Consider the following 144,179-nt stretch of genomic DNA (forward strand, 5'->3'; position numbering starts at 1 on the left):
TAAAATCATATTGTAGTTCCAAACAATCACTAATGGGAACACAAAGCTGTGCCTGTTAAATGTAGAATATTCTTCTGCAAACTTACGCCATTGCTATAGACCTGTTTGTCCTGTCTTTCATCTGGCTGTGCCTTTTCATTCAGCCATCCTCAGCAAAAAATTTTTGACTGACTCACTACAGCCAGTCCGTACACTTTCTCATCAAAGCAAAGGGTCTGTATTTTATTTGTCTTGCAGTATGGCTGCTGAGCTTTGGTCTCTTTGCAGAGGTCTTGCAGGCAGGGATGATCCACGAGCTGCCACACAGTGAGCTGGCTCTTTGGAGGTACTCAGTTGGTCCAAGAGCCATCCTGCTGACTCACAGTGGAAGGCAGACTGCCTCAGAAGTGTAATGGATAGACTGTCCCTACAGTGATACTTTTAGTATCTAAAATAATCTTTTTAGACACTCATACTGTCAAAAATAACCTATTTAAATGTTCATAAGACCTTAGCTACTCTTTGATGTATTAGAAATCAGGATTGTGGAATTATTACCATTAATAATGGTTGAGCAGTGGCACAAACAACAGTGGTAAAACAGAGAGTGATAATGCAAATATATATCTACTAGGTATGTTTAACATTTAAGAATTTGAATAAAATATTGGTGTTTATAACAGACAGATGTTTCTGTTAACAATCTGGGATCCATCTGTGCATTTTCAACAAGGAAAGACTGACTTCTATGCAACATCTCCCAGACTTATTTGTTGGTAAGAAGAAAGCAAAACTGGTGGATTTTATCAGCCTTTATTTGCCTAGTAAGAATCTTTCCGTAATACACATTAACAGCATGGCTACACTTTCAACTTTAAATGCAAATTAATGCTATATGTTGTTTTAGGCTGCTTGTCATCTCTGTTAACCTGTGGAATCCAACACATACTTTTTTTGGTGCAGTGAATATTGTCAAGATATATGAGTGTTGTCAAGATATATTCTACATCTAGTAGTCAATTTTTTTTTTACTTAGCATTTCTAGAAGTATTTTCATTCCTCTTCCATAATTTCATCTTCACTGTGGGATTTAAGCAAGCACAGGTGAAAATTAAGGCTGTCATTAACAATTGAAAAAGGCATATGGCTCTTGTTGACACTACAGAAAAATAGCCATTAAAGTGTTCCTGAATGCAAAATACAAAGACTGCTAAAATATATGCTGGTTAGGCAGCTAGGCAGCTATTTGCAACATCTTTTTAATAGCTTAAAAATCTCATTACTCTGAATGAGAAACTATTGCTATGAAATCCAAACATTTAAATCAGCATATGCTGTAAGCAGGTTTGGCCATGTGGTTCAACCTATTTAAAGCTCAATATCTCTTTCTTCTGGGTTTTAAATGCAAAACCTGTTAAAAAAAAGCCATGGGCTACCACACATCACACAAATATACAAGCAGTACTGATCTTAGATGTTCTGGGAGATCAGACAAATCATTTCCATACATTGTTCCTCATTGTCATATACACTATATATACCCTTTTCCATTACATTTTCTAAAACTTGCTTTTCTAGTTAGAGCTACATTTTCTTTATGCTACAAAAAGGAAATATCTTGCAACTACAAAAAAAATTGGCCTATTATATAGAGAAAGGTCTTCATTTGGTGTTCCTGCAACACATTACCTCAGTCATAGGAGGTGTTGCTAGTATGTTTTCCCAATGATTCCTAGGTTGTGGACGTGAACATTTAAACCTTAAAAGGAGGATTAGAGTCTGCATTTTCAGTGATGAGTAATTCCTTGATTCTAGCAGACTCTTCCACAATGCTCAACAGTAAAAGCAGTTTTTTATCAAGGCCTCTGCTTTTATCCAAGGTGGTCATCCAGATTTCTGCTCAGCTACCCTAAAAGCTCATATAAACTGTGGACAGAATTCAGATATTCAGAATTCAGTTGACAAATCACAGATTTTTGCTGTGGCACCAAAGATTTTCTGTTACTGTCCATGAAAGAAAGCTGGAAAGCCTAGTTCTCACTGTAGAGAGGTTAACCAAAATGCTCATTACAGTGTTTACATCTGTGCCACAGCCTGAGGCCCTTATTCAAGGTGAGCTTGTCTAAGGACTAATTAAGGGCTAAGCTGAGAAAACACTAAAATAACAGGGAGAAAGAAGCAAGTATTCTAAGCATTCTAAGCCCCACATTTCCTGTCCACCTTATGCCAGACCAGCAAAAGGACTTGTTAGTACATCACATCTACTCTTGTAGCTTTCAGCTTTATTGCCACTGACTAACTCTTTGTGTCAGCCACAGATGAAATTTTAAAAATGGCAGGTGCAAAACATTCCTTTAACTATGTGACTTAACAAATCCCAAGCTGAAAAATTTTATGTCTTGCTACTCTTGTTTTGGAAAAACTTATCTTCTCAGAAACTCTGTACTTAAAAATTATCCAATGCATGGGTTGCAAACCCTGCAGTGGTTGTTTTTCTTCTTTAGCACAGTGTTATTTCATCTGAAATAAAAACATATTTTTGAAACACACTGTTAGATCTTGTGCTATTAAGTTTTACAAAACACATAATCTGGGGTTCCATCTAGCCTAGCAGTTTCTCATTAAAAATATTAAATAATGAAATGTTTGCAAAATTAATTTGGAGAGGAGGAATCTGATTGTTAGGACATTATTATAGTCATATAAATGTGCTGAAAACATTTATAAGAAAAGCTCCTGATCTTGCAGGCATTTAGAGAGAAATACTACCTGAGATACCAAATGTCAAGGCTACTACTGTTGTATGAAAAGTAACAAATAGATATGCTATTGCTCTGCAAATCTCAAAGCTATTTTGTAAAACACATTAAGACAGAAAATGTGTAGTTTTAAAAGGACAAGAGTGAGTGGGATAATTTTTTCCTTCTTGCACTCTTCTGTTTATATAAATTTCTGAACAGAGCTCTATAGCGCAGGACTAACTGAGAGATTCCACAGGAAGATGTCTTTGCTTAGAGGTCGCTGAATATCATTGCTTTTCCCTTTGCAGTCACAAATATCACAACACAACTCTGCAGCATTCTATGGCTGGGACTGAAAGAGTGATTTAAGAAGTAGGTACAACCAGGTCGTGGAAGTTTAATTAAGCTAAATTGACATAATGGGAGACCCTTAGAAGTGCAGTTCTTAAGTGCTTACTCAAATATCCTTTAGGGTGTCTCCCTTGAGAGATGTGGTGGTTCTGTCAAGAATATATTGGGAGGAGTAAACAACACTAAGGGACTTAAACACCACCTGGTACTTCAAGCAAAGCAGATAAAGTCTGAGATAACTCATTATTTACAGCTGCAAGTAGAGTATTTTTTAAGATTTAAAATACTAGTTTTGAGCAGAAGAAGGTGGTAAGGCCGCCTGGATCAAGACTGATTAATCTATTTGTTTTAATAACAGGATTTCAGAAATAAACATAAGACTTTAAAAGAATTAAGTTCCTAAGTGAAAAAGCAGTTGAGATCCTGTATATTCCTGGTCATGCTGTTTGTAGCCCTGGTGCATTTCTTGTAATTTTACTTAATTGTCCTCTGAAGTGTTGTCCAGAGAGTTACATAAACTCAAGCAAGAGGTGCCAGTTGTATTAATTGTTGTGGGACATGCATAACTCCCCTCAAGTAAGCACAGTTTTAGATGACATTTATTCACTGCTAAGAGATTGCTAAACTTGGAGCTATAAATAAACAGTGTATTTGTATGTGACTGTAAGTGTTGGTAAGTGTTGGTGTAAGTGTTCCTTTCCTGCTAACCCCACAATCTTTCTGTCACTGACATATAATCTGTCTTCATACTGGTGATGTGGCTCGAGCTCTAACTACTGCAAGGTTCATATCTGGGAAGAACTGTGCTTGCTGTGACAGGATCATGGCCATAATTACAGCTAGCAAATCCTGAACCTTTCCAGTTTCTGGTCATGGGCATTGTATGTGGAAAGAACAGGCAATGAGGCAAGGTCTAGACCCCCTTTATGAATTAATGGTCTACAATGCTTGTCTTTATTTTGCCTAGGTGACCAGGCTATAGGAGACCTAAGACATGCTTCAGGAACATTGAGGGCTTCAAGTTAGTAAACTATAAACAGTGTTACAGATTTTTCCTCCAGACATAAAAAATAGTAAAAAGCATGTGTTGTCAAACTAAATCTTACAAAATTAACAGCCTGTGGAAGATCCAGCCGTAGTACTGGATTGAGTTGTGAGAGGGTTACAATTTACTTTAACTGTCCAATACTGCACCCCAGAGGTGAAAGAGCATTGCCAACATTCTAACACAAAAAACCCAAAGCATAATGCTTCAGTGCACATTTGGCCTTCAGTGCTCACTTTAAGCACCACTGAGGACAATTCTAACCATTCAAAACCACTCTGTGTATTGCCATTAAATTTCTAATTTGCATTTGAGAATTACCCTAAATAGTGTGTTTTGTTTGGGATATAGGAATTAACTACTCCCAGGGCCACAGCATTACTGGTGAAACCCTGACTAACTGGTGCCAGATGGTTAAAAGTGAGGTGTGTCAGTAGTTCCTCATCAAAAAGTGTCCTGAAAATCAATCTCAACTCTATTTTGACACTGACCTGAGTATCAAGCAGCAAACAGTGGTGGAATTCCAGCTAGACCTGTGTTTGCAGATCATTTTCATCTTTATTCCCCTCCTCATCACATATTCTTTCACTGCCTCCAAAGTTTGCTGAATGGAACTGAAACCCAAAAGGAGCCTAGAGACCAGAGTATAAGTCAGGTAAGTCTTTGAGTCTCAGCAAGTTGTTCATGTTTCAGTTGTTTGTTGTGCTGGATTTAGCTGCTCAGGGACAGAGGTGTTCTCCAGACATGGCACTGCAGACTACTTGCAAGGCTTGCTTGAATGTGGTAGTGTGTGCAAGCTCAGGCAGTGACCAATCTAGAAGCTAAATGCACCTGTGCTATCCCCAGAATAGGCTGGAATATACATATACTTATTATGACTAATGATGAGCATGTATTACAAGTAATAATGAAGTAGAACCTCCTGATGCATGTGAATTTAGCTTGTGCAAAAGGGAGTTTCAGATTACTCTTTGTGAAAGGAGCAATGCCACGTGAAAACAGAGTTTTTAGCAAGATAAGTAATAAACATTGTTTGGGGAGCAGAGCGGGTGGTAGCAGATGTTTTTGTTCCTAGGTCTTTGATTCACAGTGTGGCCTTGGCTAAATTAGATTCTACCCCTTTATTTTCTCAGCTGTTTTCCCTCCTTTTGAGAAACAGTTTTCTTAGATGGAAGATAGCATCTAAAAGCAAAGTATCAACACTGCTGCAATTCTGTTGTCTTTCCAGTTATTTTTCTTTTGATTCTCTATGGTGAGCATGCTTTCACTGCAAAAGCTCTCAGTAATTTCCATTATCTGTCTTCCTTTTGACTGACAAGGCATTTTCTAGAAAATCCTGCCTGTGTACACAAAAGAAGCACTTACTATATCTGATATTCATAAGATGTAGTTAATGTTAGCAGGCTTTGGGAGCCCTGCAAACCTGTGGGTGGGATGTGCCTTTCATCCTCACTGATAACATACTGTTCCCGTGTGCTCATTTTATACTGCATGTGCACAAGTAGTGACTTCCTAAGTTTCAGGGAGGGATGCCAGCCAGGTCTTTGTGCCTTCTTAATTACAGAAGTATAAATGTTACCATACTGAAACCAGGAGAGTGTAATTTCGGTAATAGGTTACATATGTGGGAAAGTAGTCAGCTCCTTTTGGAACTAAACAGTCTCAAACTTTGAAAACTCCAAAATGAGGCTTTTGTTCATAATTCCAGGTATCCCTGTGGTTTCAGTGTAGGAAACTGAGAACTTGCTTCTGCTGTGGATATTAAGATGAATGTCTCCCATTCCTCATTTGGCTTGGATGATTTAAAGTGGATATTAAGACTGTCTGGATACTGATTTTGCCTAAAATCCTATTTTCTGGATTATGGAGATTCTGTCTTTAAAAGCATCCTCTAACAAATAAGCCTTAAAATGGCTTTTCTTTAGAACTCACCTCTGATTTTTATTTAAAACCTAAAAAAGAAAAGAAAATTACTTTGAAGGAAAATGACATAAAATGAAGAGTCCAGTCTTAATTTTGTAAGAATAAACATAATCTCTGAAATTGTTTACTCTTTTCTTAGCTACTAAATACCCTGTAATTCTCTCTCCCTAATTTTTGATCAGTTACACATCAGCCTTCTTCAGTTTAACTGAATTGTCAGTTCTTTAATAAAAAGAGCTTCAGGTTTCTTCTGTAAGGCAGCTCTTATATGCACAATATAAAGATTACCTCTATATAAAATTCTTGCCAGGATAGTAAAGGCATCGTGTGCTGTTATACCTGATTGTAACATATCCACAGATGTTCAGAATTAACTTAAGTTTGCCCTTAGTTGCAGTCAGCTAAACACCGTTATCTGCCTGAAAAGATATCAATATATATCTGCAAAAAAGATTATAGTTCTTTCTCCTTCTACATCCTCAACCTTCTACCTGCCTCGGAGTACAAATTCAGTGAGGTGAAACAACAGGAATGTTATCAATGCTCTGTGCTCCTTTCTGTAATTTTCTTCTGAAAAGGATGCCTTCTTCCATATATTCTGGTTTTATCTTTGTATTTTTTCCTTTTGTACACTGATGCGCAACACAGTTTATTCCTTTTTTGGAAAATTTAGATGGTGAAAAAGTTCAATAAATGAGGTAATGCATTTTAAGTTTTTATAAATGGTTTTAATACAGAAGATAGTTTTAGAGCTCACTGTTTCTTCATAATCGACATTGTAAAATCGACCTTATCATATTGCCCTCTGCTGGTGTGAAATGGGAGTTTAAAATACTTTTAAACCGTGAGGGAAATACCATCTCGAGGAAAGAAATGGAGAAAACACAACTATTGCAACAACGATATTACAGTTCAGTATTAAACAGCATTTTCTGCTCTTGTTGAATACAACAAAATTTAATTGGTAGAGATTTGGTTGGAACAGTTGCAATTATAATTTTGAGATAAACCGTAGTCATTTTATGATCTTAAAAACTTCCAATATGATAATTTGTTCTTATAGCTTTCCAATATGGCAATTTACAAGAGAGAATTTGATTTTAAAGCCAAGACACCAATATAGTCATGTTTCTGATGAGCTCAAACAAAATGCTCGCAATAAAACACTAAGAGATATAGTAAGGACAGTTTTCTGCTATTTGTATAAAGGGCTATAAACTGTAGTAATATGGTTTTTGCAGATAGTTTTCCATTCTCCAGCAGGACTCACTACAGATTGTGACTAGAAGGTCAATATTTTAAATGTACTCACTAGTACCTTCCTAGAACGTGTAAACAGAAATAAATGATGAACAACCAACAATAAGGTGCCAAATTTCACACTGATATGCATTTTTTAATGTGCTGTGAAACTGCTGGAATGTTCTAGGCTTTGCACAGCATTAGGGAGCAGGCATCCCTCACTTATGCACATTACCTACATTACTTTCTGTAGTGGACAAACAAAGTGGAATTTTCTCCTTATTAGTCGATCTGTAAATTTTTAATCTTGCAGTTGTGTATTTTAACATATTTGCTCCAGGCAGTGGAATTCTCTTTGGAAGAACCACAAATTATGTTTTTAACATCTGAGAGTGGAAGAATTTCAAAACATCGGGCTCCTAAACTCACTCCTGAAAGTCTACCTCTGATTGAAAGTGAAATCATCAAGGCAGCCAAACAAGGCTCTGATCAAAGAGATACCACCTCAATTTTGTACATAGTTCAGATATGAAGTAAGCTTCAGATAAACAACAAGATAGTTTGATATGCCTATATGTGAAAAGAAAATTGATGTGTCATCTAAATGAAATCTCATTGGATTATTTATAATTTATCTTTAAAGTGGAAGAGTGTACTGTAATACAAAGCTTTACTTTGGAGACATTTCTGGGGGTTTTGGTTTGGTTTGTTTATTTATAAATAGGTATTTCCAATTGGACTTTAAAATTAGAGTAAATGAGGTGAGACTCATGGCATGCTTGTGCCTGGAGAGAGGTGGGAAGTTTGAAGTGGAGTGGATTCCAGTGTGTTTTGGGGTTTTGTCTCTTCTTGGCTCTCTCGCACATCCAGTCACCACAAACTTGGTGGTGGGATTACTGTCAGGGGAGCCTCATGAATTAAATACTTGCATGCAGTGGTGGAGGACTTGAGCTCCAGTGCAGGGCTTCTGGCCAGCTCATGGCTGCTCTTTGCCTCAGGAACTCTCACATGGAATATCAGCTGAGGACCTTGTGCCTTCCAGTGTGCTTACAGCTCTAAAGGCTGAAAATCTGAAGGTAATGGAAATAACCTTGAAGATGCTGCATGTTTTTTGGGTCTGCTGACATTCCTTGTAATGCTCCAGTGTTGCAAGGTACCTTGTTTCTATGTCTTTCTGTTACACTCCTTTGAGTAGCTCCAGAGTATAACTGAGGCAGGCAGAGGAACCCAACGATGTTGCATCAGATGTAACTAGGGGAAAAACAGTATTTTATAAAGATAGGCTTTTCAGGAACTCTGTTGAGATTGTTGCTTTAATTGGGAGCATGTCTGAAGATACACCTTTGACTGTCCAGCACCTTACACACAGGAAGCATTTATCTCCTAATGGAAAGAGCCCAGCAGCTCAGCTAACATCATTACACAGAAAGCTCAAGTAAAGTTGATTCAGTTGAAGCAGTAAGTGCAAAAGTAAGACCAAAAATGAACAACTACCTCAGTGGCAATCATTCCTTTTCTGTAACATTTGTGTCCTGCTACCTCTGTCTTGTTTCCTCTCCTGAGCACTAAGGACCATGGGTGCCATTGGGCTTAAAGCCAGCAGGAGATTTCCATTGTACAACACCTAGCTATGTTTTTCTCACTTGGCCTCTTGTCATTCCTCTCTCCTTCCTCACTCTTCCTTTTTTTTCCAATGAGCTTTGCTTGGCCTGCTGAATGCTCGAAGCTTTGCTGGCTGCAGAGCAGTGGAGCCTGACCAAGATCTAGCCTGAGAAACAGCAGTTCCTACAAGGCTAATAGTGCCAGCTGACCTCCTTGTGACCCGTGTAGCATGAACATATTACCTTGTGTCTTGTTTCAGCCCAAGTGCCCAGGATTTACTACAGCTTGAGATCAATCTTGCCTGTGTGCAGCAGGGCTGTGGCAACACTGATCTCTGGTGAGAGGACCCTTTGAAACTAAATACAAGTAAAACCACATTGCTGATTTCCTGTACTCTTGGGATTTTGTGTGGCACTTGCATTGAGTTTGGGTAAGGACAATCAGTCCAACTACTGTATTTTGACACTAGGAAATACATTTATTTTCTTCAGCAGACATGCAAGGGAAGAACCCTGTGGGAAGGGATATTTAATGCAGTGAGCTGCATTAATTTGAAGTGATGCTTGCCCATTTCTCCTCTTTACTCTGTAAGAACCATGCCCAGTGCCCCAAGCTTCCATACAGATATAAAGTGGAGACCCAAACTCCGCAGACAAATTCCTATACAATGCAGCAGCCATTACTCTGTGGGGCTAAAGATCCCAGAACTGAATTGGGAGAGAATGACAAAACAGCAGGAAGAATGAGACAAGACACATATGAATCCTTTAATTTGATCTGAAGCACACCTGCAGGCTCAGTCTGACTGCATAGTACAGAAGGTTACAGGCAAGAATCTGGATTTCTGATTTTTCTGTGACCTCTGCACACGTCATTCCTCTAGGTGTCTTGCGTGTGTCTTATCTTAGTGGAAAAGCTAAAACTTAGAGTTGGGAATCTGGAATGGATTTTGTAGGACAACACTCTGCTCAAACATTTCAAAAATATTGTCCCTCCCCATTGGAAAATCTCTCTGTAGTATTCCTCTTACTTCCACAGACTTGTCTGTGGTGTATTTTTTGTGGGAAGGATATGAAGAGTTGGAAATGCATCTGGAGAAAGCACGTGTTGTACATCAAAGGGATTCTCTTTTTAAAGAGTAGACCAGACTAAACTAGAACCGATCAGTTGGAAATGACAGACAATGGTTATCTAATCCAACTGCCAGACCACTCCAGGGATGACCAAAAGTTAAAGTCTGTTATTAAGGGCACTATCCAAATGCCCTTTGAACATTGACAGACTTGGGGCATTGTCCACCTCTCCAGTTTGACCATACTCCCACTACAGAAATGCTTCTTGATGCCTACTCTGAACCTCCAGGATGCAGTTTTGCTTTTTACCAGTATAAAATCCCTGATGCCCTAAAATGTCCTTATTTTGAAAGAAAAAATTTACAGTGACCCATATAGAGAAGCTGGGGTAATTTTAAATTTTGCCAATTTATGTACAATTAAACTTTCCCATTTGTAGATGCTGCCTACCACCTTATTCTCTGATGTGTAGAAAAAATTTTGCAAGAGGAGTCATTTTCTCTCAGTCTTTTCAAAGAGCTACTGCTCTATTGAGTAAAGTGGTGGGACCAGTTTTTTAAAACTACTCTTTGGTTTGTGTACTAGCAGCAGTTTACCAGTGCTCTTTTATCTTAATTCAGGTTGTGTTATTTGTGAATTTCAGAAACGTTGCTTCTCCAACATGTGAAATTTTTAACTCTGTTGAGAGCTCAGCCTGTGTTGAAAAAAAGGCAGATTCAGCCACTTTGCCTTACAAATGTTATGCACCCAGAGCACTCAGGCAGAAGTTTCCTGTAGTTCACACAGTGTACAAAAATCTGTTTGCCTTTGCCCACAAGAATCATATTACTGTAATGTCAGTCTAGATGCAAAGTGTGAATTGTGTTTTCCTGCACAAAGCCTTGGCAAAGGACCTTTCTGGGCAGTTAGACATAGAACTGAAAAGCTAGGCATAGAGCTGCACTGCAGTAACTACAGATTCACATTGGGTCCAGCATGAATTTTAGTTTCTTTGTTCATGTTTTCATTTTTTTTAGTAAGGAAACCAGACCCCCAAGATGAATATCTGTGTAACTTTTAATTCTACAATTCTCTCTGATGTGAAGTAGCCTACACGGGATCAATCCTGTACAGAGGTTGACATGTAGGGACAGAATAATGCTTAAACAATTATTTGAACAGAACAGCTGATTAAACATCTCTCAGGGCAGAACATACACTGTAATCCCAAGAAAATCAACAGAAACTGAAACTGAGCTAGGCTCTAGGTGAACTTGATGTTTCATGTTTGGAGCATTCTAATTTCTTAATTACAAAAGATGGTTTTAGCTCCATCATGGCACCTTTTGGTGATGTGTGTGCCTCCAGGTCCTGTTTTTATACTGATAGATCACAAATCAACCTGAGTCCTCCTGATCCACCCTTCTTGCATACACTCATTTCTCCCCTTGCTCTGTTATGAAATTAATTAATCACGTACTCTCACCCAGACCTCTTGATCTTTGTTGCAAAAACATTGCTGCACTTTTCCAGGCATTAACATCACCTACCACCTCACTACTACTTAACTTTTCACTGGCCCACATAGATAGGGGCTCTTTTTACTTTGCTTTCAGGACTTCTTGTTTCTGGTTCTGAACACAGGATGTTCCACCCAGCGGATAACAATCCTCAGAATTTGAATATCAATGTCCTCTGGTCTTCGACCATCCCTACCACACCAGCCACTCCTTTGGCTACAAATCCCTCAGCCAACTGTTATTTTGAATTTCCATTTGCCTTAAACACCTTCTTTTGCTCTGCACTTTAGATAATTTTAAAGGCACAATAAAGTTTTATCAGGTGTTGTGCATAATTTAGATTATAGGACATTAATGGCATCTCCCAACTGGACATATGTGGGATGCAAAATTGTTGAATGCTTGGGGTGAGGCTGATTCCCATGAACACAACATCTGCATAGGCTGCTAGGTGTCCGTGGAGATCCAGTGCTCCAGACCCAGGAAGCCACCCAACCTTGCCAGAGAGAGAGTCCCACAAGGAACTGCCTTCCAGGGGGTCTTCTGGCTGGTCTCCCAGCCACTGGATAAGTGGCCATGGTCACAAGTGATCAGCTCTGATCAGTGATTTCATCTCAGCGATTCCAGCTCCGCTTGCCAGGCTATCCCAGGCCGACTCAGGGACAGCGAGACGGGAACCGCCGCGTGGCAAATTCCACAGATATTCCTTTATTATCCAGCAGCTCTATGAAGGGAGCCAGGAACGACTGCTCCCTCCTGAGCTGGGGAAATACTGGGGGTTTTATGGGGGAGAGGAAGGGTGGTACCAAGGGTGAAAGACCAGTGGGTTACAAAGGATTAACATGGGTACTATGGCATGGTGGGATAGCTCACCATGATAACAAAAGGCAGGCCAACCTAAGGAGCATCCTTCCCGGAGGGTTGAGGTAAGCTAATCACAGCCCACTCCAGGGACATCCCGCTCAAGGGACATCCCTCCAGGGCAAGGCCGTGGGTGGATCCCCAGCAGGCCCATGGGCCTCCACACATCTGTAGTCTCTTAACATTTAATACTGAAGTCACTGATAGGGTTTTTTACGTCCCCTAGGGTGAGAGGAAATGCTACTGGAAAAATAGACCTGTTGAGGTCTTTAGGGAAGTACAAATTTATATATCTGCTCCCTTGGCTATGAGACCTCTATATATCCTGCCACCAGGAATGTATCAAGGTTATGCCAGAGGCAATTTTTGTGGTGATGAGGAGTGTTGCACTGCAGCAACTCCTTGTCTCTGCTGTATGTTTTGGTTTCCTCACCCTGTTTGTATTTTGCTTCACACTTTTTCTGGAACAGAAGGGCTCAAATTAATCTCTAATGTTCAGAAAGCATTTCAGAGATGCCGGCACATAATTGGTGTTGCTATTGTAAAAATGCATTTTCCATCTATGTCAAGCAAGGCATAATGAGCACATACCCATTCCAAAGGCACTCCCACCAGTCCTGGCCTCTCCCAGGTGGTAGAGCAGAGAGCTGCTGGGCCTGCTCACTCAGCCACCCCATTCTACATCTGACTCATGCATTTTTATGCTGGCTGAAAAATTACTCTTTGAGAATAAAAGATTCCAAACTATGCATGGCACAGATTTCTTACTCCAGGTTAATATTAAATGTTGGAAGCATGAATCCTTTATAGACTGGAAAGAGAAGGGTGGGGCAGCTTTGTGGCATTTGGTTTCCACCTCAGGTGATGCAAAACTAATAAAGGAGTGGGTGCCAGAAGCTGGAATTTTGCAGAACAGCCAAAGGGGCCATGGAAGAACTTCTCTGAGGGGGAAATATGGCTGTAAACATGACTTGGACACAGCAATTATGAAGACAGTGAGGTATTTCCTTGAGTGAGCTTGAAAGGCTCAGACTGAGGCAGAATTGTTGTTTCTGGCAGAGAATAGATTTCCCCAAGTGAATGCAGTAATTTCAAGACATCTGCTTGTAGATTTAGAGAGGGCATATCTTTAGCCTAGAGAAGGCTTCCCCACCTGATCTCTCCTGTTATAAATGCCACTTACTTCAATCAGGAAAACGGAAGAACTGTGAAGTGTACAAACAACCTCTTGAAATAGGTATTTACTTAGTGCTCAAGGGGACAATAAAAGTTTAATGGAAAATGTCAGGATCCATGCAGAACACCAAGCTCACTCTGGTGGATTAAAAATGGGTGCTGGCACATCTGGCATTAGGGCTGTACCTGGCCAATTTTCTTCTGAGTTTACTGATGTCTTTAGCTAAGTGCCTTGTGGTGAGCAGTTGACTGGTTGCAGTGGCCTTTGGAAAATCACAGGTAGATCCTGCAGGAACACCTTTAATCCTGTGCAGGTCAGAGCACAATATATTATTGTCTCCTCAGCACTTTGTATGAGTTACTCAGTTGCTGAACCAAGATGATTTATTTTCCTTACAAAATCACTCAGGTCTAAGCTGAAAAGGTCACTGATCATGTGAGGGGAATTCAACATAGTCCACTTCTGTCACTGACTTGGACAGAAAATAAACATAATTACATCTCATATTCTTTCCTGTGCTTGAACATGTCCTGCAAAACACTACTATGTTCTCTTTCTCATTTTCCCATCTCCCTTCCCTATTTTTCCTCTCCCTCTGCCTGACACTAAAACCAGTTTTAATGAAGATATTGCTACCAGTAATATGGTAGATATATTTGTTTCATGACCTTGTTCCAATGTGTCATTTAATTGCTCTATTATTTTCTTTGTCAGCCTCTGGATAACAAAGTTGGTATTTTACTAATTTTTCATGCTTGGATTAAAATATATCAGTAAATACAATGTCAGCTGCAAAGAGGAACTATCAGCAAAGTACTGGGATTTGAGACTTGGTTTGCTTTTTTTTTTTTTCCCCTGAGCAGTAATTACTGAGGTAAGTGAAACTTCTGGGAACTGTTATTTCAGATCGAATTTTAACTACTTGCTTTCTAGAAGGGAATATATCAGGCTCCTGTCTGACCGAAACATAAACAAGAATAAATATGGAATACTAGGCAGAGGGCTCACAGGGAAGGCAGGCAGTAAAGTGTTAATGCTAGGTTTGATGGCCCTTATGTTTAAGTAACAAAAAATTAAATTTCATATTTTTATCTGGCACAGGGCAATCTCCTTCTCTGAGGATGTATACTCAAAGGACTTTTCAGGTCAAATTTCTTACTTCCCTTTCCAAAGAGAGGTGTTTATAGCACTATCACTGGGAAATCGGAGCACAAGTCTTCAGGAGTAAGATATACTGCAGTCCCTATGGTCAGTGCTGTAAGGGACAGATTAGACCTGGCTCCTATAGTATGACTGTGGGGCACGGGATGGGAGGAAAAAGGGAAGGGGAAGAGGAAGAAAATATGATTGAATTCCACCCTGAGCTTTTCATTACACCTGAAATGAATACTTCTGTAAGCAGGTAAGCTTAGAGTATGACCCACAGTGAACTCAAACTCAGCAATTGTACTTAGAAAATGAGTGGAAGAAAAACAACTGAAAGGTCTCTTGGCTTTTTGTAAGAAGATGCTTTCAAATAGGACAAATTCTGAATTCTCAAATTACAAAGAGAGTTTCTGTAGCTTTTTGAGCTGCAGAAAACAGAGGTTTTTCCTTCTTTGTTGCCAAGTAAGTCCAGGTTCCTAAAACCCCTTGAGATATCCTGTCACTATTTAGCATGCAGCATCAGAAAGTGGGAAGTTTGAAAAGCTATCTGGGACTGGAACACACCCTCATTCAAAAACCTGTGATTGTTGCAGGACAACATCCTTTCCAGCTTGTTTCTTCTAAACACAGGGTAGCGGAAGGTGAGATGAGAGCAAGTCACTGGAAGTCCTCCTGTCATGGAGCGGCAGAGACTAAGGGTGGGGATTGCAACATTTTCTGAGACAGATAAGCAGAGGGGTTAGTGTTAACAAGTGGTTAATAAGGTACAGCTGCCACCTGGGGCATGTCTCTTGCATCAGATACTCGGACACTTTCATCGAGGCTCTTCAGACAAGACTGGAATTCAAGCCTGTAAACTGATACTGCAATGCTTCTGGAGCTGACAGCAAGGGATTAGTTACCTCGCTGATGGAAGGGAGTGAAAGAAAAACTCCAGAACATATAGTTTAGCATCTGAATTAGAATACAATGAGGACCTCAAGAGTAAGTCAGCACTGCAGAAAATGTGTGAGATAGAAAATATTTTACAAAGGCTTCTACTTGAGAAAAGGCTACATGGGAAAAACATTAGGAATCCCTTCAGCACAGGGTGGGAGTTCTTGGAGCATGCAAGGGTCAGGTTTCCCAAGACAAGCCTCTAGGAATTTGTATTCTAATGGGCTTTTTATGTCAGCTTTCTTTATGCTCTATCTCCTGAACATGTCTTTTGATTATCGCATATGGAACCATGGGATTGAAGCATCAATCTTATTTTGCATGGAATTATGGCAAATTTGTGGGCAGACAATGTTACATGGCTGCTCAGCAGCAATTTATAGGGATCTCTCTCTTCCAGAAAAAAAAAGTACTTCTCGGTACTTTGTGACCAAGCAGGCAGTCATGGCTGGTTTACCCTGTGATTAGTTCTTGAAGGAAGGCTACAAGTGTAAAGTTGTGTATCAACTAAAATTATATCCGAATATTCTTTGAAGAGTTTTGACTACTGTAGAAACTGTTAGATAATTTGTGATGTTTGTAAATGTTACAAGTGTATTAGTTGCCTTAGGCACTATTAAAAATTATAAATTTGTGTGCATTAATAATAATAATAATTCTTTTAAAGTAGTAATCAAAAAACAGTACAAATGGACTCTGTAGAGTGATTGAATAGACTTAAGGTTTCAAGTCTGTGGCATCAGGGCTTCAGATACACAGAGGAGAGGAAAAAAAATTCGAATGGACAGCAGTTGCATCTATTTGACCATATCCATTGAAATATTTGCTTCATACTAAGGCTCATTTTGTGCATATTTGTTTGTATGAATGCATATGCCCCTGTGTACTTGTTGTACAACAAATATTCACTGTACTAGTTATCATATTTAATTCATGTTTGAAACAGGAATTACCTGATTTTTTTGGTATTGTAAAACATTAAATAGAGTATAATTTAAAATAATTTTACTGAATGAACTAGAAAAATGCCAGAAAGGTATGAAATAAAATGCACATTTGTAAAACATGCTATTAAGAGCAGCTAAGAGAATGGGGTTTGCTAAAATGTGAAGGAAGAAGACAGTGAAACAGCCACAGTCTGTCCATGTAGCAAGACTATTATAAAATATTGATCAATATTTTTTTCTTTTGTGTGGGAAAAGAACAAGTTAAACTAGCACTTTTTGCTGCAGAGGGCTTGGAATGAACAGCAGGAGATACTTCTTACTGGAGTGCAACACTGGGTTAATTGAAGTTTTTGCAACCATGATAGTTTTTGGAAGCAGGTTAATCTGTCAATGATAATGTTGGTTGTGCCTGATCTTGTCTCTGCACAGGCATTTAGACTGTGCAGACCTCTCTGAAGCCCCATGGCTGTGACACCAAGACTACACTGTGCTTAGGAGAATGTAAGACTTGGCAAACTTCAGAAGGAAGTGAGATGAGATTATACGAGATGAGGTGTAGGGGCTAAATGAAACAGGATACAGTGTAAACTCATGAGGTAGTGATCAATCCAATCTTGATGCATAATTTTCTTTCTAAATACAAGTAATTTTATTGGTGAGATAAATTTACTAGGTCTCTCTTTTTTTTGGTATTAAACATAATGTCTGGTCTTGAAGAAAACTATTAACTGCATTGTTTGAATTGCGCAGGAGTTTGAGACAGTTTCAAAGAGGAAAAATGAAGAGTGACATTGAAGGGCAGGGAGGTACTAGTAAATATCCCATTTGAGACCAGTCTTTATAATTCTGTTACAGACTTTGATATAAAGAGAATTCAAGTACTGAAGTGAAATTTATTTGAGCAAACTGCGAAGTCATTGTTCTTAGGGAGAAATAATCAGGATTTCTGGTATAAACTTGGAGATAGTTGAAAATGGTTAAAGGATGCTGCATGTAGTGAGAATGAGATGCTAGTAAAGTAGTAAATGTGATTTTGGGGTGTGTCTGTGAAGTATTTGGTAGCTATTAGGAATAATATATACTTTTTGTGCATCCCAAACTTTGTCTAAGTGTCATTTGCAGTTTTGGTCAGCTATACGCAAGAAGGGTAAAGGCTCAAAAGCACAACCAGGGGAGCAGAGATACATGGGAATAATCTGAAAAAATGTACTTAGTCCAGAAAAAGACAGGCTGAAAGGCTGTAAATCAACAAGGGGAGTGAGAAGAGATATTTACATGCTAGAAAGCATACAGAACAAAACCAAATAATTATATAAAATAGGATAACAAAAGGAAATTCCTAGCCATTGGATATTTTAATAAATAGCTTCACAATTATATAGGTGGAAGTAAAAAGCCAAATCTTAATTGCTGTTAAAATGGAGCTTGGTAATTTCATGACGGGAGATGTATGGTTTGCTATCAGAGGTGTAGGAGGGTTCCTGCTTTCTTGACTTCCTATCCCTCATTAATAAGCACTAATAAAGTCTTTTGCTTTCCCATGCTGCTGTGGTAACTGGGGATGAGGGCTGCCATCCTAGGTCAGACCTCCAGAATTCATGTGATTTGAGAATTTGATTTTGGCAACATCTGCAAGCTAAAGCTTCAGAGAAAGCACAGAACTTCTAAACACAACATGTAATCTAATGTGCTCCTGGGGGATTTCCCTCCTACTCAGCATAAAAGAATAGTTGATGTCCTGAGGGAAGAGAATTTCTACCTCTTACAAAAGTTTACATATGATTCTGTTGTGAGTAAGAAAGTTCTTATTTTCTTTATAAACTTGGAAACTCCTGGATTCAGCTGAAATCTTTGCCTCAATGTAACTGAAGTAACTAACTGTAATGTGTGAATGTTCAGACTTTCATTTCATGGACTGCCACTTTGCTTCTTCCTTAGAGGAGGATATAAATTACATATCTTCTTTACACTTAGTTCTAAGAACATGGAGTTGTTGGCCTCTTAACATCTTTAATAGCACTCCAACTGGGTCTACTCATTCCTTTCAAGTGGGAGGCTTTCCATTCCTCCAGTGTAATTTCTTTTCATAGAATCACAGTATCACAGATTATCCATCAGGGTCATCAAGTCCATCTCCTGGCCCTTTACAGGACACCCCAAGAGTTCACACCATTGGCCTGAGGGTGTTCTAGAACTCTGTCAGGCTGGTGCTGTGACCACTGCCCCAGGGAGCCTGTTCAGTGCCCAACAACCCTCTGGGGAAGAACCTTCTCCTGATATCCAACCTAAACCTCCCCTGTCACAACTTCAGGCCATTCCCTCAGATCCTGTCACTGTCACCACAGAGCAGAGATCAGTGCCTGTCCCTCCTCTTCCCCTCATGAGGGAGTTGTAACTGCAGTGAGGTCTCCCTTCAGTCTCCTCCAGGTAGAACAGACCAAGTGACCTCAGCCTCTCCTCACACGGCTTCTCCTCCTGACCCTTCACCATCCTCATTGCCCCCCTTTGGACACTCTCTGATGGTTTCATGCCTTTCTTACACTCTGGCACCCAGATCTGCCCCCAGCACTGGAGGTGAGGCTGCCCCAGTGCAGAGCAGAGCAGGACAATCCCCTCCCTTGCCCGGCTGGTGATGCTGTCCCTGATGTCCCCAGCACAGGGCTGGCCCTCCTGGCTGCCAGGGCACTGCTGGCTTGTGTTCAACTTGCCATTGACCCAGAGTCTCAGGTCTCTTTCCATGACACTGCTGCTTTCAAATTTCTCCTTCCAGTCTGTCTGTACATCCAGCACTGCCCTGCCTCAAGCGTAGAATCCAGAACCTCCCTTGTTAAAATGCATATGGTTTGTGATTGCCCATCTCTCTAATTTACCAGATTTCTCTGCAGGGCCCCTCTGCCCTCAAGGGATTTTTTTCTTGAAAGGCTTTTTTCCTGTTGCATAGTTTTTGAGCTGATGTAGCCAAAGAGGAACAGGGAGGAGTTTTTATTTAACCCACTGGAATAAAACTCCACAACTATTTTTCAACTTTCATTCATCCTTTCAGGGTTTGGACTTTTTTGATACTGCATTTCATACTTGTAGTTCTTATGTTTGTTTTAGAAAATGATAATTGAAAAAGATATTTATTCCTTAAATATGAATAATGAAAAGTAAGAATCAGAGTTCATAAATTCAAAGATTAATTTTCACATTTCTCTTGTATTGAGCACCATGTGCAAAGGTAATACGGTCAGTCAGTCAGGAAAATCTGTACTTTTACTACTTTTAAAAGCAAGACAACTGTGTAGCATACTACCATTATTTTGTTGGTCATATATCAGAGCTGTTCTTTCACAAGATTCTTGTATACATGAGGAAGACACAGTGGCAAATAATTGTTTTGAAAATCAATTGACATCTCTATACTTAATTTAAGTTTTTTGCTTCACTTGAAAAGTAAGTAGAATTCAGATCAAAAGACTGATTTAAATAATCTTCAGAGGAAAATGCTAGAAAAGGTCATAAGCCAGTAAATTTTTCTCATGACATGCAGGCTGAGCATGTGCTATCTAAACAGGAAACTAGAAGAAAAGCTGTCCAGAATTGGTGAAAATGTTTCTGTTTAGGACCACTAGGTGTCAGGCAGAGAGAAGAATTCACCCTGCCTGAACTAGGGTGAATTTCATCCTGGTAAGGGGTACTGCAAAGACTATGAATCCACCTGAGGAAGGGCTGTGGAAACAAGCTCCCAGCCTCTGGACTTCATTTATCTGCAGGGCTGTGTGTCACACTTATTGCTCAAACTTCTTTTGCACTTCGCTGTGTGGTGCAGCTTCCGGATAAAAGAACTCTGCTGAAGTCAGAACCTCACTGGTTTAGTGCAGCTTAAAACCACAAAATCTCTAGCATGTGGGAGCTAACAAGTTCGTGTTCTAGCTGTTTCTTACCTCAGCCAATTTCATGACACAAGGAGAGATATCCACTGCCCAGTCTCTGAGAGGGATTTCCAGGAGTTCTCTTGCTTAACAGGGAGTGTACTTGAATGTTCAAAACCCACCAATCTGGTCTCTAGAAATAAGTCAGGAGAGAAAACTGAGTAAAAGAGGGGAGAGACAAAAGGCGATAAAAATCAACAGAACAGAGCTGCTATGCTTTGTACTATACTATAAATTAGTGCTTCATTCTGTGATGTCAGCTGAAGGTATGGTTAATATTGGTTTATCAGGCCAATGAATGATCTAACAATGGGTTATAACTATTGACATTTAACTATTATATAGCTATTCACTATTTAACTATTCCTGCTCAGGGGAGGAAATCACAAGTCTCACATTCCCATACACTTGGCACACTGGTCAGAATAGGAACATCACACTATGTACACCATTTCTACATATCTCTAAGTAACCTACTTTTAATGCTTTCAAAGATTTGCTAACCAAAGCTGAAAATCCATAAAACATTTGAATAAGAGCATTTAAATGATAATTTGTGTTGGAAAATAATAATAATTTAGTTTATTAAAAATAATTTGTAGTAATGACATTCTAAATTGAGCTTTTCAGCAATTGATTCTAACAGTACTTTCATTAAGAGATTTTATTAATTACTTTACCAGGTTGCTGTCTTTCTTTTTTTATTTGTTTTCTCCAGTCAAAGGAGTGGAATGAATCTGAAAAAAATCTGGCTTCTGGAAAGGGTTTTTTTCCCACAGTCCAAATGATTTCAGGGGTTCTTTAAGAGAATATTGCATACAGTGGAGGAAGCAAATGAATAACAAGAGCAGTGCTTTGGGAAACTGCACATAAATGAGCTGAAGTCCCTCTGTTCCAGACTTTTAGCCTTGTCTGCATAAATGGACCACCTGGGAAACAGCAGAGCATAAATTCACAGCTGTGTATTGGCACTTACCAGGCTATCCACTGGATTTTCTGAAATTGATTAAGGAATTGAAAAGCAAGAGAAGAGAAGATGTGACATTTTATTCAACATCTCACCTGGTGTTTTTTGCATTGCCTGAACTGCATAGTGGTGCTTACTGGGAGCTGTTGGGAATGGGTCTTGCTGCTCCAAGCCTAGAGGAGAGGTCTGTGCCTGAGGAAGTCATGTCAGGTTTGTAAAAGGTTTAACAGAGGAATTTTGAAACATGCTGCAAAGGAGGAAGATAGCAGATTTTACACATGAGCACACGCACCATCACAAGTGGGAAGGCAAAAAGTAGTTTTCCTGAAACCGATGAGTCATCAGTTTGGAGCTCCAGAGTGACTACTTTCTGCAAGGTGCATAACTTGAAGGCATGTGTTGGTGAAGTAGAAAGTCATGGAAGGAATTACTCTGCCGTTAAATACTTATTAGCAGATAACAGAATGAGCCATGGTACACTGCCTAAATTCTTGCTGTTGTTGGACAGATAAAAAATAAACACATTAGAAATCTTCTGCAAGATCAGCCCCCTGTTCTGTTAAAACCAGTATTTTCTCACTGCCTAGCAGTGTAGGCACTGTTTCCTGAAAGTGTGTGAGCTGCCACTTCCCTGGGTGTCTACCATAACTTTCAAAGGTGTTGTGTTAAGGGTGCGGGGTCTTGTGCCCTTCCCTATTGCGTTGGTACCTGCTTTTATGTCAGTTTCTGAAAATATATCTCTTTTTGAACCTATTGATACTGTTACCTCACCGTGATTAAGTCTCTCTTAGCACCCTGTGACAGTATAGTTTCAGAGTTCACCACCCACTTCATAAAGCTGTACTCCTTAACCAGTTTAAACTCTGTTTTAAGACAGTTGCCCTGTTCTACTATGGTGATTAGCAGCTTGACATTTACTTTATATATTTTTTTTTTTTTTTTTTAAATTTCATCATGTAGCTTCTCCAGTTAAGGACTTCTTTGTATCTCCCAGATTTTTGTATCACATCTTGTGGAAGTTTTACTTTGTATTCATGTGTGTGCGCAGCTCTTAATTCCTCTAAGTCCTTGAAACATCCTAAGAAGGACCTTGCATAATAGCAAAATTATGTCCTTCTTTTCCTTTTGTTCTGAGTACCATGGCTGGTGGCTCCCAGCATCTTGCTGTCTTTTATTTTTGGCCAGTGCATTGATCCAGTGATTCCAGGAAACAGCAGCAACTCTAAGATCCTTTCTTTGGTTTATAACCCCTAGTTTTGAGCTCAGCTGTGTAGCTGCCATTTGGAAATTTTCCCTGTAGGTGTACTGCTTTGTATTTTTCTTAAGGGAAGATGACCTGGAAAACTTTCACCCATTCAGATTTGTGGGCCCCTTCTGGAATTTTGATGGCATTGTCAAGGAACACAACTACTTTAGAGAACAAGATGTTATTTTATAATTTACAGAGATTGCACTGCAAGATTTCTTGTCCAATGAATTGATAAAGCTGTTCAATAAAATAGTCCCCAAAGCATTTTGTGTATGGACTCGCTTTAAACACTTCCTACTGAGAAGTGTCAGTTAAATGCTACCACTTGTTTCTCATCTTACAACAAGTTTTAAATTCATAAAGGACCTATCTTTTAGTCCATGGCAACTTATTTTTTCTATTACCCTTTAGTGTAGTACATTATCTATGGCTTTCTGAAAATTCAGATACTTGCATCCACTAGTGCTACTAGTTTCTTTCCTAATGCACCTGAAGAAGTCCAGGAGGTCCATGAGACAGATTTCCTTGAGACAGATTTTCTCTTTTCTGGAATCCTATCAGCTTCTTAGCTACATCCTCTTATGTTTGCTCATGTGCTGAGTGGGTTTGTGTAATTATCTTACCATGGCAGGAAGTCAGAGTTGCTGCTCTGTTCCCAATATCTCCCTTGCACCCTTTTACCCTTTCAATTCTCTCTCTTGTGTTCACAGCTGAGCTTATATTTGGAGACTGCTTTACCCACCAGACTAAAGCATACTGTGAAAAGTAATGAATTGAGAAGGAAGAGGGAGCAGGCAAAGCTTGGCTGCGGTTTATTGGTGATGGTTCTGAAACAGAAGAGCTGCTTTGTGCTGGCAGTAAATAAAGTCCAGCCCGTGCTCAAGGAATTATATTTACAACTTTAAAACACTTCTTTGTATTTTTAGCAGACAGTGAACCTTTTGATAGTGGTGGAGTTTCATGGTGATTTGATTACTGCTGAACTGTGAATAACCTGCTGCAGTTTGATAAAGACAGTAATTGCAAGGAAGATCAATATTTTCTGGACTAACTTTTGAGGGATATAATTTTAGTAGGATTCAGTATTATAGATATCTAATTTTCAAAATCATGATTCAAGTCCTTTTGAATCTGACTTAAAAATGGTAGTTTTGGACTCTTTATTTTTCTTTGTTTTCTAGTCCTTTGTGCCTGTCATGTGATGTTTTTACATAATGTCAAGTGCTGGAAATTAATTTGAAGACAGTGTAAGCAAAATTCTCCCAATTCTATCTCTAGGAGTTTGCAATACAGTATTATGTAAGTAGTATATAAGTATATACAGTATGTATTGGCAGTGCTTCTAGTTTGTAAAGGAACAGATTAGGCCCCAGCCAGATGCCACACAGCACTTGGTTCAAAGAATCACAGAAATGTTTAGATTGGAAAAGACCTCTAAGGCCATCAAGTCTAACCCTTAAGCCAGCACTGGCAAGTCCATCACTAAACCTTGTCCCCAAGTGCCACATCTACACAGCTCTAAAAAAATTCAGCCATTCAGTGGTGACTTCACCACTACCCTGGCAGCCTACTCTAATGCTTGACAACCATTTCCATGAATAAATTTTCCCCAATACCTGATCTAATCCTCCACTAGTGCAACTTGAGGTCACTTAATTTCACTGTCCCTTGTTAGATGGGAGAAGACAACAATCCTCCACTTTCACAAGCTCCTTTCAGTTGTGGACAATGATAAGGCCTGTCCTGAGCCTCCTTTTCTCCAGGCTGAACATCCTCAGCTGTTCCTCATCATTTGGCATGAATTGTATCTAGGTACACTCTACATACTTCAACAGGGACACGGTTTGGCAGATTGCCAGTGTGTAAATCTACTATTTTCATAAGACCTTGGGCCACATCAGATTACCAAAAGAGAGCCCTTCAAAGTGAAACAACTGAGACTGGGAGGCAGATTGGTACTGTGTGGATCTCTGCTATGTTAACAGTTAGTGTGAGCAGAATAGTCCACACACATAAGGGAATGTTTTGGGAAATTTGGCACACATTTTCCCCAAGACACCTTCATCTTGTCTGAGAGATGTTTAGAGAAAGCAGAGACAATGAACACAAACACCAAAGGATCAATATAAAAATGACAGCTTTACACTAAACCTCTTCAAGGCTGTGTCAAACAGAGGACAAGATGAAAGATTATATCTTTTATGTGAGTAAGCATCATAATAATAATAATAATAATAATAATAATAATAATAATAATAACAACAATAACAGCAACAACAACATTCTGCAGCTGAACAAATGCTAAATGCTGTGCTTAATACATTAAGTCCTGCGTTCAGCTGTTCATCAGAGCATTTATCTTAATTTTTTTTTAATTGGATGCACAATGTACCTTGTAAAAAAAACAAAAACATTTGCCACACGATGGCAGCATAACTCAGCGAGACAAAAAAATTGGCTGTCATTGCTGGGAAACTGCAGTTTTTCGGCTGCTGGTTGTTAAAGAGCCGCAGTAGATCTGAAAATGAAGAGCTGGCAGCCGCTGAATAGCTCTTTTGCAGTGTGCAGGCTAAGTGGCACAGTGGGTTAGTACTGTCGGCTTTTTCTTCTGGAGACTCAGGCTTACATCCTGGCTGAGACTGTAAATGAAAGCAAGTTGGGTGGTCTCATCCCAGTCCCCATTTGCGCCTATCACAAAACCACCGAGCAATTTGGCATGGCCAGGAGGTGCTGCCTGGGAGAGGAGCAGGATTGGAATAGGAGAGGGACTGCGGGTCATGATCAAGGTGAACTGGGAGACCCGTGAAGGGACATTCGTGTGGCACCTGCTCAGAAAGAGTGACAGTCACCATCTGCCATCAGTGCTAATGTTATTCTGAATATATTTGCAAAGTAGGGCTTGAAATCCAACTCAGATCATTATTTAATCCTTCTCTTCTTGATACACACAAGTGGTTTTGCCAGTAGAAGGAGCCAGGGAGCCTGACATGATTTGGTCTGTTTTTAGGTATAATTATGAAGAACAAATTAATCTAATTTCTTTTCTGAAGTGAGGGTTGAGTAAATTCTTAAATTTACCCAAGTACCTAGAGCATGGGAGAAAAAAGTATAAGGGTGTACAAGCACAAATCTTCGTTGTCTGGATGGTCCCAAGACATGGCCAAGGTGTCTGTGTCAGCCCCGTTGTACAGGCTCTCCACAATCTTAATTTCTCTGGAAACTCTGGTGCCAGGGCAGTGCTGTTGTCCATATTTTATTGGTCAGGAACCAAAACTCGGAAAGGTTGGGTCTCTAGTCCTGAGGCTTGAATCTGAGTGTATCAAGACCTGCTGTAGGGGATCTCTTGCCAGAGAAGCTGTAAAAATGAGGAGTAAAGCCATGAGAGCAAGTGGGACAGATGGAGAAAGGAATGTTACTGCAGAAAATAGGAAACTGATTCAGGTTTTGAAAAATAAATTATGCAGAAAATGAACACAAGTTTAGGAGCCAGACTAATAGTAACAATAGTGGACAAATATCAGAAGTTTATTTTTTTATTATTTTTATCAAGTACCAAAACTCTAAAAAAACCTAAAAGTACAATGAAAAGTAAACCCTGAGTAATCAGAAAAACCAGAAAAATGTGCAATGTCTGGAGAAAGGAAGTTGTAAAGAACAAAGAAAAAGCATGAATATAAAATATATTGCTGGAAAATGCAGTTTTTGAGGCAAGTACTTGTGAAGCTGTGCCAACTTCTATAAATACAGTTGGCTTTAAAGCAAGGAGATATTATAGAAAAGTTGACATATTTAATTTTGATATTTTCCTAGCAAAATGATTGAAAGTTTTATTTCCAATATCAGTTAATTTTACAGCTGAGTTTGTTTTATTTTATAATAGAGTAAAAACAATTTAAAGTGAGATACGATTTTTTTTTTTAAGCAACAAAAAATTGTTTCAATGATGCCCTGGAAGAATTATTCTCCCCAGTTTTTTCAGTTCTATCACTGAAGTGAAAAATCAATTATTTGTGCAGCCCTAGCTGTGCAATGAGGCATGTTCAAGAGAAACTTTGGTTAGAGATGTGGGTACTGTTGTCTTAAAATCTTGGAATTTTAGATAACATCTGTGTATCTCAGAGACATCTGAGGAGCTGAGTGTGGGAAGGGGCAAAGGAAAGGGCCCATCAGGAAGGACTGTACCACCTCACTACTGCTTTCTGTTATCTGTAGAAGTCTTGTTGCTTCACTGATGCTGCAAGTCTCAGTTTTCAGTTCTGCAAGGAGGTGTAAAAATCTTCTTCTTTGTTATCCATGCATAAGATGATCCCTTTAGAAAGAGGGAAATCCAGACAGGTAGTGATCTCTCAGCTAATCTCAGAATTTTGTTCTTGTTCTGGGAAATGGCTGATCACACCAGAACCAAGTTGATCACACCAGAACCAAGTTGATCACACACTATTATTAAAGCTACGACACTGTTGATCACATGAGAAACAAGACACGCTCTTCTGTACCATTTCTGTAGTAACTCCATTAAAACAAGCAAGAGTTAGTTGAAAAAAAATGCCTTAAATTTCTTGTCAATTGTGCCTGCATTGGAACACAAATGTCATTTGTGCGAATTCAGTCCTTCAGAAGAAATACTCTCCTTTGCCAGTAGTTGATTTTCCACATGAATAATCACTTTGCTTTTTACTGGCCACACACTGTTGCAGGGACAGAAATTCTTGCCTAAGAATGGCAATGCTGTTTTTTCTGCAATTTCTAAATGAAAATACTTCTGAAAAATTATGGAATACCAGAGATCTCACTTCTGTATGAGGGCACAGTAAGTTAACCAGGCCACTGTGCCAGTAATATCTCCATGTGAGATGCTGTAGCATGTCCAGGGAAGGGCAGTGGAACTGGGGAGGGGTCTAGAGTGCAAGTCATGTAAAAATGTCTGAGGGACCTGAGGTGTTTATTCAGAGAAGAGGAGGATCAGGGAGAATCTTATCACTCTTTACAACACCCTGAAAGGTGGGTGTAGCCAGACAGGGTTTCATCTCTCCTACCAAGTAGTAAGTGACAGGATGAGAGGAAATGGCCTCAAGTTGAGCCAGGGGAGGTTCAGGTCATCAGGAAGAATTTCTTCACAGAAAGGATTGTCAGGTATTGAAATAGGCTGTCCCAGGCGATGCTGGAGTCATCATCCCTGGAGGTATTCAGGAAAAGAATGGACATGGTACTGAGTGCCATGGTCTAGTTGACAAAATGTTCACCAATCAAAGGCTGGTCTCAATGATCTTAGAGATATTTTCCAACCTAAATGATTCTGTGATACACTAGTCCACTTTCCCTACGCGCTTCCCATCATGATAATAACTCCAAAGACACAAAGGTACTTACTCAGATTGGGTGAATGAGCATGAAGATAACTAGAAATACAATTGTGAAAAGTTATTCTCATGTGCTCTATAAAACCATGCCTTCTCTGAACTTTTTTCTACTCCGATTTTTTTCAAAATATTTGATTACACTTAAAACACCACAGACATATTCATAGAGGTTATTGTTTGGTGTTTTGATGATGTATGTTCAGGAAGGCTTCTCCCTGCTGTCTCCATTTGCTCCAAACAACACAACTTCCAAGACGCAAGTGATTCAGCCTGTATCTTTTTTACCTTTCCAGTACCTTCGATGAGATATTCACTTCCATTAGATAATAACTGCTAGCTGAAGTTTTTGTCAAATGAACCCAGCACCATAAACTGCTTTCATGGGCATAACAGTGGATTGTCTAGGAAGATTGTTAAGTTGCAAAACTAAATTTGGGGTTTGAATCATCTAATTACGCATCCAAAATGAACTGGCAATTTTGCAGTAGCTGAACCACTGAACCCTTCAGATTTTGCAGATATTAATATGTATTTATATACTTGAATTTGAATGAACTTTGGTGGAATTAACATTGATTCATTTAATTCATGTTCCTGCCTCCCACCCTTTATTTTTGATCATGAAGCTAAACAAGTATTTGTAGTGAGGAAGCCCTATTCAAAGCCCTATTGTGCAAAATGGCCCATAATTCCTGAAGTCCCACACCATGAGCTCCTCATCTCTGAATTTGTGCAAAGCCTGTATTACAGAACCTTTGAAAGAAATCTTTATCACAATAAGAGCAGTAATGTAAAACTATTTTTATTGAAAATACATCTACAAAGTAATGTTTCTCAATCCACCCTGGGTGCATACCAATGCAGAACCAGTGAGGGATGGGGAAAGGAATCTTTCTATAATACCCAATTTCCATAAGAAACAAAGTTAGTATAAAAAAAATCACATTCTTTGCGACACAATGAATTTTTCTCAGCTGATGTCATAGAAAGACAGCCTTTTACATTGTCTTTGAAATGTATTTCCAAACAAAATCTTAACAAAAATTTAAAATGTTATGCCATAAATTCTACAGTTAATGTTTATACACACATTCTGAATGCATTATCTATATAAAAATATCTCTATATATCAGAAAATGCCTGTCTGCATCCTAAATTTGCATTCTGTTAGCAAAAAAAACCCCAAAAACAAACAAACAAACCCAAAAATGTAAAAAACAACCCATATTTTCTTTCAGTCATTCATTTAGAGATTCATTTTGAGCTTTCTTGGTTTGACGCTCAGTAACTTATATTAAACCCTGCTCACTTCATTCACTTGAGAGTTCTTGTTCATATTTACTGAATTACTCAAGTGGAGAAGATCAACAGGAATTTTCAGTCCCAAAAAACCAATCTTGCCTGGGGAAAGGCTTGTCTTTGACCAGCATGCTGACATTTTCACAAGAGTTACTTTTACACCCTATTTATGGAATTTAAGTGACAAATGCAACATATTGAATGTTTTTTGAATGGCAGCTGGGACAATGCAAAGGGGTCCTTCATTTCTGTCATTGGAATTGTATTGGCAAGGGGAGGAATAAAGAAGAAAACTGAATATTTTAATAAAACAGAACATTGAACATTATTGTGCCTGTCCATTAATATTTTTTTCTTTCTCCCAACTGCATCTGCATTACAAAACTTTCTGGTTTAACCTCTCCAATAACACAAGGCAAAAAGGGAAAAAGTAAATAATTTCTATTTCTAGAAAAGGGCTTCTTCAGGGAAAAATTTTGAACAAAAAAGCCAATGTATTACAAGTGTATTGTTTATCTTTTTTCATTCTTTCCTTATCTATTCCCTGAAAATTACTTACAATATTTCATTTTAAAATCCTCTCTAATTAAAATTTCAACATATATTATAGTTTTACTATTTTTCAATTTGCATGTCTTTTGCTATAAAAATACAAATGCACCCATTAATTTTATTTTCTAAAGGCTTTTATCTTCTTTTTCAGGTGCTACTGGTAAACTCTAAGCATTAAAAATTTCACATTAAGATAGGGAGCCTTCTCCAGACAGCAAATTGTTAATCCAGTTCATGCCTCTATAATTTATTTGTGGATCAAGAATTTGGGAGGTTTCCAATCAGAAAACCTCTGCTGCTAGCAGGGATTCAGATTCAGAATGCAACCCATTTAGGATCTGAACATCTCACCCTCTGCACCTTCTGTAGAAGGCTGGCATTGCCATCTTATAATTGCTTATTAAGTAGCACATTAGTGCATCCAGAGCGTGTAAATTTTTTTAACCAAACAGAGATGAGGACACATTTTCTGTCCCAGGCCAGGGCTTTTTTCCTACAAACACATTCACAGTTTGTTTACCTGTATTGTGATGTTGAAATTAAGGGAGCAAATCCAGATTGGAAGTACATACATATGTATGCAAATACATATACATATACATACATACATACATACATACATATGTAAATGTTTGTGAGTCAGTGGGAGCCAACTAGGATGAATTTTTATAAAGATCAGCTGAATCTACTTTGAAAAACTGTCTAGATAAAATAACTTTCTCAGAAATATTTCATCTCAGCTGGTAAAAGTGCTGATTTGGGGGTATATTCTTTTCTTTATTTATATATCTTCCCCCTTTTTATCCCCTCAATTAATCTCCTGCTTTTTATTGTCCTGCTAGTATTTGAACAATAATATAACACTAGAGAAAAAAATTCAGATAAAATAGCAAAAGTCCTGTTAATTTACTTAGCTGGATGCAGCTATCAAGTTAGAAGTGTTGATTGTGTACTTATAGATGTTAGGAATTTCGCAACAGGTATTTAAAAAAATAAAACCATTTTCAGGCTCTGTTATCTGTTTTTACTTTTCCAGTTCATAAAAAAAAAAAAAGATTCACAGGACTGAGTAACATATACACAATCTCTTTTTATCCCCAGTTAGCATATGTCTAGCAGGACCAGTGTTGTTGCCTGTTAATTTTTTTTTTAAGTGGGAAGCCAACATATACCATGATCGCTGCTAGTTTGGAATATATTTTCATTAATTCTTTCCAGTGCGAGCATAAAGGGAGAAATCAAGGAATAGATGAAGATGGTGAATTCAAGATATAAATCACTGGAAAAAAGTGTGTATTACCACACTTGTAGTGTTGAACTCACTCTTTCTCTAGCCTACATCTTGGTTTCACTATCTATTGGTTTCTCATTCTCATTTTCTTGTGAGATCAGTTGGTATGGTTTCTTCATTTCATTCTCCTCTATCACAGAATTACCCATCTCAGCATCCCTGTTCTTCAGCTCGTGCCGTGATAAATGTTCAACAATTCCTGCTCCAATGGAGTCTCCCAAGACGTTGGTAGTGGTACGGAGACGATCCCTAGGGGAAAAGTAATTAGTTACTTTCATCCCTTGCTCAGGGAAGTAAGCAGACTAGCTACTAAAATGGCCCTAAAATATCTGCTAGATGAGTCACCTGCTTTATTTACATTTGATTATCTGAACTGTTAATGTCATGATTTCTTCTACAGAAATTAACAAATATAGTGCGATATGGAGTCACGAAACGTGTTAATACCCTTAGCAACTTCACAGCAAGAAACGGTCATGTGATGGGGATGGCAAAGGGAGTATATGGCTTCTTGGAGGCATTTTGATATTCCTTGGTATCAGGAGTTTGGGTTTATATTCTCTGAATATGTAAGACAGCAAGAATTTACCTTGCTAGGTTTGTTTGTCTCATGGCAATGTGTAATTTAGGGTAGAATTGTGAAGGAATGACTCAAACTATGAAAGTTCTTCCCTCTCAGAGGGCTTTGCCCTGCAGATGCAGAAGGCAGCTTGACAAGGAATGACTGGCAGTGTCAGTAGGTAAGCATCCACCTACATCAAGTGGTTAAATAACCATTTGAAGATGTTATGCTCTGATAACAACACAGGCAACTTCTTTCAGGGATCACTTGAGAAGATTGAAGAGTAAAGGCCCCCAGAAAAGCTAAGTAATAGGTGTTAGGTGAAATAGAGGTTGGAAAAAATCTTCCTCTCATTTATATCCTGGACCTAGGGGAATATACATATATATATATGTGTGTGCATATCTATATATCTATATATCTATATATCTATATATCTCTCTATATATATCTATACACATACATACATACATGTATATGTACATACATGTGTGTATATATATATCTATATGGTGTCTGTTATCTTCTACAGATACATGAATGGAAAAAATAAGGAGGAATATTCTGTGGTGGCAATTACAAAATTATTTTTCATTTCTGTGTTCATGGGGTAGACAGATGAACGTTTCCTAGATTAGATAGTCAGCAAGGCTACAATGAATTGATTGGATCTGATCCAGTTCAGAGTCTGATTGACTGAAAAATTTTCATTGTCATCCTACAAAAAAAAATACTAAAACAATTCTTTGCTTATTTAATTACAGTGTATCTGAATTTCCATAGTATCTTAACAATGAAGGTTTCTGTATAAATCTTTTGCATGAAAAACACCCTAATTAAGCAACACCCCTCACCATCTGATCTAAGAAAATACCTTACTAGCAAGAAATAATGATTCTTTTTAACCCTTGTTTCCAACTGCCTTCCAGAGCAAAACACTGTAGTATAGCCACAATGTCCCTGGCTATTTCTCTTCTAAATATGGTCTAAGCCTTTAACAATAAAAATACTTACAAGATAAAAATACTTACAAGAACCAGTCCACTGCAATGATAAGAGTGATATCGTCTGTAGGCAAACCTACTGATGTGAGCACAATGACCATGGTGACCAGCCCAGCCTGAGGAATGCCTGCAGCCCCAATACTGGCAGCTGTAGCAGTGATGCTGTGCAAAGAGAAGGAAGAGCAATTGACTGATTTCTGTAATTAAACTGCAATAAAAACTCTCCTTATTTGTCAAACTTTAAAACCAGATATAAAGCAAGAAGGCATTTGCTCAGCAGTAAATAAAAAGATGAGCCTAGTCCCTTATCTAAACACCCTATAGCTGCAGGGGACTCTGACCCTTGATCTAAAGTGTCTCACTAAACCTCTATCCAGAAACCTTGAAACATGATTTTGTTAGGTGATAAATTCCATACTTGATGCCAAAGGTCAGAAAAAAAATCCTAGTTACGTGTCCCCACCCATTGAAAAAACTCTCTCCACAAGCTCAAACATGTTAAAAGAAAAGCTGAGAAGATAGTTCTGTCCTGGCAGGTCTAACACAAGAACTTTTGCTCTCTGTCCACCTCACTACAGTTCTGTGCCAGGTGAAGTCTCTGTCCTCCAGCAGTTGGTGTTCTGCCATCAGAAAACAGAAAGCTGCCAGAAACCCTGAGTCATACAGTCTAGAGACTTTGTAGAAATATGCTTGTTCACACCTGGTTTAGGGAGAATTTGTTTTCTCAGGTGGTTTTCCAGGGAGCAGCTCTAGTATGAATGTGAAACAATTGCCTCAGAAGGTGAAGGAAGAGTTTTGCCTTAGGCTAATGTATATTGAAATAAACTGGTGGATTTTATGGAGCACTAAATCTGAACTTTCAGTGTTCCTGTGTGATATATATGTGTCTTTGTTTCACAGTGCCCACCTATCCCCTTGCTGACATTCCTTTCTTCTTCCCATCAACCTTTTTCCTTTAACTGTGATAAACGTAATGAAATTAAAGCAGATCAGTTATCATTGAATGTTAACTAGTGGATTGTTTGCTGTTGTATTTCAAATAAGAACGATTGTGAAAATATAACCTGTGTGCACTGCTTTTGTCAGCTGATGTAATAAAATTATATTAGTCCTCCTTACACAGCTAGCCCTGATTGTATCCTGAAACAAGGAAAACACTACCTCTTCTAGCCACAACATTGTGATGACTTTATGCTTCAGCTTTTTACATGCAGTATAAACTACCTGGTACTCATTATAAATCTGTAGGTCCCAACAGCTGCATGAGTTCTTGAGAAAGAAAAAATTGAAACTAATTAAATCTTGTCCTTGTCTTTATTAAGTGCAGTAATATGTGTGTCACATTACAGTTTTGTTAAAAGTTTATCTAAATGAGAATTATATCCTTTTGTGTGAAGAAGATGTATATTAAGAAGATGATAATCTGATACTGTAGCAATTCTTTTTTAATGGTTCTAGGTGCTTTTGTTTTATTCCACGTAAACCAGGAAGGGGTCATCACAAAGGTACTTTTATTAAATGTAGGTGACTGTCTTTTCCATACCTGATTGTGATAATCTGTCCAAAGTTCAGATCAAAGTTGTTGACCTGTGCAATGAAAATTGCAGCCAAAGCCTCATACAAAGCAGTTCCATCCATATTAATTGTAGCACCAACTGGGAGTACAAATCTTGTAACTCGTTTGTCCACTCCATTGATTTCTTCTAGACACTTAAATGTAACAGGTAGTGTTGCAGAACTGAAACAAGAAGAAAAAAGATAATATATGATATAAATTCTGCAAAGAGGGAAAGAGTGTCAATTTCCAATGACAAGAGAGACTATCCTGTCTTAGTTTTTATGTGATCTACCGGAATAGTTTTGGTTTCTTTAACCAAATGCTGAATTTAAGCATTTTTAATGGTGAAGGTTCTCCTAAATGATCCTGGAAACTTTTTCCAACTGTCAGTTACTGAGATTCTCTGTATAATCCCTAGTCTAAAAGTGTCTGAGTTCAGTGTTTTGTCACGAGGCTCTTCTGCCAGGCACAGGAAACTATTTAAAATTCCCATTTTCCAGTCTGAAGTCGTGGAGCTGTGATTGAATCATCCCAATAGCATTGTTTTATTGAAAGTATACCAACTGGACTATTCAAACCTTCAGTATAAAGGCTTTTTTTGTGGACTCCCCTGCAAAGGGCATTTTGATTAATGGTTGCATTATTTTCCCACCTATGGGCTAACATTGGTAGCTGAGCTGAGCACCACACAACCACTCACTTGCCTCTACACCTCAAAGGGACCGGCAAAACTGAAAGGAGCAGTAAGAACAAAAAAATGGAGGGGTTGAGAAAAAAATGTTTAATAAATGTGGGAGAAGTTTAAAAGAAGAGCAGAAGAAAACACAACAACACAGGTGATATTTAGGCACCGTTCCCACAGATGGGCCAGTGGCCAGCAAGTTCTGGAGTAAGTCCAGCCTTCCTAAAGTCCTTCTTCCCCTTTTGTTGCCCAGCATGATGTATGTGGCATGGAATATCTCTTTACTTACTTTGGTTCCTCTGCCTGGCCATGTGCCCTCCCAACCCACTGTCAACCCCTCACCTCACTGTGGGGGCAGAGTGAGACTCAGAGAAGCCCTTGATGCTGTGCAAATACTTGACAACACCTAATGTGTCAGCATGTGGTCATTTTTGTTTTGGCCAAAAAACTAAAACATGGCACTACATGAGCTGCTGTGAAGAAAGTGAACCCTGTCCAGGTCAGGCCTGTATTTCTACATCTGATCACTCCAAAGTAAAGAGGTTTTCCAAGACACAGCAATTCAGGTTACTTGATCCCAGTGAAACCTTCATTGCTAAATATTTAACAGCTTTTCTTGTCTTTGAAAACTCTATCAATATTGATAAAATACTGACCAAAAATAAAGAGGGGTTGTGGAAAATTGTGTTAAAAAATACCTTTGCTGACAGTCATCTTACAGTTGAATTTTAAACGGTTTTTAAATCCACGTGCAGTACAGTATGCTGTCTTGCATCAGGCTAGGTTTTTACTTCAAAATAATCTCAAACACCAAGAACTCGAATTTAGCATTACACAATATCTGACTGAAACCCCCTGTCTTTAGGACATATTTTTAAAATATATTAAAATGGCAGCTGTTTTATGAAAGGTCAAATGGTATAGAAATGTACACTTTATTGTAATGTTTCCTTCTTCATACATGCAAACAGGTTTTTTTTAATTCACATGACATAAGTATGACCACCTGCAAAGAGCAAAAGTGTCTTCTGTTGTAGGTTCTGTATCCATAACTGGCTATCAGGACTTTGGGCACAAAATATCAGCTGCCAGTATGAATCCTCTCAGGATTTTTCTCTTAGCTGCTCCATTTTGCAATGCATATTCTTTGCCAGCTCTATCCTTCATTATCAAACCATCACAAACTACTTAGAATAGCAAACACCAAGACTAACCAAACTAACAAGGGTTCTGGCCATACAGTCTGTGTCACCAAACAGATTAATGTAATCTCAGATCAGGGTTTCTTATAGAAAACAGACTTCAAATCAGTATTGGAGAGCAGCAGAACAGTGCCAAGGTAAATATGGAGTTGAACAAATATTAAGCAAAATTGTTTCTTAAACCAATAATACTAAAAAATTTATGGCTTCAAAATACTGTGTTATACCTGGAAGATGTTCCCAAAGCTGTGACTAATGCCTGGATTAAGCCTCCAATAAATACCCATGGATTCTTACGAGTGATGACGAAGTAGAGAAGAGGTAGGACAATGACAGCATGAATTAGCAAACCGATGATAACTGTTACAGTGTACATGGCAAGCTGACCACCAATCACACCCATATCTTCCATCTCAACAATTTTCCCAGCAATCAAGAAGAGAATTCCAAGTGGAGCATACCTGCAAATAAGAAATCAAAATAGCATCACAAAACAAAGCAGAGATTCAGTCCCCCATCAATCCTGTTTGTGTTTGTACACCGAAATGCAGAACTTCACTGCTAGCATGCTCCTATTCAGGAGCAGTTCAAAAATTTAACTTTTCAACTCTTAACAATTCAAGATGGATTGAATCACAGCACTTAATGTTTTTGGTGGGATTCAGTGGATTCAACATCTGGTAAGAGTTTCAGGACGTTTAGCATGCCTTTTGGATAGGCAGGGAAATGAATTCTCCTTGGAATTAAAGTGTAATTTAAATGCTAGTTTAGCCAATCCTGTTACAATTCTGCCTGTGTGAATGAATGCTAAACTGACGTATATGTACACTCTGCCAAGTTCTATCCCAGTACTGTTTCCCATGTTGCTGGGGAAGAAACCTACACAGAAGTCTGATAACTTCTGAAGATTTCAAGCTGCTTCTGATGCCTAAGATTTTTAGCTTTTTATATTTTTCACATATTTGTAGCTTTGTAGCTTTGGCTATAGCTTCTAGTATTTTTCCTATCTTTCTTCCCTACATTACATGTTCCCTTCATTCCCTACAATAGCTTGTAACTGCATTCCTAAATATTGTTTAGTTTTATGCCAAGAAGAGTACCAACTACAAGGATATTCTGTTTTCTAGCCAGCATCTGGACTGGATATATCAAAAATATATCAAAAGAAACAAAAGAAAAGGGGCAAAAGAAACCTCTGCACTGCTTCCAGTGGGCCAGGATCCCAGGAATTATTACCTAACCAACTAACCTTTTAACTGGACAGTGTATGATAAGTATAATAATAGACTAACCATATAAGAATTGTAGCATTAATACGCCACATGTGATTTTGGTCATATTTTGCGCCTGAAAAGTTTCAAGTAAAGATTTGCTTCAATATTCACTCTAATGGCTTTGGGAAGGTCTGTTCTATTTTCCAGGCATCACTTCTGGCTGTGTTTCATTTCATCCAATGGGACACTAGATAAATATATTCATCAGCATGAAGAAACCTGTATGACAAAGGTTTGCTGCTGTGGAACAGCAGCACAGGAGACATGAACTGCTTTTGGCTATCATGAAGCACAGCTAGAGGTGAAGAAAGAGCTGGTGCTGAACATAAAAGTCGAACATAATTCTGCTGCAGCAGTAGTTTAGATAAGCCCTTCTCCTGCAAATGTCCACTTGTCTTCTCACAGAATCCATCCACTATATCTTAACTGCCCTTTATACCATCAAGTCCATATTAAAGTTTATCTGAATCCTCTGCTTAACGTTTTAAATGTGCTTGCGAAGGAGAAAATATTTTAGTTATTGGAGCAGATATACGTATTTTTGGGTTTGTATCTAGGATGGCAGTATGTGCTCCTGGATGGACTCTTGGAGTTGATTTAGTTTTTTCCTGTAGTCAAAATTAAAGAAGGGAACAAGATATAATTTCTTATAATAGTTAACCTTCTACCTGGAAAATAACAAGGCTTAATTTTTGAAAATATTTCATACCTTGAAGGAAAAGGTATTTATTTTATTTACCTGATGAACACAATAAAGAAAGCAGGAAAATTATGTGTATGTGTGAGCAGTGCAGCTACAATGCAAGGACATACATACAAATCCCACAACTACAGGAACCAGTTGTGTTGGAAAATTATGATAACAAGGTCTTGCTGTGTAGAAATAAGATTATGGGGGAGGTTTGTCGGTTTCCTTTAATGAATTTAAATTAGGATGTAAGGAAACTTCAACAGCTTAGTGCTGTTTTTGCTATTTTTATGAAGATGTAGAATGGCTCTGTATAAGGGTAACAACTTCTGCCATAGACTCCAATTTTTCTCATGTCAAATGTGAAACCCATTGAAAGAATTTGCATGTTTGGACAGATTATTGTCACAGAGAGTTACAGCTTTTGAGTTCACTCATGAAAAAGGTTCCAAGGTAGATACAATCTCATTGTCTGACTTTCTGCCAAACAGATTCTTGATTCTGAGTGCCTGACTATGATGCAAAAATATTGTTAGTAGCTTAAAAAGGAATTTATCAAAGAGGCACTTACCACATGATTAGAGCTACCAATCTCATGATAGCCTCATTAAGACTATCAAAGAAATCTTTCAGTGCCTGACCCTGCTCCCTCATGCTCCCAATCACCAGGCCAAAGCTTATTGAGAACACCACCAATCCAAGGGCATTCACTCCATTCACAGAACCAGGAACAGGAACTATTTCCTCTTTCATTCGGGTGAGAGCTTCCATAGCTTCTGACACGTTGCTTATTATGGAAGTCACTGTGGATGTGTCATTGGATGGAATGGCTACTTTAAACTTTCTCTTTTCATAGTTGGTTTTGAACTGTTGAAACAAAAATAAAAGAAAAGGAGAAATTCGGTGAATCATAGCAAATGAAGGCTAAAATCACAAATTAAATTATTATTTACTATTGTAGGACATTTGAATTTTTTGCTTAATATTTCTAGGTAAAATGTACCATGATGAAAACTTGGTTTTCCTGAAAGCAATAAAAATCCATAGTAATTTCAAAAGCTAAATCTTGAGCTTCAGCTTCTAGAAATAATTTTCTCATAAATAGGCTGAAGTCAAAGATGCAAATTTGTCATTTTCCTATATTCCATAAGAAAACTATTGATTCTTAGTTTGCATTTTACAAAAATTGCTATTTTTTGCAACAACAAAATTCCAAATGTTTATGGCCTTTTCTTGGCTAGTGAGAAAATATTTTCTTGTGCTCTGGACTTTATTTCTTCACCTTTTTGTACTTAAAAAATAAGACTGAAGCTAACTTAAAAATAACATACCTCTTTTTTCTTTTGTTATGGCAAAGCCATTAGTTTATTCTGCAGTACAAGTCACCACATATCTTAATTAAGGCAAGAATACTTTAAATGGATCCTTTATAAAAAGGAATGGTTCCTTTATAGCATTATTAAAAAATAAATTTTTCAATCTCAATGTGGTCTTAAATGTCTGCTTTGAAAACCAGTCTTTCACCCCCTAATTTTTTTCCAAAGAGAAATTTACACCCTGAATATCTCTATCTGGGTTCAAAAGCCATGCAGCTCTGTCTTGGTTAAATTCTATTGAACACAAATCATACTAAATGTCACTAGTATAATCATTCTCATGTTTGTCAGGATGCTAATTAATCCATTAAAGCAGTAGAATGCTGGTGTTGAGATTATTCAGCAGTTTTGGATTTTTATTCTTTTGGAGCTACTGGGAAAAGTTTTAGTATCCTTACTGATATCTGGAGACCTTTTGAACACTTCGGAAGTACTTGAGGGAAATGAAGCAATTATGACCAAGTCAGAAAATCTGAGTATCATCAGCACCAGCCTGATCTGGTGTTACTTTTTGCACTCCTTCCATGTATTTGAGATATCCCTCTAAAAGCTCTGTTTCTCAGAATGTCAGATAAAACCTGTTTACTGGATATTTATAGAAGGTTTCTGAATAATATGTAGCAGAACCAAGATTCATGAAGGTCAGATATTCTTGAGTTTTGAATGCAGTTTGCTAAAATCTTTGCAGAGTTGATGTGTACAGAAGTCAGCAGAGAGCTGTATGAGCAGTTGGTTGACATAAAAAAGCCAAGTTCCACTGCCACACCCACTCACATCCTTTTTTGGTCTCTCAGTGAAACAATTCTACTTTTTAAAGTGGCAGAAATCTCACCAAGAAAAGAATGTCACTATTTCTGGGGTAGTCTGGGGAAGTGAATCAGCTGTCACTGACTGTTGAAATGTCAGAGCGGGAAGAATACAGAGACTGGAACTGCACAACCAGGGAAGAAGGGATGGAGTTGTATATAGGTAACAGAGTGGTATTAAAGTGTAAATGGAGAAGTAACATAAGTACTTATTAAAGTGTTCTCACATCAAACAATTTTTTCTTTTTCTTTTTCTTTTTCTTTTTCTTTTTCTTTTTCTTTTTCTTTTTCTTTTTCTTTTTCTTTTTCTTTTTCTTTTTCTTTTTCTTTTTTTCTTTTTCTTTCTTTTTCTTTTTATCTTTTTCCTTTTCCTTTTTATCTTTTTCCTTTTCCTTTTTCCCTTTCTCTATCATTTTCCTTATTTTTTTCTCTATATTTTCCCCTATCTTTTTCCCTTTTCTTGTCTCCAGGTGTGGTAATTGTGTTACATTTATATTTTTATTGCTGTTTTTCAATAGGAAGAAACCTTAGATGCAAATTCCTTATTGCAAAAGTCTGAAGGATGTATCTATGTTGCATTTGCAGGGACACAGATTAGATGAAAGTAAAAAAGCAAGCTGTTTAATGAGTTCCAAAACAATGAGGTTGTGAATTAAAGACTAATTTCTTTTTGATGTTTCCTATTTGCTTCCCACTTTTCCTAGCATATCATAGCTTACTTGGTTCCTAATCTCCTCCATTACCCTCAGGTTCTTCTCTCATTCCTACCTGACTAGCTCCAAAGTGTGATAAAACTGCTGGACAGGGTTGGATGTGTGCTGCTTGCCTGTTGGAACAGGCCAGGAGCTAAGTCATAAATCACTTTTCCATCAGAGGCAGCATGATCTTTATTTGTCTGAGAACCATCCCCTTTATGTCAGATTAGGTCAGAGTTGCCCATGCAGCTACAAAATTGTGGTGGGGGACTGAAAATCAAAGATTCTTACCTTCAAAAACCTGTGTCAGATAGAGTTTTAGGTGGTAATTAGACTATGCCTTCATTTTGTGCTCATTCTGGAATTCAGTTGCAGCAGAAACATGTTTTTAATTCATTACTTAAGTGTCTTTAGGGGTATAATATAGATTTTAGGAACCCAGCAAAGTCCTTTTCTATTTCAGCTACTAGACTGGCCCACAGAGATGTAGAGCTTATCAGTTTGATTAATTTATTCATCAGACTTAAACATTCAAAAATATTACTAGGGAGAATAGTCTTTCTGGGGCCCCTTCCAGGGTAGAAACAGCATAGAGTGAGAGTCAAAATGTTAATCTAAGCAACAGAAACCAGAGCAACTTTATTTGCACTGGAATATTTACTTGAACTGATCTTTCTTTCATTATAACTGACTGAGATCCCTGTGGGTATGCCTTTTGTGGGTCTGTCTTATGCCCAAAGTTATCTATCAAAAGTCATGAGAAGTTTCCTGGTGAAGCAATAGAAATCAAGGGAAACCAGAAACAGGCAACAGAATGGATATATCCACTGAGGAAAATAGTGTCGGGTGTCAGTTGAGTTCTGTACTTTTACTTACGTTGCTTTTTCAAATTACATTAAAGGCAAAACCCAAGATTGCTTGAACTCCACAAAACATATTTTCTGTGTCTGCAATGGTGAAAAAGCCAACTGCTTATAGGAAATGACTGGATGAAAGACCACCTTCAAAATGTTAGAAGTTGTTTTGAAATAAATTAGTTAATAGCAGGGTTAACTATTACTGCTCTGCAGAGTAACTGGTGGTAAGAGATAATTTTTTAAGCTTTCATGACATCCCTATTTTCAGCAGATTTCTATCTCAGTAGCAATCAGAGTTATCAGCTTTTAATGTAGCTCAAACTGGCAGTTTAATTTTACACTGTGATTCTGTTGATTCATGTTCCTATGCAACATTCAGAAATAGAAATTAGGAAAATAAAACCACTCATTGTGGGCTTACAAGAAGAGAGACAAGAGGGCCATACACTGATAATATGTGATGGGCCAGGTAACATCAGTGAAGTCCTATAATTTCAGAGGATGTAATTTTGTTACACCTCCAGGAAGAGGTATTTTTGCCTGGTAAGGTTTTAGTTGCAAAATGCTTGTACTTTTTCCTTAAGTCCATGTACAGAAAACAATGGAGGTGCAAGATAAATGTTATTTGAATGTATTAATTTGAACAGCTTTCTATGAACAATCACATCTGCAAGTGAAATGCAGAGAAATAATGCATATCTGGACTTTTTACAAGACATGGTGGTAATGAACAACTGGAAAATTAATTTTAATTAACTTAGCTCATTATGAAATCCACAATGTAGGTTTTGTATTGAATAATGCAATGAATCAGTTGTTTACATTTTGTTTATTATTTTGATTTAATTAATGATACAAGATAACCAGTCATTTGACTTGGCTATATTGAAGGACTTCTGAAGAAGCAACATTATAACCTGGCAGCAGCACATCCCAGTGGTTTAACTTGCAAGAGAGGTAATTGCAATGGTGACTGTTCTGAAAATTCGTAATTCACTCTCATAATTTACTCTGAGATAGTCATTAGTACTGTCTATGCTAAGTCTATATGACAATGCAGCATTTAGTGAATAATGATTTTAAAAGCAAGAAATTTGCTTAAATGCAATCTTAAAAAATTTAAAGAAGACAGAGATGTTCCATCTTCTTTTTTTTCCTTTGCTTTCCTTATGGGTATGTGTGAAGACATTCTAAATTTTCTGTGTAAGATGTGATGACGCAAGTCATATTATATCTTTACTAGCCTAAATTATCATGAGCAATAGACACCACAGATAATATTAATTTCTGGATGTGTGATTAACACAATTCTCTTGATAATGACAAGTTCATGAAAGAATATGTAATTAAATGTATCTCAGAAGAAATGCAGTTATGAGATGAAGTTCTTTAAGCTGCAGATGGCATGAAATTCTACATATTCATGCCAGAATGACCCTCCCCGAATTTTTAGATTGATTCTGTTTCTCTTGATTTTGCAAGTTTGCCTTGTGTTCTACCCTTTGACAGACCTCCAGAACACAGCACGAAGAATAAGCAGCTAAGAAGCAGTATCTGCTTAACAAGCAGACTTGACACTTCTGCTTAGCCCTAGGCTAGACACCGTTTTATAATTTAGGAAAGAAAGAGAAATAAAGAGATAGTCGCCAGAGCTGAAAGATAAACCCTAAAATTTCTTTAGTTATCCTAAACTGGGAGTGTATGCAGGGACAGAGAAAAATTTGATCAAAGTAATCTAATTTTAGGTAAGTGTGGAATATTTACCTGCAGTTAATCTATTCAGATTCTCTAGTTACTCATAAAAATCACAAAAACCTCATGTGATCCACACATAGTGAATATCGTGACATGTCTTATGAAAAAAAATCATCAGAAAAGATGTTATTTAGAGTCATAATCTGCTGTTTAACAATCAGCCAGAGAAGGCTGAGGTACTCAATGAGTTCTTTGTCTCAGTCTCCATTGTCTGACTAATCTCTCCACATCTCTCAAGTCCCTGAATCTCCAGGTGGAATTTGGAGGAGCATAGTCCCTCCCACTTCAAGCAAAGGTTTGGAATCACCTAATGAACCTGAATGGAGGTATATGGGGCATGAAAAAATGCAGCCCAGGTTCCTGAGGGAACCAAGGCATCTCCATCATATTTGAAAATACACGTCAGTCAAGTGGAAAAGGGAAATATTTGAGAAAGCAAATGTGCAAAGAAGGAGGATGAGGATGAAGTAAAAGGGGAGGGAGCTTTGCATCATAATCTTGTTGGGAAGAGAAAGGAAGGGGAATCCAAAGGACCAAACAACTGAAAGAGAAACAGTAGAAAATTTAGGAAGCTATTTCCTGGGTAAGTCCTGAGTTTCCAGTCTCCCTTCAGGATTCTGTCTCCCAGCAGCAACCATATTGCCAAATCCACTTGAAATCTCTCCCGTGTTGGTTACGCTCTCTATTTAATTTCACACCTTCCAGTGGCTTCCACACAAACTAGGAAAGAAACCTGCCTAAGAATGCTGTATGACACGATGTGCACATCTGATATAGCCAAAGATGTGATTTAAATGTGCAGTACATATTCCAGGGATGATTTCCAGGTGTGTAAAGCTGGGGGTTGGTGTTGCACCATTGAGAGAGGACAGTTATGAGAAAGTTCTGTGTTTTGTGTCTAGACCATCAAACATGGTGTTACAGGAACAGATGTGTCAGATGGATCATTCCTCTTCATAAATCTTCTGAGAAACATACAAAACAATGGATAGAAACTTTTGAAAAGAAAATTGTGGGTTCAGGTGTACAAAATCATCTGGATAACTAAGAATATTGCACTTACTTGTAAGCTACCATATTTTTTAATGAATCTGCTACAACAAAATAACTTTTATGCAAAAAGCTAGTGTTTGGTACCAAGTTGAAAAAGTAATATGACAAATTTAAAATCCTGATAATTCTGTAAATCCTAGTACTTTCTGTTGCTGCTGATAGTCAGGAAATCTTTCACTAAATATGTTCTCCTTTTCTAGTACTTTTTTTAGAAACCCCCTAAAGCTTTAAAGCACATGAGAAATACAAGATACTTAAATGTTGACATAATCTACAGGACATCTTTAATTAAGAACATAGGTTTAGAACTGCTCAGTAAAACTGAGCCAAGTTTTTTGTTGCAGTACAATACTATCAAAATAATTTTTAAAGCTGTATTGGAAACTCCTGAATTGAGCTCCTAACTGAAGATGTTTTCAGGAATTCAACTTTAAGTTTTGTAGGGTTAAAAATGTTACTAATTTAAATTTGGTAATGGTGATTTCCATTTCTTTTGTATGTTTTTATCTTATGTTTTTTATCTTATGTTTTTTATCTTAAATATGCGTTCCCACATTTTTTGGACTTGAATAGTTTCTCAGTCAGTATTTTTTTGCTTTACATGTTGTGTTCTTTTGATTATTCCAACAACACTTCACTGTGTTTATTTTGCATGAATCTACAAATTAAGAAAACTGAATATGCTCACATATTCTCTAGCTTTAGTTCATGTCTTGGTTTTCTGTCACTTAATATATATCCTAGAGCTGAATTAAACATTTTTGGTCTTTTTGATGATAACTTGCTATGTCAAAACAGAAATTACTGTTAACTCATAAATGTTTACTTCACATGTCTTGAAGAGCTACAAGAAGGTAAACAAACATGCCAATATGTGCATGAGCTGAGTAATTTTGTTGCTGTTACTTAACATAATTGTGTTGTGCCAGGTCTTAACAACTTCCTTGACATTTTGTTTTGATACCTCAACACAAAGTGCTTGGACTTTCTTGCCATCTGTAAATTTAACTGTGTGCATCTTATGGCATGTCATTCATATAAATATCAACTGAGGTATCCCAGTCCTCCATTGCTCTCTCCACAAACTTTAAAATTCCTACAGACCCCTGCTCAACTATTTAACTTCTGTCATCTCAAAAACTCTAGTACTTCTCAGAAGTCAAAAAACCCTCCAAAAAAACAAAATAAAAAACCCCAAACAAAACAAACAAGAGCAACAACAAAAAATTTTAACATAAAAAGGAAATTAATATTATGGAAGCAAGATGGTAGAACTTATGTTTCAGAAATGCTTGTGGTTTTTCTAGTTTGTTTGTTTTATATATTTTTCATTTTTGTTTATTATGAAGTCTCTACTTTTTCCTTTAAGGCATTTATATCTCTTTCACTGTAGCCGAGATCAAACTAATGGCCTGCCATCTACTTAGATAATTTCCCAAACATTTTTGAAACTGCAGTCAGGAAGACACTTTGATTGCTTTCAAGAGTTCTAGATAATAACTTCCAAACTTGAGAGATTTATGAAAAATACTTGCTGCTACATCTGTAACTTTATGCCCTAATTATTTCATTATTTTGAGATAAGGATCATATAATTCCTGTACTTTATTACATTACATTCTTTGAATTTATTTCTAGTTTAGCTATAGAACTTTTGCATTTCTATAGTGTTATTTTGCATCACTGTACTGAGTTCACCAACATCCTTGCTGAAGACAGAGACATGGCATTTGGACCTGTGTCTAGTTGGCTTTTTAATCTTTAATCTAGAAAAATTTAATGTAGAAAGTGACTCCTTTTTATTGGTTTCTGTTTATACAACTAAAGATTATATTGCAACTTATTTTCAATTCTTCTGCAAGATGTAACTCAGCTGGATTTTAGAAAGTTTATACTTTATGCTCTTCTTGACCTCCACATTTCAGCTTTCTTTTATTGCTACAGCAGTAACTGGTAAATCATATCAGTTCAAGATTGTCTGTGAGGTCAATATGGAGCAATTAGATTATGGAAAGACACATTCCAGGTTTCACTGAACACTGAATAATTAATGTCCTCCTTTAAAAAAATAAATTATTATTATTATTATTATTATTATTATTATTATTATTATTATTATTATTATTATTATTATTATTATTATTATTTTCTCCAAAGTACAGCTAAGATTAAGACCAAGCAAATGATAGAACATTTTGAGAAGCAACATAAAAAAAAGCTAAGTCCTAAAGACTTCTACTGTAAGTGACAGGAAGTTCTTAATTTGTTTTTTTTGTTCATGTCCACAATTTTTTTTCCCACTGTTTTGAATCTATGCATATTTCTCACATGACTTTCATGAAAATCTTCCAGTCTTTGCACAGATGGTGAATATTTCAGAATCTCTCAGTTTAACATAGAACTCTTTTAAAAAAGCAGATCCTGAATTCATCTTAATGAACCTTGCTGTCAACTTATGAATTTGACATCTTGAAAAAAGCAGATTTTTGGTTTGCCAAGCTGTGTGGGTTTTCTTCACTTCTCAGAGCAAATACTGTTGTCTCAATGTGAATTAAAAAAAACATAGGTTTGGGTGGTTTAGTTCAGGGTTTTTTTCCCAAAATCTGGCAGCAAATTTAAGTTATGTTTTTAGTGTAAGTGCAAGAACATGATATTCCTAAGGCAAATGTGCTTCCATTTAGTTTCTTACTTCTTCATGATTTATTTGGAATTTTAAAAAATAATTTTTACCTGTTTAAAGCAAGCTTCTACCAGATTTGGAGGGAACATATTTCTGTGAAAGAAAAAGAAAATAAAATGAGAAGTAATACGTTAATAATTCCTTTAGTAAGCTAATAAAAGAATTGAACAGCTGATTTTTGAGGAATCCTAAGACTAATATGTGATTATATAAACAGTGAGTAGAGCTTTGCACGTAGCATTGGCCTGGTTAGCTTTACCCAGATGAAATGTAGGATTGGATAGTTCCTTACAGCTGGAATCTCTGTATTCAGTATTGCATAGCAGATCTGGTTATGGAGAAGTATATTAGCTAAATTACTGAATGTACAAAGCTCTATGGGCTCACTTTTAATTTTGTACTTACTAATGCATTATGAATCCAGACTAATAAATAATTTAATAATATTGAATGTATTTTGAGTTCTTAAAAAATTTATATATATGTAGCCTGGCACTCAGTGATATTTTTCACTTGATTTAGTTCTGTTATGGTTACACCCCAAATCTTTCTGAAGTTTGAGTATTCTGTAATAGTAATAATACATACATGTGTGTGTGCATTTTATGCAGATGGGAGTTTGTTTCTCTTTTCCTTTGCTTTCTGCATTTCTGAGGGATTTAGAAGCAGCCTAACTGAATAAATCTTGAGGAATCTGAGTGCAAACCTCTTCATGGAGGTTTCTGTAGTCCCCCTTTCTGGCAGCGTGATCCTTGGAAGCCTTTCTCCATGTCTCCGGATTCTCCAAATGGGTTAGTGGAACACAAAATTTTGGTGGTTTTAACTGTGGAAAAGCTCCCGAGTTCAAAACCTCAGCTTCCCTACTTCCTGAAATATATCTGTGACATATTAGCCCTGAAAAAGAGGTACTGCAGAGTCTCTGAGCAAGGAAAAAACAAGATTTTATGTCTGTGCCCTCTATTTCAAGCGTTATACTTGCCTGTTCCTGGAAGTTATTTCCCATTCATGCAGTTGAATAAACTGAGTAGATGCACCCAGATTGGTGGCTACAATTCAAAATTAAAATATATAACTGAATCAGGGATTAAAGTGAAGTGAGAAAACTGTTGCAACTTGGAAAGAAAGGGAGGAATTTAGTAATAAGGTCTGTGCTATGGAAGGAGGGAAAAAAGATATGTGCAGATAGCAGAACAGAGGTCTTTCTTTTGAGAGAGAGAAAGGAAGGAAGGAAGGAAGGAAGGAAGGAAGGAAGAAAGGAAGGAAGGAAGGAAGGAAGGAAGGAAGGAAGGAAGAAAGAAAGAAAGAAAGAAAGAAAGAAAGAAAGAAAGAAAGAAAGAAAGAAAGAAAGAAAGAAAGAAAGAAAGAAAGAGAAAGAAAGAATCTTCCTTTTAGTATTAAAAGCAGTTTCTTCCTCTGCAACAGCTTGATTTGGAAACAAATCCATGTATCCCTTTTTAACATTGTATGGATTAGAGATATTGATATCACACAGTTAAAAGAAATCTGGCAACTTTATGCAGTCACTGTTTAAAATTCTCTACTTTTGTTCTCTGTGAATCTGAGATTACTGTCATAGCTATTGGTACAGAAAATGTGCAATACCATAGCCATACCTGATTAAATCAAGGAAGGCATCTGCTGCTGTCACTTGCACAATTTTGCCTTCTCTGTGCATGTTTTCCTTCGTACCTTTCCCGGGGTGGATGATGACCACAATGATTATGCCAATCAGTACAGCAATGATTGTAGTGCTCATGTAGTAGACTACAGCTCGGACTCCCATCTTCCCTGAGGCTTTACTATCCAGGGCAGCAATTCCTGATAAATTCAAGCACAGCGACATTCACCTGATACAGTTTTCAGTCAAGAGGATGAACCAAGCATAATGAAAGTAGTTCTGTGGGAAGAGTTTTGATCACCACACTTGAAGCTACCCAAGGCAAGATATCCCTCTTTTGCAGCTCATACTGCCCCTGTCTTCCCATCCCACCCCTAACTATACAATTTTCTATTAAAAGAGTTACAGCTTTCTGCACTTTCTTAACACTTCATTAAAAGAAAAGATTATTGGTCTGATGCAGCGTGACACTCCCTATATTCCAGTGAGATAATTAATGGTTTCTGATTAATGGAGTTACCATAGTCTGAAAAATGTGCTGCACATAATCTGTAATTGTAAAACAGAAAAAGAGAGTACTCTGAAGAAATCTGGATAATGTTTGCAACAATTAACATGTATGAAGAGTTTTCTTTAATTCCCAATGGGCAACCTTAGATTACCTCTGTCCCAAACCATGAGAGTTTAAAACAGATTAAATGCTGCTAGCCTGTTCCAGAAAATCCTCACCATTGCATGAATAAGCCTTTATAGCCTTTCACAAACTTTGCAGAACTTGCAACATTAATCCTAATTCTTGGCTCTATTTGGATCTACTATGAACATTAGGGTGCTCCCTATGCCATCTTCTGTAGTTTTTTCATCAGATTGCACTGATGAACGGCTGTCCTGTGTTTTTTAGTAGAAGGTGCAGTTCTGCCAGGGAAAGAGTTCTGAGTCTCTGAGAAGGAATGTCACATGAGGGCTGTCAAAAATGGAAATGCTCTTTCTCTTTCCAGCAGATGCAGCTAAGTCTGACAGTTCTCCTTAAAATGTCTCACCACTCCTTCTCCTTGGTATTTGCCTGTATTTCATCTGGAAGGCTGTTCCATCTGCTTCAAAGCAGTGCTCATGCTTCTTGTTGCAATCAAGTTTTCAAAGTGCAGAATGAAACAAGGGGTTAGGAAAGGATAGTTTAGCTTTATTATCTCCTCCTATATGGAAATCCATACTTCCAAAGACTGCTTACACCTTTATCTGGATACCACCTTTGAACATATAAAATACAAAAAAGTTTACCAGCTTCTTCTCTGAGTGTCTGTCTCAGAGAAGAAAGCATTTAAAATAAGGCAAGAAGACTACAAGAATATAAATAATATGGAAACTCGAATCATGACCTGGCAAAACTGTTTTTTGAATTACTGTAGATATATAAGACTTCTGTCTGTCTTCTAAAGGAGGCGATACAATTATTTGGAGTTACAGTGAAAGCACTCTAGACCCTGATGCAGCTGAGATCAAGGATGTGTCCCAGCCTCTGATCAAATCTTCAAAGTATAAAACCGATCACATGCTTCATACTTGCCCTTTAAGTTCAGCTTTTTTCATTTTCTGCCCTTTTGGCAGAAACTATTAGAGCCAGTAAGACTTGTACCCACAAAAGTAATTGCAAAGGGACATAACTAGATTCACACACTGAATTGCTTGGTTTTTGTGTGTGCCATTGTAGTGGAAGAACAAAGTGTTACTGGTACAGCAAGAAACTGAACAGGGAAATCCAACATTTGATGCATTTGATCCTTCATTTCTCTACTCAGCTTTTCCATCTACAAAACTGGATTATGTTCATGGTAAGTTTACATTTATGTTTTAAAATGCTGTGAGGAAAATGGTAAACACTAGCAAGTTACAAATAGCTTTTTTAACTTTACAAATGGGAAGTACTGTAACCCTCTTCTTTGTGGATATAAGATTAGATTTTTTTTAGACTCCTCAAGTAATATAAATATGAAATAATGCAAATACAGTTAGTCAATAAAATAAATAAAGTTAATAATTTTATGAGAATTTTAGGCCTTCTTTCGAACAGAACAGCATTTATATCAGACAGCATTTGTTATAAATTTTATTTTTAAAGTTTTAATATGAAACTTAAAACATAACTCACAAAGTGAAAAATGGATGTTTAAATACTAATCCAGTCAATTTCAATTTAAAAATATTTTAATTGGGTTTTTTTCCTGTTCTTATTTTTCTTTCTAAACTAGCAACAATGGTCTATCTATTTTTTGTTTTGGATAAGACCATTTTTAAACTTGTTTTATAACCTAAACCAAAAAGTTAACCTATACAGTGTAGTGTGAGTGTTTGGAAATGCAGAAATTTTGGATCAGTCAGTTCCCAGTATTCTGCCCTTTACAGATAAAAGATTCAGGACCAGAGGCTGAGCACTGCCATTCTTAGAGGATTTGCAGGCACACCTGCCTGTGCTTTAGCCAAGCCTGATTTTTTTTGTACTTCACCCTTTATAGTAGGTTGAGCCTCCTACACTCCAAAAATCACTAGGAGTCAGTGTAGGGCATACCTTACCAGTAAAGATTGCTGTTTTGAAGGATTAAATCTTTTGATTCTATTTTTTTCTTGATCTGACTCTGGGATAGAGCAGTGAACCATGTGAAAGAGTGGTGAAAGTATGTCAGGGAGCAAGAGTCATGCTCTTATCTTTGTAAGCTGCTTTCCAGCCTGGTTTCCTGGGGTGCACTCTGGCTGGGACTACATAGCTCCTTATTTTAGGTTGCTTAGTCTCATTCCTGCTCTTGCTATCATATGATTTATTTCTCAGCTCGTACATAGGGAACAGTATCCTCTCTTCTTGAGCTGTGACTGCTTGTGGCAGGTATAGCAGAAAGCATTCCAAGAAGAGGGATGACAGACTAAAGTATGAGCAAATGCTGTATGAGGAAGAAGCAAGTGCTGATCTCTGAGAGCCCTTATTGGGGACCTACTGGGCAGTTTCCTCTCTCACTGCAATCAAAGGGAACTCAGCAAACTGCAGAAGTTTCCAGCATACCAGCAACAACAATTGTCCAAAATAATATTTAAAATCTGCTTTAAAAACACAAGAAAACGAAAGGGGTTGTTTTCTTTGCATTTTAAGATGTTGACAAGACTTCTTGGAGCTGAATGGGGCTCTGGAAAAGTCCCCAGAGCTTTCATGTGTCACAAAGCATTGTGTCCTCAGTGTGTCTTTTCACAGTCAGCCAGCAAAACCCCCATTGTCCCGCGGGAGATGTATGTGCCCCTTTCATCCCGCTCGCTGCTCTCTCCTCCACGCTGCTGGCTCCAGCACCTCTGCCTCCTCTCTTCCTCTCCCTCCCTTCCCCAGGGGGCCTGGGAAACTCTGCCGTGCCACCAGTCCCCACGCACAGGGATGCCTTGGAGTTGTCAAGGCGATCTGGAGCAGAGCCCCTGTAATTTCTCCCAGCGTGTGCGCTCACACAACATGAATGGGAATGATTTTTTAAAGTACTGATGTGGAGGGAGGGAGGCTGGGGAGAAGGAAGGAAATAAAAGAAAGAAGGGATATGCATAAGTCTGTAAAACTGCAAAAAAAACCCCAGCCTTTATGCCCGTCTTCTTCCTTCACCTACCCCTTCCCTCTCTTGAGAAGTAACACTGTGTATGAAATAAAGACATGAGAAGGAGTTCTCCAGAGTGTCACAAAGCAAGGAACTATTTTGTTCTTTAAAAGAGATGTTTGAGAAGAAATGAAAATATTTTAGAATATAGGAAAGGTAAGGAGAAGGTAAATATATAATTACAAGAGGAGAAAGAGAGAGAAAAGATGAAGGGAAAAGGAGAGAAAAATCTACTTAGGACAAATTTAACAATTCTGAATTGTCAGAATCTGATAGTTCTGATTGCTCACCCGACTTGATCACTGTTCTGTAAATTGGCATGAACTATTGATTCTATGAATCATCATGAATAGCTACTATTTTATGAATAGTTACAATATTATGAATAGCTTAATGTCAATTATATTTGTTTATATTGTACTTACAATTTTATATTATAAAGAATTCTAGAATTTAGCAAATCCAATGTTGCAGCTGGTTTAAATTTTCTAGATATTGAAAGAATGCTGCACATAATGTATGTGTAAGCTTGGATTATAGCTACTGTGCTCCTGGAAGATCAAGTATAAGATACACTGAGCACGTTTTCTTTAGATAATGTTTAAACCAAATAGCCTTGAATCTGCTTGTTCAAGAATAAATTCCAAGGAATTGTTTTAAAAGCTGAAATGCAGAACCTATGCTAAAAGTCCTACAGCTTCAGTATGCTTTGTCCCTTTAATTAGCACAATAAAATCAATGGAATAAACTGATTTTTGAAGAACAGTTCAATGTCCTCAATGAGTTATTTCAGTCTGAGACTTGAGATTATGCCCAATTTTCCCTATTACACTACTTGAAAGTTTCGACTTGATTTCTTTTTTTTAAAGAAAAAAGAAGTAATACACACTTCAAACAATTAGATGCAAATTGCTTTTTTGCCCACAACAGTAGCTGGTCAGCAGCTAGTATGCCTGAAGCCCTGTTTCTGTGTCTAAACTCCTAGACAGCAAAGCATCTTTTATATTTGTTTATATTTGGCTCCAAAATTAATCACTAACTAACAAATGAGAGCCCATAAATAGTAGCTTTTAAATAGGATCTCTTTCTTACCCTCCAAAGCATATAGCAACCCTCTGAGGAAAACCAGTCATTATATAGGATTGATTCTAGTACCCTGGGTGGTTTTATCTTTCCTCATAGTAAGCAAGGCTGCCACTGGTAGTAGAGGGTGTGCAAGTGAACGTATTACATTTATGCATGCCTATTGTTTCAGTTTGAAAACAGTTAAAATGCTTAGCCACTGCTTATTATATTGAAGGTCCCTGTTTCAGAATATTTTTGCTGCCCTTTAAAAACTTTTGAAAGAACTAAATACTTTATGTGTTTGCTTTCCTACACTAAAATTCTTGTGGTTTTAAGCTTTTTCCCTCAGTGATTTAAAATTTTTGTTTCTTTAAAATCCCTTTTGATGCATAATAATAAGTATTTTAACTACAGAACATTTCAGCTTGGGCTGAAATGACCATTTAGGCCACCTAGACTTCAGGACTGACCAAAAATTAAAGTTATTATTGGCATTGACTTCTTCAACACTGACAAGTAGGGGTTATTGGCCACCACTCCTGGGAGCTTGCTCCAGTGTGCTACCTCCCTCTCTGGACAGAGATGTTTCTTAAGGTCCAGTCTGAACATCCCCTGGTACAGTTTGAACCATTCCCACTCATCCAGGGAGCGAGACCAGCATTTCCCCCTCCCCTTCTCCTCCTCAGGACATTGCAGAGAGCAGAGAGGTCACCCCTCAGCCTCCTTTTCTCCAAACTGGACAATCCCAATGTCCTCAGTTGCTCCTCACAGGACGGTGGTAATTCTGCTCAGCAGGGGAGAGACTGTGCTCAGAGCCCAGGTGTGGGATCTTGGTTGAGCTGTCACTGCCATGAGGTTCCCATCTCTGGGCACAGGACTGAACACCTCCAGGTCAGGATTCTGACAAGATGTCATGAAATGCATGTTGATGAAAGTGCATAAAATAGTGAAGCAGTTCTGAATGAGCATGTAGAACAAACTGTCCATTCTGATCCTTACACATATTGACTTACTGAAACAAAAACAAAGAGGATTTCTATGACTATGATGAATTCTTTCCTTATTCTGCATATTAGAACTCAAATGATGGCACTTCCTTGCCAATGGGAGATTTTTATATAAATTCCCTTTAGATGTTTTGAGCTAAGTCTTTATACACAAAACATTATGAACAGAGCATCTTTTTATTCCTAATTATTTTCCTGTTTACTTTTTATGGTCTCTTCATTAGGAAATTGCAGTTGCTTGTTAAGGACTCCTATGGTGGAGCAGCAATAATGGCAACTGTTGACTCAGGAGTGTTGCCCTAATTTTGTTTCTTTAAGGTTGTCTTTCACTCTCCTAATGAAGCAGTCTCAAATGGGCTACTCCCACCCCCCACATCCACTAAGCACTGTGTGATGAGTAAACTCTCAGTGTGAGACCATGAGAACAATCCCTTTTGTGTATGTTGATGAGGATTTGTGGAAATGAATAGCACTGTGCAAGGTCACAGTAAAATATGCTGACAGAAAATTTGTAAGGGAAAGCAATAGTTAGGTAAAGACAGTGGAGGTAGTGACCAAGTTTAATTAACATGATTAAGCACTGGAGCTTTATTCTAATAGCAGCTGAACATGTCCTCTGTGGTGCTGAGCGTTCCCAGAAAACAAAAGTTAAATTTAGGCTTTGACATTTGGGCCCTTTGCAAGATCAGGTACAAATTTGACCAATATCTAGATTACAGTTTGTAATAATAGTAGCACTAAAATAATAAAATTGCAGAGAAAAAATACAACAACATTTTAAAAGAATTATATGTATAGATTAAATTAATTGATATTAAATCAATACAGCTAATGACGGCACTTAAAATATATCTGAAATACAGCTCTATATGTCTTTTTACATGAAGTGATAAGTTGCTCCCAAATCTCAATTAACTTATTTTTGTTTAGATATGAATTTTTAGATAATGAAATTAAATATTATATTATTTTTTTCCAGTTCTGTAAAGAACAGTGGGCAAAAAGAGGAAAATTAGCAGTTGTATTTGATCCAAAATTATGTGACCTTGATTAAGCCAAGCTGACTAATGAAACCCATGGCTGGGATATAGTAATGCAATTCAAAGAGCCAATTAAATGCCTAAGAGTGGCTCTTAAATGACTGCCCTTGCCCCACAGCTTTGTAGTCCTGCCCCATCCTTGCCAGAAAACCTTCAGCTTTGGGTTTTGCAGGGTTAGTTTTTTCTGCCAGTTTGTAGTTTTGAATCACCTCAGAATTGTGTCATGTGAACACCAGAACTTTTACAAGGTAAGCAGAAGGAAAGAGTGTCTGGGACAGAAAACTAGCTAACACTCCTTTTTTTGGCCACAGTCTATTCATTAGGAGGAGAACGTTTCTGAATCCATGGCACAATAATGTCTGAATATAATTGGGCAATGTAAATGGAAGAGGCCCAAATAATCTCAGTGAGTTTTACCTTCCAGTTAACCATGAATAATAAAAGAAGTTTTGTTCATCACTTGATTAATGCTATTTCAGTAAAATAGCTTCACTTTATGAAACTTATTTTTGGTGTCAGCACATTTTAATTGTTATAAAAATATGACAGTAATCCATGATTGAAAGTATTCTTGGGCCATCAGGTTTAGCCTTCTCATACAGCAGGAGAATATATTCTACAGTATTGGTTAAAAACCTGCTGAGCTTGGGGTTCAAACCAATAGCAATTTTTATCCCAACAATTTCCATGTTTGTGTATACCACAGCCTTACTCTCTTTTTAGTTTTCCTATTTCAGTGTAAAAATAATTTGATTGATCAATGGCTCAATGTCCAGATGGAGACCCATGATGAAGGTGTCCCTCAGGAGTTGTGCTGCTACTGATAATTTCATCAACAACACAGACAGTGGGATTGAGTGCAACCACAGTAGGTTTGCAGATGACACCAAGGAGAGAGGTGTTTGACACCCCCAAGGAACAAGAGAGTCATCCAGAGGGACCTGGACAAGCTCAAGGAGTAGGCCCATGTGAACATCATGAGGTTTAACAAGACCATGTGCAAGGTGCTGCACCAGGGTCAGATCAACCCCTGGTATCAGCACAGGCTGGGCATGAACAGACCCAGAGCAGCCCTGCCCAGAAGGACTTGGGGGTGAGAGGCTCCATGTGAGCAGCAAAAGAAGTGTAACCAGCATGAGAAGAGAGGTGATTTTTCTGCTTCTACTCTGCCCTCATGAGACTCCACCTGTATAGGGGGTGGAGCACTGCATCCACCTCTTGGATCCTCAGCACAAGAAAGTTGTGAACCTGTTAGAGCAGGTTATCAGGAAAGATGCTACAGTGATGGAGCACTTCTTATTTGAGGACAAGTTGAGACAGTTGGGGTTGATCAGGAGAGGAGAAGGCTCTGGGGAGACCTTTCAGCACCTTCTAGTACATTAAAGAGGCCTGTAAGAATGATGGGGAGAGATTTTTTAGTGAAGTCTGTTATTACAGGAAAAGAGGTAATGGTTTTGAAAAGGGTAGATTGAAGCAGGATATAAAGAAGAACTTTTTTACAATGAGGGTGCTGAAACACTCTCGGCCAGAGAGATGGTGTCTCTCCCATCCATGGAAACTGTCAAGGTCAGGCTGGAGAAGGCTCTGAGTACCCTGACCTAGCTGAAGCTGTCCCAGCTAATTGCAAGGGGTGGGACTAGATGACCTTAAAAGCCCCTTCCAATGCAAACTGTTCTATGTTTTTCATTTAAAATTTTTCTCTCTGTCAGGATGAGACACTGAGGACAGGGAAGGCTTTCATAAACCTCCCCAGATTCTACCTGTTGTTGTTAAAATATTTATAAACAACCAAGTTTATAAACAACACCTCCCTGGTAAAATGAAATAAGTCGATGTGGAACACTTGCTGCATCTACTGAGTGTCAATGATGCTACATGAAAACTCCTGCAGGATTATGCTCTTCTGTTCTGAAAAGTGTAGTTGGCTTGCTTTGCAGGTTTGCAGTATAACAGGATACATTTGAAGAACCAGTAGGAAAGTACATTTCCTGAAACACATCTGCCTGAGAAGGACCCTGCTGTGGGGCTGTTGAGATACTCATTTAACTCTTCGCATTATTCTGTCTTTTGCTCACAGTATTGGAATGTGACAAACAATATGCTTTTTGAAGGGAAGCTAGGGAGTAATTTATCTTCTTTATGTGTGCTAAGCAGAGCAGGAGGGAGATGCAAGCAGGGATTCACAGCAAGCCATGGAGCAGTGATTAGTAACAGCTGACAGTCTCAAACCAAGACTCTCTTTCTTTGGTTACCTCATTGTAATAACAGAGTACAAAGAACTGACTGTCTTCAAGCCAAGAATCAGAGACCCAGGAACACAGAAAATAGCAGCTCAAAATTTTTTTTGGTAACAAAACACTATTGCTACCTGCACAGCACAATTCTAAAAAGACATCCTTTTATGTCCAGACACTCAGACTAAGCTTTCCTGGAAATGGGATTCTCATGTTGTACATAAAGCTGATTATTTTCTGTGTAAAGAGTGAAAAAAATAAGTATATTTGTTTATGGAAAAGCATAATGTAGCATTGCAAATTATTTCCGTTTAATCAAGAAACATGTTTATTTTGGTAGCTGATAAGGCAAAGCCCAATTAATTTAAATCCTAAAGTGCATGTTGTAAGACTGAAATAACTATGTTAGTAGTTGTAAGAGTTTCATCCTATTTGCAGAGGATGAAATATTAATTTTAATTTATTCTGAATTGCTGCCAAAAATACCTGCTTAAAGCATGAAATGCCCTGCATCCATTGAAGTGATACAAGTGATAAAATTGCTTTTACCTCTGGATAGAGTTGAGAACATTACTCAGTGCTCCATAAAGATCCATAATCTAATTTCTCAAAATACATGTGCAAGCTTTTAATTTGCTAAAATGCTGGTCTGATTTTTGGCAGACTATGCCAGGAGTTCTTCACAGAATGTTTTTGTATGTGCAGCACTTATTAAACAACATTCCACAAATGTACAGTGCTTCTTGTATCTGCCTGGCTCTGTACAGTATGATGAAGCTGCAAACCAATTATTATACTAAATCACTCCTGATGTACACTAGTTGCTACTGAAGAAATAGTGAGAGATTACAGGTGTCCATAAGGGAACAGTAGCTAGCAGTGCATTCTAGTGTAAAGAATAACTTGCTTTTACATCTTGGGTATGTGTCTGAAGAGACACTTACATGAACTGCTAGAAAAATGGACATAATTCTAGTCACAATGGTTCAAGATTTAGAGAATGGGAAATTAATGCTTCCTCCATAAAAAAAAAAAAGAGAGATAGAGGTCTCTATCTGTATGCAAAACAAAATAGGTTTTCGGGCATGGGATTGTTCTGATCGGTAACTGGTCAGAACTCCATGCTGGAGTCATCACCTTCTCAGTCAAAATATGGTTCACTATTGTTGGCGAACCTACTCTTGGCTTCTTCAATGAAACTTCCAATAATAGACTCTACTGGAATGCTATTATCTTATTTGGATGTTTGTCCACTAGGATCTGACACTAGTTAAGTTAATTTTATAGAGTTCGTGCAGCAGCCATCATTGGAAAGGAAGTTTTGCCCAGTTGGGTGTGACCTGAAAAATGTTTGAGTCAATGGTAGTATGTGACTAATGCATCAGATAACAGCCTAGCCTTTAGATTTCTGTTTGGATTTTTGATTTTAGTACAATTTTTAAAACATTGACAGAATGGTTTGTTAATCCATCTATACTAAGATAATTTGGAAACAAATGGTGTGATGTTGCCTTTAGGTATGTATAATGAGACTTGGCTTTTTCGAGTAATCTGAAGTTCCTCTAATAACTGTTTACTCACTAAAGAACCTTTCACAGATTTTGTTACTGCAGTACCAACTATCTATTTTGAAATTTTATTATTAAAAAAATAGCTCTGCTTTGTTGTTTTGCTTTTTTAAAAATAAATCTTGTCAGTGGTACAACACTGCTTTGTGCATCCGTGTCCGACTTAGAAGTTCTAAGTGTTCATTTTCCTTTCAAGCTATCAGTTCATTCATCTGCTGCTGTTTTACCCATTGATCTTCCATGAGCTGCTCATGGAGCTAGTGCTCTCTTTTCATCTATGTTGCACACACTCTGCTGGTGTTCACTTCTCCTTGTATTTCTTCTAGTTTATTTCATTCCTCCCCATGTGCCCTTCATTTTTTCAGTCTGTACTGTTTTGCAGCACTGTGTATGCTTCCATGAGCTGTTCTTGATGGACTCACACTTTGTTTGCTGTCTTTTCTCCTTTCACACTCCAAGCATAATTTTAAATCCCAGCAAGTTTGGTTGCTATCTGCACTGCAGCAACATAAATCACTTCCAGTGAAACTCCATGGTACTACTGCTATTCTGCTCCCCACAGTGATAAAAGTTAGTTCAGTTATCTCTCTATGACAGTGATCTTGGTAGAACAGCTTTGCAGTCTGGGGAGGTTTGTCCTGAAAGACATCATACCCAAGGCTGTGCTGGCATTTGTGCAGGACCTAATGTAGTGATGCCTCAGTTTCTCTGGGCATTGAGGCACCAAGAAGATGCACAATTACACAGTATCTTTCCATGTCAAAAGTAAATACACAGAGCCCTTTCATGCCTCTAAGTCATTACTTGAACTAGAAACTGCAGAGTAGTAACTAATTAGACAATACAGACTACTTTAGGGTTCTTCTTTTTAAAGAATCACAAGAACTTGCATTTGACAAAACAAATAATGCACATTAAGTTTTCTGTTAAAAAAATGAATCCCATGTTGATAAAGAACCTAGAAACAATCTGGGATGTCTTTTATAGCATATAATCAAGTCTATTTAAAGAGAATGGGATCAGACACAGAAATTATTTGAAAAAAATTGTATCAACATTATTATATTTATGAACTTGTAGCAATTAAAACCCCACTTGCAATCCATCAGTTAATATGTTAATAAAAATGAGAATATTCTAATGCATGATAGCATTTTTCCTTTTTCTCATAGGAGTAAATCAGAACCAAATTACATTCTAAGTTCCCCCCAAGAATTTAATTAATAACAATCAAATCAAGTTTAAGAAGAAAATAATTTCTATTTGTGAATTTAAGATCCTCTGGTAATATGCCATATGAATACTAAGGAGTCATTACTTTAGCTGCAATTAGTCTCTTATGTTTTAAATTGTCATTATAATTTGGAGGGCTTTTTTCACAATTCAGTAATGATGTTAAGGCTCTTCTGAGAACTCATTAAGAAAGTGTGGAATTGGAGTTTCATGTGAACAGGCTTTTGTTTTCCTTCTTTTCTCTCTTTTGTTTCAATGACCTCTTGAACTTTGGGTCACTGATTCAGTTACAGCCTTGCAACATCAAAGACGTACATTTTTTTCTTTGTATTTCTTCATCTTACAGACTTGTAGGAGGGAATGGAAAGAAGTTAATACTTACTCTGGAATGCCTGACAGTAGCAATCAGTACTTTTTAATAATACTACTACGCTCTTTTCAGGATGTTACAGGGCTAAGTACAGATGAAAAAGAGGGTTTGGCATCCACAATTCAAGTGCTATACAGTTGCCATCTGGGCATTATTGGCTTGTTGGTTGGATTCAGAATATGAATCTCTATGACAGGTCACAGAGAAAGAAAATACCAGCTGATTTCAAGCTAAACACATGAAAGAGAAGAGAGGGGGTTTTTTGTTACTCTTACTACTGAACCGTGATGTTCTGCAGAACAGAAAATTAGCTGTTTTTTTTTTTTTTTAAAAAAAAAAAACTAGCAATCATCCTGTCTTGAATTTGAAAGATTGATTTTCTTAATGGATGATGGTCCAATGCACAGATTCATTGGCCATGAGACAGATGTTTGCCAGGCTTAGTAAGATCACGTAACTTGATTTTCAGAGTTTTGGGAACTAAGACATAGTGAAATTGCAAAATCTGGACAAAGCTGATTGTCAGTGCAAGAATGAATTAGTGCATTAATGAAATAGCCATTCATTAGGTGAACTCTTGACCAAAACCTACTTTCCCTCTAGCTCTGAAAAGAAACCGTATTCACTGGAGAAGCTCTGATATTATCTAAGTATTCAGAAATAAGTGGGTGGTGAAACATCAGAATCAAGTATTCTGATTTGCATGTAAGTAAAGAGAAAATGAGAGAGCTGTTTATGGAGAGAAGAATCAGAACCATTATGTTAACTGTGGTGCAAATAGTGTATTTATAGTATTATGCTGTACTTTTGTTTTTCTTATCTACAATCAGTAAGGAGCTACTTGTACCATATTCTGAGGATGAAAAAATGCATTTATCTGAAAAAGAGTTCATCCTGTTTAAGTATACAATTTTAACAAATCAGGTCTGATTCTGAAAATGTGATGAACTGAGGCATATAAATAAATATTTCTTTCAGTAAAATAGCTTCACTTTATGAATCTTACTTTTTGATGTCAGTGCATTTTAATTGTTACAAAAATATGACAGTAATCCATGCTTGAAAGTATTTCTTGGGCCATCAGGTTTAGCCTGATAATGTACATAGTCCCAAAAACCTCTTCACAACTTGAGATACACTTGAAGCCCTTCAAGATCTTCCGTGAAGTAGAGAAGATGAATACTGCTGGAAGATTAATGCCAGATCTGATAAATAAGAAACTAGAATCATATTCTCCAAATACTGGAATACTGGTTTTGGATAAACCCCAAAATTTTTTCAACTAAGTCCTCTCTGTTGTGTGACTCTTGAGTTTTCAGAAGATATTCAGGATCTATTGCAAGCTTCTTTTTACAACCAGAGGCCCAGAATTTACTTTACTTTGATTTTTTACTTCTGGAGATGATGCTTCATTAAGAATAGCATTAAGATCTGAAAGCTTCTGTTGGCACAAATGTTCAGTTTCTTTATTTGCATGTTAATTCCTCAGTCGTAGAATTGAGTTTCTTTTCAACTGTGTGAAACTGTAAAGAACTTAGTCTTTTGCTTTCTACATTATAGTACTTGTTTTTCTTTAATTTTTTGCCCAAGTCTCTCTGTAGTTTTTATCTTTGTAGATGATCATTAGTATGTCTTCCTTTGATAGACTCCTGCAGAGAAAAGGGTCTTTTCAAGATGCTATTGATAGAAGGGATACATAGATCTGTGCCTGGTAACAAAACGAACCAAATTTTTAAAGCTTGTCATTCCAGGTGCCTTTCTTGCTAGTTTCCTAAATATAAGGGTGCCCACACCAGCAGGAACTGAATGTTTGGGGTGTACTAAACTGCCTTTTTTTATTGAGTGCAGAAACCCTTGAGGAATTGGTGTTTGTATTGATTGGACGTGTCCCTCTTTCCTTTGGAAATGGTTTGTTCTGCAACAACGTGCACCTCTCCAAAATCAAAACCACTAAAAATACAAGTTCTGTTGACCTGAGGTACAGTCAGACAGCTCAAGAAAGGACTACCTTGAGGACAGGTCAAGGCCTGTAAATTTCTTTTGGGCCATTTCTGGAATTCAAATGGCACTTGCTACGTTGCAGAGATTAATAGATGTCTCTAATAGATGTGATTTTAGGTAAACTGGTGTGGCTTTTCTGCAGTGTGTATCAGTGGTATCATTCAGTCGAACCTGGGAAGAACAAGTCCTAGAGAGTATCAAAGGAAAAAGGCCTTGTGAAATGGAGAAATGTGCCTCCAGGGAGGCCCACGTGAACTGTCTGATGCAGCACATAGAAGTGGCAGAGTATGCCCAGACTTGGCCCAAAATGAAGCTTTCTGGGATAAGCCACCATCACAAAACCCCAGTCATTTCTGGGGTCACAAGGGTTTTTCACCCAACTTTGGCAGTGCAATGTCTGAACCCTAGACTCACCAGATCTACCTCTGTAAGTCTGAAAACTTTGCACTGAGACATCCCACCCAATTAAGATGATTGGCAATTCTGTGAAGAGGTTCCAGGCTGCAGCAAATACTTTGCAATGTTCATGACAGTCTCAGGCATTCATCTGGAGATAGCATTGCAACAAAAGAATAAAGAGAAGGTATTCTACCATTTCTCTGCAAAAAGCTAAGAACTATGGAAAGGAACTATGATACAACTGGAAAGCAATTCCTGTCAATGAGGTCAGCTCTTACATTTTTGCAATTATTATCTTCTGAAACATTCTCCACACCATATACAACAGCATCATTTATATTTTGTTGCATTAATTTCTCAAGATCTGAACTAAATGATATAGAATATACTCAGAAGCATCCTGCAAGTAAAGAAAAAAATATGTACTACCAGGACTGTCTGGATGGAAAGAATTCTAGCACATGCAGGGACTGCTTTTTCACTCCCTGACATTAACTCAAATCCCAGATATTGCTGGTCCTCAGTTATATATGTAGCCTCAACAAATTTCTAGAGATTTTTGTTCTGAGTGTTTCTGTTTTCTTCTTCTGATTCTCTGCCAGTGAGAGCGGTGAGATGTAGCTAGAATATTAGGATGAGCAATTACCTAGGAAGCCTTCCTCGTCTTCCAGACAGCCCAACAACTTACTGGAATCCAGACCCAAGGCTTGAGTTCTGAAAGTCTTGTAGTCCACAGTGGCTCTCCTTACTTTCTATTGCTCAGAATTCAACCAATGCTATCAAGATTCTGGCTTTCAGTCTGCCTCCAGTGATGGAGATAATGATGGCTCAATCTACCTTATAGAAGTTTATAATCCAGATACATGTCTGAAGGACCTTATGTAGTAGATCCCAACAATTAGCTTTGAGAATTAAACTGAATTAATTGGTCAATGACTGTCCATTATCAAAAAGGGAAAAAAAAACAAACTGTGAAAACAAGGCTAGAGGAAATGATGATAGTATCACAGAGCCATGTTTCTGAAAGTGACAATGTTCTGCATGTGATCTATGTAGCTGATGCAGTTATTCAGAAGGTACTTTGTGTCCTGTCACATTTCACAGTGCTGATGAAACAATGATATGTGTTACTTGTGGTGTGCAAGTACTTCCAGTAACATTCCCAGTGTTCCCAAAATTCAGCCCCAGGAATTTTCTTCATTGTATTCTTCCAGTTTTCACAAGCAAGTTACAGCAAAGACAGACTGACAAGGAAGAAAATACAATGGAATTGTGCTATATTCAAATGTAGGGAATAAGAGTCAGTGTTCAAGGAAGAGATAAGGAGGTGAAAGGAGTAGGAAAGTAAAAGCTGATAAGGCCTGAAAGAAGCCTGCATGTACCTAACTATGCCATGCTTTCTGGCTGTTTCTGGTTATATTTTGATATTTTGATAATGGCTCTTACACACTGTTGCTATTTGTAAATTTCCCCAAACTGAGATAATTAAGAACTACCAATACTGTTGTGCATATTTCTTTCCCCATTCCTTGACAGATGGCTTGCTTTAGCTCTTTTATTTTGAAGTCAAATTTCATGCCAATGGAGTGAGTTATTCTCTGGTTAAGTCGAGATAGTTCTTAAATTCTGGAATTGTTTTTCTCAGGTTTTGAACTGATTCTTTTTGAACTGAAGAGCTGTGTTTGTCATAAAGCTGAACCTGTATACAGTAGTCAATGCCTCAGAGTAATTGGTAGGCGAAATGTTTGCAAGGGAAAACAGAGATACTTTCAATCTGTTAAGAAATTCTAAGGAGTGTAAAACAACAAAAAACTATGGGGAATAAATTAGTTCAGTGGTTCTTCATATTTATCTAACAAATTCTTACTGAAAGACTATGAAGAACAGAAAAAGGCAGAGTTAATTGCCCTTGTTTGCCCACCCTGGAACAAGGGAGCAGTGGGATCTCGGGCCTTGCTACATTACTAATTTCACAAATTTATTAGCCAGTGATGACTGTATCTGTTAACTCTCTTTTAATTTAATTTAATTTAATTTTGAACTATTTAATCAAATTACTTTAATTTTAATTTGAATCTATTAACATAATTGAACTGAATTGTGTTGTGAAAAAAAGGTACTTCCTTCTCTTTAATATAAATTCATGCTCTTGTTATTTCTTAGAACACTCTATTTTTCCTTTATTATGAAATATAGTTAGGAGATAGAGTGACAAATAGCTACTCCATTATAGCTTCTGCAAGGAATTAATAATTTCTATGGACTTTTACAGCAATGTCTGAAGTTGTATCTTTGTCAAGCCAAAAAACAAATTAATTCTGTTTAATTCCTCCTTCTGCTTCACTAGAATTTCATTCAGCCCTGTCACCCTTTCTGGACTGCTCACAGTGAGTCTGAGAACTCTTGCCTGTGCTAATGCCCATTTAAGAACTCAAGATTAGGCATAGCACATTCCCCTTTCCCAGGTGTATTACCTTGCACTTGCCACCATTCTAATTCACTTGTCAGGTTATCACAGACTTGTTCATTATTGAAAACATCATTCTTTACTGTTTCAGTCTTCAGTATCCGGAGTTAAATGTTTGCTCTCAGTGTCCTAATTCCCAAAATGCTGAGAATTGGTTTTATATTTTATACAGTAAAATGTCCAAAATGCAAGTATTTTCCATTTACAAATGAATGTACCTGGCTTTATAGCTGATTTTTAATATTTTTGACATTTTTAAAGTTTCAGGTCTGCTGTTTTTCTGTAACCAAGACACGTTTGTATTAAACTAAAAAAAAAAAAAAAGTTTTGAGTTTTTCCTAACAGATTTTCAGCCTTTCTGTCCTTGACTGATACGTTAAGAAAGAGACAATGTGGTTTTACAATGGTCCACCAATGCTCAGGCAAGATGCTTTAATTCTTATGTGTTCTTTCAAACAGTTTTTGTTTTTTGCTTTGTCAGCAAGCAAAGTATTGATGTTATGCATTTGAACTAACATATAAAGCAAAACGAAGTCTTTGTGGGTGGGAGGTTGCTCCCTGTTGTTAATTCAGCTGGAATCTTAAGCAGAATGCAAGCTGAATAGAAGTATAACAACCTGTTATTCAATACTTTGGGCAGCAACTAAAGATATTTTTTGCAATGAAGTTTAAATCAACCTTCAATTAAGGACCACTAGCAAAATTGAATTATTTTAGAAGAGCTCTTAAGTTTTACTATCTTTAGTCATTGTAGGCTTTGTACTTGAACACCCCTGCTGTTTCTGCTGCTCTCAGAGACTAACACTTCAAAAACCACACTGCTCTGTACTTTCTGCTTTTGGATGGTCTATGTCCTGCTTAGGTTTTCTCTTTTATGAGAAATCAAATCTTATCTTACCCAGACTGTTATTTTATGCTGTTGGGGATCTCTGTAGTTAATTGCATTTTAATTCTTAGTCAAATCTGACTAAGAATTCCCTAAGAATTGTTCTCTTAGGCTCTTGTAAAAATAGATTTCTGTGTATTCCATATTGTCAATTTGTTTCAGAAACAGCTCAGAAATAATGAATTATAATTTAATTTTATGAGCCATTCTGAAGTCTTTGCTTTTCGTATTTGCATAGATCAAGATGTATAGCAGTTTTTGAGGCACCCAAAGGTATATTTATTTACAAATACTAATTACATTTCATTATGATTTTCTGACTTCCATGCCTAGTAAAATGCTGGGTACAGTTTATTTCCTAAGAGATTGCCAGCATATTCAGAATCTGCACATAATTTCTTTAGTGATTTTACATGAAAGTTGATTTTTCTAGGTGCTGAAAGCTTCCTAAGCTACCTTTTTTTGTTATTATTTTTTAAAATGTAGCTACCTGCTATTTAAACTCTGTTTTTTAACTTCAAAAATATCTTTCCAAAATATTTAAGATTTACATGACATAATTTTGAAGCCTATATTGCCCACATTGCCTTAAAACTGCAGAGTGTAACATTATAAAAAGGTTCAAATCTTGGCACCTTTGAGTGCCTATATGAATAATGATTATTAAAGAATATATGCCAGAGTAGATGGAAATTTGTTTTATACGGAAATGCAGCTACTGAAGAGAAGGTCTTTAAAATAGTTATAGATTAATGTTTAATCATAGATTAATGTTTGTATATTTTTAGCTACTGTTGGCCTGAATCTACCATAAAGATGTTAGTCTGAAATGAAACTGTTTCTGAACATGGCTCAATATTTGTAATGTTTTTCTAATTTTTTTTAACCTGATAGGATATTCTGTTTTCAAGATGATGGGATTGCTACTGATTTAGCAATTTATATGCCTACACTTTAAGACAGTCTCTATTTTGGACACACACAAATCAAAACATGAGTTTTCCTTCATTTTCTTAAAGTATTTGAATGTTCAAATTAAATAACTGCCATCCAGTTATGTAAATTGAATATGCAAATACCTGCATGAATGCATGAACTCACGTGTGAATGAAATGTACAAGTGCATAAAATTAAAGCTGCCACGTAATTTAGCTTTTGCAACATTGACATGCTTATAAAGTTTTGGATGGCAGAGAAGGATGGAAGAGTTGCCTAAAAAGAATGTTAAGTTACTTTTGAGATAATATTTTGTGTGTTAAAAGAAAGCCATAAATGAAAAATATAACACAACCCTAGGTGTCCATGAAATTTTTAATCATAGCAGGCTTCATACTACAGGAGTTATCTGCAAGATTCCTGTGTAGAGAGATCCTAATACAAGTACACAGGCAGCTCAAATTCACTGACAATCCAAGAAGTGCTTCACTTTTAGACAATTTGTTAATTCTTTTCCCTATAACTGGAGTCAGCTGAGATGAATGTAGAACTTTTTATTAATTTGATGGGTATTTATTATTCTGATTTCTAAAATTCTTTCTTTATACCTCACAAAAAATAGGGGTTTTTTTTGAAAATTGGTAAATGTGCCAAATTTTGGAATTTGGAAAGTGAATTCGTTGCTCTGGTAACCACCTAAACTGACCAAACACTATTTAACTGCTTCTTGGTTTTTTGCTTATGATCTATATGAGCTGAATCAGGAATGCTGTATTTTTTTTAAACTTTTCTTAAACACTGAAGCGTAAGACTGGCTTTTATTAATGTTTTTACCTTCCAGCCTAATTGTGAGTACTAAGATGTTTCACAGGCACTTGTTATATCTCTGTTCTGCCAGAATGAATTAAAGGGAATAACTGCTAGGTCTTTTGTTTTCCTGGGAGAGCAGTAACTGGCTCCACAGGTCTATTCTGCCTGAATGAGAGACTTTCCATCTGTTTAAATTACCATAAATGTTGTAGCTGATATGAGACAGCATCTGGGGCCTTGTAATAGATGGAAGCCTTTTATCCACAGAACACTTGTCATCCAGCAGATAGGTAAACACAAGAATTACTTAGAGGCCTCAAGCAGTATGGATCTTGATTCCACAAATCCAGATGCATGTTGTTTCCACATCCTCTTTTTTGGAGAGATGATGCTCAGGTCCCTGTATGAGACCTCCCTATTGCGTGCTGTGATGTGAAAGGTTAAAATGAGCAAATTCAAAATTCTGGCCCTTTATGTTTACTGCTATTAATTTATTATGATAATAAAGGAGATTACTATTGTTAAAAAGTAATGATTAATAGAGGATAGGGGTTTGATATGATTGATAGCATTTGCATCTAGTTACTCTTCAGGGATCATTTACTCTCTCATTCCAATGTTAAAAAGGCAACTATAAAACCTAATTTCTGAAGTTTAATAGACTATTTTCTAGAATTATGTCTGTTCAGAAGGCAGTGTAAATTTGGTGTCTGGATGTGGGATGTGGAGCCATTCTGATGCAGTCCCCTGCCATACAAACTAATTGAAGTGCATCATTTTGACTAAAGGAGCTATATGGATCTGCTGAACTATGGCAACTTAACCTACATGCATTCACTAAAATTTCCAACACATATGGTCATCTTCTTTTCTGCCTAGTAGCTGTAAAAAGACCTGTACAACACATCACCAGCACCATATCAGAACGGAGAAAGAAAGCAGAGATGCAGAAGGGAAAAATTATTTCCCTAAGGTTATACAACTTGTCACAGCACTGACTTTCCACATTTTACATCCACAAGTAACATTGGGAAAAACCCTGGCTTTTCTGCAGCAGCATATGCTCATGTCCGTCCTCGCGTTTTTCCTGACTTAGATAAGGGAGTGACTTGGAGGCTATGTCAAGTTCAGTCATTTGAACATTACCCTGGCTCATTGTAGGCAATTTTAAGCAACTGCAGCTACAACGTGCCTGTTAGTTGTGAACCCTGAGAGTGCTTTGTTTTATTGCTTAAGTAATAGTGTGTGCTTTGTTTTATCTCATTGAGGGGATAGACCTTATTCCTGTCTGGATGTTTTTAACAGCCACCATTCATTGCATTCCTTTGATAGCTGAACCTCAAAAGCATCATGTGCATTTCTGAGGTTACTTAAGAAGATTCCATTCAAGGAAATTCCAGCTTTCTGTGTTTTGTCAACTCTTTCTATAGTTTTTGTGGCAGTAACTACTATGAACACTTTCATAAAATTTCAGGAAGAAACCTTGTGTTTCTATGTCTGCCCCAAACAAAATCACTTATGTCTCCTGCAGTACTCGGTGCTGTTGGCTGTTATTGAAACCCTACAGAGGCAAGGAAATTTCTGTGTCTTCCAGAACCCACTAACAGTAGTTATATAATTACTTGAAGTAGAAGAGGGAGTGAATATAAACAAAGATATTACACAAACTGCGTATTAAAATGCTCTTCTTCTTTGAAGTAAATTTTCCATACTTGTTCTTTTAAACTTTTTCCACACAGCCTTCTTTTTTTTTGACAGCAGATTCACAGTCTGTGTTTGTACAGAGCCTTGCACACAAAATCCTGGTAAGTGGTAAAGGCTCATTTGCACCATATTAGTGTTACTCCCATACACAGTTTGGAAAACCAGTATTGTCTACTGCACAGTGTGCTGCACTGGTATTCACAACTGGGATCTTTACTTGATCCTATGGTTTCTGTATAATCTCTGGTGACCCAGAAGACTTCAGTTTTACTGCTTCCATACTCCTATTCTCCTTTCCTACCTTGATGTATGTTAGTAAATAAACAGTAGACTTACGGTTTCTGCAATGTGCAGCAAAAATTAGTGTTGGGCTTGAAAGGGCTTTTTATGCTTTGCTGTGATTTACCAGATAAAGATATTTGAAAGAATGGCATAGAATTTAACACTCAGTTCACCTGCATTTAAAAGTAGTTTTTCCTGCTCTCAAAAGTAAATTCCCATCTCTCAAAATTTTGTAGAAGGAGAAGCAATCAGTCTATTAATCTGAACTATGACTGGAACTGTGCAAAATATTTGCAAATTTACAAAATTTCTCTTTAATATTTCTCACTATTATTATGCTAAAACTATGCTCTTTGTAAAGGCTGGTTGTGAATCATTTTCGTGGAAGGGATTTCAGGAAATAAATGCTTTTATTAAGACCTCATTCTGACAGCGTTATATTCAGTGAAGAGCTGAAACATGCAGAAAAACCTGTGGGCCAGTTTTAAGGACTGGACTTTGAATTTCATTATCGTCTTGCTCTAACAGCTCAAAAAATGATAATGCATAGTGCTTTTATTGCTGGTGAAATTTTCTCTGGCTTTGCTTATTTCATGATGAGTTGAATTTTTATCATATGCATATATATTTGTTCTATATACCTTTCAGGGACAATGTATATTTTAAAACAATTGTGTCAAGCAATTTTCATATCAAATGCTTCAAGGTGTAATGAAATGAGAAAACATAAAATATTGTTTATCTTATAACTGCTTCAAATTCAAAGCAGAAACAGAGCAAAACTTTCAACCCTCTGTTTGTATAGGAATTCATATTTAAATTCATATAAAACACTTGGCCATAATACAATCCAAATAGGAATGTATTTATTTGGTTACTTACATTTCCTCTCATATACCAAATTTTAATTTTGCCTTTGACTTTATATGAGATCCCAATTGGGAATACTGACTTAGGAGTTCTCTCATTTTAAAGACTGTAGACAGTAGAGCCCAGCATAGAGTATGCAGCTGAATTTGTGTCTAGACCACAAAAATAAATAATATAGACATGCATATTATCATATTTTGCTATAAACATGAAAGGATGGTGAATGGCATGCAAACAACCTCCATTTTCTCCCAAGCAGATGTCAGTACATGCCTGGTTAAACACACGTCACAAGATAGAATCTCACTAAGAAAGCTGCACACCTGCTTGAACCACAGGCAGTGGTGGAAAGTCATACGGCAAATTAAAAAACTCTGAATGTGATCCTGCATTACTTCTTTCATGAAGGGGTAAAGAAATGTGACTGGATTGATTTAATCTTGCATAGTTTATCTTCCTGAGGCTGTGAATAGTCATCAGAACTCTTTACCTGAATAGCAGAAGTCTTCAGTTTCTCAATTTGTCTTTTATTTGTATAACAGTGCATTATCTATTACTTGAATTTTATTCTAATTTCTTTGTCATTCATAAAATTTTCAAAGGAATGTAATTTCCCAGACTATTTCTAATAACACCAAGACCATAGTTTATGATTTTGCCATAATTACATCCATCACACTAGCATAAATACAAAAGGAAACCCAGAATATCATATCTAGGAGACACTGTCACTCCTGCAAACAGAAAGATATTTATTCAAATAATTGACAATTGGAAGAAAAAAGTAACAACATGAAGACCTGGAGGAGTCACTTTGAGATTTGGTAAGAGGTATCCACTTTGTTTACCAAAAAAAATACAAGAAATATACTGAGTGGTCTTAAGACCAACTTGAGAACTATAAGACTTTTATGAATTATCCTATAACATCTAAAAAAAAGTATCCAGCATACATACAATTGCACAGTAGTACACCTGCAAATGTTATATTTAATTATTATTTTGATATTCATCAATGCCTGTATGTTCATTTGTGTATGATAGTTCTGCAGTGAATATGTAAAAATATCCTTTTTACAAACATATCTCTAAATGAGATATGGTTCAGTGTAGAAAAGTTTTTTTTCCACAATTTTTAGAATAATTCAGGAAAGTATTTTATTCCCATGAAAAAGGGCATAGTCCTGCTCTACAGAATGATTCTTAAAAATAAATTAAATCTGTCATTTGTGGATTGCATTGAGTTTTCTCTGACTGCTCCCTATCCAAATAAAGAATTTTAAAATGTTCTTATTCACCTTGAAAAAAGGCAACTCAGTATAATCTACTTAATATTACAAGGCACTCGTATGATAATACAGCAAATCGTACCAATAGAGAAGCTTTCTTTTTGCCAAATGCTTTTCTATAATAAAGGAAATTATTGTAATGAAAAACAAGGGTAAAGGGCTTTAAAGGGAAAGAAAAACACATCAGAAAAGAAGGGCATTGTTTGAATCCAGAGAATGAAGGTTCTTTACAGAAAAGGATTACTTGGAAACTCCTTTTTCTGATATTTCACAAAAATCTCTACTGAGACCTGGTGACATAGAAAATGAGCTTGTTTTATCAGGAGTCCAGATCCTTGTGATGCTTGTGACTTTCTAAGATGGATTTGCTGACCTTTACCTGAGCAAAGTTTTTCTGCTTAGATTATTGAAAATCATTCAAATCCTTGTATAGCATGAACTACCTAGCTTCCTTATTTACCTGAGCTCTCTCAGAGAACCAGTATGATACAGAGTTAAAAGGAATTGAGAATTGATCAAATAAATTCTCCTGAAATAATTCACCCTGCAAAATTGAGCAGTAGTGCCAGTTGACACTGAAAAAGGTTAAATATCTCTCCTTTTCTATTTTTAATGGTTCCTTTATCAGTATCCCACCAACTCAGGGAGCTCTGGAGGTGAAAGGGACAGAAGATGGGAGAATATATGACAGGTAACAGAATTATATAGGGAGTGGGAATAAAACCTACTATTACTTTTCCTACAAAACTTATATTCCCTAGTTTCCATATTCATTTAACTTTCAGTAGCCATATAATGTCTGTGCATAGAAACAAACTTCACTTTTTTTTTTCTTGAAATGTGAGAAGGCAAAGAATTTTGTAATGGAGAATACCCTAGTTTTCTGCTGTTGCATTAACAGCTTATGCTCGTACATTCTATCTCAGGTTTCCGTGAAGATGTGTCTGTGCTCATTTGCATTTTAAAGAGATCTTAATATTAACATATTTGACAATCAATTAAATAGAGAACAACTTATAGTCTCTGGATCCTCTATCAAGCAAGGTGGTGTATTTGTGCTTTAGATCCTAGGACTGCACAGTAGGCAAGTTTAATTAATTTCTCCAAGTTGATTTGTTGATAGACTAAAATCCATACCTTCTTTTCTTCAGATAATTGATAGAATAAATACATCACAGGTACATTCTAAGCATTCATAACTGAAAGGTCTTCCATAGAACTAGGTGGAATGCCAAGGAATACATCACCGTAAGAAATAAAATATTATATCACTAGTTGGAGGAACAACTTGGTAAAGAGCATTCAGAGCTTATTAGAGCTGCTGACCAGAAGACAACAAAACAGAACTGATGGAATTAAGTTGCTTCCAAACTTTCCATACAATCACATCTATCCCCTATGGACATGGACACATTGGAGTGAGTCCAGAGAAAGTAATGGAAATGATCAGAGAGCTGAAGTACCTCTCTCATGAGGACTGAGAGCATTTGGGTTGCTCAGCCTGGAGAAGAGAAGGTTCCAGGGAAACTTTAGAACGCCTTCCAGTCCCCGAAGGTCCTATAAGAGGGCTTGTAGTGATAGAGGAGGAGGTGGTTTAAACTAAAATAAGGTAGGTTTATATTAGATATAAGGAGTTAATGTTTTACTGTAAGTGTGATGGAGCACTGGCACAGTTGCCCAGAGAAGTTCTGGATGACCCATCCCTGGTAGTGCTGGAGAATAGGTTGGATGGGGCTCTGAGCAATCTGTTCTAGAGGAAAGTGTCCCTGCCCATGGCAGGAGGATGGGGACCAGATTTTTAAAGTCCCTCCGACCCAAAGAATTCTATTATAGGATTCCATTTTTGCTAATCTATTGCTGGGAGACTAGGAGGCAGACAAATGTTTTCCATATCTGTGGTTACAGGTGTGTGTTATTGCCCACAATCAATAGTTTCAACCTTCTTGGGTTTTGGCACTGTGTTTTTGAGATATGTTATCTTTGATAACAACAAGACACTGTGGAGGAAATATCTGTTCTGAAAGTAAAAGAACAGAGTGGAGTACACAGTCAGCATACATAACAACCACATATAGTAGCTTGTGTTGTTAGCCTGTCTCTGAATTTGGAAGAGCATCTTTCAGTTTCTCTGTATATTAATTCAAACATCTTACTACATTGCCTTTAAAGCAGCAATAACAATCCTACGTCTTTCTGCAAGTCATAACACTTCTAGGACATAGAATGTCCACTGTTTTGATTTTGGTGTGTGCATCTTTATAAAATTATTTAAAAGAGGGTGTGTGTGGGTGTGTTTTGTTTTGTTTTGTTTTTTGTTTACCTGTGACTAAACTGGATACAATTAGTGGCAGGACCAGCATCTGCAGCATTCTCATGAGTAGTTCTCCTGGAAATGAAAAGTACTTCACTTCCCGATAACTCATCTTATATGATCGAAGAGAAAATCCCAGGATTACACCTGAAGGGAGGGAAAAAAGATCATTAGTCTTTTAAACAAGTAGTAACATCTGAACATGAACATCTCTAAAGCACTTACCCAACATGCCTGATTGTAACTTGTAGTATTTACAGCATTGATTTACTTTCTCTGGAGTCATCTACTACTAAGAGTTTACTCTGTGCCTGCTTACTCTGTGGGGCCTGATCCTGCAGATGTGCTTCAGATTGAATGAGATAACCAGGACAGACCTATTTGAGATATTCCTGGTGATTTAGTCTTTTCACAGTCAAAAAGAAGCAAGACTTAAGCATCTTTACACATATGCCTACCTTCAGGAATACTGATACTTGCAAAGAAGCAGATAATCAGGGTTGAAAGGCCTTACTGGGTGATTAAGTTGTGGGTTTCAATGCCTGAGGGAAAGGAGCAAGGGAATGCTTGGATCCATTTATCTTGCTAGGGAACAGATAAATGATGCTTGAGATGCATTTACAAATGGAAGCCATAGAAGGGCTCACATGTGGAAACCTAAACTTCCCAGCTACAACTTGAAGATCTTGTCCTGTATTTGCCACCAAGTACTTTGTTTGCATATATATTTAGTTATTTGGTTAGCTTAAGTGAATCGGTAGCAATTTGCAACTGTTAAATGGCTTGGTGCCTATCTGATGTAGGACTTCAGTAACCAGCCAAATAACGCATGGCTTTATCTGGAGCACATTAACCATACAGATGGTGAAACTTAACTATTTCTCCTTTCCATTCTTGACTCCGTGTTCTTCCCCACTGTCTAGTACTGGTACTTGGGTTAACTGTGTGCTGGAAGCTGGATAAGACAATTGATCCTGCTGCAAACCACACTGGATTTGCAGCAAAAGAATTTGTTTTACTGGGTTAATTTTCAGCCATTCCCTGATGCAATCATTTTGTATGGCTATGCAGGCGTTGGTGTCTTCACTGATAGATATGTGCCTCAGAGAGGAATGAGATTGCTCTTTTTTGAAAGATAGGCAGACTCAGGTTTCATAGAATGTTTCATGAAACTATTCCTCACTGATGTTAGGCAGCAGAGCATTCCAGCTCCATTCTAGATCATGTTAGAATTTGAGTACACCCTGAAAATGCTGTAACATTGAACAATTTTGACAACCGCTTGTTCCAATTCTTAGTGATTTTGGGGTTTTGCTTTTATTTAAAGACAGATTTTTGGATTGGTACTTCCATAGAGCAAATAATATCTTCATGCCAAATTTTGCTAGCTAACATATGCTGTCATGTCTCCTACACCCCATTATGGACATCTGCTAATGAAAGGAAACATCTGTAACTCTCAATTTAGTGACCTCTCTTTGATCATGATTTAGGGGCTTCAGCAGGTTGGTTAAGCTAGAGGACTCTCGTGTAGAGAAGAAAATAAAATGGTGTTCCAGAGAACAGTGTTACAGGATGGAGGGAAAAGTAATTAGAGGACAAATGACACCAAGCATGGAGTTTGTGTTGTGGGAGAGAGTGGTACGACTAGAATGCATTTGTCTATAGTCTCAGGTAACTAAAGTGCATTTTGCTTAAACTCTTCTGTTTTTGGGGTAAAATGACATTGTAAAATGCATAGAAGAAGGGCCTCTGAGTTATTTTTGCTTAAAAGACCTGCCTAAAGTTCCCTTCTTTTCAAAAACTTTAAATTCTGCTGCTATGTCACTCATTATTTTCTTTTTATATGAGAAACACATTTCTCAGATATAAAGAATCCATCTGGACCTTTTGTTTCTGCACTTAATGAGCACTACATTTTGACAACTGGGTAACAAGCAAATAGAGCTAGACTGGTTTCTTACTTAGGCCACAGTTCTGCAATTAGTTCCACATGAATTAATCCCTGCACTAGTACAAAGCCTCACTGAGGCTGGTAAGGGCTTCTGAGGCTGCTATAAGAACTAGTCCTTATGCTGTGCTGTAAGGACATGATTCAGTTCCATTACTATCCAAGCAGCACAAAGTGAGCTAAGAAGGCTGTTTGAATGAATATTACTGGTAGTGAGAGTGAGTTTCTGAAGTTCCATATAAACCTGTTGAGCTAAATTTACCTTTTTTTTGTCCTAACATGCTCTGTGAATAGTTACAGGGTTTCGCAGCACTGCCGTTTACAGAAAGAATTTCTGCAATGTGGAAAAAAATGTGCCCTGGTAGTGTTTTATGTTGAAATGGGTCAACACACAACAGCTACTAATTCTTCAGCCTTAATCTTAGCACTGTTATTGATCTGTATGCAGCTGTGCCCAAGACATGAAAACCTGTCTCTGAACTCAGTTTTCCTGCTTGAAATGCAGATACAGTAGTAGTTGTTTCACAGATATTTCTGAAAATTGATTGTGTTCACAGAGAACAAGAAGAAATTTAGATAAATTGTAGGGTTTGATAATGAATGCTGGACAGTATGATTTTACCAATCTCTCTTGATTTTAGAATAAATTAAGATTGAACATTATTTTCTTTTCTGAATTAAAAAAACTAGATAGTGGGTATAATATCACATTTGACAAAGTTTAATTAATAAAATTCTTGAAACAGAAAACTCAAATTTGGCAAGGTAACTTTGTCCACTTTGAATTAATTAGCCTCTTAGAAACAACATTCACAGGCTTGAAACAGTGAGAAACCAGCAAAAAATGATGATGTAAAAATAGGCACAATGACAAAACATCAAAATAAAGTGCTGAACCAAGAACTGGTAGGAGGTACTAAACCTTTGGAAGGTGTGCAGTATTCCAAGAACCATCCATTACTTTGTGTGTGGAAGGAGTTTTAGCGCTTAGTGCCCTTCACAACCAAGACTGGGAAGATTACACATTGGAACTGGCCTTTCTTAGTAAAAGTTTCAAGTTCCAGTCTAATTCTGAAAATTGTAATAAGACAAAGCCTTATGTGAAACAAGCTCCCACAACCTGTTGTGCAAGTTTCTGTGCACCCTTTGTAACAGAAAAGATCGACTAATCAACACTATCAGAGGCTGACTTCTCAGATGGTTAACAGTGTACCATTTCTGCACTGCAGGAAAGAGTAGATTTATCAACAGAATTTGGGCTTTTTCTGGACAAAAAAGAAGTAGTGCCTGTTTAAGTTAACAAACCGAATTCTATACATGTGTTCAGTGTATAACAGAACCACATTGTTAAATAATTTATATAGCTCACAATGAAAAAGCAAATCAGCTTAGAGTTATAAAAGGATTTTTGAGGTGTTCTTGTCAGTGATATAGAAAAAATTGTTTGTAGATAATCAGAACAATCTAACAAGCTAAACCATTTTATTGCATTGATTTTATACCAGTGTAAAAGTTCAAAATTATATTCAATATGTATGAATACAGTGAAGAGATTTAAAACTTGCAAGGAGCAGAAGGCGAAAATTATTCTGGCAGTTAGAGCAATGGGATGGAAATGGCAAAATGGTAATTGTGAGTTGGAATTCTTTATTCCAAAACTAGGAACATATGGATGAATGGCCTAAGGTCTTCACTTCTAGGTGTTGGGTACCAGAAAGGAAACAATAATGTCTTCATGTCAGATATTAAAAACTATGGACACACGTATATTGCTAAAAAACCCATACAACCTTCTATATAAGTGTCTTAAGTGGATTAACATCAAAGTGTGATGAAGTAAGCAATAAAAACAGGGTCTAAAGTAGCAAGATAAGAATACTTTTGGAATACAATTTTTTTTTCAGAACAGATATGTTATGGAGATGACTGCTTTTTAAAAAATAATTTTAAAAAATTCACACAGTTTCCTTAATTGAATTTGAAAATGAGCTTCAAAATCTTCATTGGAGAAAATGAAGCTCTTAATTATGTCACAAAAATGCATTGGTCTCACATTAGCAGAGGGCTGTTTCACATGACTCCTTATGTTGCATATATGAAACGGGTGGCACACCTACATGTGAGATTTACCCACATCTAAAGATTCATTCAAGAATTTCAGGGAAGCTTAAGTCTATCCTTCTGGCCCACTTAGAATAATTATATATATAAATTTAATAAAAAACTAAGATTGCTTTCTTCATTACTTCAAATAATTCATTGTTTTAAGTCTAAGTTATTGAAATTAATTTTATGAACTTCTGGTCTCTATCTTATTTCAGAACCACATAGGAATTAAGATCATACAATTATTTCACACTTATATTTATTTACAATACCCATGCTGTCTGCTGCATTTTCAAGCAGCTTTGTCTTTATCAGTGCTTGCCAGTTCAATCAGAGCACACCATTGAGAGTTATATACACTTCTGCTTTTTACTGTAAATCTCAGAAGACTGTTAAATGAGGTTTATATCAATATCCTTTCCTTTAGTATATGAGGTACAGAATAATTTTTCTTTTCCAGCAGGAAATAGAAAATTTAAAAAATAACTGGGAAAAAACCCAACAAAAAACAAACAAACAAAAAAAAAACCCACCACCACACATTGTACAATGAGTAGAATGTTGTTTTAAACTAACACCTGTTAATAGTTCAGTTCCAGAAAACCTTGTAACCAGCAAGCAAATAACATTTTGTTCTATAATAGCAATTGGGCAAGAGCCATGAAGGGAATCAGGCTTCCACCAGTTTAATGGGACATTGTATATTTTTGTTCGCTGCACAGCCATTTCATTCCTACCTTCCTGCAGAGCTCTGGAATGACTGCTTTTGTTCTTTGAGTCATTTGTTATTGCTTAATTTACCATTTTGTTCTGACACCTTTTCTTCTAAAGCCAGTTTCAGATAAGTCCACAACTGTATTTACTTGAGACAAACAGGTAAATTACTTCTCTAGTGATAAGAAATACTTCAAGTTGCCGGCAAAATCTCTTTCTTAATTTCTTTCCCCGCTTGCCATGAGTCACGCCATTTGCTCAGCATGACTTTGATTTTCTTAAGTTTTGTTCCATAATTTTATATTGAATCTTCACCCCCTGGTACATCTGGTGTATCACCCCCCTCCTTCCTTGCTTTCTGGTTTTCCTTATGTAGGTAGGAAGGTATAGTGCCTTTGAAACCATTTTATTGAAAATAAATGCCAGGTTATAACTGCATGATGACACTGCAGCAGAGAGATTTAGGACCTGTGCTCCAAGTTGCCCTATTAGAATCTATACGAAAGTGGAATATGTGTTGATTTGGACACAAGCAGCTACCTTTCCTCTGCCTGACACATAATGTGAGTAGAGTCATGGGAGAAATAATGTCAAAGAGCTGGATATCCTAGACATGACTGGGATCCAGAAAAGATCTGGGATCTGCAAAAAGGTACATGTCCAGAGAAAAGCAAGTGTATAGCAAAGTAAGAGTCTTATTGATGTCAGAGAGTTGTCCACTGCATCAAAAAAGAAGTCAGTGTGTTACCTTTGCTCAGGGCTCAGGAGTGCCCTGGTGCTCACAGCTGTGCTGGGGAGACACAGAGTCACAGTCCTACAGTCACAGTGCCTCAGGAGCACCTGCCCCTGAACCTGACCCTGAAGGTTTGCTTTATTCTGTGAGAGAGATTGTTTTCCCCAAAACTCCCACATCAATATTCAGTTACAATTTGAAAAAGTGCAGAGGTGTTTTATAGTAAAGGTGTATGGCGGGCATTTAGAGCTAGGTTGATAGAGGTACATGGACACCTGATTCCCACCTCAGCCAAACACTGCCTGACACCTCCTGCCCAGCTCTGGAGGAGCCTGAATTCCTGAAACACCTTCATGGCTTTAGCTATAAAGCACTTGCATGTTGCCCTTACTTGCAGACACAGCACCCCCTCCTTAGATTTAGTGGGCAGAAAGCATGCAGGTGGAAAGGGGAGTATGAAGCTGAAGGAACTAATGTAACTAAGCAGTGAGCAAAAGCACCACTTGACTGGATGCTGCCTAAACTGGACACCAGATCTGAGGATATAACAGCTTCTGAGTGATTAAAAAAGGCTAAAAAGCCTAGAAACCATTGAAATTTGTCCTTTGCTATTTCTTTGCTCTAGTGTGAGACTCATACACTTTTCCCTTTTGTCTCTAGTTGTTTGGCTCATTTGCCTGTCTTCCCCAATTAGGAGGTAAATTTGTTCCTTTGAGAACATGTCCAAAAAATTGTTCTCTTTTTATCCAACTTCAACTTCTCTGTTTGCCATTAAATGTTTTTTAAGTATTTTATTTGTTTTCCTTGATCTGCTTTTGTATTTTATCTCTTGCTTGTAATCTTTGATTTCTCACCTTTTTTTTTTAATTTTTATTTTCAGGACAAGCAATTGCATGGCATTAGTAGAAGATTTGGAACAAAGAGTTTTTGCTGCTGGCACTGAAGCAGACTGTTTTAAATGGAATAGGAGCATTATTCATTATTTCATCCTCAGACAAGAGTCTTCATTGAAAGACAAACTATGCCTAGTTTATGTACTCTTGTTAGTCTCTGAGCTATGTTTATGTTTAAAAAATTATTTTTGATCCAAAAATAACAAATAATTCCATGAAAATACAGGAATAATATCTTTTTGCACATACAAAACCTCAGACATTCACAATATATATCAGATTATATTTTATACAGGATTACTTAGAATTAAGGTACTACTCGGTGCTTTACAAAGTTGTTGTAATAACTGCTCCTTTCATGCCTGGCTTTACTTAGATGCTTCACCTTCATGACTAAAGTTAATGTATTTATTCCCACAAAATATAGACTAAAACAGAAAACTACTCTCAGAGTTTCTATGGTACCTTTCCTGCTTCACATTTCTCTCCTCTTTTTCTTTGGCTGGAAGCTGACATATTCCTTACCAGCACTGAATTCTAGTTCTCCCTGCTGTGGTTTCAGTTGTCCATTATTTTGTCTTTTTGACAGTATGACTGCACAACGGAATCGCAGAGAGTGAGACTGAGATCACTCAAGTCCAAGAACTTTGTGCAAATGTGTGCAGAAAACGAAGCTCAACTCTGAGGAAAATTTAGTGCAATTTGACAGAGATCTTGAAGTTGGATATGGACAGTTGCCTTTGTTTTTTAAATTCCTTCTTAGGCACACACTACAAAGAGGTCATTTTAGGTTTGACTGTCTCCATATGCAGTTTAGCACCATCATTAGCAGGCCATTCAAATTATGTATACATATCTCTACGGAGCTAGTCCAACTTTCAACTCCTACAAAACCACCTGTTAATTTAGCTTAGTGCTGATAGTCTCAATCTGTAAATTACTTGTTTGACACTGAGGTTTAAGTATGTTGTGGAATCAAGGTATGCCCATGCCAGAACTACTTGGATGACGGAACATATCACATGGCAGACTTTGTTAATAGATTTCTTTTTTGTCTAGTATTTTTCTGAGACATGCAAACAACCTGGATAGACAGAGTGGGCATTTCCTCTTATAGAATACAAGATTTTTGTCAAATCAGGTGTAAGGTTTACCATAATACCAATGTTTGATTTGTTTGGTGAATTCTTTCCGTAAGAAAATCAGGCTCATGGTTGAAATTAATGGAATCATGTTACTGTTTTCTTTAAAAGATAGCTAGGATGCTTTCAGTCCCTAGCTGTTTGATTATGAGCCACTTCATCCCTGAAGTCCTCCATATGACTTTGAAGCTATTGGCAAATAGAACCTTCCATCCATTTCTTTTAATTGCCAACAGCCTCTTCCAGCAAATGGATTTCCAGAAGTGTTTCATTTTAGTTGATTAAAAAGAGGTATCATGCCATACTTCTTGTGAGTTAAGTCATCTGAAAGATACATTGTAGCATATATGATAATTTAGACATAGCCTCCATATAAGTAATCACACCTTGCCTCACTGTTAGGTGTTACTCCAAATGGCATAATTTTCCTATCTGAAAGGTCACAAAAATGGCACAGGGAAACTTGCACCTGGAATAATACTTAATTACACAGTAAGTGACCTTTCAAGTCCCTCCCGATTAAAAAAAATAAAAATAAATGCTTAATTCCAGAAATCCATAAAGTTTATAGGCTCCATTTGCTTTGGAAGACTCCTCAGTTCTCATCCTTCCGCTTGTGTTTTTCTCCAAACTGCCATGACCTAAACATCTATTTGCCAAATTCCAGGCTAAGTCCTGAGGGACTAGCAATGAACACAGCTGTCACATAGAGTGCATAGAATCATCTGGACTTGGGATGCCCGGGGTCCCTGTTCTTGCTCAAAGGATCACTTCACAGCCTGGGACTTCCTGTCACAGGTGAACATTTTAGTCATTAGGTTAAGCACAATACTGCCTTTTGCTCTCTTGGCATGTGCGTTTGTCCTTACGTTTCCTTCTTGCTAATAACAGCTTTGAAAGGAATGGTAGAGCTGCCTGCTCCTGTAACTTGCCTTTTGAAAGGAAAGAATAAACCTAACTCCTCAATTGCTGCTGACACCATTCCCAAGGTGAGGACTCTTGGACATCTGCATCTCCACTGGATGAAAATGTCTGGCCATGGGTCCTGACTCAGAAACAAGTGGGAGTAGGAATGCAAACCTGTTTGGTTTTGCTTGTTTGTTTGACTGCCTGTGTTCCTCATGGAAGGTTTTAGGCAGTTACATGCTTTTGTCGTTGAATTGTGATGTTACCTTGTTGAGTCTCTTTTCTCCAGCTCATACACTAAAAAGACACACAACTCTGAGATTTAGATTCCATGGGCAGCTTCCTTTGCTTGCATTTTAGTCTTTGAAGAACTTAACCGCACATCCATGTCTGTTGAATGTAGGGACTCCCAAGCAAAAAAAAATTTTAAAAGACATCGAAGCATATGTCTTATTTGTCAACTACCTTTGGTTAGTACTCACAGGAATTCCCTCATTATTGGTCCTGTAATACAATGGCAATTCTACTCTTTTTCCTTGATTTAGCCCTTGTGTGTGGTAAAACCTAAGCATTTATTAGAGCCTATTTGAAGGGCCAGATTATGTTGCAGTATAAATAATGCTTAAAATTTAAGCCCCATCTTTTATAGACTTTGTTTTGAAAAAATAAGTTTTCAGTTATACCAAGTTACAATAAAAGGTGTAAACAAGGACATGCTTTGTAACTCTCAAACTCATTTCTATTTCTGGTCTTCTATTCATTGCAATAGAATATATGTACACAGGCTAAGTTTCAAGCAAGATACTGGGTTTTTTTAAATGTAGATGACTGAACAAGGTTTCAAAAGGTGAATATAACTCACGCTAAGAGAAAGGACATGGGATATTAACCAGGGAATATGAGTAGCAGTAACATTTTGTTACTGTCCTGATTCCCCTGTGATCCTTCTGGCATTCTTTACTTCTTTTCCAGCATTTTATTAATTTCATTTTCACTGTTGTACAGCTCCTCAAACCTATTATTTTGCTCTTTTATTTTAAAAAGTCTCATGAAACCTAGAAGCAAAATAAATTTCTCTTGAATGGATTTTAAAGGGTTACATACCCTGTGGTTTCATTGTGTTGATTGAAAATGCAAACACTTGCTATACAACTTGAAATCTGATGGGTTGACATAACAAATGCAATAATCCAGCTTTTACTAAAATTCCTCTAAAATAATTACTATTTATTCTTTTACTATTTTCCATAATTTCTTTCCTACCCCATACCACATATATTTTTTTATTCATGAATAATTTAAGACTTCTTGGTGAGCAGCTTAACATATATTATAGATATCATAGAACATTCTGTGAACAACAGAGATGGAGAAATTGATATGGGAGGCAGAAATTTTTTATTGCGTCTTCCTAAGTACTTTTTTATCACCACTTGCATTTCCTTACTTCTCCAAAGCTCCAGTTAAACTGAATTGTAATACACTGTGAAAAAAATGTATTTCAATACACGCTAAATTCCATTGAATCATAGAACTTCTGAGGCTGAAAAAACCTCTAAGATCACCAAGCTCAACTCTTAACCCAGCACTGCCAAATTCACCACTAAACCATATCCCAAAGTGCCACATCTATACAACTTTTTCATATCTCCAGGGGTGATGGCTCTCCTGCTTCACAGGGCAAACTGTTTCACTGTTTGACAACCTCAATGAAGGAATTTTTCCTAATATCCAAACTAAACATCCTCTGACACATTTTCAGAGCTTTTCCTCTTGTCCTGTTTCCTGTGAGAAGAGGTCAACCCCCACCTGGTTACCCTCTCCTGTCAGACAGTTGTAGAGAGTGACAAGGTCCCCCCTGAGCATCCTTTTCTCCAGGATAAACACCTGCAGCTCCCTCATCTGCTCCTCACAGGAGTTGTGCTCCAGACCCTTCCCCAGCCTCATTGTCTCTCTCTGGACTCCCTGCAGCACCTCAGTGTCTGCCCTGTTTTAGGTTTGCTTACTGTAAGGTTACTGGGTTGTAATAGAAAATGAAATTAAATACAAAACCTTAAGGAAATGCACAGAAAACAGAAGGAATTGGGAGGATTGTCAGAGAATAGACACAACTAATGTGACTACATGGATTACTTCATGAAGCTGGTGGTTGCAAAACACCTGATTTCCCTTTAACAAGTCATGAAAAATAAAGTTTCTTATGTCTCACCTAGTGGTCTAGAAGTCTATGCTACAGTACAGTAAAAATTATCCCAATGCCTGCATTTGTCTTTTACTTTTTTAAAGCAGCCTTTTCAACACCTAGAATATCTAGCCCCTATGCTTATTTCCCTTTAATATTGGATTTATTTGTACAATTTTTCAAATGCACTTAAGGTTAGGCATTTTACAAAAACGTTTTTTCTATATCTCTTGAATCTTTTCTATAATCTCTTGAAACTTCCAGACGCCTGGCTATTTCAAAAAATGTTGTCATAATTTTAAGCTAAACGAATGAAATTTTCAGGAATTCATGAATAACATACCATCTTCAGCCACACCTTCAGTGGGGCTAGCTCAGAAGTTTTCATCTCCAATGACATCTTGTTCTAGCTTTACAAGTGCTAGTAAGGATCTAACAATGTTAAATATTTACTCAGCATACAAATCACTGGCATCATGCTTATGATTTTGTGCTGCCTTGCAGCCACCACAACAATTATACTTCCTGTCTACTGAAAAATGGAAAGGGTTGGCAAGCCCTAATTCTAGTTTCTTTCATGTTGATATGTCTTTTAATACTAAAGATTTCTTGAGAATCCCAGAGATAACTACTGTTTCAGTTGTAAAATATCTTCTGATAGCATGATGACCATTCTCTAATGGCATTCAGAAAATTTTCTCGTCAAATCCCTGAGAAACAGCATCTTAAACGTCCCACACAGTTACTGCCATACATTTCTCCTAGAATAGCCTTGAATTTTGATTTGTACGAAGCAGTATTATATAAATGCATTTGTTTTTAACTTCTACAGAGACTTTTGAGACTCTCAACAACCTTTTTTTCAATCTTTATGAAGAGCGGAGTGAAAGTATATTTCTCTGGATTGTTTAATGAACATTCAGATATACTGCTTTTGAGCACCACTTTGCAAATCCACTGATTTGACAATTTAGAATGTTAGGATAGAAATGAGTTGATTTTTAGCAGATTTTGCATTTTTATTGTGCATTATGCACAGCTGCTCTCTCCAGAATGTTTAATTTTTATTCACAAGGTAGCCAAGTTTACTGTTACTACTATGGCGATGTATGGCAGTTCAACAATCATTGTTTCATTTCAATAACACCTGAATGAATGGTAAGAAATGTGACTTGTGATAATATATTAAGACTATTTTATTTTTCAAGTAACTGTTCAACTAGAGTACTGTTCATATTTCACAATCTGACTTTTACTGCTGGCTTTTTAATGACAGAGTTAAAGTTCTTTGCATTTCTATACATTTTCTTCCTTTTGAAAAGAATAGACTCTTTTGCAGTTCTAAGTGTCACTCTGAGTTTTATGATGCCTTTATGCTTCTTTTCCTTCCAAAATTACAACTATTATATACTTAAAATAAAAGGTTTTGATTAGAAATTTTTTTCAGAATATTAGGAAGGTTTTGTTACTCAGTGAGAAATCAGTTGTGTCAGGCAGGTTCTTTAGGAGAGTCCTGAGAAAGAGTCAGCCTCTCAGTTCACCATAAAAATAATTTCTCTTTAACTGCACTCAGCTATCTTAATTTTTTTGCCTTTTTCTTTTTTTAATTTCTCTCTTTGTGGTTTAACAAATTCTTTCACCTAAAACTGAGATCTCACAGCTGCTTCTCCTTCAGTGATGGATCTTCACTTTGTTCTCATGTAGATTTTACCAATGCTACCTTAGGAATTGTCAGTGTTCAACATCAATATATAGTGAGGTCAAATACTCTTCTCTGGGTATGTCAGCCTCACCCTTAAGTGGATTCAGAGGTGTCCCAATAGCAGAAAAGATGTTACTTCAACACACAAGGCTGCTGTTTTTGTGGACATCACCCCGAGGGTTTTGTTGCCTGCGTATCACAGACTTGCACCTCATGTCTTTGAACTGTGGTTCAGACAGGGAGGCTCCCCAAGATAGGAGAAACTGCCCCTTTGCACAGCTTTTCACTGTTCAGATATTGTAAGGGCTTTCTGGTTTTTTGGCTTTCTGTGTCACAAAGGATCCTTCCAAGCCTTTATTTATTTCTTTGCTTTTTTTCTTCAGGGACAAGGGGCAAGGCCTTCATCTCACTTGTCTTCTTCCCGTACCTTTTAACTAGGCTTTTTTGGTAAACACACTGGAAAGGTTTGGAATCTCCCACGCAGTGCATGCTGTGGCAGAACAGAGTTTGTATGGGTTTATCTATATTTCACACCTCGTGTGAGATTGCTAGCACCTACAGAATCTGTCTTCAATGACACAGCCATTGCTGTGCATTCCCTCTTCCCTTGGGGGAAACAGGGAGCCAGAAAACAGGACTGGATCCATCCCCCTCCCACTTGAAAGTCCCACCAGACATCTGAAATATATACCTCTGGCAAAAGGATTTTAGATAGCTAATTGGAGCTTAATAACTATGCAGAAACTGCTTTCCATATTACTTGCTTCACAACCTGCCTCTGATCCACTGAACCCTTCCATTAAAACAGCTTTTCCCTACAGACATCTTCTGAGGATCTCTATCAGCAGTGCTCTGTGTCTTGGTCTTTCCTTCAGTACAAGTTCAGAACCCACAGGAGATTCTTTGGCATTTAGAATCCTGTCAGAGTCTGTGCTCCTGTGCCATTTTTCAGAAAATGGGATGTGAGGATGAAGGCAGGCTGATATAGGGTGCACCTGAAAGGAATGAATTTTTGGGGACAGGATGATGATTCTGAGTAGCGTGGGAGAGCCTGAGATTTTGCTAGTAATTTGGCTAGCACTTCAAAGTTTGTGAGACTTCCTGCAGACATTCCATGAGCCACCATGATCCCTGCACTGCATTAAAGTGCTCCTGGTCATGGTGATATTCACAATTTACCAGTGGTCAGCCTCACAAATTTGTCTCACATGATTGCACTCATCTATTGGGTCTTGACAAGATAGACTACAGAAAACTAATTCGTAATAACTTTATGTGAATGATGAAAATGTGAAAAATTGCATCATAATTCACTCATTGACTATGCTTTTCTCCAAGTTTCTTAGAGGGCTTGAGGAAAGTTTAAATTTCACTAAAAATATTAACTATGGTTATGACAATGTGCTAGACAGACTGTACCTATGCAGAAGGTATAGTCTGAAGGACATTCCATGCATTTTTTAGGGAATAGATATTAGTTCTAAGTACCTTTCAACATAAATTAAAGCTTCTTGCATCTTCATCACTCTGTTTTTTTGATGAATAATTGACTAGTATGTTAGTAGCTTGTGAATTTAGTTTAGAATTCAGTTTAGAATCAGTAACAACAGAATGGCTATATAAATGTCTATATTTCTCCTTGTCATGTGAATACCAGAAAAACCTCACTCTATTTGCAAAATACCTGTATACAACAGGGAGAATTGTGTGTTGTAGTTACCTACTTCATAGCAAAGTGCAAGTTTCCCACTTCAACACAAGCCCAAATCCCCACCACAAACTACAGTACTGGAACTAAGGTAAGATCCTATGCATTTCACCTCCACCAAAATCAATCCTGCTCAGCAAAGAAATAGGAAATGCTTTTTCATATTTATCCCTTGATAAAAGAGATGCGAAAAAAATGTATCTGAAGAAGTGCTCTCTAAATAAAATCTTTTCCTCAGTATGGTCTCCATGAAAACTTCATGACTGACAGCTCCTTGAGCTGTCATCTGTCTGTTAGATTACAGAGCATTAAGCATTGTTTCTTGTAAATGATTCAACCCTGGCCTGAGTCTAGCTTGGTTTCCACCTGGACTCACATCCAAGCATCCCAAAGGGGAGAGCCAGTAGTGCTAATTGGTGGGCTAATTCTGCAAAATTGATTACTGTCTGCTAGGAAAGGGATCAAGCCCACCATCTAATTTTCCACAGATCACCAAACAACTGAGTGATGATAATAACTTAGTCCTTGCCAAACTAGGCAGGACTTCAACCACTGAGGGTTTTCCAAACTCTTTAGCCATCTGTTCCCTACTTCTGCATATTTCCACAACAGCAAAAAACTCTCAAAAGCCCCAAATATTACCTTTTATAATCAATAAAACATGAAAATACTGTTCTGATCATATATAGGGACCTCAAAATTATACCACAAATAACAAATGCAAGAAAAATGCTTTTTGTGATAATAATAGGAAGACTTCTTCCACATGCTATACTAGATATGTCTACAGGTTCATGAGCAGAATTGGAGAGGCCAGCTCATCCTAGGCTACCCATTTTTATCAGTTTTACAGCTTGTGTTCCAGTGCCTATTGATCCTCTGCTGTAGATGGTAGTGGAGTAGTGGACAGAGTGTCAATAGTTACTTAAAATTAATTGGAACCAGCAATAACAACAAGAACACTTGTCCAGTCTACATTTCATTTCCACATTGACAAATCTGTGAGAGCCCTGCTGGATGTAGATAACAGAGAAAAAATTGAAAAAAAAATTTCCATGCTGCATAGAAAACTAACAATTCAAAGAATTGTATTCTTTGCATCTGGACAGCATTTCAAAATGTGTTTGGCTTGCTATGCCTTTTCTGACCTTTGTAGATAAAACACCTAGTTTTTTTTACCCCTCATATTAATGGGGCTTTTACACCAATAAAATACTTAGTTAAGAATTAAAAACACTTACTGACAAATACTGTTTATAAATATCAGAAGCTGAAATTACTGCTTTTGCAAAAAAGTATTTTATTTTACCAATAGGAAAATTAATATAAATTTATCCCAGAAAAAGACCATCAAACCAGAAATTAATTTGAAATAACAGTGCTGATATGTTATCAAGTAACAATCGTGGTAAAGCCCTAAAATTTCAATTCCTGGAAGAGTTGTAGAAAAGCAGCAAGCAGACCTATACAGAACAGCATTACAAAGGACATTAGGGCCTAAATAGTCAAAGAATATAGAACATTATCTTCAGGTGCTTACATATGGTTTTTCATCACCCTCATGAACAGATTAACAGTTTTATATTTTAGACTAATGACAAAAGTGCAAGCCATACAGTAAAGACATCAAGTTCTTGCTCACCCCGTAAAGAGTGGTTATTTAATGAAATATGGTGCCACTATGAAAATTTCTAGTTAAAGAAAAAATATCATAAGTGATCATGTAATCGCTTAAAGGAAAATTTTAAGAATAGCATGTTTTTTCTTAGCAGATTCTCTTTCTAATGATAATTCAAAGTATGCAGCAATATTTTGAATTTACATTTTGGTGCATTCCAAATCTAAAGGCTGTTTGATGGGTTCCTGAGTATACTGGATTCCTCTCAGTATACTCTTAAAAGGCATGTAATCAGGTGCTATCTTTCAGTCCTTTGAATAAGTAACATGGCCATTGTTGCCCAAATTGCATCTCAAAGATGCATGTGTAAGATTGTGAGTGGCTGAGGGAGAATAAAGTTAGGTTTGCATTTATCAAGAGAAAACAGAAAAGACAGAGGCTGTATTTATTATATGCCTCTGCTTAGAAATGTCTCTTCATTTCATTCATTAAGAGTTTCTGTTCATCGCTGCAAAGTGTTAAATTTTTTATAGTTTAGGTGAATAAGTTACCCCCTGAGTATTTTGCTGCAACTGACTTTGGCAGGAAAAGACAAAATTGAAAACATTCAATCAGTTCAGTCATTGTATCTGATTCTTTGAGAGAAGAATTTGTAAAACAGCTGTTCTGTTTGGTTTTTCTCACTGAAATTCTTCTTAGGAATTACGAGAATAATTTAATGGCTCTTCCTCAAACTTCATGCATCTGTCAAAGCCAAAACTCTCCAAGCCAGAACATTCTTACCAGTGCAGAAGAATTTGGAAACTTATTTGTGATGCAAATCACCCAGTCACATCATCATTGTCAAACACACTGGAGAACAGAATATTCCTATTGAACAAATTACTCACCAAGAATCACAGCAACAACGGTGAAGAGCACAAAGGCATTCCTCATTAAATAACTTTTAACATCATCCTTTGTTATGCTCTGCACTTTTCTTTTTGCCAAAAGTGTACGTTTCCGGACTCCTTGTTGAATTCGTTCCATCCTACTTCCAGGTTTTGGATCTTCTCCGTTACCTTTAGTCATTTATCTTGCTGAAAGTTTTCTTTTATAATTAACTTCTGTGAGTATCCCTTCAAAAAAACGTGGAGGACTCTTTTCAGTGGGAAGTATTGTAGAAACCTGCAAGACAAGAAATAGCAAGCATTGCAGTAAGATTTTAGGGGAATTATTAGCTATATATTTACATAGAAGCAAATATTCTTCATGATTCAGTAAAACCTGAATTGTTCTTAATATCTAAGCAGTTTTTGATGCAAAACCTCAATGACTTTGAAAGAAGGATTGTATGGACTGATCAGATAAGTGTCCCATGTCTTCAGAGGTTAACCTGAACTTCTGTCATGCTCTAAAACCCAGGAGTAACTTTTTTTTTGTATTTGCTATTGATACATGAATGTAAAATCAGTACAAATCATAGCAACTTATGGTATTATAACATTTAAAACTATCTGTCAGGCTTTCTTTTGTACGTTTTATCAGGCAATTATTGTTTGAAAAAGAAATTTAGCTTGCCTTCAAATTAACCATTGAAGAGAAATATTTTGCTCAAACTGGTAAATTTAAATTGTTCTATATTTCAGATGTTTTTAATGATTGAATGCATTGGCTCAACTCCTTCTTTTCACATGCAAAAAGGCAGAGCAATAATTTATTTATTCCTCAACCACTATTTAGAAGATATGCCTTTAACAGCTTTATGTTGATAACATTCAACTTTTCACTGTATAAACTACTCTGAGCACATCTGTGAAACATCAGAAGTAATATCCCACTTAACTTGTTGCTTCAGACTGTAATACCAGCTCACACTGCAGAGTAATGCTTGGCCTGTCCTGATAGCAATTATGAGTATATATCACAGAATCACAGACAAAGTTGGAAGGGACACATCAGGATCATGCAGTCTAAATCCTCGACCTGTACAGGACAACCCAAGAACCACATCATGTCTGACTAAGAAATCACACTCTGAATCGACCTTAAAATGTTTCAATATTAAAAGGTTTTCATTAAGGTACTTTTAAAATACTTTTTATTTTAGGTGGTGAGGGCTTGTTTTGATGGCTGCTGGGCATGATTTTGTTTAATAATGGAGCCTCCTCAAAAGTATTTTCCAGACTGAGAATCCCATTTTCTGAAGTCTTAGTTAATATTCAATGGCATGCTTTTTAAAAAGAAATTAGTAATGAATAAGCGGACAAACTTAAGTACTTGTGCTGAAATCTGTCTGTCTCTGTTTATACGCAGTTCAACTCTAACATCTCATTTTTGATAAGTTTAGTGCCAAAACATTTTTTTTTTAAGGAAACACCTAAAATATAAATATATAGGAGTTTCAGCCAAAACCATTTAAACAAAGTCGCATGTTGTAACAGGTTTATTTTGGTGGATTTTGATCGCTGCTTTTACCATATGTTTCAAGACCGGCACTTGAGTGCAATATCCTCCCTGAATTTAACAGAACGCTATAAACATTGCTGGTTTAAGGAGTGGAAATATTCTGAGATTGAGCTAAATACTTCAAATAGTGAGTGTTCCTCTGTGGACAAGACCGTTGTGTGGAAGCAGGATTTTTTTTTTTTCCCCTTGCCGATTAGTGGAAGCATTTTGGTAAGGGGAAAAAAAAAAAAAAAGATTTAAAAAAAAAAGAAAAAAGAAAAAGAAAGGAGAGAGAGAGAGATCGTTCACAGTGCCATTTCTTTCCAGGATGTTTAACGCAGCTAATCTGTCCTGTACAATTTACATCCAGATCAAGGAAGAATACGGGCGCAGCCAAAGGGATGGTGACGTTAATGAAGATACAAAGGCACAGAGAAGTGAGTTCTCCCCGCTCCAACCCTCACCGAAGGACAGGATGGGCTCACCTCTGCGGTCCTTCCGTGCGCTCAGGAGCGCGGGGGGAGCAGGAGCTTCCCGGCGGGGAGCGCGGAGCGGCGGAGCCGAGCGGGCGGCAGGGGGAAAACTGACATCGGCATGTGCTCCGGAATACGGCAACTTACTATCACTGTAACTTAAGGAAAGGGGAGGAGACTGCCGACCCGGCAGCGCCGGGAAAAAAAAAAAAAAAAAAAAAAAAAAAAAAAAAAAAAAAAAAAAAAAAAGGAACCAACCCACCCCGAACCACGCATCAGCAGAGAGGGGAAAGGGGAAAGCGGGGCTTCTGGAATATTGATTAGTCTTGCCACAGTGAAAGCAGGGTCACTTTCTTTGTTTTTCCTTTTAGACCACTTTCACGCTTTGTCAGTTCAGCTTCGTTAGAAATGCAAAATCAGGATCCGGGAAGAATTGAAGGATCGCACACACACACACACAGGGCAGGGAAGGCTGGAGCGCTTCTTCATTGGGCATTCCAGGCCAGACATCTGAAAACCCTAAGCATAATTATATAACACTATCCCTGTGCTTTTAAAAATAGATGATAAAATATCTGAGCATGCTACTTTGTTCTGAAAACAGGCATGGTGTGAAAGCTATCACGTATTTTCTAATTCTTAAAGACAGCAATCCAAGATCTAGTCTTCCCAGGGTGGGGAACCAGACATATCTTTCAGAAGCAACTGGAGCCTTATCAAGGAAACAGAAAAACATGATCAGTTATAATTCTTTGTATGTTTCTTGTAGATATTTAAAATACATAGTAAGACTTGCCTCTTGTTTGGCAATTTAAACTCACTGGTAGCAAGACCCATTCAGCCTGTTTAAATAGCAAAGAATAAATGAATGAAAGGAAAGATATGAAATGTTCATTTTTGAGAAATAAATGGCCTTCATTCTTTCCAGCATTTAAAATTATGTATATGTATGAGAAGGTATTTGTTGATGGCAGTCAGGGGAATTCCCAAAAAACTTTCCTTTCTCAGAAAAACACTTTAATTTTAAGCATTGATAAAGTCAGGTTAAAATATTACACAGTTCTTTCACAGAATTTGAAGTATTTTCTTGTAAGACAAATATTGTAAATAAAAATTAATATAATTTTACATGACTATATAATTCATATATATCTATTAATCTTTAAATATTTGTTCATAAATTATTTTGAAATTTAAATTATTTTGCTGAGAAGCAACTTTACATACACAGAAAAAAGAGTTATATATGATAAACAGAAAGAAGAGATAAGTACAAAATAAAATTAAAAGTAGATTTACTTCCACAGAGTCAGTGGTTTTGCTAAAGTGTTTTCCAATTTAAATGTGATTCAAATAATGATGTGTAATGTAGAGAAAAATAGTCTAACGATCATTTCAAATTTGCTTATGATTAATGTAGGTATGAGATTGATTCATGTACCATGGAATCTTGATGTTTGGTGTCCAATGTAAGAAAGAAAATACTTAAATTAATTTATTAATTTACTTTAAAAATTAAGAAAAAAACATTGACAGCTTGTATTTCAAAGACAGAAACACATGCTATATTTTCTTGCACCTGGCATCTTAAATGTTATCTTATTTTTAGTTTTTTCAGTGCAGTTTTTAAATACTTTCACTATTTTTTTCTGTAGATGTAGACTGATCTTTTAACTAACCTTTGCCCTGTAGCAATCTGCTTGTTTGATCTTTCCTTTTGGAGTATGGCTTGCTTTCTGCAAAACCTCCCAGATAGTTCTGCCCTCTGCTCATATGAATAGTAATGATCCACTTGACTTAATGGGACAGGGTCAGACCCCAAGTGAGGTGATCCAAAAGTATGTCATAATTTAATGCTTTCATTAGTCCTGGAGCGTATGAGAAATGAAGATAATCCTGTGAGAGAATAAACTACTCATTGAGACAAAACAAAAATAAACAATAATCAGTCAGACAGCTCAACTTAACTTCAACAATGATACTTTTATTAACTCTCAGAAAACAACAGATATCATTACACTCTTCTTAGAGCAACAGAATATTAAGAGTTTTATGGCAATGTGCTCAAAATTTTCTGTCCTTTTCCTCTCTCCTTCATCTTCTGACATTATTTTATTGATTTTAACTTTCAAGAGCATTATCCTTTATATTATAAAACCCCATGCATTTTAGTTATCCCTGAATAGCAAAAAAAGTCAAATAAGTTCATAGCATAGTGTCACTCTTCAACACACGTAATTAAAATGCACTGCAATTTCCTTTTAAAGATAGAATAGATTTAACAGACTTAGTATGAAGTATATAATACTAGGACAAATTAAAAATATTATTGATTATGTTATTGGTTAGCATTTTCTGCAGTGTTAGTTTCTAGGAAGAGTAATTTAGAAGTTGGATATTTTAGATTTTTTTAGATTTTTTAGATTAGATCAACCAAGGCAAAGAATATACAAAAACATTATTACGTTTTGTAGAGTAACACAGAGTGGCAGACATCGGTGCAAACACCAACTTTACATGGATTAAATCATCTCCGCATGGTTCAGGGTGGCAGGATTTTTTCATAAAAAGTGACAAGGGATGACCTAAGGCCTGGACCAGCCTGTCTGTGTTGACATACTAGCACGACACTCTAATCTGTGCCTTGATTTCCAGTTTCAGTCGTTCTTTGATAATGCCCCAGGTGGCTTGCAAAAGCAGTGAACTGCAAGCACAGGGCAAGGACTGGCTCTGACTTGGACCTCATCCTCCCAAGCAGTGTGGATTCAGCCCACTAAAATCTTATGTTATGGCAAACCCCAGCACTGCCTGTTTGTGGCTGACAAAGTCTGTCACTAAATGTGTTTTGCACAGTATCCGAGTGCCTTTGTAAAATAACTAAAGGTATTAGAGTGAAAGCTGCTGTTCCAACACAAAGTATTGTTATTTTCAGCTGACTAGAGCTATCAAACAAAAACCTAGCGAAGCCAGTTGTAGCAAATGCAAAGAGTGGAAATGACGCAACAAACTGTACAATCCTTTAATTTCCCAGACAGCAATAAATGGGCCATGAGACTGCATGGATCCCAGCTGAAACAAACTTTCAGGTTCAAAATAACACAGGTTTCCCATTAATAAGTCAGCACTATAAATTAATACTGGCTGAATATTTGAAGTGTTGGAGTTTTAGTTAGAAGCTCAGTGAAATATTTTTGATAACATAATGGTAAGACTGGAGTAAAATTCTTGTGAAAGAGTATGTTTTTTCATGGTAAATAGCATGACAGTGTGTCCCAGACTTCAATTAAGTTGGACAAAATAAGAAAATATATGACTCCCTTTCAAGCTGCAATCCAGCTTAGAACTGTTTATTACCATTGTACACTGTTGTGTCAGTGAAGAAGCTCAGTCTCTAAGAGGTCGAATTTAATCCATACAATTTAGTAAATATTTGACAGAGCTAAGCCTTAGGCTCCTGAATATTTCCACAGGATGATGGCACAGTTTTCTTCCTGACATTCTTGGTTGGCTCTTGCTCTTTTGAGCCAACCAAAGATGAGTAGAAGAAACTGAGGTTTAGTGTTTTTTTCTTTTCAAATATTAAGGGGGTATTTGATGAATACCTCCATTTTGGCCAGCCAAATGTGAGGCAGCCAAATTTGGCCAGCATGTGCACTACAATCATCAAAAACCCGTAGGTTATGTTCTGCTACCAAGTATGGAGTGCTGCAGGAAAAGATCTGCAGATCCATAGTTGGTTGTGAGTACAACGTTTGCAGAATCTCTACATTGGAAGCATTACACTGAATTGCTTCTAACCTCATTTGGTGCCCCAAACACCTTTTAGTGCCTAGATTGTATGACCTGGTTTTGTTTCTCATAAAGGAATCCAGTTCACACTTTCTAAGACCACTCCATGTAATGAATCAAGCATGTCTTGGCCACCTCCAGAGGAAACTTCCTCTACTGGTCACACTGAATTTCAGTTTATCTTTGATATGTTGTAAACCATTGCTCAAGTTCATTTATCAAAAAAAATAAAACAAAACAAAACAAACAAAAAACAAACAAACAATGAAAACCCACCAAAATCAGTGTTAAATGTTCTGTTAATGGTAAGGATGGAATTATATGAGAAAATGCTACTATTCTGTTAAAAAGCATTTCAAAAGTAAAGGTGTCTTTCCTAAGATTAGGATGAACCACTTGTAGTACAGGGAAATCTAATCAGCAGGACTTTGATTTTTCAGTGATCTGTTTCTGTGCTTCTATTTAGTGTCCCATTACAGTCTTAACATTGCTCAACTCAAGCCAGCCAGCAAATCCTCTAGGTCATTTTTATTCCTGCATTTCGAGGTCTTGTGCCATGAGAATAAATATGATTTTACACTTTTGAGCTCTGTCAGTAGTCAGTCAGAAGTTACACACAAAAAAGGCGGTATTCCTTTTCTGCTCTGTGAAAATTCCCAGCAGAGAAACACGACCCTTTGGTATCTGCACTCAGCATCATGGGCTGTCTGGGCCTTAACACACACTGTATGTCTGACTGTGTCTGAATGGACAACCTTGTTTCCTTTCAGCACAGGGCGTCAGACCAGCACTCACTCTTGGGACCAGGGGGAAAGGAAATGAAGTTATACCAGAAGAGAGGATGTGGCTCGTGAACTTTTCCCCTAAGTGTCTTATCAAGGATGTGAATGCCTGTATGTACAATGGGGTGATTCTCACCGAAGAATAAGCAAGGTTGTCTAGGAAGGATTGGGGATAGGATGGGACTGTGTCATTGTAAGAAATCGGATGGGCTCTCGTCAGTAGCTGATAGCATTTCAGATGCAAACAGCCCTACACTGTGGCTACACTGGCTTTCCCACAGCCAGTGGCAACCACTTAAATGAGTGCCGAGGGACAGACAGGTTCATTTGAAAAGTTAGTACTACATTGTGGCTAGTTACAAAAGAGCGTGGCATTGGAGCCAGAAATTTGCTACCCCCTGTCGCTCAGGTCCCTCTTGGTTTCCTCTTCCCGATTTCCTTTTTTAAAAAAACCTTTTCTCTAATCAGCTGCTAAACTTCAGTAGCTTGTGAATTGGCAGAGAGACTGAGAGTATCCTGGGGATGCTCCAGCAGAGAATATGCACTGCCATAGGTGCTTTAAATTGTGACCTCCAATCCCTACTTGTCATGGTAGGGAAAGGGCAATGGTCCCACATGGATACTGATTTGGGATAATAACATAATTTTTGGTTGTCCCACTGCCTGAACTGTTTTCTGTCTTAATTCCCAGATTTGTTGTTGAAGAAGCCAGTTTCTTGGATCTTGTGCTGTTGCTTGTATTACATATTCTTCAAACAAGGTACAGGCTTATGACTAGAACATGTGCTACCCTGTACAACAGATTAGTCTCACATTATTTTTTGCTTTTCCATGCCCTTTTTCTTTTTCCTTGACATGTACTCCTTATAAAGCTAAGGCAGAGAGGTGAGAAACAAGACTAAAGAAAATTGGACATTCCTGGATTACAATATATTATCTGCATGAAGTACTTTTCATAAAAAAAATTGCTTTTCATTTGACATCTTTGTCCATAGTTGTTTTTATAATGAAATAGTAATTTATCAGCTGTTTAATACATCCTACTTCATTGTTAGCATAGCAAGTAAGATAAATACCAAGAAAACCACCCATATATATGAAGTTCATTTAAGGAAACTAATTTATCTGGAGCAATAAGCTAACATGACTTTTTAAATAGACATTTACTGCTATGGAATCATAATTACTGCAATCAAGACACACAAAAATCTTTTGTAGAAATAATTATAATTTAAAAGCATGCAGCTCAAATTTGCTGCTATAATAATGACTATAATAGAAACTGTTTAGCATTTGGACATTTTTTTGGCACAAGGGCTTTGCATTGTTTATTGTGAGAAAGAAACAGGCTCTGAGAAAACATGCAAATTTTCAGCAAAGGAAAAAGCAACATCAGGTTTGCAAAACAGAGTAGCAGAAAGCCTGTTTTGCTTCTATGTCTTTAGTTCACATAGGCTAGGATGATTTAAAGCAATTGGGTTCTTTTGGAGGATGTCTATTTTCTGCCATGGAAGATCTCAAAATATCTGTTTCATAGTATCCCTGGCATCCAGACACAGGCTGTGTGGTGGTCAGCATTTATTTTCTTGCTGTGTTTTTCATTCTGAAATTCCATCCTCGGTTGGGATCCAGAGTTCACAGAACACACTGGTAATCAGCCATTAGCTTAAAATAGGATCTGTCCTTTAATATTTATTGCTCATTGTTCTTTATGAAATGTGATCAAATGCCTGTTATTATATATAAAGAAAAAATAAGGATTAGATAGAGTGAACAAGTATGCTTCAAAGAAAAAATGGCACATCACGGGTGAGATATAGCACCTCAGTTTCTTCTGTCAGCACTCATTTCTTCACTCACCTTCTGAGAGGATACAAATATTGTTGTACAGAAAAAATTCAGATCATTGTAATTAAATATTAATTACAATCACAAAAAGATACATTGAATACACATTTTAATGCTGTCTTTCTGTAACAAGACAAAGGATTAATACACTGTACATTGTTTTTATTTAGATTTCTTTGGCATACAATGAAAGCTTTTATGACCTATAAATGCATCTATAGAAAGAAAACAAACAGTAGTCTTTTCTTTTGGATCAGAAATTGTTAAAAGAAAGATGTAAATCAAGTATCTCTCCCATTATATAGTATCCTATCCCACATTTACAGATCAATGCATGCTACACATCAGCTTTGTTTTCATGCTGTTAGTTACTCCTTCCATTCCACTCCATTGTGGGCTTCTACCCCAGGACAAGTTAATTTAATGTCCTTGTCCCTCCCTCCCCTTGCCCTCTTTTCCTTGGTAAAGCAACTACTTCCCATGTTTTTGCAGGTTCACTGCTCTCCTTCTCCCTTTATTTCCATTAATTCTATCTCCAATTTACTCCTTAGCCCACCACTAGCTTCCTTTGAGTCAGAGAAAAATTATTCAGAATAGGTCTTTAAATTTGAATCAATGAATCCAATTATGAGGGAAAGTTAGACCTTGACCCTATTTGATTCTTAGATGCCTATTCCAAACCATTCCTTATTTTATGAGTTTTCTTTGGGTAGCTTGTAATACTCCTTTTCCCTCTGTTCACTCATGTTATTTTCTCCCTCTTTTTGTCCTGCCATCTTGCTCTTTTTTGTTAGCTCACTGTATCTTCTTTTTCACCTTTAGCTTTTACTGGTGTTCCTCTTATAGCAGCTCTCAGTGGTTTGGGAGGCAGCTTGAAGGTCTCTCTCATCCTGATGTGAGTCCATGGAGGGGTTTGTACCATAAAAATGTAGCCTGGGGTGTCTCTATAGACAGTGGATATGTGCTTGCACTGCTGCATGCTGAAAACTGGCAGGCTAGAAATCTCTCCCTTCACCAACTAAACAATGATAGAGGGTATGGACAGTGGAACAGATTTCCCTTTTAAACTGCAAGGATGTCAACTCTTCCCTTCCAAACAGACTACAGACTGCATGCAGAAAGGAAATTATTTTAATTAATTTGTTAAACCAAAGGGGAGACTGAACAGCCAGGTGCCTTTCAAAGCAAAAGGACATTTAGGCCAAAAAAAAGGGGAAATAAGAGACAATGCGTTTGAAAATGCTGCTTTATACAAGGCTTTCACATGGCTCCAAAAATGTCTGTATTTCTTCCAGTTATGTCTACCACCTAGTGTTGACTTCAGAATGGTGATGCATTGGGTGTTTTGCTTAGCCACACTGTGAATGGTTTCCATTCACCAGAAGTCTCAGCTCACTCCATGTACAGGAAAACTCCCAGGGAAGACAATGCGAGCCCAGGTCCCCTGACTCACATTTTGCTCAGGCAAAACCCTCATTGTCCAGTGATTGCTTTGCTCAATGAGCAGTGATTCAGAAGTGCTGAATAGGAACCCAGTCAGCTGTGCTTTTATATTATTTTCCTGATGATTCACTAATTCTGTAAAATCATTATAAATGTCTTTGTAGAATTACCCAGTAATTTTTGTTTAGACCAAATATTAAAAAATATATCACCTATGAGAAGAGGACATTTTGGGAAAACTGTCATTAAAACAGTATTTTTTCTGTGATCTGAATACTTCTTATAAAGTTTTGTTACTCCTGACTTCGTCTAGGCCAAGAATATGAGAGCATTTAATTCTTTGATCAAGTTCCTGATAAATTATTCAAGAGTGAATTCCAGTGATTCAATGACAAAAAACAGGAGAATTGAATGAGAGATGAGTGAAATGAGATGATCACATTCAGTTGCTTTTGTCATGCTGTATTCAAACAGTTTAAAGTCTACAGAGTTTCAGTAAAAAATGAAACTCAGAACTCCTGTTTCCACAAAAAAAAACTTAAACAGTTGAAATCTTGTTTGAGTGTAGGAAAAACATTTTATTTTGATGGACCTATGTGAATACCATGAAAATCAAATGTGCTTTGTCTCAGGTTAAAATTTATATTTTCTATTCCGCCTGTTTTATCAGTGATGTGTGAGGAGCTTCATTCCTTTCTTTCCCTATTCCTAAGGGCTTTCTTTATGTGGTGCAAAATAAATGTAAAATGCTACTAATTTCCCTTCCCACTAATTTCACTGCTGTGAATTGTACAACAGTATACTACAGAATTATGCTTTAAATAGGTATGAGGCATAGCCCTAAATATATATATATATATATATATATATATATACACATATATATATACATATATATGTAACTTTCATTACCAGACACTCCAGGAACCCTGCCTGACAATGAATCCCATCTTCCACAGACAATTCCATCTTTCTGCTCTGTAAGATGTGGGACCAGTGATCCAGAAAGGGCAGCACTCTGCCTCATTACTAAACTTTTTTTCATTTGCATTAAAAATATTTAGCAGATATTTAGTAAAAACCCCTTAAAGCCTCAGAAATGACAGTATAATGCAGGGGTCACGAATCACAGTTTTTGTGTTTCAGATGGATGTGTTAATGGAGAATGTATTAAATAGGAATATCTTGATAATCTCAGCAATCCATTTTGCCTGGTAATCCAGGATGGATGTCATCTAGGTACCTGATTTCCATCAACAATAGTTTTGTTTTCATTTGGATTCTTGTGTAAGAACACTTTAGACATAGTATTCTTAGAGAATATTTCAACACTCTTCATCCTTATTTATTAGCTGTCTGCTGATGATTCTTGTCATTGAAGGGTTTTTATTTACTTTTAACAGGATTTTGAGGTGCTTTTTTAATGCCAGACGTAATCTTTCCCTACTGGACTCTTGTAGTTGGTGCAGGTTAATGATCACAGGCCTTCTTCCTATCCCAAATATTGGTTTCCTCGAATTTTTTCAAGAAAACACAAAGTAAATATACAAATTTTCATATATGTTTGAAAGGTAAAAATAAACTCAGAATTTCTTTCTATTGTGTCAGACTGTTTTCTGAACTTTTTCCTCTGAAGCCACATGGATACGTGTAAAAGGACCTATCCCACCTCTTTTCATAAATTATCTGTGTATTGCTGCCCTTAAATTACTCTCTTTTGCTACTGTGATTATGTAGATTACATTAAAAAACTGTCTAAGGAGGATCACAAGAAATCTTATAGCTTCCTCTTGAATTTTATTTTTTAAAAAAATTACAACTAAACTGCTTTTCAGAGGTAGGTTTCAACTCTGGATTCCCAAGCACTGTTAGAGCAATTTACAGTCCTATTCATTCTCTGAGAGCCTCATGTAAAGCTCCTGAAGGAACACACTCAGTTCCTCCTGTAGGACATCAGGGGATGGCAATACCCCTCACAGACTCTCCACTTCAGAACTATTCTGTTCAGACTGGTACTTTTAATACAGTACAACATAATAGGGAACTCATACATCATGTGTAGGTGAGGTCTTAGCACTCAGAATAAACAGCAATCTTCAAGCAGCAAGAAAATTTCTGCCTCTCTTTTTTCTTTTGATTTACTTTTTTAATGTTTTTGTTTGTTTGTTTGTTTGTTTGTTTCCGTCTGGGTTTTTTATTCTGTTTTTTTTTTTTTGGTTGGTTTTTAATAGCAAAATAAACACAATCTTTCACTTATTTTTAAGTATTTAATTATGAATTCCATCGGATGCCAAATTAACTCTGAGTCAGAAGATTCAGAGATAATTTTTAATCATCATAAAAAATAGCAGAAGTTGTCCATTCTTCTATTAGAGATGAATCAACATATTTCTACACTCTAATGTTAAGATCACTTATAGATAAGAGTTTATGATTTTACTTAGCATCAGGATAAATCAGCATCTGTGACTATGTTGGGAGCTAGATGTTTTGAGAAGCTGTCACTGTGGAGGAACCTGTGAAAATTCTGCTAAGTAGATTATTTCAGTCTTGTTTACAAGTTATTCGTCAATCTGAGAAAACATATTAAGGTGTCCACTGATTGCTTTGGACATTCTTAAGGAAAGATCTTTCAAGAAGACTTTTACCCTCATGAATATTCTGTAGGTGATTTGATCACATTTGATCACATTACTTTCCAGGAAAATTCCACAGAAGAGAGAACCTTCCTGATATCCGTATTTGCCTTTTATGAGCCTGAAAAATTTGCAATTTTGTTTCAAGATGTATATGTGGCTTTTGAATGAATCTTTGAGAAACCAAAGATTTGATTGAGATTACTGGAATATAACTTGATCTGCAAGGTCATCTACAAATTATTAAGAGGTTTCCTAATTCAAAACTCCTTGTTGTTTTGTAACTTGGACCAAATCACAAAAGGATCCAACAAGCATCAGAGATGGGTGACAATAAAAGAGAGGAAAGTGCAGCTAGTGGTAGAAACGTAGTCAGAGCTGAGAGAAGATCACCCTTTAGACGAGCTGTGGTCTCTGCCTGTCTCAACCAGCACCTCAACTTAACTGGGACAGAATATAGAAATATTTCCAGAGAAGCAATGGATGGCTCTGCATGTTTCCTTTCCCCTTCTTCCTGCTATCAACAGATGAAAAGGATCCTGAATGAAACATAAATGAAAGCTGGATGCTGCCATAGAGTGAGCCCAAAGCTGTGACTCTAAACCCTGATTTCAATATTCAAAGAACCTTGTATGTGCTAATCTTAAAACTATTCTTCTCATGCTAAGGTCTTTGAAGCCTTTCACTCTCTGGACAGGAATGTTAGTTCTACCACAGGGCAGAGAAAGCAGACACAGTTTTACTTGGAATTAATGACAGAAGCCAGACCTGAGGAGGTTATGTCCTGCCAGCATTGCAATACTAATAATATCCTTCTATTCCTGAATTTGTTCCAAAACAAACAATCAAAAAAGAGCCTTGCCCCTACGAACACTACTTTTTCCTTTTCTAACAGTATATGTAAGATCATTCCCTGACTTTTTTACAGTATTTTGGGCCTCTCACTACAGCGTTCTGTAGTATATTTGAACAAGAGTCTTGCAGGCAGGAAAACATTAACTTCTCCCTGTAGGTACTGCTGCATTTTAACGCTGTAAATGCTAAGAAGAGTGAAACAAAATTGTTACTAGAAAAGTTTAATATTGCAATAGTTTTGTCATAGATACTCCCATAACATTTTTGGAGAGACTCTTCAGAACAGGTACAGCACCACTTTTAAACTAGACATTCTCCTGAATTCAGAAGACTTCCAAACCTCTCACTTCCATCTTTTTAGTCTGTTACTGATTATATTACACACATATGAAACTTGAGGGAGAAATCTCTCAGCTGCATTCTTGCAACCTCATTATTGTCATTCTGTCTTTCCTTTTTATGCTTGCCTCTCCCTTTTGTTCACAAATGTGGTAATGAGTGAAATCTTCTTGGTATGAATCTACAATGACTTTGCATAGTTAAAGTGGTTCTGTTTTCCTATTCTCCATTGTTTTCTTGATAAATCTGCACTTTGATCTTGAAGTTGCCTTACCCCTGGCACAGCTCTCATTCCGGTGGTGCCTGTGGATTCTTTGTGAATGAAGAGTAAAAAGTTGAGTTTCTAAGCACATGAAAATCTGAGAGTTGTGATTCAGATAAAGTACAGAAATTTGCTGTTCTGTTTTCAGAAAAGTGTGCATCCCCCGAAAAAACTCAAAGAAAAAACATTATGTTTCACAGAGCTTGCAGTAAGAGCTATGAATTTCTTTTATTGTGAAGAAATTTAGTATGAAACTTGGTTGCAATTTAGCTGAAAGAGTGAAACTCAATTGAAACAGCTATCTCAGTATTTCTCATTATTCCAATATCTTCTATCAAAAATTAAAAACTGGACAATCAAAATGACTTTAGACAAATATCTATTTTCCTCAGATCAGTTTCAAATTGAAGATCTAATTACGTTATAGCAGACAATTAAAATTATTAGAATTTCTTTTGCCACACAGGTTTTATGTGAAATTCTATTCCTACAGAATGCAGCCTGCTCACTGGCAGGGAACTGGTGACTGAGGGGTCAGGGAGAGCAGTTTTCCTTGAACACTACATTGATACACTTTGATAACTGGAAATGGTTTGACATGCACCACAATGTATGGAAATAAAAACTGAAAAGGCAAAAAGAAAAAAATTGACTTTTTAAAACTAGATTTTGCTTTCTGGGATCTTCAAGTTGAGAAAAAATATTCCCTAATCAGCTGTTGTGGGTTTAAAAATGCCTTATTTTTGAGGGAAAAGGCAATGGAACCCCCACAAAGATCTTTTTATTCAGAGCATTTGCACTAGAATAATAAATACAGCACTTACCTATGGCATGATATGGTTGTGCTGCTCCTTACTTTCCATTCCATATTTGTGTTTACAAAAGTTGATAGGTTGGCACAGCAGGAATCCTATATTTGCCCTCTAGCCACATACACTCCTGGGTCATACAGGCAACCACACTGGGAGCTCTCTGGTACTCTGCCAAAAACCTCAGTCCTGCAATCAAAAGCAATATTTTCTTCATGGACAAGAGGTAATTCAGTCTCTGCGCGTGTTTGGTTTGGTCCTAGTGTGACGAGCAATTTAGAAAACACTCTGTATTTGCATGGTGATTTCATAACTCCATACGGGCAGAATGCTCACAGGGATTTGTGTTCCAGGTACTTATCGCCATGACCACGGCATCTGCAGAATCTGTGTGTTCAAAAAATCCACACTTGACTGTGCATATGGGGAAGTTTGGCTACTGACTATGAGGCCAGCTTTTTTTGGGCTGCAAACAACTACAGGATCCTGTGTGTGCAAAATTGTGCCCAGATTCAGAGATGGCTTAATTGTGCTGAGACTGACGGGGAGACTAAAGACAAGGAGTTATTTTAAATGAAATTGAAGGAATGTACCTTCATTTTTATATAGATTTAACATCTGATGACAAATGTTGAAGAGTCTCAGTGGACTATGGCCAGTCTGATGATATCTTGTTGGGACGGCCTGATAATGAAGGGAGATAAAACCCCTCAGAGAATCCAGATAGCACCCAGGTCCCCAGGGCAGGTTGGGCCTTTTGTCTCATTTAAGCACAGAAAAGAGAGAGACTGTGCCCTCGAGTGCTTTCTGTCTGAAGACATGGAATAGAGTAGGTTGTACCAAACAAATCAATTTGTTGGTGAATTGGCTCTGTTGTAACATTTGCATGGAATGCACTCTCTGTCTCTTCTTCTGAGTCTGGAGACTGAGGAGGAAGTACCTTTGAAAGGAATACAAGGATGGGAAACAACAAGACCTTTATAGCTGGAAATTTGCCAGGAGGCTGAGGCCTTATGAGAGGGGTTTGGTGGAAGATAAAAATACATCTGGTTATTTATTGCAATTTTAAGAGACAGGCTTTTCAAACCACAACTATCAACTATCGTGGTAGATGAAGTTTTAATTGTGTTTGGTGATAAAAGGAAAAAAGTAGAGATACAAGGTTCTTATAGCAATAGGCATTATTTAGGGTGTCATTACTTTATCTACTTCAATTACTGTAAATTAGTCTGGACCTATGCTTTGAGTTGTTAGAATTTATTATTTGGACTAGACATACATGCAAGTTTCCCACTGAATCCTGTGAATTGGACTCAAGTTGCCTGAAATGTTTTCAAAGGTGTTTGTAGGAAGGCTCTACTCGCAAGAGAAAAAGTGTGGCAAACACTTCAAGGGGTGCACCAGTGAGTAGCCAAGGACAAACAGGGGTTGTAGCAGTGTGAGCTGGCACAGCTGCAGCCAGAAAGGACACACAGCCTCTGTGTGCCCTAAAATATATTCTAGTACAAGCAGGTATCTTTAGGGGAGCATGCCAGCTCAGCAGAGTACATGTGGAAAAAGCAACAGCAAAAGAGCAGAGCAATCTTGCTGCCTGCCCAGTGGTACAGATGACATAGTTTGGCTCAGATGTAAACTGTATGTCTTCAAAAAAGGGCTCAACATCTTCATATAGTCATACTGAGTAAAAAGCTAGGGAGATCTGGCTGGCATTTGTACTGTGCAAGAATTTAAGATCATATGGCTGTACTACGAGGGTTCAAAATTTATATGTTTTTGTATCTTTCTATGTTAAAGAAATAGAACAGAGAGCACTTCCCTACTGTTTGGAGAGATGTTTCAGGTGTAGTTTACTAATATTTCTGTAAGAGACTCAGAGTGGGAAAAATGGAGTGCTAATTTTTTTTTTTTATTTATTTTGATGTCTTTGGTATACTATGGAAAAAAGTACTTTTCTTCAGTACTTGTGATATTGACTTTCCTTTTAGGAGTCAAGATAATTTAATTTCCTTTTGGTTGCTTTCTGCTAGGCAAACACAGTAACTTTCATGTAACTATTTATGATGGTGACTAATAAATAAATGCAGTGTGTCCTCATCTTTGTTAAACTGTTACAGCTGACTGTAATAATTATTTTAATAATTTTTTTCTTTTTTTCTTTTTTTCTTTTTTTTCACATTGCTGTGACTTTGGGTCAGCTGCTGAGCGTTTTTTGGTTACATTGATAGGTTTGCACACCATCTCCACCTGCATTAGCCTCCAGGGCTCACTGTAAAATGCTTATAAAAGGCAATTAAGCAGACTGGGCATGTGAAAGCTTCAACAATAAACTCTGCTGACCTTTCTGGATGGTGTATCTTTGATCATTTTATCTTGATTTTCTCAAAAGCTCTTTTTCTCAGAGTTGTTTTCTCTTGGCTCTTCTCTTGGCAGAACAGCTGCTTCTCTCTGGCCACTGGGTATGGCCTTATTTTATTTATTCTTGCCTTTAACTTTTGTAGAGCAGCCAGATACATGGGGATGGGTGTTATATAACAAATACAATAAATAAATAAAGCCCAATTTGCAACGTTTTTGCTGTCCACAGTGAAAGCTGTGGTCATGGAGAAAGGAGTTCATTACACAAAAATGCCCTGTTTGATCCTGTTGGGGCAAATAGCTAAAAAAATGAGAGGGTAGTTTGAATATAGAGCTCAAAAGCTGAAAAGCAGAATTACCAGAAATTCAACTGGTTTAGGAACAACTGCTAGACTTGTTGAGTGATTTTGTTAAAAAATAAGTTTGAGGCATAGAATGTCTCCTTAGACCAAACAAGTCACTGAATTTAGATTTAAATTCTTAATCCTTCCAAATTTAAAATGGTTGAAACTCAGGTTGCTGCTGGCACTGGCCACTGAGAAGCAATGCCAGAGTCTCAGTGTACTGTGGAAAGTTGATTATCCAGAGCCAAAAGACTGATCAAGGATTCACGCACTGCAAGCAGTCACTGAGTTTATTTGAAACACTAGGAAAGATTTTATAGTGTTTAGAACTTTAAAAGGGTTTGAAAGAGGAGGTCAGCAGGGTCTGTTTTTGCAGTAGGCTCTGGGGCTTGAGAAGAGGCCTTTGCTAGTGTTGCCAGACTTTCCAGATGCTTTTAAAGACTAAAGACTATTTCTTCCCAGCTTTCACCTCTACTATAACTCTCTTGCCCTTTCCCCTACCATTTCCCATTTTGCCCTTTCATTAGTCCCTCTTTCTTTCTTCCCATGTCATTCCTTTTCCCTGCTCCTTCTCATTGCATCTCTTCCCTTGAACCAGTTCTTCCTATTCCTTGGGATAAAATACTATTTGTATTATTTTCCCTTAGGAAGTAAGAGTTAAGTTGCCATCTTGAGTGGAGAATAACTCCTAAGGTGGATGGTAAAATATAAGAGATCCATAATTATTAATTATTTTGTTTAAAATCAGAGTAAGAGAGGTCTGATGATAAAATTTAAGTGCACAGTCCAAACAGAAGCTTTGCGGTTGCTGGCCTTGTAACTCAGTGTCAGTATCACAGGAACTTTATCTCTGTTAGGAGCAGCATATTTTCACAAGATATGTTAGTGTTCCCTTGCAGAAGGCCAACCACATTAACAAGATGACTTTTAGAGTGTAACCAGTGGTCAAAGGAGCCTATTCTTCCCCTTTATTTTGCACTGGTTATACCTCAGTTGGACTACAGTGAGTGTCAAGCCATGCACTCCCAAGTGTGAGAAAGACACTGACAGGTTGGAGAAGTCCAGCAGAGAACTGTGAAGCTCATCATGGGGCTGGAACACCTGCGACATACAAGGAGAGAACTGGGATGTTTCTGCCTTCAAAGGAGGAAAAAAAGAGGCAGGTCTTACTGCTATCTTGAAATATTTCATCTGTGGAGGTGTGTAGAGAAGACTGATGCATTCTCTTCCCAGAGGTGCCCAGTGGAAGGACAGAGGGCAATGGACGGAAGTGGAAACAAGGGACTTCATATGAGATTTTTTTTTTAATGTGATGGTGATTTTTGAAGTAGGGACCAGAGAGGTTATGGAGGGCCTGTCAGTGGAGATATTCAAAATTTCACTGGACAAGGTCTTGTGCAGCAAGGCCTTAAATCACATTGATTTGTCATTGTGTTGACATATGGTTGAGTTGTTGTATTGAAGGCATTATCTCAAAAGACATAACACAATGAAATTCGGGCGCAGCATACTACAGAAAAAAACCATAAGCCAGCTAATAGTAAGGGAGATCACAACCCCCTATCTTTGGCTACCAAACTTATTTGTATTTTGCTGAAATGAATGTAATGGTCTTTAAAGAAATGGCCTGGGATGCACATCATCACAATAATGTAGACTCAAGTCTACTTCCAGTCTCTGTCTTAAAATCCAGCCGGGCAGACTTGGGCATAGGGTGTAGACCACAGAGGATGTATTTGTGCTGGAACTGAATTTCTCACACAGCAACACAGTGGCTTTTCTTTCTAAAAGTGTAAAATGTGACATATAAAGAATACTGAGGCAAAGATGTTGCTGGCACAGGGAGAAAAAACACTCAGATCTTGCAGGGCAGTGGTGCATTATTTCTTGAATTCAATGTTATTCAATGTTATCATAATTCAATCACTATTAAAAGTATCTCTTGATCCTGTTAGTAAACTTAAAGTAATACAAGTATTTGATGAAGGATAACAATGAGTCAATTTGGATCTAAAATCACAAAAGAAGAGGCTTGGAGTAGTACATGAAAGTCATAAACTTCAGAATTGGGCTTACATAATTAAAAATTTTTTAGGAGACAAATCTTATCTATATACAAAATTGATGCTCTGAACAGAACCAGTTTCCACAGGATTTAATTAGCAGAATTTTTGCTATTTATGGTTCCTGTAGAGTATTAAGATTTAGGAGACAGAATTAGTGTTCTATTCTGTTTTTGTAACAGTGTAGATTTATAATTTGTGAGGGAACAACTTAGGAAAAGTCTGATCTTGTGAATAAAAATGTCTAGGAAACTAGTTATGCTAGCTACAGGAATAATTTGGTATTAAGACATCCTAATTCAGTGGTCTAGAAGGAATTCAAATTACTGGGCAAATTTGGAGAAGATAAGAATATCATTTACACCCACTTCTGTGCTGCATAAACCCTCAGGACAAATTCTTCTCTTCACTCAGAGTTTACATTTCTGAATAAATATTAACTTCACTTTCTCTACTTCAGAGCACACCTTATTTTTTTCCCCTTTTCTCTTCTTTTATATTCCTTTTTTTTTCTTCTAAGAACTTAGGCACGGGATGTCTAGCTGTGAGTTCCAAGTGGCCTCAGGTGAGAGCTGCATAGCTGAAAGCACATCTGGAATGCAGAGCATGTCAAGTTTGAACAGGTAAATTATTTTGGTTTAAAACATTTGATACTGCAGATGTTGCTTAAAACAAATGTAAGCATTCAAGTTCTGCAAAAACTGCACTTTGAGTGCCTAAATTTTTCTTTTGATTTTGCCAAAGATGGGGACTAAGAACAAAAGAGGTTTTAATAAGTTTTATTTAGGCTTCCCAAACATTGGAAAGGGTATGATTCTTGTCCTGCAACCACACTTTGAGACATAAGAGGTGCAAAAAAGAAAGCAGGGCTTATTTAATGTTTGAAATTTATTTCTACTCTGCTACATCTTCTTCTGAATGGGCAAAATAAGAAATTGGAGAATCTGTGACTTTAGTATGTGCATAACAAGCATAACAAGTTTAGTAATGACTACACACTGTCATTTTATTTACATAAAAATTGTTTCATCTGAGGGATGCATGTGAAAATGCAGGAAATGCCATTACCAGAACTCATTTACTAGAATTCACATCCTCAGTGACATTTAGAGAATCTTGAACAAATATTTCTTTTCATGCTTTTCAATTGGTCTGAAGTTTTCCTCTGGCAACATGAAAAACAGGTTCTTTTATTTTGCATTTGTTAGCACTTGGATGTCTATAAAGAGTCCTAACAATAAGTAGGCAACAGACTGAATGCCTTAAAACCTGGAGAAACTTTTTAGGGCTAACTAATGTTGCATATTAAGTTCTGAAACTGAGGAAAAGTAAAGAAAGAGATGCTATTTAGTACTCACTATTCAGAGATTTGTGCATCCAGACTGAAGTAAGAGTCCAAAGAAGGGGAAGATAAGGTCATAGCTATACTCCAAGTGGACAGAGGAAAAAAAATCTGCTTAAATGTATCTGCCCTTGTGTTGGGACAGGTTGTATTTCTAGACAGAGCAAGTATCAAAACATTACAGACAGCAATAAGAAGTGAAAGAGGGTTTATATTTACAGAATTAACTGCATATGTGTGTGTGTGTATATATATATATATATATATATATATGTATGTATATATATATATATATTTAAAATCTCATTTCTGTTACCACCTGATTTTGTAATCACCTCATTTATCCTGTGATGAAAAACAGAATGCTTTCTGTAGACATCTTTAATGACTCTCCAAAACACAAAGTACCCCAAATGTTTCACAATTGTCTTTTATATGTGATGTAACACCAAAATAGCTGCCTCCCCAAAAACAGAACACAACCACCATTTTCCAATGACAAGGAAAGTATTCGAATCACTAGATTGCTGTGCTGAAGATAAGTCTACCAGTCTTTACTCACATAATTTTCCACTTTTAGGAGAAAACAATGATCTGTGTGTCAGTGTTGAAATTCTCAACTTTGTTTTTTGCTGTTAACAGCTGGTGTGGTTTAAGCTATACATCAAACAGTTCTGACATTCCAGCAGTTAGTCCAGCCTGTCTCCTCTTTGCTCCCTGTGTTGTCCTGCCCTTGTCTCACTTCTCTGACTCCCATTGCTCTCCTCAATGTTTTGCAGATTATGTAGGCAGAGACAGTGAGATGTAGTTTTTCTCTCCCTATAACGTTGGTTTAAGTCAGTTCAGCTTCCTGATCAGTGTGACTGTAGTGCCAAGGAAGAACCATTGCTAATGCAAGGGAAGGAGCAAACACCCACAGGCCAAGAGGAGAGCTGTTCTGCCTGTTAGCACCATGCAGCTCTAGCTGCCCTTAGTTGTACCGTTTTATATCCTTAATCTGTAGTTCCTTGATTTCTGTAAGCCTTTGCTCAACTTGCTGTCCAAAGCCTTATTTGCCAGAATGAATTCTAGCCAAGCTAAACAGTTGGCCAGTTTGAGGGACTGATCTGGCTGAGAATTAACTTGTGGCATCAATAACAAAACTGCAAATTCTCAGCTCAGTCACCTCCATGACTAGGAAGTGTCTCCCCAGGTGAATGTGTCAGCATCACATGTGTCCTAGGGCTCTGAGTTCTGAAGTTTCATAACTGTAACTTTCAGACAGGAAGGCAAAGAATTCTGGGATTTCTTTTTCCTTGGCATTTCCTGCCCTCTGGATGTATTGCCTCCTTCTCAGACTGGCTGCTACTTGGAATCATAATTCCCTCTCAGTCACTGCATAGGGAATTTATCAGCACCTTGTATTTTTACTTTTAGGCACTGAAACAATTGCAATACCAAACTAATTTTTTGGATCTCACTGAATGAATGTCATTAGCAAATGTCTTAGGAAAGATTGTAGAAAGTACCACAATGCTTTATTCACTTATTTTATTGTGGTGAGAGGGGCAGAGAAAGGGAATGAAGCATTTCCATGTGATTATTTTTGTCTGTAAAAATGTCCAGGTAATTTGCCAGCTCAGACCTGATATCACCTAAATATGTTTTTCAGAGAATAGTTTTTGAAATAAGCCCACGTTTTCAGACAATACCAACTCATACCAGAATGTCGTGTCTTCTCATACAATACAGTCTTTATATATAATGTATAAAAATAAGATTATCTGATTCCCTTGCTGAATATAATGCTTTCTCGACTAGGTTTTTATTGGTTTGTTTGGCTGTTAAGAGTATATTATTAATCTGTGTGGAATAAATGGATTCCCCGTGTTTTAGACATAACTTCTGAGTTTTGACTCCTGTTTACAAAGATACTAATGTAAAAATTACCTTCTCAGTCACAGTGCTTTGAAAAAAAAGTAAATTTGATGTGATTATCTTGAACCTGCATTGTATGCACATCAAGAATTCTGCAAAGCTGGGTATTTGCTAGCAATTCTGTGACTCCTAATATTTTATAATTACATTGCTAAATATTGTCAATTGTCATTGTGACTAGTTAAATTGCTTACTTTCTTTACTTTGTAATGGTTTTATCTTTCCATGGCTGATGACTGAGATCAACTTATCTGTCCTAATTTTGACTGGGTGAAAGTGAATTTCTCCCATAGTATCTTGTATGGGTTTCTGAAATAAATGTTGATAATTCAGGGATGTTTTTGTTGTTGCTCAGCAGTGCTTGCACGAGGGCAAGGCCTCTTCTCACTTCCCCCCAGCTGTCTGAGGATGCGCACGAAGTTTGTTTTGGGAGGAGATACAGCCAGGACAACTGACCACAAACTGAGCACTTAGAAAAGGACACATGACATATGTGGTGTCATGTTCAGAGTACAAGCTGTGAGAAGAAGAAGAAGAAGAATGGGGGAGGACACTTGGCATTTGTCTTTCCAAGTCACCATTACATGTGATGGAGCCCAGTGTTCCTGGGGTTGGCTGAACATCTGCCTGCCCATGGGAAGCAATGAATTAATTCCTTATTTTGCTTTGTTTACACACGCAGCTTTTGCATCTCCTGTTAAACTGTCTTTATCTTTACCCATGAGTTTTCTTACTTTGACCCTTAATATTTTCTTCACCAGCCTGCTGGGGGGAGTGAGTGAGTGGCTGTGTGGTGCTTGGCTGCTGGCTGGGGTTGAACCATGAAAATAACACACTAGTAAAATAGGTACTTTTAATTTTTGCATACATTATTTCTAGAAAGAGATTTCTGATACTCCTGCGCTGCTTACTCTGCAGGCCACATAGAGACTTCTTGAAAAGGGTGATGAGAAGAAAAAAAAGTTGCCATTTCTCAGTTCTTGTTTTGGCAGATCTTGGCTGCTGGTTTGGCAGATTAAAAGCCCCACTCTATTTGTATCCAAGTTAACTGTTAACTCTCTAGGGGAGGATTTCAGAGTTTATATACTTTCCCTACTGTCACACTAAGAACCTCTATTCACCTAAAGATCTGCCTTTCATGCCTTACAGCCTGTCTTTTGAGCATTACAAAAGCTCACCCATGCCACAGCTGAAGTACCCTGTTACTTCATGGACACCCTTAAGATGTTCACAGAGTTAGGTGCTCTCAGAAGGGTCACACCTTCCAGATTTCACGTGCTGGTCTCTCCTCAAACTGTCTTCTTACTCCAGGCTCAGTCTGAGCCCCTCTCTTCTGCAGATAGGATTTCTGTTAACATAGCCTATAAGGATGGTGACATTTTTTGGGAAGCTTTATAATTACTATACAATTTATAAAAAACATAAAGCCAGAAATGCCTAGGTTGAAAAGTTTTCGGTCCAAGAAACAAACACAATCTGCTAAGATCCATCCATTTTTTAAATGAGTAGGACACTATTTGCCACCCTGTGACCTGGAATTTAATTTGAAACTTAAAGTCTAAATTGAAACTTAGAATATTCATAAATATGACCATGCTGGTAACTGTTTATTATATGAACACAATATATTCAGATTATTTTGAGCCTTCTGAGACTGAACACAGCAGTGATTGAATATTCCTGTAATAGATTTGGGTTGCATGTCGCTTAACTTACAATTTAAGATAAGTTAGTGTCGCTCATAGAACATATCTGAACTATAACAAATAATATTTCATAACTATAATGTTTGGGGTTTTTTTTGCCAGGGCTAGGATCAAGCATAATGTGCTACCATGCTTATGGTGTCAACTGCAATTCATGACACTATATGCACTAAGTGTCTGTATTTCTGACTGAGGCTTCTGTATCTCAGTCTTCCCTTTGCAATACTTTAATGAATTTGCTCAGCTCATTAGACTGTCTGTACAGAAGGTTTTTGAAACTAAATACACTAAGAATTATCTGGTACTTAAAACTTCAATGGTCCATGTAACTTCTAAAAACAGTGATGGTACCTGATTTTAAATTAAGGTCTATTTGAAAGGAGTTGTGTTTTTTTGTCAGCAGTACAATGAGAATTAAAAAGAGCTCTGCAGAAGTGGGAAACTTAACCTCATGGGGTAAATTAGGCTAGTCTGATTCATTCTGCGAACTTTTTTTCTCCTTAATCAGGCCTGAGCCTTAACTCACTGAGTGAGAAAGGGGAATGGAATCTGGTCCTGCAACAAGTGAGCTGAAGTAAAAATGTTTTATCTTCCTGCAATTTAGTGCAAGATGTGTTTTCTTTTATTCTTTTTCTCTTTCCTTTTATTTTTTCTTTTCTAGTGTCAGTTTACTAAGAGTTGCCATAGCACTCAGCGTTGCCATAGTACTCAGCTTTGCCATAGTAATTGTAAACAAGTGAATTATATGACCAAAAGTAGGAAGAGGTAGGGCACATAAACAGCAGCCCTGTAGGCAGTTCCTGTCACTACCAAGGAGTAAAGGGGCCATTTTAAAAAAGCCCAAAAACCATGAGTACTCGCCATCAATAAGTGGCACATAAAAATAAACAGAAATTTCCATTGACCAGAATTCAGTTACACGTGATGAGTCTCACTTTACTGCGGTCAAAGCTGCAGTCATTTTACAAACCCTCCACACTTTCTGCTGTTGCCTTTCTCTAGAATTACATGCAGGCCTGTTTGTAATGCACCAGTAGACAGAGGAAAAAATAGTTATTAGAACCTGCTTCATGATTTTGTTCTTCATTATTGCTGCGCAACAGGGTAGCATAGATTTTTATGTTTCTATGAATGATTTTCCCATTTTTTCCCTTTCCCTGAGAATTTTGAAGCTCACATTCAGAAGCTGCAATTTTTATCCACACAAAAAAACCCCCCAAAAATAACATCAACCAACCAAACAAAAAACAAACAACAAACAAATGAAAAAAGCAGCTAAAAAGGTCTAGCATTCTCTTGGTAATTTAGCTGGAATTAATGCCCAAGGCTTTATTACATCAAAGATGTAACATGGTATAATAACAGTATGAAACCAGAAGTGCTCAGCTGAAGAAAAAGAAAAAGATAAAAAGAAAAAGAAAAAGAAAAAGAAAAAGAAAAAGAAAAAGAAAAAGAAAAAGAAAAAGAAAAAGAAAAAGAAAAAGAAAAAGAAAAAGAAAAAGAAAAAGAAAAAGAAAAAGAAAAAGAAAAAGAAAAAGAAATTCAGTCGCAATGCATCCTCTGTCAGCTTTCTGACTTCCTGGAGCTGGAAGGGAGCTGTGGAACTGCTCAGTTTGGATGGCCTCTGTGGAATGGAAGAGATGTGTGAACCAGGCATCTTAATTACTCTCTGTGGATTCCTGTGCTTGCTTTACCAGCAAAAATGTAACGTATGTCTGCATGGAAGTGTGTTTTAAAAGAAACCACAAATACATTGTAGTATGCCAGAACAAGAGCTACGATTCTCAGAAGTAAAAACCATTGATAAAAGGGAAAGTGATCCTATCTTTTCCACTGATCTGAATATTATTTCAAGTGCTAGTGCTACATATGGAGATTGCTCTAGTGTCAGATTTTCTCCTGCTATTGAAATTAAAATGCTAAATATTAAATTATTAAAGAAATCAGACAGAAGGTTGATGTTGAATGGGAATTTGAAGAATACTGTGATGAAGTTACAGTCAAAAAAGTCAGGTAATAAATGGGAGGCATGCTCTGACTTGCCAGTACTAATACTTTTAAAAAGAGAAATTTGGAGAATTTGAACACAGGCAAAACTTTCCACCATTAGTTCTATCTGAGAGACTTTTTCAACCTTAATGAATTTAATTTTGAAATTAAGATCTCACAAAAATCCGAGTTATTTAAAAGGGAAACAACAAGAAGAAAATCATAAAATTTAGTAGGCTGAAACAGATAAAGTTCTATAAAAATAATTTCAAAATAAGTTAATCAAAGTACAGCATTTGCCTGTTTTTTCCAACTTTGCTAGTTGGTCTAATAAAGACCAGTTTCCTCTTTCTAAAGACCTTAGTTGCCCATTGCTTCATCCATTTAGAGCCAAGGTTTCAAGGCTCTACAACAATATAAAATTCTGTAAAACTTCTCCATCAAGGAGGTGTCCAAAACTGACACATGTGATTTACACTTAATATAACACCTTTAATACAATCTCTGACTACTTGGATGACTATCAGGCAGTAGGTGTAAATTATTGACTTTGAACTGCTGGAGAACACAAGTTCTGCTAACACTTGTCAGTGTTGTTCATTTTCTAAAATGTCAGTGCACTGAAGTTTACTGGAGGATATTCCCACCCTTCTGTTGGTATTTGTTGTACTTCAGAGCATAAAAGGAAGTTGCATACCTTTTCATTTTCCTCTTTAATTCTGCCTGCCTTTTATGGTTTTTCAGTTGTGTTTAGAAGCTGCAGGCAAGGCAGCTCCATTGATTGAATTCCTGCAGTAATTTTATATAATAAGAGTTGGTTTGCCATAGGGCAGCTTTGGACAGCATGTTGCTGTTCTCTGTTTAGGTTTGTTCCCAAGATTTACTAGCACAATACACTAGTAAAATAGGTGACAAGGAAATGCTGTATTTCTAAGCAGGCTTGCATGAACCAAAAAAATCACCAATATATATGGAAGGTTATTTTTATATTCATCATGAAGTACTGTTTGCTTGGACAGGAACATGAAATATATTCTTCTTTGTTCATCAGAAAAATTTGTTTAAAAAACTCTAGTAATAAGAAAATTCATATCAGCCTCAATTTTCCCCAGTATATGTGTCCCAGAACATTCACAAAGCTTCCTGAAAGCATTTTTTGTAGAAGAGATATCCGTCCAGAAATGAGTCAGTATTTTATCTTCCAAACAGTCATAAAAATTATTCTAGTAAGAAATATTAGAAGGATGCAGAATAACAGTGAAATCTGTAATTTTATAAGCAACCATGCAGTCAATATCAGAAACCACAGAGAAGTCTGTAACTACTCTATCATTCAAAGGTAATTCTTGCTGGAAATGGTTGAGCTTCACTGTGTTTTTTGCTGTTGGTTCTTCACCTATATAGTTAGAAATATTGCCTTCTTAAATGGAAAAAATTTTGATTTTTCAGAAAGACCAAAGCATGAATCATGTTAATTAAAAGCACTTCATGAAATACATCTAAATTTAACTGTAATCTGAATCTTCAATTGAATCTGAATCTCAGATGAGGTTTAATGTTATATATAGTTTGTAATGTGATTTACAGAGAATAGTTTATGCACATTCAGAGAAAAGTACATTCAGTAAATTTGTAGAATGGCAAAAAAAGAGGCAAAGGTAGTGGTTTTGACATCTTTAAAGAAATGGAATGAATGAATCTTTGTGAATGAATTAAAACGTTTTGACTTATATTTTGGTTTCAGATGTGACACTGGGGAAAAATACCGGCACAGTAACCAACTACTTGAAAACTGCAACAAACCCACAGCTGAGTCTTCATGGAATTTATAGCTTTCAGTCCCAGTAAATAGTATGAATTTTTCTGGTTTATTCACTGATTTCGTAGGCCACACTTTCTTGTGGTACTATCCATGGATTAGTGTCAATCTGGAGGAAAGAATTAGGCAAAAGAATGGACCATGAATTATGCACAACCCAAGTGATGCCTCATTTCTTTCGTGCAAATAGGTAGAATCAAGATACCAAAGAAAAATACCAATCCCCCTAAGAAGATCTGTTCACAACCTGAAGAATGATATGTCAAAATTAACAAATATTCACAAATTAACATTCATACAAAGAGATACTAAAACATTGTTTTATACTCTGCTGTAGAGGTAAATATTACTCACTTCATTACCACAGCAAATCAGTATTTTATTCTGTAGGTCAGACATGAAGGGAAAGATTACTTCTAATAAAAGGTAGGCTGAACTAAATAAAGAGTTTTGATATTGGAACAAAGGAAGAGACAGGTTTTGGGTTGATGCTGGCCAGATGCCAGGCCCTCACCCAAACTGCTCTGACTCCCCTCTGCAGCTGCACGGGGAGAGAAAATGTAAGGCAGGGTCCATGGGTTGAGATAAGACTATGAGAGATCACTCATCAAATACCATCACAGGCAAAACAGCCTCAACTTTAGAGATATGAGGTGAATTTATACTAACAAAATCAGAGCAGGATAATGAGAAGTAAAATAAATCCTTAAAAACACCTTTCCCACCCCATTCCCTCCTTCCCAGCTCTACTCCTACCCAGCAGTGCAAGGAGACAGGGCACGGGGGTTGTGGTCAGTTCATCACCCAGGGCTTCTCTCACTGCTGAGGGAGAGGAGTAATTCCCCTGCTGCACCCCGGGGTCCTTCCCACGGGAGACAGCTCTCCATGAACCTCTCCAACGTGAGTGCATCTCACAGGCAGCAGCTCCCTGCAGACTGCTGCCACGTGAGCCCACCCCACGAGCAGCACCCCTCAGACTGCTGCAGCAGTGGGTCGCTCTTGCATGGGGTGCAGTCCTCCAAGGACGGGCTGCTCCAGCCTGGGAGCAGGGCCCTCTTCCCACAGGTCTCCCACAGGCTCCCAGGCTCCTCTCGGGCCCCCAGCTGCTCTGGTGTGGGCTCCTCCAGGGGCTGCAGGTGGATCTCTGCATCCCTGGGACCTCCCTGGGCTGCAGGGGCTCAGCTGCCTCACCATGGGCTGCGCCAGGGGCTGCAGGGGAATCTCAGTTCCAGTGCCTGGAGCATCTCCTGCCCCTCCTCCTTCACTGGCTTTGGTGTCTGCAGGACTGTTCCTCTCACATGTTCTCACCCACTCTGCTCTGGTCACAATGACATCTGAACAATAACTTTTTTGCTCTTTTTTTTATAAAGTATGCCATCACAGACACATTGCCACCATCTCTAGTTGGCCCAGCCTTGGCCAGCAGCACATCCATCTTTGGAGCCACCAGGGACCGGCTCTGCTGGACATGGAACAAGCTTCTGGCAGTTTCTCACAGAAGCCACCCCTGTAGCCCCCCCACTACCAAAAACAGGCCATTCAAAACCAAGACACAATGAAAAGAGTTTTCCTGGAATATTTTAGGTACAGTTAAATCCATGTCTATGGGAAGGCAACATTATTGAAATCTGGAAACTTTTATTAGGCCTCATTTTCAATTCTAAAGTCCAAGAGTGATGTCAGAGGACTTGTGTAGAGTGAAAAAGTATATACTGTTTGCATGCATTATCCAGATTATCATGACCATTTTCCTAAGGTTTCAAATTTTCCGGCATGTCTTTTCAGGCTGTCTAATGTTGATCATCACACATCCAGAATCCTGTCTTCTATTAGAGTCTAAAAGGAAAGGACTGTAACATGAGTTTGTCAAATACTCACATGCTGTACAGCTTCTTGGACAGACTATGAAAATAAATATAAATGTATATTTACATTTAATCTGCATCTCTATAAGGGTGTCTAAATTAGCAAAAGTTCTGTGAGTAAGCTAGTTTCCCAAAATGTAGATTTTACTCAATATTGCTAGCTTTACTTACAATAAAAAATACCTGGTTCTCATGCAGAGATTCCCATCTGCAAATTTGAAAATATTTCACTCATTATATTTTCTTTATTTTACAGATGGAGAAACCATAATGAGAATAAAAAACCCAGGACTTTGGGTTAATTGTTTCTTAATATTTCTCTGTGTTCTTTACCACAGATGGCTTCCAGTATTTTATGTCAGAAGTATTGTTTTTGCTGTGTTAAGAGGAAGAGCAAGTTTCAAGTTATCAAATAACATATCAAAAATAGCGTTACTGCAGAGGGAAGAATTATGGAAAAAAGGCATCCCTCTTCTAATATTGACTTCAGTAAACAGTAAGAGGGTACGTATGCTTGTGGTGATGGTCTTTTTTAAGGTGAGGGGTTTTTTGAAAAATGAACTATTCACAGCTATTTGGGAATGTTTCAACAACACAGTCTTTCTGTGCCTTGTTATTTAACAAAATAGAAGTGAAACTGCTTCACCATTGCTCGCAATTCTCTGAAAAGCTCTTATTTATCTTTCAATGGGAAGTGACAGATAAATGCGTTATCATTTTAGAATAAAAAGACAGAAATCTCTTTCACATGTGAAGAGGGCACAGTCATTTCATGATGTACAGCAACTTGGTGAAGAGTGCAAAGATGGTAACCGGGCTGGATGGTCTTTTCATTCTTTTCCCTTTTAACCTTGGCCAAAACACAGTGGTAATAATGCAATTTTAAGAATAGTGCTGTATATATTTTCACTGTTCAGATGAGGGGCAAGGGCTTGATGCCGTGTTTCATTCAAGTGGCATCACTGATATTGTGTAGGAGATTAGCTCAGAGAAACTGTTATGAGCTGAAATGCTAATGTGGCAGCAGAAAACACTTTGAACGCTTTTTCCAGGCTATGACATACACTTGCTCAGAATAATCTGAGGGACCTGTTTAGATTGCAGATTGACATAGGATGTGGGTAATCTATCAACACCTACAGCATTTTCTCACATTAGAATGGTCTAAACAGCTGCAAGCAAAACTGTGTTACTGGAAAATCAGTGTTAGGCTTGAAAGAAGTTATTAATCCTACTTTCTGCTACTCTGCTTTCAAAGCAAAAACAATTAAACCATCATTATTTATAAATTCTGAAAAATGTAAAAAGAGTACTGAGACTTCACTGTAGCTTTAAGTTTTCAAGATTCTCGATTACTTGTTTCTAGCAATGAGATACCATCATGTGACAGAGGCTTGAAATTAATTATTTAATTTAAAAGTGGCACTTGCAACCAGGATTTTACCTTTATGATCTGAATTTGAGAAAAAATCTGTTTGTTGGGTTTTTTGGTTTTTTTTTTGGTTTGTTTTTTTTCCTGAGTATTATACTTTATATCTTTCTTTTGATTTTGTTCATTTATTTCAAGCACTTTACACTACTTCACTGCTGTTGGAATTATCACAGGGTATTCCACAGCTGACAACATAAGGACTCCACAGGATGGAAACACAATTGTTCAATGTTCTGACAGCAGAAGTGCTTAAGCTTGCTTGGCAATATTGAATACAGAGCACACCAAACAACTTCTCACACATAACCTGGAGTTTACTGTATAACTGCCATAGTTATCACTATTTTTCTAGCCTTGCAGTCCTATAACATTAGAAATTTTACTTTTATCATGGGCAACTGCACATCTGGTAAACATTGAAATAGAAGTATTCCATCATCTCTGCCTGGACATTATTTTGAAGTGGAAAAATGAGGCAAGATTCTGGAAGAGTAGGCATGCAGTCTTGTGGTCTGTAGAGTGAATCTTGTTTCTGAGTTATGTGACAATTCGTTTAGATCAAAATGACTCTCAATTTTTACAGAAAAATTACTGGTTTGTTATTGGACCACAGAGTGGAAGTGACAGATACAGTGTCTGCTACCAGCTTTGCAAGGGGCGCTTAATGCAAGGGTGCTAAATCCTTTCAACCTGAGGGTCTCTTAATCTGCAAATTTGGTCTAAGCAGAGAGATCTTTTCTAGATCTGTAAAATGTTCTGAGATCCAGGAACAGAAGTAAACTATTACTATTTCACAGTGCACTTCAGCAAGATAGATCCCAAAATAATTAGAAAACCATATAGATTAAATTCATTTTCTCCAAGAGGAAATCACGTTTTTGAAGATATGGGCTAGGCTGTACCAGGGGAACATCCACATCTTCAGCTCTGCAGTCAGGCAAGATGAACTCCATATTCCCTGCCAGCCCTCAGCTCTGTTCCACAGACATCATAACAAGAGATGCATCAAAATACAAACTGGAGCCATGTGCTAGCTTTTGGTAAATAAGACAAATTTTCCAAGATTTAATTTGTCAGAACGTCCTAGTCCCATTTTTGCCAGAAATGCTAAAAAGAGGAGATTCTCAAATGCTGAGGGCAATGACAGAGATATACCTGTGATTGGATTCTGGAAAACACTGAAGATGTTTTCTTACACCATCACCCCATTTACAGTACCTTAAAAAAAATGCTTAAGCCACTAACATAACTAAAATAACAAAGGGCAATTTCCTCTGAGAAAACCTTACTATAGATCTAATTCTTTGCTAAAATAAACAGTTTTAAAAAATAACTGTGCTTCATGAAAGGGCATGTTTAGAGTCCCAAGTTCTGTTTGATTTTGAACAAGCAATTTAAAGCACAATTAGCAGTAAAATAGCCAGTTGTTAAGGCCACCAATAAATTAAAGACAGAATACAATGGTGACTTGTGCTTAGTATGCAGATCATATAAATCCCAACTGCAGAGGCCAGCATTAGGATTCTGGACACCTGGTCTGCTCTGGCGATGAATAAAGAGCAGGGCTGAATGTTGGACTTCAGTCGTACATTTCTAGTGGTTAATCCCCTTTGTAATGGTCGATTTACATGTTAGAAGATCTAAAAGACAGGAAGTACAGTGTCTGGCTTTCAGTCTTGGTTCAAGAAATTTTTGTTCATCTTCCTATGGCAGGAATTGCAATTTATTACCCACTATTTTGTAGCTTGCTTTGAAAATTTTTCGTATGTTATACAGTGATTTAGCAATCAACAACCATGAATACAGTTCGGATTGTATGCTGTGTTTTTTACAGCTGAAAATAAGGCTGTTCATGATACATATTAGAAGCTGAATATTGTCTATGTAGTGTAACAGCACTATTGGCTATGATTCAAATATGGAAGAGAAATGTTCAGGTTAGTCTCAAGCAACTTAATTCATAATACATAATATATTCATGCTTGAATGAAGTTATTTTGTTTTTCAAATTTTTGAATATATTACCAAGCCAGTTATCAATCTGCTTGAAGTCCAACAGTCAGTCACCATGGGTCACACAATAGGCAAAAATTCGTTAAGGTAACCAGAATACATGAAGGTGCCCTCCACACCTTAGAGGGTCCACACTCCTTAAATGAAGCCTGTGAGCAGAAGGAGTACAAATCTCAGTGCCCCCATGATCACCAAGCTGCCCCCTGGGACCTCTGTGCTGGCCTGACTGGACTTTACAGCAGGGAGCTGGAAATAGATAATCCTTAAGGTCCCTTTCAACACAAACCATTCTATGATTTCTGAGTCCGTGACTTTTGTTCTGAATCAAATTGTGCCCTGATGAAGGACAGGGAAGTCATATGAGAAACCATCATGCTGGCCAGCCCAGCTTCTCTCCTGGGCTGTGCCATGGCTTCTGTGCAAGATACATTTGTAAACATTCAACAACGTGTGTATGTCTGAACATGCTGTGGTTTCTGAACCCATTTAGTCTCCATTAAATCACCCCAGTTTCAAATGTCACTTTGGTCTCAGACTGACTCAGACTGGTGCTTCTTTTTCGACAGTCACTCATTTTCTCCCCAGCATTTGTGCTCCTCTGGGTCTCTCTTTCTCACAAGTTCTTTTGGCCAGCACTTTAATTACTTGCATCAGCTTGAGTCTGCACTTCTGTCAGGTATTTCCAGTGACTCTTAGCTTTTCCAGAACAGCCAAATACACAGTAAGATTTCATTTGTAGCTCATTAGTGGCAAAATATGGCATGTTATGCTAGATGCTGAATGACTGCTGATGAATGCATTTTTGATCTTAGAAGCCTTGAGACTCCACTCAAGCTGATAGGTATGTGAGCTGCTGCCCACTCAGTCAAAATGTGGAAACAAGTGCACTTACTGTTCTTTGACTGATGGTTGAAACAGTGACACATCATCCAAACACAAAACCTGGAGAATGATTTGGACTCATCTGTGAACAAGGCCACTCTGGTTTCCCCAATTAGGAAGGAAATGTTTGCTGGAAATGTTTGCCAAAAATTTTTGAAGCACAAATGCTGCTAACATATGATACTAACTCCAGCTTCCCTCACTGAGTGATCTCAAGCTTTGCAATGTGAGCAGATGAAGGATGATGACAGGCTATCTTTTCAGTACCTAAAGACCCAGCTGTTTGTAGATCAGTGTGTGAGATTTTGCATTCTTGCTGTGTCTTGTATAACAGGGAACATTAGGACATAGGTGTGTGTATGTATTAAAAATATCTAAAGACCAGAGAGATGGTGGAAATATTCACATACTGTGACACAAGCAAACAGAGGAGGCAGGAAATTTATTTTTTCTGTGCTGTCCAGAAAGACAATTTTGGGCTTATGAGCAAGGAATTCCTTGAACTAGTCTGATCGTAACATGGTCTATGGAAAGAGGGTTCTTATCAATTCTGTTTGAAAAAAATAGAAAAAACTACTTAAAAAGCAAACAAACCAGCTACATTCCATCTTTTTTTTCCTCTCCCACACTCTCTCTCTCTTTTTTTTTTCTTTTCTAAATTGGAATTCAAGAGAATCTGATCTGTGTTTATATTTTGGCCACAATGGATAATAGTATTTTTCTCTGTTAATGAAATGTGTAGTGCCCATGATTACTTCTGTAATTTTCAGAAGAAAAGGACTGGACTAGCTTATATTTGCTTGTTTTCTGATCAAATTCTTCACCAACAGTACTGCAAAGATACGGGTTTTTTATCACACAAAAAACAATTAGTTCAGACATACAGCGCTGGCTACTTTTCAGAACAAATGCCTATTACTACTGATCTTTGCTAGCTTTCTTAATTCACAAATTTTTAGAAAGAGAGATATGCAGAACTCAAGTAATCAATATAATAAAATTTTTTAAAGTAATTTGGTATCTTTGGGAAATTTCTTGTTTTCTTTTGCTGTTTTGTATGGCATCTGCTACTTTTATCAGGTGAACAACTTTCATAAAACTGCAAAGGAAGTTGTTGTTTACCATTTCCCCAAATATAGTTAATTTAAATAATTTCAAAATATCTCAATCAATAATTTAATTAAACCAAATAAGAAGTGAACAAATGGATAGAGGTGGGAAAAATTAGACAATGAAGTGTCAAGTGAAAAATTAATCTCAGTGGAAACCTGTCCAACTCAAGAAATAATTTCAGAGGTTATGAAAACAATGTAGAGATTTTTATAAGTGTGTTTCATATTTTGTTTATTGGCCTTACCTTATTTTTGCCTTACCATATTGCAGTTTTGTCATCCAAACCTCTAGATATCTGTCAGTGGAATTCTCCTTTCATTCTTGCCCATCCAAAAAATATTGGCATTGGTGTTTAGTTTCCATTAACTAAATCTTTAAGGATGAACAAACTTATATTAACAAGAGGTTCAAAAGTGAGGAAACACTTTCATTTTAAAAAAAATTAAAAATTAAAAATTGGAGGAAGGTCTGATTTTAAGGCTAAATCTATGCTATACATTTAGCTCTACTGTATGTTACAATGTAAACTATAAAGTGCTTTAAGCTAGATTTCTTTAGCAAAAATTGAGACTTTTGAGTAAATACACTGTAGACCCTTACAGTTTCCAAAGCAATTAATAAAATATTTCTAGTCTACCATCTGACTGCACTGTTTACCTTGTGGAATAACATCATAAACTAACTTCTGCCCCTGATCAACAGTTCTTATTCTAGAATTTCAATGGTTTGATAATTTCATAATCTCAAAAACATCCTGTTTGTCCACACACTTATGTTATACTGCCCCATTAAAAGTGCTGATAATTTGACTTCTACTATGAATTTGACTACTTTTTTAAACATCATGGCTCTTGTTTGGGGGTTTTAGTGGTTTTTGTTTGCTTGTTGGTTGTTTTTGTTGTTGCTTTTTTCCAATTTGTCTGAATGCACTGCCTAAACTAATTCCTGTGAAATTATTTTCCCCATCAGATAATTCCACAAGACCCACTTCCCTGAACTTGCAAGAAATAAGCTGTAACTTGTAAAAACTAGGAGGACAACACATAGATGTGTAGTTATAATGTATACAACAGTAATTATGGGTTGGGCTGGTAGAAGTCTTTTATGAAAACTAACTGACATTTTTGTTAAGAATCTATCATTGGTTGCTTATAACTTTTTCAGGGATTTACTCACATTTCAGACTGAATGTCTGCCTTAACTGAGCATTTGGAGGCATGTTTTTTGTATGTATTTCTTCCATTCAGATAGAAGAAAACTTTTCTCTTTGAAATCAAGAAAGATATCCATCAACCTCTTCTTTGAACAGCCCAGCCATCTCTTTACTATGGTATTTGCAGCTTGGCAGAGTGCTTATAGCTATTCCCATGGAGCTCCACCCACACATAGCCAAATTACACTTTGAATTACTTCACCTGGAATATGCTGCAAGACTTCAGAAGGGTTCAGCACCTTAATCTTGAGCCTGATGGAGATGGCCTCTCACACTGGCCAGCCTGTACACGTCACTCTGAAAACACAGCTGTGCACACTGTGCAGTAGCCAAGGCACAAAACCTCTCTCAGCACAGTCACTCCCAGCTGCTTGTGGGCCAGCTCTGCTCCAGGCAAGAAGCGGCTGGGAGTCGTGGGTCTATCCTGCACCCCAGCTGGACAGGCAGCAGATATACCTGGCAGGAACACAGTGGAGACAAGGACTGACCCAGGGAAGTACTGGGGACTGGAGTGTGGACTTGAAGGGAGTGGATGGGCAGGGGAATGGAGCACTGAACTGGGGCTGGACCTTGGGGTACCTACACACACAGCACAACATTATGGACAGGAAAATGACAAGAAACGCAGCTGGAAAATGCTTAGCAATACAGATACACAGAAGATTTAGGCTGCAGTTCCTTATGAAAGGAAACCAAGATGTGCCATATCCTTTAATCCCCATGCCCTTCCTGCTCATCTCCCTTTCCCCTTCTTGTGCTCTGTACATTGTCCTATTCCTTGCTGTGGTACTGGTAAGTGGCACTTAGCTGCCTCAATGCACCATACCCAGCAGAAACTATCCAGCCTTTTCCACTCAGTTTCTCTTAAGCAACATTAGGAAACTAAAGTGACTATTCAAGGGCTCCAACAAGTGCCAATTCCAACACAAAGTGCATTGAAGGAGGATGCAGCCCACAGCACAGAAGGAAGTAAGTGCTGTCACTGAGAAGGTCTCCTTTTTTTGAGGCACCTTGTTTAATGGAATTTTTTTGAACCCTGTTCTGAGTGGGAAATGATGGATATCTAAAATGGTAGGTAATGGTGGGGCCATGGGCTCAAAGTCAAGGAAGAGAAATCTGACAATCTGGAAGCAAGATGGATTTTAATGGAACAAAAGAGTAGTGATAAGGTCCGAAAATGGGCTTGACTTATACAAAGGAATGTTGCTCATAATGGTGAAGTGAATGGTGAATAGTTTTTATCTTTGTATGCTTATGCATTACAAGTCTAAACATGGATAAAATGGAAAGGGGAGAACAAATGATAACCCAGTTTGTTCTGTAGTAGACTGGGTAGGTAAGGGGAATGGGACTGAAATTAAGATAACTTAGATCTTTAGAACTGTAACCCCCCATGAAGGGTGAATGCAATATACATTGATGTTTGGATGACTTGTGACTGTCAATACATGGCACGTACTGCACAGCACTGTTTGCATCCTTTAGCTTAACAAAGTATGGAGAAAGGAGGAGGAGATGTGAAAAAGAGTACATAACAAAACACTTATGTCCCAGTTCTCTGAGTTCCACTGCTCATCTTTGAGCTATCTCTACCTCAGATACTAGCTACTATTTGGCTCACTGTCTGGTCAAATTGCAACTTATCCTGCCTCTCAGGGCCTTACTAAGGACAGTGACTGTCACTGATGGCTTACTCCTTTATCACAGTTGTTATGTTAGATTAAAATTCTTCTTCTCTTGGTTTACAAAATTTAAAAGAACAAATTTTAAAAAAACATAATAAAAGCAAGGAAGAATGGAGAGAATAAAAAGGGCATTCAAGATGAAACCTGGGGGCTTTGTTTTGGTTGGTTGGTTGCTGTTTTTCATTTACTTTTCAGGGAAAACCTAGAAAATAATGCAAACTTCAGAGAAATTGGCTAGAATATGTAAGTTTGTACCAAACAATTCTGTTGTATCTGTAAGGTGATATGGCCCCTTCGTTCCACATGAGTGGAATAAACTGTAAATTAACAAGAATGAACAACTCAGATTTTGTTCTAATTAGTGTTAGAGAAAAGCAAGGAAAGCAAAGATTTTTGTAGTCAGACCGAAATTTAATAGTATGTAGCAAATTTCTAGAACTAATTCTAAAGGGAGCAACACTGCCACTGTAATCTGAATGAGCATAAAAATTTCTTTTATATGTAAACAATGCAATACCATGCTTATATGGTGACAAATGTTCATTGCAAGTAAAATTGTTACCATTGACATTGTTAAGAGGAAGGAAAAATACAAGGGTTGGCATATCAGTGGTGGTGCTGGGGACTAATTTGCTTTGCATTATTCCCATACACAAAACTTTGCTTTGAAGTTCAGACATTAGCTGAGACCCTGGTGATCAGGGGTCATATCTTGTCTAAGTTACAGATGTTGTATGAGACTATAGTTAACTCAAATAGACTCAATGACATTAGTTCTTATCTAATTTCTCATCTCATTTTAATATTCTCTTTTATATAATAATTTCAAACCATAAACTCAAGACAAGAACTCCTATGATGACTGTATGCACTGCCATAGGATTGGGAGTTACCTGGTGTTAATTCTGGTCATGGAGAAAGATTTGAATGGTCTTGAGACTGGAGTAAGAGAATGTCAGTATGAAGTGTAAGGTAATGTATTTCTAGATAATTGAAAATATTCCTAGGAGCCTAGCAGTCTGAAAAGCTGTTTCCAGCAGATGAGAAAGAATTTAATGTGTTACTCTAAGATATGTGGTGAGCACAGAATTACAGCCATGATTGCAATAGAACTGTACAAAATGCAGAGAGTTTTTTTGCTTTATGTCAGCCTATTTGTGTATATGCAATGCAAAATATATTGGGTTTTAGTCATAGTTCTTTGCACACTCAGATGTTATTTCTCATGTGTTATTGGCATGCCGAAAATGTTATTGGCACAGTTGTCAGTGTTTCCACTCATTCCTCTTTAAGTTTATACTGTATTTGCATGTATACGACTATGTTTACATGTGTTTGTGTAGAAGGTGTGTAACAATGTATGTGTGTGAGATGCTGATTCTCTTCCATAGTGGATTAGATTTTACTTACCACAAGCAGATCCTGTTTTGCTGTTTCATGTTTATACTCATGTTTTCTCAGTGTCCTTGTCCTTTGTTTGCCTAACAACTTTCATATTTTAATTCCTCGCAAAATACAGTACCCCAGTTGGTTCACTTCCTCAGTAGGTTACTAAAGTTTGGTGAGGGGCGCTTTGCTCTCCTCATTACAGACTAGATGGATAATTCTGACATCCAAATATTAATTTTATAGCTCAAGGAGTGCTTTCTACTCTAGCTTTGGACACAAATAACATACTGTCATTGTTCATTAAAAACATTAATAAAGATATGCTTTAGAAGGTAATTGAACAATTACATTGCAGAGGAAAATGCAGAAATAATGAGATACTAGTCAGCCATTGACCCTTTTCTAACAAATGTAAAAATCAAATAGGCAGAATAGTCTCGGTAAAGGGGTTATTTTGATTATTTTAGTTCAGTTTCATATTAATGTTAAATAGAAAGAAAGTAAAGTCACTGGTATGTCTATTACATAGTTAGCCAAACTTTCCTCTGTAACTATCTTAAAACTCCACTGCTTCATGTTTTCTATCCCTGTTTTTCACTTTGCAATGTTATTAAAGACAAGTACTTTCACTACCATAGCAGCCATAGAAAAGTGACACTGTAAAAATGACACATCTTTCAAAGTACACAGAGCCATGGGAACTGAGCTATGCAGGCCTTGGGGGTAGCAAATGTTTGCAGTTGAAGCAATTCAAATACATCATTCAAACAAATGGTAGAAGTCTCACACTAAGTGATGCAAGACAAAGACTGAGGAGGGTCTGCACTGCTGTAGGATACTTCAGGTATTACCTCTTATTGTTTGTGGTCTGGAAATTCTAGGTATGCTAGCTGGGAGATGGAACACTATGATCCCTTTGCAATGGAAAATATTTTTCTAAACCCACCAGTCATGGGAGCCTTGTGACTACATTCTTTTTACAATACTTACCTTTCTAAAACCCCTAATCTTCTGTTTCCAGCTGTTATGCTCTTTAATTTACTTTTGTTAAATATCTCTGATTTGGAAATTGTGTAGTATGTTATGGCAGATAACTTTGAATGTCTACATATGCATCTCAATTCTACTACAATAACTGTAGATGAAGAGAGCAAATATTTTAGAAGCTCCTGCAGAAAAAAAGTCAGTATGAAAGCCATGTGTCTGGGGACTATTCAGACCTTTAAACCTAGGATTAACTTAAAATTCTTCCCCTTTAATTATAACTGGTTTTTTATTTCATGCTCAGTTTGTGAACACTTAGAAGTTAAGGGGATATCAAACACAGATAACCACATAGCTGTGGAGCCAGCTAAGATTTCTTGGTAATTTCAAGCAAGGACTGTTGGTTAGAAGATGCTGTGAGAAAGACCAGGATGTGGATGGATATACACAGCATGGGCAGAATTCTTTGGGACAAATGTCCTTGTTCTGTTTCATGGAGGTAGGCACAACCTAGCACAGCACAGCAGGAATGAGGCCAAGAAGTGGGCATGGACTCTATGGGAGATCAAGACCACCTAGGACCCCCACAGCCTCTGACCCATTTCCAGAAAGGTTTGGAAGAATGAACTGCACATGAGAACTGATTTGCATAGAAAGAGAGAAATTTATCTCCAAGGTGGGAAAAACTGGACACCCCATCAGCTGGATTGAGGCTGAAACCAGGACTGTGGTTTCTTTTTCTCTCTTCCTTTTTCTCTCTCTCTCTCACTGACTAATTCATCCCTCTCTTTCTGTCTTTCCTTTTGCCATTCTATGCCACACCAAAATTGTCAGTCAAACTCTTTCCTGCAGCAGTGGTACTAAAAGAAATCTAGAAGAATGGAAAGAGCAGGCAAAGGTTACCTGTACTGTCACTCAGTTTTTTTCACCTCAGACTTGATGTGTTCCATTGCTAAAGGAAGCTTTTTCTTTCCTCAGAAATGTGTCCAGTGTGTAAAGCAATACCTGTGGTCTAAAGGGATGGCACATGTGTTCATTCACCAAAACTTGGAAAAAATTCTAAATAATAAATTAGGAATTTCAATTGCACTTATTCAATCAGTAAATACACACTAGAGCTATCTTTACAAACAACTAAAGTTACCTTACCAGAGTGAATAATTGGTCTCACTGAATCAATTATTTCACAGAAACTGTGATTCATCCTCAAAATGTTATTTCCTTCCTTTATAGATAAATTGCTTAAACTACCTCCTTTCATTGCCAGTCTTATCATCTGCTGTTTTCCAAGACCTCTTGAACTATGTGGCATAGAAATGTAACACTGCAGCATCCCAGTTACCTGTAAATAAATCTTACATCTATTATTTAATCCTTCTAACCTCCTGAAGGTGGACTGGGGAGTGTCCATCCTCCGGGGACTGCCTGCATTGATGCTGAGAAGGGGAACAGGAGCCTGCAGGGTCACTCTGAGGACAGAAATATGACCAGCACACTGGAACTAGTGCTGCTACTGTGATACTCCTGAATTAAACTTCAAATGAGCCCTGCTATTCTCTTCAATTACTGTTGACTAGAAATAGCTACCGCTTGTTCTCACGTCTGAAGGAGAACATGATCTTTTTTATCAGGACCTGCTTGATAGCAGATATGTGATTTTACCCTTTCTTAGGCAATCATTAAATGCGTCCTTAAAAAAATCAGTTGAGCATACAGTAACTGCCTCCACATTTAAACCAAATGCAAATTAGAGACCACCCAAATTAGAGACCACCAAAATAAAGGAGAAAGCATAAGCCTTCAGTTATTTGCAAGATGCAGCATTTCTAGGGTACTTCCGAGTGACTCACCATGAAAGAGAGAGCAGTACCCTGAGAAAGGAAGCACTTTGAAACGAAGAAGAAAAGACAGTACAATCCCTCACAAAAAAATGTGAACACTGCATTGTGCAGATTGGTGCATGATAAAAGTCTCACTGGTCTAAACTGAAAATAAAAAGCATTATACTCTATCCAAAAGAATTTAAGCACCACCACTAAAATCCAGTTGTCTGGATGTTACCTACAGTACAAGTTTATGTTACATATGTGTCAGGTTTTTTTTAATTGCAAATTATACTTTGCTTATTTTAATAGTATTGTAACTGTTAGAATGATATAAACTTTCTATAGTATTTTTCCCAGTCTTGACTGGTTGTGTATATACATCTGTGCCTGCAGCTGTATGTTGTATATTTGTTACTAATAAACTATTAAATTTCTATTTCTATTATTTCTATTTCTATTTCTATTTCTATTTCTATTTCTATTTCTATTTCTATTTCTATTAAAACTTTATGAAATCTTATTTTTCAATGGTTAGACTTTTTCACAACTCTAAGTGTCTTGGACTGGAATTTTTTTGTCAGAGAATCAGCTTATTGCTAGAAATGACACTAGAAGCAGCATTCTTTTCCTCACATTGCATTACAAAAACTCAAAAACTTTTTGGGTCAGGAACATGCCTGTTGGAGCAGGATATTTAGTGTGAAAAATACTATGAACTTGTGAAAGCCAAGGTTGTAGTGGGGATTTCCTTACTTTTCAGTGTTTGAATTTTGTAACATCAGTGAAGTTTTTATAGCTGTTTCCTAAATACAAAACCATCCGACCAATTAGTTTGTCGTTTAGGTATTCTTTCTAAGTACTTAAATCCTCTTGTCCTCAAAAATACAGAATATGATCTCAAGTAATAAAGAGGGCTCTATCATGGTCTTGTACCTGCAGAATTGCACTCATATACCTGCCCTTATATGTGCTCTTGAATTTACATTATGTGAGAGAACAAAATTTTACTCTCTGCTGGTGACAGCAGGAAAGAGTAGCAGTTTATATAGTGTTTAGAATCTCAAAAGTCTTCCATAGAACCTGACTGGATGTCTGTTAACCAACCTTCAAAATGTGGTAGCAGTGGATATCTGAGAACCTTGGTTTCTGATCAGGACAATAAATGAGTAACAGTGTTAAAAAACCAAAAGTTTCATCAAAACAGTTTGAAAATCCATCTCAGTTTCTAGGACTGGCATTTTAAAGAGGAAAGATTTTAGTTTGAGTGGGCAAAACACAATCTTAATTCTGTACTAATTTCCTTGCTGACTTTATGAAATATGAACCAGTTCTGAACATAGTATTTCAAAGAAGTAATTAATCTGTTTCTTCTCACCAATTCTTTCCCTGCATCCAATGCATAATATATCAACCAATGCCTGTGTCACTGTCAGTCCAGAAGTTTAGTAAATTGAAGTAATTTAGCTGTCATGATACAGATTACTCTCTCATTCCCTTGCAAAAAAAAACCCCAAAAAACAACAAAAAACCAAAAAACAAAACAAAAGGAGTAGCTAACACTAAGAACTATTCCTAACAAGAGATGCAGTGTGATTTGCACTCTGAGATACAAAAGGTCTTTCAAACTTAACATGTGCTCTGCTTTGCACAGGTGATCTACTTGACTAGCTGTTTTGTTGAAGTTATTTTAATACTGTGAGTTTTCCATATTTTTCATTTCTGTTTTTGTTGCTCAGGCTTACTTGTGAAATCAGATCTTGGATAATCATCAGAAAATCAGAACTCATTTTTTCAGGGATATTTCAGGAGAGTTTTCTCTGTGTATTAGAGAGAAGTTATTTAAGCTATCTAGCTGGAATTTTTGGTCATTACTGTATAGGATAGAGGAATATGAAGAAAAGGAAGCTAGAAAGAAGAATATATTTTGTATTGGGTTATGTGCTGTCTTAAAAGGAAAGTGAAGAAGCATTAATTAAGAACAATTTGGGAATACTGTATATGTTTACCACATTTTCCTTGTGTTGGAGTTGATTATGAGGGTATGAGCAGTATAGAGTATGATATATCCATTACAGTAATGAAAGTTTAAACACAATTTGTCTTCTCCAATTTGTTTTGTTTTGTTTTGTTTTAAATAACTGATTAGAACTACAGGAATGTGCCTAAGATTTTGGAATTTCAGTGCACAGGTACATAGAAAAACCATTCTATCAGCAGATAGCAGTCACATGCAGGTACAGAAAAACACAATCTTTTTTTATGCTCTTGACTATTATAATGCTTATTTTCAGAAGTTTTTTTATTTATAGTCCATCTAGGTTATGTTTTCAAGATGTCTGAAAATCCTGTGGTTCCATAAGAGTTTTCATCAGAGTGGATCTAAGTCTTTCTTGAAGGGCAGTGCCTCACACTGGTTGCCTTATCCTGCATGCCCTGAGGTTTTATCAGTGCTGCTCTGACTAGACAGATTACATCACTTGTTCTGTGCTATACATTCTGTTTATATAACTCAGTCTGAGTCTTTGCTTCTTTGCTAAGAGCAAGCCTGCCTTGGCTCACATTCAGTGTGTGATTTACCCCTAGGTTCTCCTTAGCCAGCTGTTCTGTCTATTGTATTTGTGTAGTTAGTAGATTACCCCTACTTTCTATAGTAGTTTTATGCATGAGCTTCATTCAGATCATGGCATCACTCAGTACTGCCTTCCATTTTGACACCTAGATATAAATAAGGTCACTATGGGTATGTATTTCCAACAAATTTGGACCCTTTCTATTTTAGCAGCATTAAAAGAAGCTTCTGTAAGCTGTTGATGAGGATGTCTTACGGACAGCTGTTGAAAGCTTCTATAGTGAATGGAAATACTGAATTATCTGCTGCATCCTCACCTGCAAGTCCTGTTACTTTCTAGAAAAACTTGACATGAATTCATAGAATGATACAATGTCTGGAGTTGGAGGGGACCTATAAGAGTCATTGTTAGTGGGATTTTCTCAGTCATTGAACACTTCATCCTTCTTTCCATCTCTTCAAATAAAGTTATACATTGTATTTTCTGTCTTTAGAGCCTTATCTCAGTTTTCTTTAACAAGTACTGAGAGGACAGCTTATGGCCTGAGGTTATTTATGAGGCATTTTGCTAAGTGAATTTTGATGGTGGGTCAAACAGATATGAAATTTACTTTGAGTTGTTTTCACATGAAACATATTTAAGAATTACCTATCTTGTTCTTCATTTATAAATTCAATGTGTATTTTAGCACTCATTGAAGTGTGTTGGCTTCGTGTTCTCAAGTGATCTCTTTAGTGGCTTCTGAAGCCCTGAATTTCTAACTCTCTCCCATTATTCTTGTTGTATTATTCTTGCTGTATTATTCTTGTTTTGCTTATCATTACTAATGCAAATATTACTTATATATTTCTTTCTTGTTCCTCTTTGTCTTCCTTGCTAATTAGAGCTCTTTGTGCCTTGGCCTGAGTTTTGTGTCTTCTGAAAAATACTTGTCCTCAGCAGTCTAACCTAATTTCCACTTTCTCTGTGCTCTCTTCCTGTGTTTGGGGCTAATAACAAGCTCATGACTTAGCCAGGCTGGTCTCTTTCTACGCTTTCCATCCTTCCTCTGCATTGGGCCAGTTTGTACTTGTGCCTCAATACCATTTCTTTGAGGAATTGCCAAGTCTCTTTAAATCCTTTCCCCCATGAACTTGTCTGCCATAAATTCTTAACTAATGTCTCCCTGAATTTACTGGAATCTACCTTCCTGAAGCTTATTGTTTTCATTTTGCCTTCCTCTCCTTGGTTTCACCACTCTTCACTGCTATTCTCATAACAGATTTCTCTGTGGTGAGTAGTCCTGATACTCCAAGAAAGTAGTGGAAGGCGTCTGAAGCTTTAGAAGTACACAAAAATCACATTCAGAATCCAAGATTTATCCAAGAACCCTTCCCATGCTATACAGCACTGCATGGTCCCTTCAGTTTTATCTGCTGAGACCACATAGTGGGAAAGTTTTTAACACATCTTTGTAGTTTCTTTTATTTCTGTTTACAAGGTTACAGCCAGCACCGTGTGACAAGCCAGCTCTCCGTGGATGACTGCAAACAATAGTTTGAAAACTACTGATTTAGAGTGCAGGAGTTGCTCTATTGGAGCAGGTCCTTGGTCCATGCAAAGCAACATAGAAAAAAAACCCTTAATGATTTAGAATGCAAAGCATGCATGTGAAGATTACCCAGAATAAAGTTCAAGAAAGAATTACAGGGAGACCATAATTGCAGAGAGTATTCAAAGATTGACTCAGCCCTTAAAATTCAAGCACTTCATTTTCCAGTCTAATCCAAGTTTTATAACCAAAAGAAAATTGACATTCCCACTGAGCACTTAATGTTATTAGAATAGGCAGGGGTTTTTTTCTCAGCTCTCCAACTCTTCTTTGAATTAGCCTTGTTTCATTTTCTTCTCAAGCATGTGAATTCTCTGAAAATCCCTTCCTCCTCAAAGAAGTCTTCTGCATCAAGCCATCGGTTTTTATAAAGTTAATCCATTATGTCTGAGCTCAAGTTATAACTTCAGAAAAACTTTTGATTGTATCTATCCTGGTAAACCAGTCTTTCCTCTCTTTTAACTCCACATTCATCATTTTTACCTCTGAAGAAAGCATCATATATATTATTTGAGAGAATTGATCTATTTATTCAATATGCAGTGCTTTTAAATAATAAGTATTTTGTACAAGATGATGCACATACAACAGTGATCTTTTAAAAGAAACCTTTGAATATACATGATATATCTCACCAGGGTTTCATAAGTCTTGGTCTTTTTCTTAGAGAGTAATTTTCTAAATCTTTTTCTTAGAGATTAATTTCCTAAGACAACCTGTTCTCAAAAACTCATATTTTATGAGCTTATATGCAGAAAAGAAAGCCTGATCAAATTTTTTTTCAGTGTACTGTAAATTTTCACTCAGTAGAATCAAGTGTTTGATATGCATGTTGGGGAAGTTGGTGCTGATTTCTTTAAGATATGAAATTAACATTGTAGCAGCAACTCTTCAACTTGTTCTGTAACAATAATAAGTAATGAAGTGATTAGTCAAGAGGGTTCTGTTAATGTATGCAGAGTGCTTAAAGATGGAAAGGAAGTTTAAGAGTACTGGGCAAAAATAATATTACTAGTTATTAGAAGTCAGCCAAAATATATAAAAAGCCACGCAAACAAAGTGAGTGTTTGACAAACTGGGATTGTCTAATGCAGGACAGTCCTGTAAACTTCAGGCTACTACTGCATGGATGTTTAGCACTATCAAACCTCTTGTAACTACTGATGAAATATTCCTGAAAAAACTTCACAACCTAAAAAATGGTGTTTTAATCTAGTTTTTCTAACGAGGGTACATTAGGATAGAAAAGTCCATAGTTTGTTAAATAGTGCGTTTTTTTTTAAGAGCAAGGTTGTCATTTTGGGTTTGGTGAGCAGCCTGTGTATACTCTTGTGAAAATCAAGACCCGTGGTTCAGACCTTTCTTTAGAATGAAGACCCCAGTTTGCCTCCACACATGAGGCAGCAAGCCTCAGCTCTGCGTGGGCTGAGTAACTCCACATCCAGTGTAGACATGCCTGTGCTCTTCTTGTGTGGAACAGCTCTGCAGAAACTGTCCTGCAGTGCCTTACACCAGCCTCCAGGACAGAGGGTTTGGCTCTGCTGCCTGAGGTATGCTCAGCAGAAGTTCCTCTTGGAAAACTGGAATAAAAACAGTATTTCTGATAGCTCAAGATTTTGAAGAGGAACAAATGATTCAATCCTATTGTTGATAGACCAAGCAGCTGTGAGGGCAGTGACCATGGCGGCCATACATCATGGGAAACTGGGAAAGAAATACCTACAGAGTGGTTATTGAAGGGTTTTCAGGTACTTGGGGGAAGGGTGGGGTGAGAGGCAGAGTTACATCCCTGTCAGGAATACTGGACTGACTCCTTGGAGTCAGTGATTCAGTGAGTGCTGGGCTGAGTGAAACCTGGTTTTCTGTATGTTTGGAAGTACATCTGGAGATGTCTGACTCAGATTCCTCATTATTGATTCTAATGGAGATAACCCATCAGGGCCCTGAATTTTGGCTAACTTTTTAACTCAGTAGTGTGAATACACAGTGGTATGAAGTTGACAGGCTCTATCAAGAAAGTAGATAGTGTAATGAACATCCAAATTTGCTTATTGAAATTTATCAGCCATTTCCCTTTGATTGCAATTCTGATCTGGTTTTGGCTTTTGTTTTGTTTTGTTTTGGGTTTGTGGTTTTGGGTTGTTTGTTTTGTTGTTGTTGTTGTTGTTGTTGCTCTTCTAACCATCAGATTAATTCAGGTTCACAGAAGAATTGTCATACCATGGAGCTAAAAACAGAGGCAGAAACAACCCTACCAGGATTCTCCAGTCAGGTATCCACCTGATTACCAACCAGCCCATAACTCATCTAAATGACTTTATGCAATAGGGAACCTGAGCAAGACAAAGGCCTGCAATGAAGGCTACATGTTTATTAGCAAGAACTAGATCCTACAACCAGGGAAGACTGTGGTGATTGTAGCACTTTAGAACTTTAGATACCAGAACAGTTTGTGCTTCTGGGGAGATGCTGTGGTCTGGGTCAGCACTGAATCTATGGAGACATAATACAAGAGCAGCTCCTAGTCTCCTGTGTCTCCAGTCCCTGTAAGAAATCAGTGAGTGAGGCATCTGTGTAGTCTAAGATGAGTTTCAGACCGGGACAGACAGCTGATAACAGAAGTAGAGGGTACAATTCTCACCTCTCCAAATTAACTTATGAAATAGAACTTACGAAATTCTAGATATTATATACCAAAGCCTATGAAATAATTTCTGTGTCCCTGTTGCATGAAGAATATTGAATAAATGAAAATATTGGTTTCTAAAAATAAATTAGGGAGTTTATGGATTCCTTTGACACTCAGATGCCTCATATGGTAATTCCAAAGAAACCCTTTAAGGCATATTTTTTTAACATATTTTTATTTTCACTTTCTGGCTTTAAACAATGCTTTCTTAATATGAATCAGTAAAAAATAATAATTAAAATTGCAGCAAGATAGTAAAACCAATAAAAACTATCAAAAACTATTGAAAATGGAGCTTTTTGCCAAATATATGTTAGTACAAAATTAAATAATCCACACTTAAAACAACTTACATGTTTTTGTCTTGTAACAAAAAAAAAAAAAATAAGATTATTCCTCGTTGTTTTGGGCATGGACTAATACTCACCACCAGCAAAAACCTGTGTTGCTGTCAGTGCATGTAATATGAGATAACAGCACGTTTTTGAAAACTTGGAAAAGTAATTTCTGTGGAAGAAAGAGGTTTGGTATCCTGACAATTCTTTTCAAAATGAAGCACTGAAGTCAGGAACGATTGTTTATTTTATGTTCTATTATGTGAGAAACTTGCCTGAAATTGGAGGACACTTTTCTTTTAGTGGCACATAAGCACCACCTTCTGGGAAAAGCGAGTATTTCCCAATGGTTTATAGGCGTAGAGCAGATCCCACTTTTTTATTACTGAAAGGATGTATTTGAACTTTTATTGCTTGACGATATTGTCAGTTTTTACACTACAGCAGGATAAAATGCTTCAATGAACGTATTGATATTGCTAATAATAATCTTCATAATTACTATTCTTACCCAATTACTACTGTTACTACTATTATTCACATTACCTCATAGAATAATAATATCATTACTTTCATGCCAATAAATCTGATTAACGAACCAGAAGTTCACAGAATTATTTTTTCAGGTATCTAATAGTAGAATCTCGTAGTAGAAAACAAGTGACATTAGCGATCAATAGCTAAGCCCAAGGGGATGTTACGATAACACTGGTCTGTATGATAAGCAAAACACAAACTGAATTATCATCCTCTTACTGGCAGTCTACTGAAGAGTCATTTAGAGTTCTGTTTATAAGCAAGCAGGATACTTCAGGAGGAGGTAGTTGATGGAAACCAGTAGTCGATATCTCAGTAAAAATGGGAATTAGTACATGGGGCTGTGGGCCCAAAAGTCTCTGATATGGGGAAAGAGGACAGTGGCTTGTATTTTCTAGAGAATAAGAATATAGTATCAGTGAAAAACTGCCTTGAAGATTGTATGAAGAACAAAACAACAAGTTGAAAATGTTTTCTTCTTCATACACATGAACAAAAGAATATAACGTGTCAAAGGCAGAAAAGCCCTAATAGAAATGTGAAAATAAAGCTTGGAGAGTTTTCCTGTGCAAATGAAAAGTGATCTCAGCATCTCAAGAAAAAAAAAAAAAAAGATATCAGTGGCAGTCAAGCACAAACTCAATGTGAGACTGTGAAACCTCGAACAAAGTGCGACTTCAGGGCAATGCCCAGATTACACAATAATTCTGGTGCTCTGAATTTGCCACACCCAGGGGCTAAAGGGGAAGGAATGAATGGGTTTTTCAACCCCTTTTTTTGCTCCATCTGAGGGAAAGGGCAAAATTACTGTTATATTGCTCTCTCTATAGCTCTGTGTGCAGATGGCAATTTCTTATGAGAGAAAGCTGCACTGATCCTGAGTTTTCTAGATGATAAGGGAAGAATTTTGATGCTCTTTCTGTGCTGCCAAATACCCAACAGAGCAAAAAGGAAATGGGCCATATTAGACATGAGGACTAACAGTGCAATGAAGGCAGGCCCACGTGTTTCTGGGATACACTTCCTGAGTAATATCTGGCTCACGCAGGGCAAGATAAAATAATAAACAATATTAATCACTAATGTCATAGAAGTGCTGTGCTTTGCATGTGTGTCTTTGAATTATGAGCAAGGAGAGAAACACTGGGGAGACAAAACATACTTCAGGAACTTCAGCAAAGAACTGCACAACAGGGAGCAGTTTTTAAAGGCACCAGCCATGAAAGAATTGGGCAACTTGACAAACTGCTTCAAGATTATATTGTTAGACAGAATTTTTATTACAAAGTTTGTTTTTTTTTAAACTTGCTCTCAAAAAGCAGATGTTTTAAATTATTTGGTGTTTATTCAGTTAATATTTTGCAGGTGGTAATAATTCTTCAGCCTTTGAAAACCAGCATATCAGAAAAAGCAGAAAACCCTCCTTTTCTAAGTGTCCCACTAAGAAAACATGAGAGAAAGCCTCTAGATCAATTAAGAGTGTAATTGAATCAGTCTTTGGAATTCTTTTCAGATTGTCATGTTGTGCTTTACTAATGTACAAGATAAGAGGGTCCCTATTTAGATGAATTTTTGGGGTGAATTAAATGGTAGAACTGTTGAAGAGTGGTTGGGAGGGACCTCCCAAGAATTCCTAGTCCAACCTGATTGCTCAGAGCAGGGTCAGTGAGGGCAGACTGTGTCCTTCCATGTTTTGAATATTTGCCAGGGATGGAGACCCTGTAACTTCTCTGGGAAACCTGTTTTTTTGTTCAATCAGTTATGCATCAAAAAAAAAAAAAAAAAAATTTCTGCTGTTTAAACAGTGTTTCCTGTATGTCAGTCATTGGGCACCACTAAGCAGACACTGGCTCCACCTTTTTAGTCTGCCAGCCCCATGCCCCTGGTATTTGTACACATTGATAACAACCCCCTGAGCTTTCTGCTCTCCAGGCTGAACAGTCCCAGCTCTCTCAGCTCCTCCTTGCATTCACTTAATTGTCTTCATGGCCTCTCAGTGGACCCACTCCAATGACTCCAGTATTGATGCCAATACTGACCCCTAAGATCAAGTGACTGGCTGCCAGCTGGATTTATGCCACTTAAGACATTATTTTGAGACTGAAGTCCAGCCAGCTTTCCAGCCACCTCTCTGTCTGCTTACCTGGTC

The 144,179-nt window shown here is 37.3% G+C and overlaps 1 protein-coding gene across 4 annotated transcripts; it reads right to left on the minus strand.

Annotated features, from left to right (window-relative positions):
• Nucleotides 1-31,198: 31,198 nt before the first annotated feature.
• On the minus strand, nucleotides 31,199-91,779 carry SLC1A3 (solute carrier family 1 member 3). Of its 4 annotated transcripts, XM_062512594.1 has the most exons (9): nucleotides 91,599-91,779; nucleotides 75,063-75,200; nucleotides 48,960-49,164; nucleotides 47,397-47,439; nucleotides 38,696-38,991; nucleotides 36,390-36,623; nucleotides 34,264-34,458; nucleotides 32,748-32,882; nucleotides 31,199-31,403 (listed from the first exon to the last, which is right to left on the minus strand). In XM_062512594.1, the coding sequence occupies exons 1-9, from the start codon at nucleotides 91,777-91,779 to the stop codon at nucleotides 31,199-31,201; spliced, it is 1,632 nt and encodes a 543-aa protein (XP_062368578.1). The 4 variants fall into 4 exon arrangements, with proteins under 4 accessions (XP_062368578.1, XP_062368580.1, XP_062368579.1 ...); XM_062512596.1 differs by lacking the exon at nucleotides 75,063-75,200; XM_062512595.1 differs by lacking the exon at nucleotides 32,748-32,882.
• Nucleotides 91,780-144,179: the final 52,400 nt, after the last annotated feature.

The sequence above is a fragment of the Cinclus cinclus genome, chromosome Z, assembly GCF_963662255.1.
Source record: "Cinclus cinclus chromosome Z, bCinCin1.1, whole genome shotgun sequence".
NCBI classification, from domain to species: Eukaryota; Metazoa; Chordata; class Aves; order Passeriformes; family Cinclidae; genus Cinclus; species Cinclus cinclus.

Bases quoted from the DNA above. Each gene is read 5' to 3' on its own strand.
- SLC1A3 (XM_062512594.1), bottom strand. From the start codon at position 91,779: ATGACTAAAGGTAACGGAGAAGATCCAAAACCTGGAAGTAGGATGGAA. The intron at 49,165-75,062 runs GTAAACAAAAAA...TGAATTTATCAG, and splicing joins TGTATCCAGTTTAGTCACAG to GAATTGCTGCCCTGGATAGT. The intron at 32,883-34,263 runs GTATGGAAAAGA...CTCTTTGCACAG, and splicing joins GGACAGATTATCACAATCAG to CATCACTGCTACAGCTGCCA.